Source organism: Muscardinus avellanarius (genome assembly GCF_963383645.1).
Source record: "Muscardinus avellanarius genome assembly, chromosome: 1".
Lineage (NCBI taxonomy): Eukaryota > Metazoa > Chordata > Mammalia > Rodentia > Gliridae > Muscardinus > Muscardinus avellanarius.
Genome location: NC_137786.1, coordinates 181,898,041 through 182,009,889, shown reverse-complemented (window position 1 = coordinate 182,009,889; position 111,849 = coordinate 181,898,041). Strand labels below are relative to the sequence as shown.

The following is a 111,849-nucleotide window of genomic DNA, read 5'->3' as shown; positions in this document are numbered from 1 at the left end:
GCTCTGTGGGTGATTCAACAGCAGAGTAGAGGGGACAGAGGAAGGAATCAGTGACAGGAGATAGAACAATACAAGTTATTTAGTTTGAATAATACAGAGAAAACAGACCAAAGGAAGTGGATAGAACCTCAGGAACCTGTGGGACTGTGACAAAAGATCTAACATTGTGTCATCAAAGTCCCAGAGGAAGATGAGAAAGAGAGTAAGGCAAACAGGGCACTCAAAGAAAAAATGGCTGCAAAGTCCTCAAATTTGGTAAGAGACATAAACTGACAGATTCAAGAAGCAGAGTCATCACCAAACAATATAAACATGAAGAAATTCATACTGAAATATAGCATAATAAACCTGAAAACTAAGCACAAAAATATTTTAAAATTGCTAAAGTGAAACGTTTTCTACAGGGGAAGAAGTATTTGAATAACAGCATATTTCTCACCAGAACCCATGGAAACTACAGGAAAGTGGGGTAATATTTTCTTACACTTTTTGGGGAGAGGGGTGTACCGGAGATTGAACCCAGAGGCATTCTACCTCCAAGCTACACCCTCAGCCATTTTATCTTATTTTGTTGTTGTTTTGAAACAGGGTTTTACTAGGTTGCAGAGAATCTCACTACATTGCTAAGTCTGTCTTTGAACATTGCAATCCTCCTGTTGCAGCCTCCCAAGTACTGGAATTACAGCTGTACACCACCATGCCCAGCTTATTTTTTTATGTTTGAAAGAATAGAATTGTCAACCCTGAACTATAGACACAACGAAAATATCCTTCAGTAATGAAGGAGAAATTTGGATGTTTGCAAAGTAAAACTAGAATTTGTCACCAGAAGACTACCCTAAGAAGAATGGCTAAAAAAAAAGTTCTCCAACAGAAAGGAAATGATAAAACAATTCTGACAATGCCCCAAAGGAAGAGCATAGTAAACACAAAAAGATGTAAATGCAACTAGCTGCATTACAGTCAACATGAAGCAATCCCATCATGTCTTTGAGGGTCCCAGAGAAAGATAGACGCAGGAGACATGCTCTGCAGACTGAGCAAAGAGCTAAAAAGAGGGTACCTAGCTCCCCCAGGGAGACAGCCCTGGCCTGCCACCCAGCACCAATGCAAATGCTTGTACTGCTTGTTTTTGTTTTGGAAATTATTTTCCAAATCTACCCCTGCCACAACAGAGGGGGAAACTTAAAAGCTAACAAATGAAAGCACCGTACCTCACTGGTAGACACCTTGCAACATTTGTAGGAAGCCCTGCGTTCAGTCCCCTCCTTCCCCAAAAAGTGGTGGCACACACCTGAAATTCCAGTACCTGGGAGGCTGAAATAGGAGGATCATAAGTTTGAGGCCAACCTGGGCAACTTAGTGAGACTCAGTCTCAAAATAAAAAAGGGCTGGGGATGTAGCTCAGTGGTTGCACCTCTGGGTTCAACCTCTAGTACCCTAAAAAAGAGAAAGAAGACAAAAGACCAATAATGGGAATGAAAGAAAGGATATTGCTATAGATCCTACATGTATTAAAATGATAATAGGGCATATTATGAAAAACTTAGGCCAGTAAATTCAGCAGCTTAGATTACATCTAAAGTGAAATGATTAAAATTACCACAGTTTACTCAGAAAGAAACAGAACTCAATATCCCTATACCTACTAAAAATAGAAATTTGTAATAAAAAAAACTTCCCCTACGAAAACAAAAAAACCGCCAGGCCCAGATGGCATTACTGGCAAATTCTATCAATTTTTCAAAGATGAAATAAATAATGTCAATCTGACACAAACTCTTTTGGAAAGTAGAATACGTCCCAACACATTTTGTGTGTGACCCTTTGAGATACAAACCCAGGAATGGAATTACTTGAAAATAGTATATTTAATTACTTTTACTAAGTGATGTCAGATTGCTCCCCAGGATAGGTACACCAGCACACTCATCTACCAACACTGCATGAGTCTCACTTTCCATCATCTCACCAATATTTGGAATGGCAGAGGCAATAGAATGCTCTACAGACAACAGACTCTGGAGACAAATGCCTAGGTTCAAAAATGGGCTCCGCCATTTTCTGCATGACCTTGGATAATTTACTGAGTTAGTGTCTCTGTATCCTCATTTGTAAAATGAAATAACAGTAGTATCTCTCTTATAGATCCTAGGGCTTTGTAGACACAAGTCAGTAAAACTGCTACATTTTTTCCTATTTCAGACATTTTCCACATTGAATCTAATTTCTGAATGAGGATTTCAAATTAGACAGCAAAGCTGCAAAAATAATGCATGTGTCTAGTGTGGTGGTGCACACCTGTAATTCCAGCTACGTAGGAGCCTGAGGCAAGAGGATCTCAAGTTGAAGATGAGCCTTGGCAATTCAGTTAGATCCTATTTCAAAATAAAACTTGAAAAAGGGCCGGGGATATATCTCAGTGGTGAAACACTTGTCTAGCATGCACAAGACCCTGAGTTAATTAAAATAAATGAGTTTTGGATGAACTACAGAACATTAGTCAATGAGAAATTTGGTCTTTAGGTTATTTGTGTATGTAGTATATACGAGCAGGATCGTAAATTGCCTCACAATTTGGATATGTAAATAAAATGTAGATCTTTTCTCAATCATTGACCTAATTTTTCTCACAAATCAAGTATTCTCTAAATAAAAAAAAAATTTGGTGAAATCTATTTAGGTTTCATTTTTTTCTCTTTGAATAAATGCTCAGAATTTTTTATATTTTATTTTTTATTTATAAGTGGAACGTATTGAAAATGGTGTACTTTTAGATTGTGCTTCGTGCCCTTCCCCTCCAATTTCCCTTCCCCCCTTCCAATAGAGTGTCCAGGTTAACCATGTTATATTTATATTATTACACATATTCGTATGTAGCTCCTCCATTGAACAACCTCAGCTTTCTTCCTCTCCTATCCTTCCATTCAAGCTTTGCTGAGATTTCCCCTCCATCATCTGGAGTCCCTCTGATATTACCACTACTCCCTAGCTTGGGCATATTAGAGAAAACATATGTCCCTTCTCTTTCTGTGCTTGACTAATCTCACTTAACATAATGTTCTCCAGTTCCTTCCATGTTCTTGCAAATGCTATTATTTTATTCTTTATAGCTGAATAGAATTCCATTGTGTGTATTTCCCATAATTTTGCAATCCATTCATCTGTTGATGGAGATCTAGGTTGGTTCCATATTTTGGCTATTTTAAACTGTGCTGCTATGAACATGGGTATGCACATGTTAATGTAGTTCTCTGATTTCAACCCCTTTGGAAAGATACCCAGGAGTGGTATAGCCAGATCAAATGGTGGATCTATTCCCAGTTTTCTAAGGAATCTCCATACTGATCTCCATAGTGGCTGAACTACTCTGCACTCCCACCAACAGTGTAAAAGAGTTCTTCTTTCCCCACAACCTCGCCAAAGTGCTCAGAATTTTAACTTCTCTTTTTACCTTTGCTCCTCCTTAAAGTAACATCTCCCATCTATAGAGGGGAGGGCTTACATGACCTTTTGAGGTAAAAAAGAAGGGGTCCCCTGGCCTAATACTGGTTCTTGGGGGCACACAAGTTGGAATCCTCTGGTTATCATTGGCACAGTTCCGTACCCAGGCATTCTGCCAACATTTGCTTCTAAAGCTGATGAATTCGTAGTCTTGACTATTTTAGCTGTCAGTCTTGTGCTCCTTCTTGCCGATCTGGCCTTCTCTCAGCAACTCTCTTTGGTGTTCAAGACTCTAGTGATTCTCTGCCTCATACTTCTTGGGGGCTAAAGGCTCTCTACTCATTAGCCATACCATACATGGATCAAAGGAACCTCTTCCTGCCTTGCCACTATGCCTTCTTAATGTCCTTGGGGCCACCGTGAATCCAAGCCACAGAACAGACCTCGTCAAAAGTCCCAGTAAGAGGCTGTGGATGTAGCTCAGTGGTAAAGTGCTTGTCTAGCATGCATGAGGCCCTGGTTTCAATCCTCAGTACTGCAAAAACAAATACAACCCCATACACAAAACCAGACAGGAAATTAAAACAATTGGAGAGTCTCTACTAGGGCTCTGGGAAAAGGGAAAAAAGGCAGAAGCTCGTTATCCTTATTACCTGAGTTATCCGCTGCTCCCTTCCCCCTCTAGGTTCCAGAGTCTCAGATCCTGCTGATTGTGTCATCCTTCTCCCTCTGTCCTCTCTATTTCAATCTACCCTGACCCCCAGGATGGAAGGAGATATATTTCTTCCCTTCTCAAGTGTCTTAACTTCTTTACACTGTTGAGGAATTTTAACTTCTTAATGGGATTTCATTTAGTAGAAATCAAATAGTGGATTGTCGAATCTGGAACATTTTTCCATGGAAGTCATTCTACTTGGGTTACATTGTCATATGGTACCCATTTTATCATCTCTAACTGACAAAGTGTATTAATTTGGGTGGGCATAATTCAAGAAAGAATTTCAGTACAGAGAATGGTGTGGGTTTTTAGAAAATATTCAATACTAACCAATTTCAGATGCTTTTACAAGTATCCCCCTGTTGCTTCCTGCTCTCACAGGAGGATAAATAGCAGTGATGGTAAACAGAAGACTTGTTTACCCAAAGGACTTCTTGTAGTACTCTGCTAATCCCTTCTCCCAAGGCACAGCCATGCCGGTGGTTGACCATGTTAAAGGAAATGGAAAGGTTTCTGAGGAAAGTCAGAGATTTCCCTTTCTCCTCAGTGGCTGATTAAAGGACATGAGATGTGCCACAGTCAACTGAGTTACTGTTTGTGAAAAGGTTGTGACAAGTATGCACAACACACACTTCTGTTTGTATTTCCTCCCACCCTGGAGCTGGATCCTAGCCCCTATGTCAAAGGCGGTAAGTTAGCTTTATCTAATATGACTGGTGCCTGGGGGTCATATAGCACTGCCATATTCTAACCCAACTCTTAGGATTGCACTAGGATAGTATTCAATCACAAAGCTAATAATAACTAAACTTATCAAACAACATCTCTTGATTCCTAACCTCCAACTTTTTGTTCTCTCAAACTTCCCATCTCAGTTAATGACACCATAATCTACTCAGTTGCTCAAGCCCCAGAGTCAGCTCAGATTCTTCCTCTCTCCACATCCAACCCATCAGTCCTGCTGGCTTTCCTCCAGAATCTTTTTTCTTCTCCCTCCCTCCCTTCCTTTCTTCCTTCCTTCCTTCCTTCTTCCCTTCCTTCCTTCCCCTCTCTTTTTCTTTTTCATGATACTGGGAATAGAGCTTCCAAGCTATCTTCCTAGCCCTTTTTTAAAAAAAATTTTGAAACATAGTCTTACTAAATTGCTGAGGGCCTCCCTAACTTGCTGAGGCTGACCTTGAACCTGTGATCCTCCTATCTCAGCCTCCCAAGAGTATAGGACTATAGGTGTGTGCTACCATGCCTGGCTGAGAATATTTCTTTTTTCTTTTTCTTTTTTTTTTTTTTTTGATTTTTTGCAGTACTAGGGATGGAACCCAGGGGTACTCTACTTCTGAGCTACACCCCCAGTCCTATTTTTTATTCTTTATTTTGAAACAGGGTCTCACTGAGTTGCAAAGGGTCTTACTAAGTAGCTGAGGCTGGCTGCGAACTGCAATCCTCCTGTCTCAGCCTCCCGAATGCTGAGATTATAAGCATGCGCCACCATGCCTGGCAAGAATATTTCTTAAATCTGTCAATTCCCCAACTCCACTGACTCTAGTCCAAGCTCTATCACATCTTGCCTGAATTATCTCAACTGGACCCAGATAGATCTTCCTCTGTATTACTCCAAGACACCATAGAACACCAAGAGCAACTTTGGAAAATGCAAATTAGATCATGTTATTTTCTATGTACTGTGCTCCAATAGATTTTAATTATGCTTTTTAAAAAATATAAACTCATTACTGTGATCACGGAACCCGCCCTTCTGTCTGTCTATCACTTTGGATCCTTCCACCCCATCATTCACCATGCTCCAGCTACATGTTCGGTTCCATACACTCTCCGAGGTTTTTGCTACCTTACTAACCAAACAGTCCTTCTGGATCCTCAAGCAGTTCACTCTCAAATATTCAGGAAACCTTTCTTGACCACCCAAACTATATTAACTGCTCCCCTCTAGAAAATTTTTTTATTGTGGTACTGAGATGGAACCCAGGGACATTCTGCCTTTAAGCTATACCCCCCAGCTCTATTTTTTATTCTTTATTTTGAAACAGTGTCTCACTGAATTGCAAAGGGCTTCACTAAGTAGCTGAAGCTGGCTGTTAACCGTGATCCTCCTGTCTCAGCCTCCCAAATGCTGGGAGTACAAGTGTGTGCCTCCATACCCAGTTTTACCTCCAGTAATTCTAAAGCACTCCAAAAGTATCAAAATTATTTATATGTTTATCTTTTATTGCCTGTTGCAATGTAAGATTGCAGTTCTCCCGTGCCTGGAAGACTCATGCAGAGACTCCATCATAGGCGATGGTGTGGTATGAGTACCTGGGCAGGATTGGGGCATTCCCAATAATATCAACTAAATGCCTTAAGAAAGCATTGCGAACTTTTAAAGTTCTCCCTTAGAAAATATCTCTTGGAGACTGAGCACAAGTGCTGAGACCACAGCAGAGGGCTGGGCAAGGATACAGGATCCTGTGTGTTAGCCATTGCCGGGTCTGCCTTGTCCAAACATGACTAACACCTGGCCCCTCTCCTCAGAGCATGCCTGCTCTCTCCTCTTCCCAGGAGTGGGTGCATGCTTCTACTTCAGTGACTACGCCTCCTCCTCACTCTGGTGGTGCACACTCTACTTTCCCCTCAGTGGGTCACATTCTGTCATGTGGGCATCCCTTGCTCTCTTTCCAGAACCCAGAAATCATTCATGGAGTCACGACAACTTTATTTTGGTAGCGGGCTCGGGCAAGGGCGGGCTGCATGCATGCACTCTGCGTTGAATGCAGGTGGCTGGGCTGAGCTTTGTAGGTAGGGGAAGGTACATCAGGATGTTCCTGCTGTTCAGTTTCGTGGTGCCAAGGGGCCCTGCCATGTATACAGGGCAGGAATACACATCCAGGCCGGGGGGTGCTGGCAGGTTATTGGTGCCCTGGGCCTGTGCGCTGACTCTCACGGGTGGCAGAGGGCTGGGCTGGCTGGAAATACTGTCCAGCAAGACCCCAGCTATCGGGTCCCACTGGGCGTTCACAATCTGTAGCCCCATCAGTAGCAGTCCTGTCTCTGGAGCCTTGGGATTCGGACCATTCACCACCTGGGGGCGCCAAAAGAGAGTTAGGCAAGGCAAGGAAGATGGGGTTGGGTAGAGATTAGAGAAGAGATTGGGATTATTGAGGGGCCAGATCACTCCTCAAGAGGCAGATGGGGTGTAATCGGGGATTTCGAGGGAGTGGAGTGGGGAGCGGGAGGGACAATGCTCAGATACCCGGAGGCACAGAGGGTTGTTGTTCAGCTCTTGACGCTTATGTGGGAGATGACCAGGGCCACCAGGAAAGTTCGAGCTGGGCACACACTGTCCCAAAGCAGCTTCCCAACGCAGTGCCAGCAGCAGGCGGCTTGGGTGACTAAAGGCAGACAGATGAAAGACGCGCTCCGGTATTCTGGTACCTTCGTCCGTGCACACGCCCAGGTAGCGAACCAACAGCTGGCCGCGGCGTGACAGCTGTCGCAGCCATTGCCAAGGCGGCTGTGGGCCAGCGGTTGCATGGGGTCGCCAAGGCGGGGGTAGGCGGCCAGTCCAGAGGGCATGGGCCACCGCCGCACAGCGGCGGGAGGAGCAAGGGGGTTCACCCTTCAGCTGCCCCAGTAGGCAGTCAAGGTCACTCTGTAGAGTGCCCACCAACTGACTCAGTTCCAGCACCTCGGCCTCCAGGAAGCCCTCCAGCGGCTGCCGAGCATTGGGCCCCAGCACCGGCCATGGGGCTCCACTCTGGTCTTCAGGAATGTGGTCGGTCAGCACAGCCTTCAGTGACTCCAGCCGGCGCGTGGCCTGCACTAGCCTTTGCAACAGCCGCTTCTCCGTGCGCCGTGCAGCCACGCCCGCTGCAGGAACCCAGGTGGATGAAGTCCGCTGCAGCGCGCTCAGGAGAGCACGACTCCGGCATCGCAAGAGCCAGGCCTGGGGCCCCTCACTCATTCCGCAGAATCGGGGTTCGGATGGCGTGGTCAGTAGGTGCATCTGGGCCTTGCACTCCGAGATAGCATCCAGTTCCTCTAGCTCTTGGGGATGGAGGTGACCGGTGAGGAGCAGGATGGACTCTCCCCACCCCAGACCCTTTACGCTACCAGCCCCATCCCTACATGAATATTGATCCTCCATATACCTTCATTGGCACCGTTGTCCACACCCCTGTGGGCAAGACACTGCCCTGTACTATTCCCCACCCCAACACAGATACCTGTCTGGGCTTACCTGGGCTGGGCATCAGAGTGGCCAGCAGGTACTGAGGTGTGTGTGGTTGGACCCAGCTCTGGCTGCCGGAGCTCAGGCAGGCTTCAGTGAGGCTAATCAGGGCCTCTCTGTCCTTGGCATCTCCCAAAGGTCCCCCATAGAAAACTGAAGCTGAGGAGGAGGCCAGAGCCCCTCAGTTCCAGTCCTCCCTCCCATTTCCAACCCTTCTCCCTGCACCTAAAGTTGTAAAGTATGTCCCAGTCTCAAAACTCCCACCTACATCTGTGTGTGTGTGTGTGTGTGTGTGTGTGTGTGTGTGTGTGTGTGTATGGAACCTAGGGGCACTCAACCTCCACTGAGCTACATCCCCAGGGGATAGCCTCACTAAGTAGCTGAGGCTATCCGAGAACCTGGGATCCTCCTTTCTCGTCTTCCCAAGTATTGGGCTAACAAGCCTGCACCACCACACCTGGCCCACCCACACCCTTTTCCAGGCCCTCCTGGGGACTGATGGCTGCACAGAGGACAGGAAGTGTCTCACCAGCCAGCTCCTGCATGGCAGTCCCAGGATTACTGAGGCTGGCCCACAGCTGCTTTTGGGTCTCAAGGGCCTGGGTCAGGGTTACTTGACTCCTGGGGGAGGGGAACAGAAAGTAAAGCTTTAAATGCCATCGATATGCTGAAGACTCTCAAATCTTTACAAATCCTGCCCAAACCTGTCTCCTGAGCACCAGGCTCATTAGGGCTCACTAGTTATTGCCCCTTGGCACCTCAAATACAGCTTGCTCTAAACTGAAATCATCATATTCCCTGGGAAACTTGTTCTATCTCCTGTCCCAGTAAGAGATACTACCAGGACCCAACTGCCAAAGGCAAAAATCTGGGCATCATCTCTGACTCCTTCTTCTTCCTCCTTCCATATTTAGTCTTTATCCCTTTGGGAACTGCCACCTCATCCCTGCTATCCATACCATGACCTCTATCCTGGAGACTGCCAGAGTCTTCCCAAACTGATCTGCTTGCCTCCTGTCCTGCTTGCTCTGGTTCATTCTCTACACTGTAGCCAGAGTGATCTTTCCAACAAATAGGATCACGTTCCTTTTTCTACCTAAAACCTTAAGTGGCTTCTGACTGTTCTCAGGATAACATCAGGCCCCTTGCTGAGGCTTTAAACACCCTTTGTGACAGCTTCACCTCTCTCTCCTCAAACCCAGCATCCCTACCTCAACCACCCTTCTGCAGAGTTTAGTTCCCTCTGTTCAAAAAGACTCTGATTCGCCTTTAATTTTTCCTTTCTTTCTTTCTTTCTTTCTTTCTTTCTTTCCTTCCTTCCTTCCTTCCTTCCTTCCTTCCTTCCTTTCCTTTCCTTTTTGTGTGTGTATGGTACAGGGGATCGAATGCAGGGCACTCCACCACTGAACACATCCAAGCCCTTTTTTTTATTTTGAAACAAGTTCTCACTAAGTTGCCCGGGCTGGCCATTAACTTGGGATCCTCCTACCTCAGCCTTCCTATTCATTGATATTATAGGCATGTGCGACCCATCTGGCTTTGCCTCTGCCTTTTTTTTTTTTTTTTTTTTTTTTTTTGGTGGTACTGGGGTTCCTGGAAGCCCTTCTACTGCTGGGCTACACTCCCAGACCTATTTTATTTTTTTATTTGGAAACAGGGTCTCTTAAACCAGCGCGGCTGGCTCGGAACCAGCGCGATCCTCCTGTCTCCGCCTCCCAAGCGCGGGGATTACAAGCGTGCACCACCATGCCCAGCACTGCCTCTGCTTTTAAGACTCAAGACTTAGCTGGGTGTGGTAGCCTACACTTGTAATCCTAGTATTCGGGATGCTGAGACAGGAGGATTGTGATTTCACAGCCAGCCTCAGTTACTTAGGTCCTCTGTAGCTTACTGACATGCTGTTTCAAAATAAAGAATAAAAAATATGACTGGGGGTATAGCTTGGAGGTAGAATGCCCCTGGGTTCAATCCCCACTGCCATACACAAAAACAAAACAAAACAAAAACCCTCGAGACTCAATGCAAAGTGAGATCCCAAAGTCCTTGGAGAAGCCTTCCTGGACTACTACTTCTTCCCTTTCACTTTTCAGAGCTCTCAAAGCTAGAATTATTGTTACTCAACCTAGCATGTGAAAGATGGTCAGTGTGTCCTAAGTGACTGAACAGATGAGGCAGGTCTCTCACCAGTGTCCCCTGTGTGTCTGCAGCCTCACTCCGTAGAGCTGCCGGTGTACAAGGAGGCCATGGAGAAGGAGCAGAGGTAGCGGCCGGGTAGGAGGTCGCATATAGAGTCCTTGTTGGGCCAGCTCCACACTGTCCATCAAGATGCGGCCCAGCTCTGGGGACTGGTCCCAGAACACAGGCATACAGTGCTGAGTCAGCACAGCTAGGTTGGGGAGAGAAGAGCACTGAGTCAGCACAGCCCTGGAGCCTTCCCCATCCCATCTGAGAGCCTGTGGGCGAATGCTCACCTGGCATGGAAGCGCTGGCCTCCGCAGACACGATGAGCCAAAGGCGGAAACCTCTGTGGACAGTGACCACATCCTCGTTTTCAGGCTGGGCGTTAGCACTGCTAAGCTCTTCCAATTCCAGGTCTGAGACTAGTAGAGATAGATAAAAAGCTGAGAACAGTCTTCAGGTTATGGGTCAGACACAGGTCTAGGGGTCAGAATTAAGACTGGGGGACCAGAAGTCAGACACAAGGCTTGGACGGAAGAAGTCATCAAGGAGGCCTGAGAGTTCAAGCTCGGGCCCAAGAATAGGGGTGGACCCTAGAAGCCATTTCTAGGCAGCACACCCACCTGTGGCTCTATCCATCAGTTCCAACAAGGGCTGGAGCAGCTCTTCTGGCCAGTGGGGCAGCAGATGACAGTTATCCAGTACCAGCCAGGATCCCTCAAACATAGCCTGGTAGAGAGTGCTGACCACAGTTGAGACCGGGTCCCAGGCTTCAGATCCCAGAGATATCACCTGCAGATGCTTCTGCCCCTGGGGACCAACAGAAAGATGGCAGAGTGGCTCCAACAAATCCTGGGGTGACCCAAGGGACTCAGAGTAATGCAACAATGATCCAAAAAGTACCAGAGTCATCCAGAAAGATCCATGGGAATGTGAGGGGGAGGAGGGCCCACAGCCCAGCCCAGCCCACAGGAGTGCAGACACTCTGTGACCCAGAGATGAGGTTCAAACCTGCTCATCCTTGGCAGCCAGATTCCGGATGACAGTCAGAGGATGCAGAGTGGCGGTGGGGTGGCCGGGTGGTGGCAGCAAGATCAGTATGGGCTGCATAGCCTGACTACATTCAAAGGGCAGGGCGGGGGCACCCAGGCTTTCATCCAGGGACCTGCCCAAGGTGCTGGTGGTGAGGTCTGCCAGGGCACCTGCCAGGCACTCAGGTCGCAGCACACGCCACAGGATCAGCTTCTGGAGGAGGCTGAGTGGCTCAAGACCTGGCCCCGGTGCAGGACCCAGCACTGTGGACGAGAGGGACAAGTATTCCTGCCAAACGTTAGAGTGGCCTGCCAGAGACGCACGCAGCCCCGCAAACGGGGGCAGCAGCTCTAACAGCCTGCATTCCTGCCAGGCCCTGGGCCCTATCCACGCCGGCCGAGCCACACCTGGTTCTGGTCGGCTGTGGCCTGCGCTGGGAGAGGCTGCCAGTCCGGGACAGAGTGCCAGCTTCTCCAGCTTTGGGGCCTTCATTCTCACTTGCAGCAGAGCCAAAGAGCTCAAGGCACCCACCAAGGGGATGTGGCTTAGGCCCAGTGCGGCCACGGTGCTGCCCAGCAGGTAGTGAGTTAGGCGTATTTTCAGCTGCAGCAGGTGGCTGGTGAGGTCCTCCCCATGCTGCGTATCATGTGGCTTCATGCTGTCCAGAGCCTGCTTGGTGACTTCCAGCCAGGTCTCTGAGCTTCTCCGGAAAAACGGCAGCAGGTCCTGCAGTGGACTGAGGGCCTTTATAATGGCCATACCATGCCAAACCACTTGTCTGTAGGGTACCCACAGCTCCACCTCCTGCAGCTTCTGCTCTTCTAGATCCTCACGATTAGCATGTAATTGACAAATCTCAGCCTGGTTCCTCACCATGTCCCGCAGAAACTTGGCTGGTTTCCGATGCTTTGGGTCCTGAATCAGCAGTGTGCTCAGCAATTGTTCCTGTGTGTAGTAGTATTTGTTGGCTGGATCAGGTCTCTTCCCATAGTCCCCAAACATCTACACTCATCTCCACCTCCAAACCTAAAACCCTTCTAATACTCATCCTATCCCATAGTCTGGGCTCCTAAGCACCTCAGCAGCCTCTGTGGCTTTGCAGGAGTCCAGGATGCTCATCTTCAGTTCCTGCCAGCGGGTTTCAAGTTCAGGACGCTCTCTGCACAAGAGTTCATGCAGCATTTGTTCTTCGAGCATTTCCATGTTCAGACCCAGATCCAGGACATTCAGCCCTTTCAGCAGTTCACAACCTAATACTTGGGGTCACAAGGAATATGCTTAATGCCAGCCCCTTGGCAGAGCCAGAGGATGGGGCAGACAGGGAGTGTGGCTCCCCACCACTGTTCTGTTCTGAGCCTACTCTGGGCCAAGTTGAATGAAGCCCTCCCAGGGAGGATCCTGGAGCCTCATGTGTGTGCAAAGCAGTGCTAGCAACTTACCCTCTGGGTCTCACCTTTGTTCAAGACATGGAGGGGGAGAGTAGTGCTCAGATAGAGACAGAAGCCAGGCTGCACCTGGGGTGGACCCAGCTGCTCCCGCTGCAGCAGCCATTGCAGTTCTTGGCACCCTAAGCCCATCTCCATGTTGGTCAGAAGCACGGGCAGGCCTGTGTGAGGAAGCAAGGACCACCTACCCATGATGCCAGCACCCATGCTGCCCACCCCTGCAGGAGGTCTGGCTCTGACAGCTCTCCTCTGGCTGATGGGAGAGTCCCCTCAAGATGTTCCAGCACAGTGAGATGAAGGGTGGGAGCTGAGGTCAGACCGAGGTTGAGAGAGGCCTGTGCAGTCACAGGATTGGGGGAAGCCGGGGGGCTGGTGGATGGGCATCGGTTCTCACCACTGGCAGCTGCTTCCAGGAGCTGAGGACCCAACTCGGGGTCAGTGCCTGAGAGCACATTTAGGCAGAGATTAGGTAGAGACTGAATCTCAGAGGCTGGCTTTGACTCCTGACTCTCTGTCTCAGTCTCTTCTTTCCCTTCCTCCTCTTCCTTTTCCTCTTGCTTTTGCTCTCTCATCTCCTCCTCACTTTCACTTTCCTCTGCCATTGGTTCTTTTGTCTGGTCTGTAGCCTTATGTGTCTCTTCATCATCATAAATCTCAATCATATCCTCCTCTGTCTTCTCTATGCTTTGATTTCTCGTGACCTCCTTCCCTGGGACAGAGAGATAGATGCACAGGAGTACTTTTGGGAGGAAGAACTGGGCTCGAGAGAGCACTCTTCTCCCAAGGGCCCCGTTCCATGAGGGCAGGTCTGCAGGAAGACAGTGGCAAACTAGTTTAAGCTCCGTGACTCCGTTTTCTTATATGCAAAATGGTGTTGATATTAGGGATGACCTCATTCAGAGAAGATTAAACACAATGACACATAAAAAGTGCTTATACCCGTGTGCAGTAAGCACTCAACAAATGTTGATTATCATAATTATTATTTTTTTGAGGGTCTGGGGATATAACCCAGGGGCATTCTACCTCTGAGCTATACCCCCTGCCCTATTTTTTATTCTTTATTTTGAAAACATGTCTCACTGAGTTGCAAAAGGCCTCACTGAGTAGCTGAGGCTGTCAGAGAACCATGATCCTCCTGTCTCAGCCTCCTGAATGTTGGGATTACAAGCATGTGCCACCACGCCTGGCTATTGCCACTGTGTTTGGTATTACAAGTGTGCACCACCACGCCCAGTTTATCAGCCCCATTTTTTCAAAGAATCCTGCTGAGTTGCTGAAACTCTTGCTAAATTGCTGAGTTTGGCCTCAAACTTGCGATTCTCTTGTCTCAGCCTCCCAAGTATTGAGATTGTAGGCATGTGCAAGCACTCCTGGCTCTGTGTGTGTGTGTGTGTGTGTGTGTGTGTGTGTGTGTGTGTGTTAGTGGGGATTTCAGGTGTGTTCCACCACACCTGGCAGTATCAGCCTCATGAGTAGCTGGGACTACAGGTTCTAACCACTGCATCTGCCTCTTACTAGTTTTTTGACAGAATTTCTTTCTTACACGTGCCCTGTAGCCCCCTCTATCTTTGAGCCAGAAAGTCCCTTTGTTTTAAATCTCCTTGTCTTCTCTCCTTTCTTGAAGGGCTCATTTGAGTATACTGAGTCTATATAGATAATACAAGATAATATCTCTATCTTAAGGCCAATTTATTACCAATCTTTTTTTTTGGGGGGGGGTATTGGAGATTGAATCCAGCAGCATCCTATCTTCAGGGTACACCCCTAACCTAGCCCTTTTATTTTAAAATAGGGTCTTGCTAAATTGTTGAGGGTCTTGCTAAATTGCTGTGTCTGGTCTGAAACATGAAATCCTTTTGTCTCAGCCTCCCAAGTAGTGGAATTATTGGTGTGCACCACCATATTTGGCTAATAATCTTATTACACCTGCAAAGTCTTTTCTATTGTGAAACATAACATAATCATGGGAATAACACCAGAAAGCAAAGTTACAGGAAGGGAGGGGGCAGAATTCTTTCTACTACATTTAGCTCCTCAGATTTCTGGAATATCTGTTGCTTTCATGACAAAAGGGACAGAAATGACCAACAGTAATTCTGACATGCTACTTGAAAGGGCAGCAGACATCTTGCAACTATGATTGCTGTGTGTTAAGTTTCTAGGACTGCCATAACAATCATCAAACAGTAGCTTAAAACCATAGAAACCTATCCTCTCATAGTTGTTGAGGATAAAAGTCTGAAATCAAGGTGTTGGCAAGGCCACACTCCCACCAAAGCTCTAAGGGAGAAGCCCTTTTGCCTCTTCCATTCTCTGTTGGTTCTGGGCAGTCCCTGGCTTGCGGCTACATAGCTGCAGTCTCTGCCTTCCTCTTTTTTTTTTTTTAAAGTTTTGCAGTATTGGGGATAGAACTCAGGGGCATTCTACCTCTGAGCTACACTCCCAGCCCTATTTTTTATTCTTTATTTTTGAAACAGGGTATCACTGAGTTGCAGAGGGCCTCGCTAAGTAGCTGAGGCTGCCCGCGAACTGCAATCCTCTGGTCTCAGCCTCCTGAATGCTGGATTACAAGCATGTGCCACCATGCCTGGCTCTGCCTTCCTCTTTAATGGCCTTCTCTTCTGTGTATCTGTCTTCTGTTTCTCCTAAGATGATTGCCATGGGACTCAGACTCATTCATAATGAGCAGGGTGATCTCATTTCAAGGTCTCAACTTTCATTACATCTGCAAAGATCCCCCTTTTTTCCCCCTCTAATGAGATTACATTTTTTTTCCCCCTCACTTACTCAATCCTTCAATTCCACCTTCTGGGAAATCAACACCTTCTCTCTCTTCTCCCAGGAAATATTCCTTCCAATGTTCCACCCAAATATGATTCCCAATTGAAACAGTCAATGAAAATGTTCCCCTAGAATTTCTGAACTTGGATAAATTTAAATAGTAAATCTCTGGGTTGTGGGAAAGGTTTCTGATAGTGGCAAGGAGACCAAGGAACTGGAAGATCCTGGCATTGGTCAGTCATGGAGAGTCATGATCATTGCAATAGGAACCAAAAATAAAAATAAAAAAGTAAATAGGACCAAATTTATCAACATAGTCTAGGCTGATAAAATCTGGGATATCTTGCCCATAAAATTTTAGTGTTTTGCCGGGCTGGTGGTACACGCTTGTAATCCTAGCATTCGGGAGGCTGACAGCCTCAGCTACTTAGTGAGGCCCTTCACAACTCAGAGACCCTGTTTCAAAAATTTTAAAAAGACTTAAAAAATCGGGCAGCGGGGGGGGGGGTGTAGCTTGGAGGTACAATGCCCCTGGGTTCCATCCCCAGTACCATAAAAATTTTTTCAGTGTTTCCTCAAAGTGTTGGGCAGTTTGAACATTTGGACACCCCACAAGCATTATATTGTTAATTCTGCCTTACCTTTGTCCTTGGTGTGAGCTGGCACCAAGCTTGTGTCCCACTCTAGAGGCAGCGGCTTCAACCAGAGGAGGGCCTGGTTGCTGGGGTCCAGCAGCAGAGGCCAGCGGCAACTGTAGTAGTGGGTGGTGCTCCGGAGAAGCGCGGCTGCCACACGGGCTGACTTTGCCTGGGGCTTCAGGTCTCGGTCCCACTGCTGCTGTTCAGACTCACAGCTCAGCAAGGACAGAATACTGAAGGGAAAGCGCGTGGCCAGCAGGGGGGTCTTTAAAGGAATGGTGACAGACTTCTTCTTCTCTTTCAGTGCCTGCGCCACATCATCTGGGCCCAGAGCTTCCTGAAAGCCCCGGCACAGAGCCAGCCACTTGGCCAGAAGTTCCTGGCGCCGCGGTGGTGGGAAGGGACCCAGGTAGATGATGGCAGCTGAGGACAGGAGGGCATCTCCAAACAGAGTCAAGCAGTGTCCCCTCAACTTCTAGCGTAAAGGGAAGACAGAGGGAGTACAGAGCAGGAAGGAGGGGCAGGCAGAGGGGAGGCAGGGCCAAGCCAGGTGGCACAGGGCAAGCAGGGTGGGGCAGCGCCAAGGAAGCAGGGCCTGCGGTGGGGGTGTGACATGAACCAGGAGGAGACATCTGGGAGGGGACTGGTTACCTGCAGCTGTGTGGTCCAGGTGTTCATGGGTGTGATCAACGCAGTTCTTATGGGCCATCTGTAATACTGACCATACTGCGCCTGATTGAGGGTATCTATTGTTTGGGTGTGTGAACACTGGGCATCCTCCAGCTTCTTAGTCAGAGTCAAAGTTTTCTCTAGCATCTCCTGGGCCTGAAACTGGTAGCGGCCTAGACGGGCCTGTTCCCGAGCCAGGGTTGCCTCCACTTGCCTCAGCAGCAGGCCCGTGGGCAGGCCCCTGCGGTGTGCCAGCCCGTAGCGCAGCACGGCCCAGAGCCAGACCGCCAGGTTTGCTGTGGGGACACTCACTGCCCGAAGGGCTGCATCGCTCATGCTTGGAGCCTTCAGAGCTTGGTTTAACTTTATCAGGTCTAAGTCTGTCATCTTCTCCTTGGGGAAGAATACCAGCTCCTGGGCGGACGGTTGTTAAGGGGAGAGAAGACACAGGTGTTCAAGACCTTGATCCAAAAGTCCCTCTGTGCCTCCTCCTGCTCCCTCATCGTGCTTCATCTTCTCTACCTGATAAAAATCTTCCTTGCATAAAAGCTGCTTGGCACTGGCCCAGCCTGTCTCACGGTGGAACAGGTCACACAGTGCATCAGTCACCCGGATTACAGGTTCCGGTGGTGCTCGGTAGCTCCGTATCTCCTCGAAGTCAGCCACCTGCAGCTGGCTCAGAGGACCCAGAAACGCCTTGCTCATCTAAATGAGAGATGCTGAGGTGAGTTCTGGAAATGGTCTTCCCTTCTGAGGTGTTTCTTCATCTTCCCCTGGGAATCCTCATGAGGGGCCGCCCCCCAAGTCACCCTATCACCATTCCCTTTTCCCCTGGAGGCTCCATCATGAGTCAACTGGTTCCTTTCCCCCGGGCATCTGAGGAGCAGTGCAGGACACACAGAGGGAAGGACGCACCTGCTCCAGAAAAGCCTCATGCTGAGCCTTCAGGGCATCCCGCTGTTTGGCCAGGTTCTCAATGAGGTTCTCCTGATGCCGACAGTCTGCCAACAGCCTCAGGTGCTGCAGCCTGTTTTGATCTAGCTGCTGCTGAAATTTGCTGAGGCTCTGGAAACAGAGGTCAGGCCCTGTATCCCCAGATCCTGGGCCATGGGGGAACACTGCAGGGGAAGACCCCTCGGGCTTGATGAGGCAAACAAGCTGAACACAAAGTAAGCCACAGATAGTCTCAGCTCTGGGTCTGTCACTTACTGGTCTGTGAGTCAGACATCAAGTAATTGCAGCCCCAAGTAGGCGATTGCTTTTCCTGCAGCCACTTCACCACACAAGCTCGGAAAATCTGACTCCAAAGCCCATGTGAGCAACTCTTAGGCCAGGCTCTTTATCTTACTTGACAATGGTTGACAATGGTTGTTACATAAGATGGTTCCTTCTCTCTGGAAGCATTTTCCCTCCTTGGCCTTCATGATACTGTGTTCTCCTGGGGTTTTCCCCAACTTCTCTGGCTGCTCTTTCTCGGTCTCTTCCTCTTCTATTCCTCAACAATTTTTGCAGGGTCCCCTCTTCTCACCTATACTCCCAACACACCATACCCTCCCTAATATCATGGCTTCAATTATAAATATATTAGGCTGATATTCTAAAATTTTCCAGATCTCTCTCTCCAGCCATGTTCCTGCCCAAGATCTACTCTGTGTATTGATATGCTTAGTGGAAAGCTCCTCTTAGATGTCTCACATGCCCCTCAGATTCTATGTACTTCCCCCAAATGAATGTAGTGGTTAGCACACCCCACCCCGTCCCGTGCGATCTTACTTCTCACTGGTCTCCTTTTCCTCAGAGAACCGTGGCAAAACATACCCAGGTGTTACCCACTCCATCGCCTCTGTACCGGCTTTAAACCCAGATCATCGCTGAGGTCTTTCAGGTATACCTCCAAATGTGTCTCAGCTCCACTCCCATCTCCACATCCATCACCAGCACTCTAGATCTCTCTCTCTCTCTCCAGCTGCAACAGGTTCCTAACTGATCCAATCCCTCTCCTTTGGACTATCCTCTACACTGCAGCCTTATTGGTTTTCTAAAAACTGGATCTCATCATCATACTCCTTAACACTTGCCACTCCTGTGCTTGGTTGGTGAAGCCTTCTTGACTAGGCACCTACTCATCTTTCCAACCTCTTATTTTTCTCTCTCCTGGCACTCTACTCTCTAGCCATTCCTGATGTTCATTGAAAGTGGTGTGTGTTCTCTTGCCTCTGGGCCTTCACATAATCCAGCTTGGGACATTCTTCTTCCCCACCTTCATCCACACCTGGATAAAATCTTATCTAACCTTCAGGCATCAGCTTTGATGTACATATGTTTTACTTTATTTTTTTTTGTACTGAGGATTGGAACCAGAAGCGTCCTTCCCCCGAGCTACATCCCCAGCCCTATTTTTTTTTTTTTTAAACAGGATCTCTCCAGCTTTCTCAGAGTCTTGCTTAGTTGCTCAGATGGTCTGAAACCTCTGATCTCAGCCTCCCAGGTACTGAGATTACAGACCTGTACTCTCATTTACCTGGCTCATTTACATTTTTAAATATACTCCTTTACATTTTAAAGGATGTTTTTTCAGTCCCTACCGTGTTGTACCGTGCTGTCTTACATATTGGACAACTGTGCTTTCTCTAGAAAGCTTTTCTTGATACTTCAGTGCTCTCTGGACTTTGTCATAACATACTGTTTTGAAACTGCCTGGATGAGTTTATATCTTCTAGTAAACTACAGGGAGCATGAAGGCAAGAGCAGTGACTTAATTTCTCTTATAAGGGACAATCTGACCTAATACTAATAGTAACCAACATGTGCTGAGCTCTTACTATCTATATGTCAGCACTTCTAGGGGCTTTATGTGTAAGACTTCATTTACTCCTCATCATAACCTTTTTTTTTTTTTTTTTTTTTTTGGTACTGGGGTTCCTGGAAGCCCTTCTACCTCCAGGCTACACTCCCAGACCTATTTTTTATATTTTTGTTTGGAAACAGGGTCTTTTAAGCCAGCGCATCTGGCTTCGAACCTGTGAGATCCTCCTGTCTTTGCCTCCCAAGCGTGGGGATTACAAGCGTGTACCACCAGCCCGGCTGTCATTATAACCTTTTAAGATTAGGGAAGCTTTTCTGATTTATTTGGATCTCTGCTTTCTCACCAGTAAAATAGAAAAACAATAGCATTTAAGATTCCATGTGGTAAGGAATCTATCTGCCTACCTCGCAATCTAAATGCATATATAGACATAAACATAGGCATACATATTTACAAATGCCTGGACAAAGCAATTATAGAGTTTGATTAATTTTGTTTAGTACAGAAGTGAGCAAATGAATCAGGAAGACTTCCGGGAAGATGGCGACCGAGAAAAGCGGGGCTTAAGAGCTCCGCTAACAACAAATCTCCATTACCACAAAATCAGCGCCTTTCATAGCCAGAAAACACCATCACCAGTGAAACAAAAAATCACCAGGCTCCAGAGAGAAAGCGGACTGAGAACAGAGCCACAGAGGAGATACACCGGCCTCGCGCCCGAGGACGCGGCAGCAGCGCCATACTGCCGGCGGCAGCGGCGAATTCACCAGACGGCCACAGCAAGCCGAGGTGAGCCACTGCGAACAGCTAGGCGAGATTTCTCCGCGCAGAGAGCATCTACAGCTCCCAGTGGCCGAGCTCAGCACACGCTGCAGGGATTCAGAGTAGAAATCAAAATCAAGAAGAAAAACGCCAGCCCCATAGCCGAGGGCGTAGCAGCGGCGCCATATTGCTACCGGCGGCAGCAGCAGCGAATTCAGCGAGGCCAGTACAGCTATATCTGCGTACTCAAGAACAGTGAGTCAAATTGCGGGCCACAGAGGAGAAATCCCTGGGACTTGACCCAGTGGGGGAGGGGCGGTGGCCGAGATATCACACCATAGGAGAACGTGCAACCTGGCATCCCCCAGAGTCTAAAGCAGCCTCTATCGACTCTCTGGGTCGGAGACTCTGTGATAAAACCCAGTAAAGGAGTAGTGGGGTCTGAGATACTACTGACTCGAGATCCAGAACACCTTAAGGGAAGTCATAGTGACCCAAGGGAAGAACCCAGAGAAGGCACAAACATCCGAAATCATGGGAAAGAGGAATAATACTGGAGCAATTAATGCCCACAACCCCACAACATCAGAACCCGATAAAACAGAAATTCAGAGATTTCTAGAAGATCAAATCAGGAAAATAACTGTAGAAATAATAGAGGTGCTTCGAAAAGAACTCAGAGAGAGCCAAAAAGAGATAAAGGATGCAATTAATGAAGTAAAGGCCTCAATTCAAAGCACAAACAACCGATTAGACCACATGGAGAACAGAATCTCGCTCTTAGAAGATGATCATTCCAAAAATGAACTCATAGTTTCTAATCTAGAAAAAAATATCCGACAGCAGGAATCTGATATTGAAGAAATATGGGCCCATTTTAAGAGAGCTAACCTAAGAATAATTGGAATAGAGGAGGGAAAAGAAAGTGAAACCAAAGGGATCAACAATCTCTTCAAGGAAGTAATAGCAGAAAATTTTCCAAACATAGAGCAAGAGGTTGATACAAAGGTCCAGGAAACTTATAGAACTCCCTTTAGACAGGATCAGAGAAGAGGATCCCCACGCCACATAATTGTCAAAATGACCAATGTGGAAGCCAAGCAGAGAATCTTAAAGGCAACAAAAGCAAAGGGCCAAGTGACATTCAGAGGCAAACCAATTAGAATCACTCCAGACTTCCCAAATCAAGTTATGAGAGCCAGAAGGACTTGGAGTAACATATTCCCAATTCTGAAAGAAAACAACTTCCAGCCAAAAATTTCCTACCCAGCAAAACTTTCTATCAAATTAGATGGAGAAATAAGAAGCTTCCATGACAAACAGAAACTGAAGGAATTTATGTCTTCAAAACCAGCACTAGAGAAAATACTCAAAGAGATTAACTACAAAGAAGAAATAGGTAACACACTCCAGAACTAGAGAAACAAGATTTTCCATCCAACAGACAACTAAGATTGGTTATCTGTGGAGATTCATTATTTATGTTAGTCTTTTACCTATCTCAAAAGGGTATTGTTTGCCTTTATTGTTGTTAATTTTTAGGATTTCTAGTTGGAATATTAATATACCTTCAGATATAGCATTTGGGAATATTTTATCCCATTCTATTAGTAACTGTTAACTCTGTTTACATTGTCTTTGGATATACAATTTTTTTTTTATTTTTTAGGGAGTTTGTATACTCCTCTGTTGCCTGTGCCATTGAAATCATAACCAAGAAATCACTGCCAATTTCAATGTTGTGAGGTTTAATGACCCAGATTTTCTCCTAAAAGTTTATAGTCTTAAGATTTATATTTAGGTCTTTTATCTATTTTGAGTTAATATTTGTATATGGGATTAGGTAAGGGTCTAATTTTATTCTTTTCCATGTAATTATTATTTTTTAACAATATTTAGTTAAAAGATTTTTATTTCCACCACCAAATGTTCATGGAAACCTTGTCAAAAATAACTTGACAATATAGGGAAGAATTTAGCTCTAGGCTTTTATTTAACTCCAATGGTTTATATATCTGCCTTTAGAATAGTACTACACTGTTTCAATTATTGTAGCTTTATATGGTTTGAAATCAGAAAATATATATCTTCTAGCTTTGTTCTTTTTCAAGATCGTTTTGGGTACCTAGAGTCCATATTCCATATTAGGATAGATTTTTTTCTGAAAAATAAATATATAAATATATGATAGTTTCACCTAAAAAAAATAGAAAAAATATTCTCTGGTAAGAAAGAAAGCAAAAAGAAATATTGAAATGTTATCTTTAAGTCATCAAAAGCTTGATATCAGACAAATGAAACTGTTATGTGAGATTATCATTTTTAATTTTAGATAAATTGCCATAATAGTAGATGTCAACTACTAAGCCAAGCATGGGAGGGAGGGATAGGGAGAGAATGGGGTGGGGATTGGGTGGGGGCTGACTCAGAAAAGTGTGCATGTATGTCTACAAAAGTATATATCCTACTATGATGTATGAATACAGTGCACCAATAAAAAAAAAAAGTAAAAAAAAACCCCAAAAAAACAAACAAAAAAAAACCAAATGAATCAAAGGTAGGGCCCAAGACAAAAAACTAGGGAAACATGGAGATTCCTATTTCTTTCTATCTTTCTCTTATAACTCAACTGAGTCTTGAGGTCTAATCTAAGCTGGTGACCCCATGAAGTAAATAATAGGAGAACCCCAGTAACCTGAGCATTCCAGGGGGCACAATTTACACAGAAAACAATTAAAATCATGTAGGCAGATCCAACATAAGCCATGCCTCTGGAGTTGTGCAATACTGGGTGATTTTTCTTTTCTTTTCTCTCTTCTTTTCTTGTACTGGAGATTGAACCCAGGGGCATTCTGCCTCTGAGTTATACCTGTAGCCCTATTTTTTATTCTTTACTTTTGAAATATGGTCTCACTAAGTTACAGAGGTTCTCACTAAGTAGCTGAGGCTGGCCATGAGCCTGCAATCCTCCTGTCTCAGCTTCCCAAGTACTGGGATTACAAGCATGTGTCCCCATGCCTGGCTCACTGGGTGTTTTTTCTGAAGGCACCCATATGAAGAAGCCGTATGGAGCTGGGCATGTACGGCCTGAGAGCCTGCTAGAAGTCAACCTGATTACTCAATTGTGAGTTGGGCACTAGTTCACTTCTCTGTAGTCATTACCACTGCAACTTTTTTTTTTTTTTTTTTAGTTTCGTAAAGCAAGAAGAAAAACAAAGTGTTATTTCAAAACTTATCATATTCAAAACCAAATAAAACTTCTCTTTAGTTTGGGAAAATACCTTTAACTGGGAGTATTTTGCTTTATAAGGTGTGATGACCCCCACCCCATCAGTTTCAGCCAGATATAATAGACTTTTTACCCAAAGATGATTGCTCTGTATAACAAAGTAAAAGGATTTGGAGTTTGTACTAGAAAAAAATTTATCTTATTCCATGAGAAATATTTTGAGAAAAAACTAAAGGAAAATATGGGATGGCTCAATAACATTGTGGAATAGGAGCAAGGTGGGAGGGAGGAGTGTAGAATTTGGTCATTGGGAAATGCCCAGCAAAGCAGGGTGACTAAGGAAATTTAGAAACCTAATATCCTATTTAAATATACCTCTGTTTCGCCGGGCGTGGTGGTGTGCACTTGTAATCCGCACGCTTGGGAGGCTGAGACAGGAGGATCGCGCAGGTTCGAAGCCAGTCTCAGCTACTTACTGAGGCTCTCAGCAACTTAGTGAGACCCTGTTTCCAAATAAAATATAAAATGGGTCTGGGAGTATAGCCCGGAGGTAGAAAAGCCTCTGGGTTCCACCCCCAGAACCACCAAAAAAAAAAAAAAATACACACACACACACACACACACACACACACACACACCTCTGTTTTGGTTTTATGCTATCGTGTAAATTTCCTCCTACTGCCTCGCCCATCCAAATTCCTTTGCTATATATGACAGCCTTGTATATTTGGTGCTTTTTTGGAAGCGCAGGACAAAGTGATATGGGCAAAAGAGATGGTTGCAAGAGGTGAGCCAACTAGTGGTGATGCTGAATTCAAGGGAGGAGGATATGAATGAAAGGTGACTGTGGGAATATACCCCCATCTCATCCTTCATGGGACTCTCTGGAGATCTTGGGATCATTACTAGGGAAGACACTGGAGTTTCACATGTTATGGAAAGTCAACATGGTCTAAGCCATGTCTAAGTTCTACAGGAGGAGGCATGAGGGATGAAGAGATTCTTTGGAGAAAACAAGGAGGACTCTGGGGAAATAGGAACTAAAGTTGGAGCCAGTCGTGGTGGTATACACCTATAATCCCAGTACTCGGGAGGCTGAGACAGGAGGATCACAGGTTTGAGACCAGCCTTAGCAATTTACAGAGACTCTCAGCAATCTAGTGAGATCCTGCTTCAAAACAAAAATTGAACTGAGTGTGGTGGCACATATCTGTAATCCCAGTTCTTAGGAGGCTAAGACAGGAGGATTACAGGTTTGAGGACAGCCTCAGGAAGTAGTCTCTCAACACCCTAGCCAGACCCTATTTCAAAATAAAAATAAAATAGGGTTGGGGATGTAGCTCGTAAGTAGAATGCCCCTGGGTTCAATCCCTAGTGCCACAAAAGTAAATAAAATAAATAAATAAATAGGTCTGAAGGTATAGCTCATGGGTATTATCTCTTGGTCCAATCCCCAGTACGCCCCCACACAAAGAACTAAGTTCACTCTGGTTGGGTTGGTTCCCCCCAAGTCTCTTTTGTGCTCCATCTTCTCCCTCTTACCTTGCGAGAGCCTTTTAGCTGCCGTTCCAAGTTGAAGACGCGGTCGGCGTGGGTGCTGTGGCGCTCCATCAGCATTCTCAGCTTCTCCAAGGCATTGTAGGTTCTGGAGATATAATGTGCCAGTGAGTGGAGCGAGGGAGCAGAAGAGGGTGAACTTCAGGAAACGGGGCCGCTTACCGCTGGGCCTTGTTCTTCATCTGCAGAGCCATCTGTTGCTGCAGCAGCAGGAAGGTATCCAGGAAGTCCAGGAAGGTCTTGGGGGTGACAAGTGGCAGTGCAGGGCACAGGTGCTCATGGTAATAGCCAGCCGAGAGGTGAATGAGAGCCATGACTTTGGCCACGTTGGGAACTGAGGCCTGGAGGTCTGGGTACTTCAAATAGCCTGCAATGGGTATGGCTTTAGGCTGGCCTCGTGAGCTACTAGGGGAGTGGCAAAGGGAAGGGACCCTCTCTTAGCTCAGAAGGAGGGCAGAAAATGTGAAGGGAGGAAGAGAAGGAAGGGGGGAAAGGCTGGCCTAGGAAATTATCTTAATTAGAACTGGTTGAGATGAGTGGTAAAGACAGGTGGAAAGGGCTCACCATCATCTTGAGGTAGACACTGCACACCCTGCAGGTGGAACTGGGCCACCCTGACCAGGGAAGCTTGGTCCCAGGGTTCATAGCGATCAATGCTGGCAATGGCCAGTTGGAGGAGCCTCTGGAAAAGGGTGGACGGCAGCTGCTCGTGGACCTGGTCGTCTCCAATCAGGAAAAACATGTGCAGCTGGCCACACACTTGCTGGTAGAACCTGTGGGCCAGGGCTCAGCTGCTGTCTTCTTCTTGACCTGTTTGCCCACCCAGGCCCCAGATTTGACCATGACCCCTTAACCTTCCTCTTCTTAGCCCTCACCATGGCCCATAAATCTATCTCCTCATGGCCTTTTGGCCAGGACAGAACAAATGCGGAACAAGGGATGGGGTTCTGGGTCTCACCTCTGCAGCAGCACTTCCTTCTTAATGTTATGTTTACCACTAAAGTTCTCCCTGGGAAAATGTTCTTCAATGATGTTCAGATCAGCCTCGGTGTACTGGTCAGGAAAACTGCCCGAGTTGGCCAGAGCCACCAGGCGATAAAGGGTAGTGAGATCCACACTCTGGGGTACCAGCAGCGCCACCAGCTGGTTTAACATTCCAGCATGCCAGCTGGCATCCCTTAGACACTGGAGAATGGCCTCCTCTGACCCAGAGGGAAGGTGGAAGAGGCGGGCCTCACAAATTCTAGAGGCCAGAGTGATGGCGGTGCGGCGTCCGGTACCCAGGGCTCCCGAGAGCAGCAGGCCATGCTGCTGGGGCTTGGCCAGCACCCGGGCCAGGCGGGTGACGTGCTGGGCCATTGAGTGGCACCGGGCAAGGTGGGGGTTCAACCCTAGTTGTGCAGCTGAGGTGGCCAGCTGCTCTTCCAGGCTCTCCCACTGCCGTTCCAGGTACAAGTTGGGGCTCTCGGAGATGGATCCCAGGATCAGCTCCTGACTGAAGACCAAGTCTGAGGGCTTTTCCTGCGGACGAAGTAGTAGCACTGGTAACAACAGGGGTGAAAACAGGTCTACGTGGGGCGGCTTCTGCCACCAGCACTTGGATTTCTTTGACTGGTGCTCAGAGCCAGAAGCCCTCGGGCTTTCCTGCTCTATCTTCTGACTTGAGCTTCCTGACGTCTCCCTGCTTATTGGACATACGGATGTCTCTAGACTTGAGTTGCTGGAGTGTGAGCCTGTGGTGGCCTGAAGGCCATAGGGGAGGAGGCCCTCTTCCTCTGAGTCACTATTGCTGTCGCTCCAATCCTCCCACTGGGCCAGCTCCCCTTCAGATTCCACTTCAGGCACCCTCTCGTCCACCTCCTCCTCCGAGTCTTTGCTCAAGAGCAGGGGCCCTGGTCCACAGCAGAAGACGTTCTGAGCTACTTCTAGGAGCAGCTTGGCACAGCAGGAGCGCTCCTTAGGGCTGTCCAGCCGGTCACAAAATGTCCTTTGTGCCTCATGCAACCAGAGACGCACCATGCTACGCATGGCCATCATAACAGTCAGGCGAGTGCCACGCAAGCCCGACACCCGGCGCAAGTGCTCCTGGTGGCTGGAACACTCTACCAAGCCTCGAGAGCCTGCTCTGGTAGGCAGCAGCTGCAGGCTTCCCAGAAGGTGGCTCACAGAGTGCAGGGAGAAACGGTAGTGTGGGCGGAGGGGCGAAGGCATGAAGCTGGTGCACACGGCCTCCAACGCCTCAATGGAGGCCCGGACCAGGGCTCTTGCCAGAACACTTTCCCGCTCCACTGAGGGGAATCGCTCAAGCCAGGCGTGGATGCTAGGTGCATGCCTGCTCAGCAGAGAGGCCTGGGTCATGCTGCCCAGGGCGAGCACTGTGAAGAGTCGGAAGAGGCGTGGACACAGTGGGCGCTCACAGCATCCTGGCACCGTGGCAGTGGCCAGGAAGTTGACTATAGGCTGCAGTGTCTGCAGTTCCAAGGAGCTGTGGGCATACACGGTGCCATCCAGGGCCTGGCGCAAAGCCTCCAACACTGGCTGGCAGCTCTTCTCTGGGTCTGTGAGACACGAAGAACAACAATGAGGAATGTCCCCGCAATTCCTCCTGCTCTGGCCTCCTAGCTCTGCTTCTGCCACTCACAGTAGAGTTCTCAGGGAATTCTGTGCATCTGTTGCACAGGGGCTGGGGGACATCTGAGCAAGTCATTCTCTCTCCTCCACACAGCCCTTAAAGTTGAGTAATGTCTCCTCTCTCTGCCCCCAGATTCTGCCTCTATGATCAAGAATTCATTAACTGAGGGAAAATGAATATTGTAATAAGCATTGGAAGCTGAGATGGCTGGAAACAGGATTAGCTCAGGATTCAATGGGAAATGCAATCATCTGCGAGTGAAGTTATATCACAGCAAAATTTCTTTGAAATCAATTTGAAGACACAATTTACATTAAGTATACATGTTTTAGCTGGGTATGGTGGCACATGCCTGTAACCCCAGTACTTGGGAGATTGAGAAAGGGGAAGCACAGGTTCAAGGCCAGCCTAGGAACTCAGTGAGGCCCTCAGCAACTTCGTGAGATCCTGTTCCAAAATTTAAAAAAAAAAAAAAAAAAGGTGGTGGAAGGGGGATTGCTCAGGGGTAGAATGCTCCCGAGTTCAATACCAATACCACAAAAACAGGATAAAAATTACATATACATTGTAAGAATATAGTTCAATGAGTTTTGTTAATGTTTATACACATGTAACTACCACCTCAGTAATATTTAGAACATTGTCATCACCCTAGGAAGTTCACTCATGCCCTTTTATGGTCAGCCCTTGATATCCCCATCCCAGGCCTCACTCTCTCATCTGATTTCTATCACTATCAACAAACTGTGTCTGTTCTAGAACTTCATGTAAATGGAATTATACAGTAGGTACTTGATTATGCAGGGCTTCTCTCGCTTAGCATTTTTGTGTGTGTATGTGTAGTTTGTTACACTTTAATCCTCACTGGTATTCCACTATGAAGACACAAGTAGTCAGGCATGATGATATATGTCTGTAATTCTAGTACTTGGGAGGCTGAGACAGGAGGATCCCATGTTTAAAGCCAGCCTTGGCAATTTAGAAGGGCTCTCGGCAACTTAGTGAGATCCTGTTTCCAAATTAAAAAAAAAAAAATTAAAGATTAGGACTGGGAGTGTAGCTCAGAAGTAGCACACCCATGGTTTCAAGTCCCTGTGCCACACATAATAAAAGGAGGAAAGAAAATACCACAATTTATAGATTCATCAACTCATGTAATGAGTTTATGAGAAAATATGTGTTTCGTTTTACTTGGATAAATCTCTAATAGTGAAATCGCTGGCTTACATGACAAGTGTACATTTAATTTAATTAAAAATGGGCACAATTTTTTTTTGTTGGGATTGTACCATTTTACATTTTCACCAGCATAGTAATAGAGTTTCAGTTGCTCCACATCTTCAAAAACATTTGTTATTGTCAGTCATTCTAGCTATAATCTTTCTAGTACATGTGAGGTATTATTACATGGAGGTTTTAATTTCCAATTCACTGCTACCTAATAACATTAAACATTTTTTTCATGTGCAGTTGGCCACTCACACTTTTGTGAAATGTCCAAATATTTTTATCAATTGAAAAGCATTATTTATTTATTTATTTATTTACTTATTTATAGTACCGGGGATGGAACCCAGGGGCCTCATACCTCTGAGCTACACCCCCAGACCTATTTTTTAGTCTTTTTTTTATGTTTGAAACAGAGTCTCACTGAGTTGCAAAGGGCCTTGCTAAGAAGCTAAGGCTGTCTGGGAATTGCTATCCTCTGGTCTCCACCTACTGAATGCTGAAATTACAAGTATGTGCCACCAAGCACTGCTGAACGCATTTCTTATGATTTGTAAGAACTTTTAAAATATTCCCTTGTACAAGTCCCTTGTCAGATATATGTACCATGTCTACTTTCTGTCTTATATATTTTTTTCTTAACAGTGTCTTTTGAACGGCACAGGCTTAATTTTGTTAAAAAGTGAATTTTATAATCTTAGAAATCATTGCTAAATAAAGTCACAGATATTTCCTAAAAGTTTTGGCCTGGAGCAGTGGTGCACACCTATAATCCTGGGAACACAGGAAGCTGAGGCAGAGGATCATAAATTCCAGGTCAGCCTGGGAAACATAGCAAGATCCTATCTGAAAAAATTTTTCAAAGAGGCGGGAGGGGGCAGTTAAATGGGCATGGTGGTACACACCTGTAATTTCTGTGCTTGGAAGGCTGAGACAGGAAGATCACAGGTTCAAGCACAGCCTCAGCAATGTAGCAAGACTCCTGGCAACTTAATTTCAAAATAAACCTTGTTTCAAAATTAAAAATAAAAATATTATTGGTGTACACCTTCAAGCTTGGGGTTTAACTTGGAGATGGAATGCCTCTTGGTTAAATCCCCAGTAATACACACACATACACACACACACACACACACACACACACACACACACACACACACGAGGTGGGAGTGGAGATGTAACTCAGTGGTAGAGCACCCCTGGATTCAGTACCCAGTATAAACAAATAAATACGTTTTATGTTCTACATTTAGGTTTGTGATCTATTTATAGTTGATTCTTATTTATGTTGTGAGGTAGGATTCAAGGATCATTTTTTTCCCCTCATGGAGATAGCCAATTTTTTCAGCAACATTTTGTGACAAGTCTATCTGTCTCTTTCTCCATTGAATTATCTGAGAGCTTTTGCTGAACATCAACTTACCATCTATGGACGCCTTTCATCAAATTGAGAAAATCCTGTTCTATTCTTAATTTGTTAAGAATTATAAATTTTGTCAAAAGTGTTGAATTTTATCAACTTCTTTCCCTTTTTTTGTGGTACTGGGGGTGAAATTCAGGGTCACTGTACTCCAAGCTACACCCCCAGCCCTATTTTTTATTCTTTATTTTAAAACAGGGTCTCACAGAATTGCAAAGGGCCTCACTAAGTACCTGAGGCTGTCCATGAACCGCGATCCTCCGGTCTCAGCCACCCAAATGCTGGGATTACAAGCATGCACCACCACGCCCGGCCCTTCTTTTCCTTTACGTATTGAGATATCTTATGTTTTTTCTCCTTTATTAACTGCTGCTGAGTAATTTTTTGTTTTTGTTTTTGTTTTTCACTGGGGTTTGAACCCAAAGTTGTTCTAATACTGAGCTACATCTCTAGCCCTTTGAATTTTTTGAGACAGGGGCTCCCTAAATTGCTGAGGCACTCTGTTATGAATACAGCCACACCAGCTTCCTTATGCATGTTAATTATATGGTAAATATGTTGCCTTTTTTCTTTTTCTTTTTAATCTGTTTATTGTACAGGAGATTAAGCCCAGGGCCTCACCCATGCTAGACAAGCATTCTACCATTGAGTTGCATACCCTGTGTTTTTATATTTAAAGTGCATCTTTTAGACAGTATATAGATAAGTATTACTTTTTCATCTAGGCTGACAATGTTGGCCTTTTATTTGGAGGGCTTAATCTATTTATATTTAATGTCATTATTGATATGCCTGGTTTAAAGTCCATTACATTGCTATTTGTCTTCTATTTGCTGCTTCTATTTTTAATTCCTCTGTAGCCTCATTGCTTCCACTTGTATAATGTAAATGTTTAATGTATTTATTGGTTCTTTAGCTATACTCTTTGATATTATTATTTAGTGCTCTTTCTAGGGCTGACAATATGCCTTCTCAACTTATGTTAGAAGTAAAACTGTACCACTTCTCCCTTCATATCTGACCTTCCCACCTCCTCTCTCACCCCTCCTACAACATACTGACACCTGTCACTTCACAAATATACGCAACCAGAAATAGTATGATTCGACTTGCTTATTTCTTCCTCTCTCCATCCTTTTACTATTACAGTTTTTGTTTCTTACTTGTACCTTAATGGCCAACTCACATAACAAAGCTATTATTTTTTGTTTTAAACTATCAGCTATCTTTTAAGGAAATTACAGGAAGAAGAAGATAGTCACTTATATGTACCCACGTATTTACCTTTTTTTTTTTTTTTTTTTTTTTTTTTTTTTGGTGGTACTGGGGTTCCTGGAAGCCCTTCTACCTTCGGGCTACACTCCCAGACCTATTTTTTTTATACTTTTTATTTTGGAAACAGGGTCTCTTAAGCCAGCGCGACTGGCTTTGAACCTGCATGATCCTCCTGTCTCCACTTCCTAAGTGCGAGGATTATAAGCATGCGCCACCATGCCTGGCTCGTATTTACCATTTTTTATATGCTTTTTTTTTTTTTTTTTTAGATCTGGTAGTATTTTCTATCAGCTAGTATTTCCCTTCTGCCTAAAGAACATCTTTTAGAATTTCTTATAGTAATGTTCTAGCAGCAATGAACTGTCTCAGCTTACATGTGTCTGAAATATTTTATTTCACCCTCATTTATGAAGCATATTTTTGCTAGGCAACAAATTCTAGTTTGATAAGTTTTCTTCTTTTTTTTAGTACTTTAAAGATGTTTCACCATCATCTATAGTTCATCGTTTCTGATGAGACGTTACCATAATTCTTAATCTTGTCCCTTTATATACATTGTCTTTCCCTTTTTTTTTTCCTCTGAAGCTATCAAAGTTTCCTTTCTTTGATTTTTAGCAGCTTCACCATGATGTGTCTAGATGTGGCCTTTTTATTATTCTGATTTGGGATAACTGAGCTTTTTTATCTGTGAAAGTCAATATATATATATATATATATATATATATATTTTTTTTTTTTTTTTTTTTTTTTTTTTGCAGTACTGAGGACCAGGGGCATTCTACCTCCGAGCTACACCCTCGGCCCTATATTTTATTCTTTATTTTGAAACAGGGTCTCACTGAGTTGCAAAGGGCCTCACTAAGTAGTAGCTGAGGCTGGCCACAAACCACGATCCTCCTGCCTCGGTCTCCCAAATGCTGGGATTACAAGCATGCGCCACCTGCCCAGCGAAAGTCATTATTCTTAAAGAAACTTTGGCCATTATTCCTTTAAATTTTTTTCTACCCTTTCCTCTGTGATTCCAATGTATATGCATTAGACAGAAGCTTTATTCATATTATATATATATATATATATATATATATACATATATATATATATATATATTTTGTACTGGGGTTCCTGGAAGCCCTTCTACCTCTGGGCTACACTCCCAGACCTATTTTCATATTTTTATTTGGAAACAGGGTCTCCTAAGCCAGCGCGCGTGGCTGGCTTCGAACCTGCGCTATCCTCCTGTCTCCGCCTCCCAAGCGCGGGGATTACAAGCGTGCGCCACTACGCCCGGCTCATATTCAATATTTTATATTCTTCAGAGTTGACTGATTCTTCTGCCATCTCCATTCCCCTGTTAAGCCCGCCCAGTGAATTTTTCATTTCAGATGTTGTTTTACAGTTCTACAATTTCCACTTAGGACTACAATGCACCAATAAAAAATAAAAAAAATAAAAACTCAACCATTTAAATTTTAAACTTACTCAATAAAGCTATATGATTTTTAAAAATAAAATAAAATTTTCACTTAGTTCTTTTCAGTGGTGGTTTTGGTCTCATTGCCATATTCCCTTTCATCAAGATAATATTTTCTTTTATGTACTTGAATACTTTTCTAATAGCTTTGCAAGGGTATTTGATAAAGTTTCCAGTTATAATTGTCTGAACCATAAATAAGTAGAAAGATTTGGGAGACATTTAGGAGTAGGAATTGAAAGATATGGTGACTAGACATTGGTGAGAGGAGGAGATGTCAGTGAGAGTTCTGGCTTGCGTGACTGGTTGGACGGTGGTACTAGATACTAAGGCTATAAAGCGGGGTGAGTGTGCGTGCGTGCGTGCGTGTATGCGTGCGTGTGCACAGGTGCACACACCCTGGGTGGGTGGGGATAATGAGTTTAGGGTTAGCTCTGAGGTGCTATTGGAACAACAAGCTGTACAGTAGATAGAAAATATCTAAACATATCTGTACTTAGAAGAGATGTCTGGCTTGGAAATAGTGATTTATCAGTCAAATCAAAAAGATGGTGAATGAGGTCACAAGAGTGGATGAGATTGTTCAGGGCACATATGTAGAATGAGAAGCTATTCAGAACAGAACACTGAAGCTTGTTCTGTAGACACATATTTGGGAGCCAACGAATATCACTAGGGCTTTCATAGTCTCCCGAGATGACTCACAATAGGTCTGTCCCCCTCTCGGGTCCTCACCAGAAGTGGCCAGGTGCAGATCCTCCAGCAGGAATAGAAGAAAACCTTTACAATCCAGGTGACGCCCAAGATATAGGTTGGCTTGTGTCTGGCCCTGGACCCCTCTGCTGAGCAGGAGGCGAAGGTGGGTGGAGCCGAAAGTGGGGTTGACGTGGCTGTGTATGTAAGGGTGATTTGGCTCCACCAGCACATGCAGGAAGGTTGACTTTCCCGTCGCTGCCTCTCCAGCCAGGAGCACCGGCTGTCCCTTCGACAGAAGCAGGTCCACCACATACAAGAGCCGTTCAGTCTACAGGACAGGAGCAGGGCTTACTGTGGAAGCTCCAGTCTAGGATATAGTCTACCTGAGAACAGAGGCCTAGAGGGACTTGTCTTAAAGCTGTACTTGGAGAACACTATGTGTATTCTTGCGATTGTGAGAACATGGCGAAGAATGGGAGTAGGTGGGCTTCAGCTGGGCCTTGAACACGCCCCCCCACCAGCATAGCTCCTTTAGTCTCAATCCCCAGCCACTGACCCACTGTGCTCGCACCTGGAGAGATGGGTGAAAGGTACCCAGAGTTCCTTTGACTCGGCTGCTCAGGTATTGACCAGTGAAAGGGACCAGTGTCCCATTTTCAAGGTTCACATGTAGATCAAACACCAAAGCTGAGCATGGCAGCTCAGGGTAGTTGGAAAGGCAGCTAATAGAATTCCTCATGAAGGTATCAAAAGAGGGCCAGAACCTACTCAGATGGGCATGGAGAAAAAAGTGTTAGCAGTTCCATTCATGACATGCGCCCACACCCTACTGTAATCCAACAGCAACATCACTTGAGGTTTAGCTCCCATGGGTCCTTCCATCTCAGCCCTCTGTGTCCCCCATTCCCCAGCCCCTTGGGTACCTGGAAGGAAGGTGGGCTCCAAAGCCCCAAATCAGGGCAAAAATAAAGCTGCTGACAGCCAGCAAATGCTCTCTATGCTTATTCAGCATATCGTCGCTGTCAACCTGGGCTTGGTTCAGAGAATTGCTTTGTGAAGATCTTAAGCTCTGAGCCACAGGATCACTAGAGCTGAGGTCCTCCGCAACAACCACTACGGCGAGAACAAGAACCCAAGTAGAAAAAAGAGAGGATGGAGGGAAGAGTAGAAGCTGGTCATATTACATCTCACTTTCAATCCCCTGGCCCAGCTCCATCAAAGAACCCAGGCTTCTGTCTTTAGTTATCCCAGCTATCCTCCAGGTCCTATCCCTTTGAAACCAGACCTTCCATCTTCCTACCTGAGCCATGTGCCTTCTTCCTTTCATCTAGGCGTAGGTGGGGGTCCAGCAGACTGTGCAAGATGCGGGCCAGGCTGGTGAGTTCAGCCACACCTGGGCAAACAGCCTGCTCTGCGTGTACCTGCAGCAGAGAACCTGCACCCTTGTGGGCAAGGAATTTGATCGCTGCAGGCACCACAGCTTCAGCCAGGCGGTTGAGCTCCGTGACTGTCTGTAGCTGCAGGTGGTACTCGTGGGGGAGGGTTGCCATCAAAACATTAAGCATACATTGCCAGGTCTGCTCACCACCACACCAGACTAGAGCACAACGGCCCACCACTGTGGGGCACATACCTGTTGCGTCTGCCATCTCCATCAAAAAAAAGGTACCTGGGGGCCGTACTATCTGTTGACCATCAGGGAGGCTAAGCTTGGGAGAGTCACTCAAGAGGTAAGTGATGGAATCCAGCCACGCAGCACCAGAGGCTCCATCACACACTATCCAGTGCTGGATCCCCGTTGGTTCCTCTGTCTGCTCTTTTGGGTTCATGCTGTTATACTGAGGGTCCGCATGAAGTAGCCTAGGAAAGACACCATGGTGCCAGCAGGGGCCCTCCAGCCATCCTAGGAACTCCTGGGAGCTAAGTACACTTGGGTACAGGTGAGTAATTTCCACAGGTTGGTAGCCCTGGGTGGAGGTGTTCTCCATGGCTGCCAGCCGATTGTGGATCTTAAATAAGCTATGCCAACAAGTAGTCTTGCCACTGCCCGCGGGGCCCAGGAGCAGAATGCCTGAGGACCGGCTCAAGGCCTGGCTGAGCTGCTCCAGGGATGCCAAAATGTCAGGGCTGGGATAAAGGCCTACCTGCCACAGTTCCTCCACCACTAGAGGCTTCATCAGCCTGGGGGTCACAGGCTCTGCCAACACCTGGTTAGCACTAGGGAAAATCCCACAGAGCAGCTCTCGGAGGCTGTGCAGACGGAACTCATCCAGGATGCTGAACAGCGGTGAGTGCAGCAGAGCGCGCAGTAGGGCAGCCTCCTCCATGGCAGCCAGGCCGCGGAAATGCTGACACTGGGGCTCCCCATGGTTCGCATTCAGTGCATGTATTGTGTCTTCCAGTATCTGCTTGAGCAGTGGCAAGCGACAGGGTAGGGGCCCAGACACCAGCTCACGCTCCAGAGAGAAGAATTTGGATAGGCGGGTGGCCAGGCGGGAGGCATCCCGCACCCCTGCACCTAGCAGGGCCAGCTCTGCCACTCGCTGCAGGTCAGGCAGTGCCAGCGCCACAGGCCGCAGTAGCAAGTGCAGGTTGGCAGGCATGGCCGGGGTCAAGGCACGCAGCGTCAGGAGACAGCCATAGCCAAGGCGCACAGACACAAGGTGTTTCTCAAAGCAGCCACTGCCAAGGAGTTGGGGCTCTGTGGGGTCCAAGGTGCTGGTGTTTTGGGAAGCCTCTCGGTACAATGGAGCATAGAGGTGCTGCAGTTCAGTCAGGCGCTGGCCCAGGGCAGAGAGCAAGCCAGGAGGAAGGTGGTGAACTGCTTCCAAGAGAAGCCAGGCACCACCCTGCAGGGCACCATTAAGATAGTTGCTCAGGCATCGGACCTCCATCTGAGGCAAGCAGGGCATTATCACCAACTGGCGGCCCAGGGCCCATGCCAGGTTATTCACCAAACCTACCTTGCCCGTACTGTTAGGGCCCAGTAGGGTCCCGCAGGCCACCTCCTCTAAGGCCAGTAACAGAGCCAGCACTGGCCTCTCAGGTAGCAGGCTGGGTAGCGGCCCAAGTCTGGGTCCCAGGTACTCATAATTGTATATGAAGGACCGGCCCAGCACATCTATCCAGCATGGAGCCGGTGACTGAGAAGCTTCAGTAGATACAATGATCTTAAGATTCTGCAAGGGGCTTTGGGGGATCAAGTGAGGTGGACCCAGGTGATACTTGAGTTGGCAGGCCCAGTGGAAGTCTGTTAGTTCACTGACCTGGTGCCTCTCCAGCAGCTGGGCTATGTCCCGGTGAGTCACCGCCATGACCAGCAGGGCGCTGAGCAGGCTGGCCTGGCAGACAGAGGATGGAGGCTGCCTGCCCTGGAAGCTCCTCTGGGCTCGTATAAATTGCACCAAAACTTCAAGCTTGCGTATATGCCTGGACACCATGGACAAGGTCCCCCACTCAAGCAGGGATTCCTCCATCTCAGCCCGCCATACCACCTCTTCTGCCACCAGTATGCACTGCCACGGGAAACCCAGGACTGAATCTAGCCAGTGGTGGACACTTAGTTGCAGAGACAACTGGCTCTGCTGAGGAGGCTTCTTAAAGGTTTCACGTAATAGAGAGCTCATGCCAAGGCAGGTAGCCACGCAGTCCTGCAGTGCACGCACCAGTACCAACTGCAGATACTTCTCTAGAGAGGCCAGCCACTTGGGGATATCTGGATGCAGAGGAAGGGGCTCCTGTAACTTCACCTCCTCTCCACCTGCCCCTTGCACAGCAAGCACCTTTACCTGAGTCTGTCTGCTCAGACTTGACTCCCGCTCATCCAAGATTTTCTCATCGGATGTGCTGGTCTCAAAGCTCACAGCATGCACATGGGAAAAGCAGCGCTGCACCCATAGCTGGACCTCACATGGCTCTAGAGGGGTGGCCAGAAGGGCCACCAGCTCACTGTTGCTGAGGAAGAACAGACGGGGAAAGTGGGCGCACACCTCATAGAGCACACTCTCTAGAGCCACGATGATGCCCTCCAGCTCCATTGATCCTGCTTGCAGCAGTTGCTGCAGCTGCTGGCCACAGAAGTGAGAGCTTCTCTTGGTACTGGGCACTACAAGTGACAGAACCATGGGGTCAGCTACGGAGATACGCATCAGGGTCCGATACTGATCATCCATCGCTTTGAAACGAGTGTTCTGTGATGAGGGAGAGGGTGAAAGTGAGGGCACATGTAAAGTGGTGGTGCCCCCTCCCCAAGCCCTGCTATTACGGAGCCCTTGCCCACTCTGCCTGAACTCCCTTCCCTACCAGGTCAGCACTAGGAAACTGGATCTTCATCTCATGCAGAACTTTATTCAGAAAAATCCATTTCTGTTGGAAATCCATCCAGATCTCCAGCAGCACACCTGTGTAAATGGCAAGAGGAACACTAAAGGGAGACACTAGGGTTTTAGCTTCTGCAAAGAATCCAGCCTGCTCCTGACCTCTCAAGTGCCCAACCCAAACTCCCTGCTTCTCAAGACCCAAAGACATTGTTGGGGCAATCGGAACTTGCTGTAAATAAAAACCAGGTCACCTCATGCCAAGAAATAGCCCCAAAGGAGCTCTGTCCTTCAGCTCTTCTCCCATCCAATCTCTACCTCTCATTCCATCTCTCTGGGCCCTCCACCTGAGGTCCCCTACCAGCCCAGCCAGGGGCCTGCCCTCACCAAGGCTATGCATGATGGTCACCCACTCCAAAGCCATTTTGTGTAAGTCTCCTGACTTTTGGATGGCCAGGATCTTGAACAGTGTCTGGAGACTTTCCTGGATGGACTCCTGTAGGCTGCTGTAGTCTAAAGAAGAAAAAGCTGAACTGGCATCATTCCATGTGGGCCAAGGGCGAGGGCTGCAGTAGAAAAGGCCAAACCCTTGTGACTATTGAAGGGAGGCAATTTAAAGAGACCTTGATGCCCTTTCCATCTTCCAGGGTTGTACTGGCCAATGCAGTAGAACACTGGGGTCTCAAAACAGGTAGAAAAGAAACTCTTCCTTCCACTAGGCACTGTGGGCAGACTCCAGTCAGCTGATGTCTCTAGCTAGATATTATCAGTATCCACGTAGTTCCATGAAAGTTCTTTGAAGAACTAGAGCCCCCAGCCTGGGAAGGGGGCTCAATGGCTCCAGATCCCTCTATAATATTTCTATTGCAAGAATGACCACTGTGGGATGAGAAGGATCCTGGTAAAAAAGCTGAGTCCAAAATTTTTTTCTCATGGTCTTAATACTTGGCTCCCTGGTGCTGCTTAAAGGGTTATCCCATCATTCCATGTGATACCAGGGATGGAAGTAAGGTAGGTACACTAACTAGGGTGAAAATGGTAGAAGAACCATGAGAGCAAGTTGACTGGGACAGATATGGGATTCTCCAAATACCCCTCTTGGGGCACCTGCTCTCAGAGTGAAAGAATTTCTACTCTGCTGTAGAGAAAACAGTATTGGAGGAATATTTTAGCCTCTCTGTCTATTCCCTTTACATGGTCTTCCCAACATGAAGAGACCTGAAAAGGCCCATCTCTTGTGCTCTAGGGATATGGGGCAGGCCGCAGTCTACACATCTACCTGAGTTAGTGTATTTCAAGTTTCCACTGCTCACCCCCACAGACCGCAAGCTCTCAATAGGTTTGGGGAAGGTTGAAGAGATAGTATGAAGTCACTTGACCTAGATCCAAGCCATGTCTGTCAACTCAGCATATATAAAAACATGCAGTTTACTGGGGGGTAATGGTTCAGATATTGAACTTTCCTTTTCATATATCTCTTTGTTTTCATTTTGTTAAAAATTTAAAGGGGAGAATGAATGATTAGTAAGTATTCCCGACCCTGCAACAACTTGTATTCCTAGGCAAGAGTTAAATACATAAGAAGCTTCATCATCTTGGGTTCATTTGGGTGAATGAAGTTAGGACTTCATGGTGCATGATCACCACAAAATGTGGTCTTTGGGCACGGTGGCACACATCTATAATCCCAATGACTTGGATGGCTGAGGCAGGAGGATTGCAAATTTGAGGCCAGCTTGGGCAATTTAGTAAGACCTACCTCAAAATAAAGAGGTAGGAATTGTTATCTCTGTGGCAAAATGCCTGCCTAGCATGTGTGAGGCCCTGGATTCTATCCTCAATACTGGAAAAAAAAATGTGGTCCATAGTTAACATGCCTAGAGTTGATGGTAGAAGAAAGCCTGGTGCAAAGAAAGGAAAGAATATTAAGGGAGAAATCCCAATAATACAAATGCTTGGTACAAATGCCAGTTCAGAGACAGAGGTGGAAGTTGGGAGGGAGCAGAAGTAGACTGTGATCTCAAGTAAGGATGGAGTGGACCCAGGCTGGTGTTTGAAGTTATGCTCAGACTATCCAAACTATCCAGGGCCTGCACCTTGCACTATTACTTTCTTTTTTATTTGTTCTTGTTTTTATACTTTTATTGGGGCAATGTAATTACACACAATAGTGAGATTCAAAGTGATACAAACATATGTGCCTACATCACTTGGTGTATTTTCTTCTGCACTAACCCCCCCCAATGTTTATTGATTACATTTAGTAGTGGGAATTCTAAGTATTATGCAGAAAAGAGGTAGAGATCAAACCGAAGCAGATCTACAAAGTGTGAAGCAGGAGCAGAGAAGGGAAAAAGAATCAGCATAAAATGTGCTTAGGTGAAAATGTGCTTAGGTGAAAAGTGAGACGAGAGTGTCCTTTGAGTCTTGATGCAAGTGTCAACTGCAGAAATACAGACTTTGTTTCTGTCACTGAGCATCGAAACTTATGAATCTTTAATAAGGGAAATAGGAACAAGGAGTCTAGGTACCAGTTATCAGTGTGCCCCAAAGAGCTAGGGAAGGCATCCCTAACCAAATACTGGACATGGAAAGGTAAAAAGGATAAAGAGTTTAAGTGATAAAGGGCCATCCATGTTAGAGTAGAAAAGATACATTCTCCTCCATGTACAAGATGGACCAGTTACACACCTTGCCACGTTGGACTCATATGTAGCTCAAATCCATACACTTTTCATTGTCCCTAAGGCTACTATCCCAAAATAGGCCACTACTACTTTTCACTCAGCTCATACCAACTGTATCTTTTTTATTTTTATTTATTTATTTTTGGTACTGGGGATTGAATCCAGGGGCATCCTGCCCCTGATTTACCCTCCACCCAGGCTGTACTTAGTTCTTAATTTTTTTGTATGTGGTACTGGAATTCATAGGTATTCTACATCTCAGCTATATCCACAGCCCCAATTTTATTCTTTTATTTGGAAATGGGGTCTCATTAAGTTTCAGAGAGCCTTACTTAGTTGCTTAGGCTGGCCATGAATCTCTGATCCTCCTATCTAAGCCTCCCTCTTCCTGGGATTACAAGCATATGCCACCATGCCTGAGTTTATTTTTAATTTTTTTCTTTTTTGCGGTACTGGGGATGGGACCTAGGGACCTTTGAGCTATACCCCCAACCCTAATTTTTTTTATTCTTTATTTGGAAACAGGGTCTCACTGAGTTGCAAAGGGTCTCACTAAGTAGTAGCTGAGACTGTCTGCAAACTGCAATCCTCCTGTCTCAGCCTCCTGAATGCTAGGGTTACAAGACTGCGCCACCACACCCGGCCTCTTATTTTTAATTTTGAAACAAGGTCTCACTAAGTTGCTGAGGGGCTTCATAAGTTGCTTAGGCTGGCCTTGGACCTGTGATCCTCCTGTTTCTACCTCCTAAATACTGGGATTACAGGCATGTTCCACTATGGCTGGCTACACCAACTGTATTTTAACTGATCTTCTAAATTCTGTTCTTCGGTTCCCTTCATTTCATCCCCCATATTAAAATCAGAGTGATGTTAAACTAAAATCTGATCATGTTACTACGTGTGTGCACGCATGCACGCATGCATGCGTGTGCGCGGACACACACACACAGACACACACACACCTGAAATTCACTAATCTCAAGCTAGTCTTTAGAAGATCCAAACAGTTTTGACTCTACTATTGTATGCTTATCAAGAGACAAGGCGTTTGCAAACCTGATTATGTGTGTTACATCATAATTTTAGTTCCAAAAGTTAATCTAACAGTGTGTTATCTATTGAATTATGAGTTAGAAAAAGGTTTTTATTTCTATGAAAACTATTGAAGGTTTAAGTAAATATGAGCTGATAAAAACATGTTAGAGGATACAGGCAAATCAATTTTAAAAACTGGCGAATTACAATAAAACCCTAGAAAATTCCTGGACTCAGGTAATATTTTATAAATGTCTTCATATTGCCACCCAATTTCATGAAAGTGAAAATAGGAAAAGCAGACAATAAATTAATTCAAGAAAGCAGTGGAAAACAATTAGGGGACCCCCAAATCAAGAAAAAGCTCTTATCTTAGGATAAAAAGTTAGTAAGTCGATGTAAGTTATATGTTTTAAGCTAAAATAAAAATGTTGAGTCATACATTATATTTTATAATTACCTTATTTAACTAACTTTTTGGATTCATCAATTGAGGTCCAATTATGTTGGATAATTGGAGTTGTTGGAGACTTTCTCCTCTACTGGCAAATCCCCAACTACATCGTCTTGGATATCTGAATGTGTGCTGTTTCCTGCCTGGCATTTTCTTCTCATCTTGCAAGCTTGGCAAACTCCTGCTCCTTCAAAAGCCAGCACAAAGCCTCTGCCTACTCCTCTGATTCTTCCTGATCCTGAGATTTCACTGCCCTCAGTAAGGTGTGCCATCGTGCATTTATCTTATTGGGCCAGGAGTTCCTGGGGGATCAAGCTCTATCTGTAAATCTCAGGTTCTCTTGTGTGATACAGAGAAGACAAGTGAGTTTAATGAGGAGAAGGGAGGAAGGAAGGGAGGGAGGGAGGAAAGAAGGAAGGAAAGGTGAGGCTAAATTAGATAGCACTGTACAATTTAGAGGACAAAGCATTCAAAGGTTGAGAGAAATAACCATTGAGAATTACTTAACACTTCCTAAAAGGGAAGGACCCTTAATGAAGGATCCAGGCATTGGGTGGGGAGAGGAAGATGATGGAGGTGAGGATGTTCCCCAGAGATTATGAAAGTACAGGAGATACATGGAAGGCACTGTCTCAGAAAAGACTGGTGCCTTGGGCTACCTAGTAGGGATGGGTCCTGGTTAAAGACGCCAGATCTGGAAGGGTTGGTGAATGTGGTAGATGAAAATGGCCAAAGCAGCAGGCATTTGGAGGATACAAGGGCTGAGTCTCACCTGAGAGGATGAAGGTGCCACTGTCCTTGCCCACTACCTCCCACTGCGAGCTGTGCAGCTCCTGCCTCTTGGAGCGCTCTGAGGCCAGGGGCTCGTAGGGTACGCGCAGGATGAAGTTGAGCAGGCGCAGCTGGCGCGCTTCCCAGTACTTCTGCAGCTGCTGTAGGCTCTCTTGGGCGTGAATTCGTTCACGCTCACACTGCCAGACCTAGAACAGCTGGGTCTCAGGAGCCAGGAATGCCTTGGAGCAGGACTTGGGGATTGAGTTTGAGGCAGAACTCAAGGGCTAGGACTCCAGGAAGAGAAGGTCTCAGAGATGGAGGAAGAATGGGAGCAGTAGACTACAAAGAAGCCATCAGCAGCATCTGACTGCGCTGACTCAGGCAGGGATACTGCCTTGAAACCCACCCTTTGGAGTGGCTCGCCCTGAGCGGGTGATGCTTCAGTCAGCTTGTACTTTTTTGGGACAGGGAAAATGTTGGGGGATATCTTTCATTCTGTGTGCCTACCACTTTGAAGTTGCCACCTCTTTCCGTTCCCCAGGGGGAGCATTCAGTCGCATAGAGTCTGGACCTCCAACCCCCTGCCCATCATCAGATCCTCATCTGAAGACTTAAGGAGACTTCCTACCCTCCAGGTCGGCATTCTCAACCCCCCATTCTCACACATGCCAGCATTCATTGCCCAAGGGTATATAGTATATACCCTAGTATATACCTAGTATATACCTAGTATATACAGTGGCTTTGAGTGGCTCTATTACAGGTCCTGGGCTCGGCCCACCTCTTCTCCTCCCTCCCACGGGCCCCACCTGATTGATTCGATCTGCAAACTCCATCAGAGGACAGGCAAGCAGCTGGCCCAGTGTTAGGAGTTCCATATTGTGAAGATTGCTCAGCCCTAAAACTGGAGATAGAAAAGACAAATCAGAACACCCATTATGTGGCAGAGTCCAGCCTATATCTCAGAGCTCAGTTCTACCCTAAGCCCAGATCCCAGATCCAGAACCCTGAGACCAGCCCCAGACTGCAGATCTCAGAGCAGACAGCCAAGAGCTTAGAAACCGAGGTCTGGAGTAAAATTTAGAGCCCAGAACTAAGTCCCCAGCCAGAGCACATCCCCCATCAGCAAAGAGGACCCTACAGGTTAATGAAGGAGGTTATAATGATGTTGGAAAAGAGGTTATAGAATGTTGAAAGTAATCGAGGGAAGAAAGGTGGTGTCTCCAGCCCGAGCAGCAGGGAACTAACGACGCATTGCTCTAACCCTGTATTCTCCCCTGACTCTAACCAAGCACACCTTTCAGGAGGGATTGGTAATTCGGGTTCTGCAGATGGAAGCTGCTCAGCTTGCTGAGCAAGGGCAGGTAGCTGCGGAACTCGTCCAGCATGCGCATGCAGCGTTGCAGGACTGGGCTCTGTATCCCCAGGGTCGCGCTCATTCGCGCAGCCTCTGTGAGCCAGCCATCTGTCTTCTCCTGGGCCATAGACAGGCTGAACTGCGGGAGGAAGGGCTTGCTGTCGCCTTGAGACCCTCTCGCCCGACCCCTGCAACCCTCCGCTCCTAGGCAGGAGAGCCAAGGAGGAGTGCGGGCACCTTGGTGAAGGCCATGCACTTCCACTCGCTGATGTTTTCAGAGATGATTCGGTACAGGTGCCAGATGCGCTGCTGCAGCACGATAGGACGGGTCCCACGGATGGGCAGGGGCACAGGACTCTCATCTCCTGTGGGATAGGGCTGGCTGAGACCTGGGCTATTGGGGGAATGATCAGAAGAGCCTATACTGACAGAACAGAGGGCCCAGAAGGCAGTGTGTGTGTGTGTGTGCGTGTGCGTGTGCGTGTGCGTGTGCGTGTGTGTGTGTGTGTGTGTGTGTGTGTGTGTGTCCGCCCTCCAAGAAGCAATTATTCTAAAAAAAAAAAAATCTGGGAAAATGTGATGGCAGTGGATCAGAAGGGTTCCCCTTCTACACTCCCTCCATCCCAGCCACACTGGACTCCTTACTGTTGCTTGGATACACCAGGCATGCTTCCTCCTGCTAAGGGCCTTTGGCTCACAGTTCATTCTTTCTGGAACACTATTCCCTCAGAGAACAGTGTGCTCACATCCTTACCAACTCCAAGTCCTTGCTCCAACAGCACCTTTTTTTTTTTTTTTTTTTTTTTGTGGGTCTGGGGATGGAACCCAGGGACATTTGATCTCTGAGCTATACCCCCTGCCCTATTTTTTATTCTTTATTTTGAAACAGGGTCTCACTAAGTTGCAGAGGGCCTCGCTAAGTAGCTGAGGCTGTCCGTGAACCACGATCCTCCGGTCTCAGCCTCCTGAATGCTGGGATTACCAGCGTACGCCACCGCGCCCTGCTCTACAGCACCTTCTTAATGAGGCCTGTGCAGATTCTCTGTCCTCAAATTGCTATCTATCCTCCCTGGCACTCTCAAACGCCTAACCCCCTATTTTTGTAACTAGGATTGACTCTGGAGCATTCTACCTCTGAGCCACAATCTTTTAAAATATTTTTATTTTTATTATTATTTTTTTAATTTTGAAACAGGATCTCACTAAGCTGCTGAGGATCTTGTTATATTGCCAAGCCTGGCCTTGAACTTGTGATCCTATCTCAGCCTCCCAAGTCCTGGGGTTACAGGCGTGTATCTCTGTGCCCAGCTTCACAGCCCCTCTTAACCTGCTCTCTTTTATTTTTCTGAATCACATCACTTTCCAATATACTACATAACTTAATGTCTTATCGATTATGTGTTGTCTTCCTCTCCCAGCTAAATTGTTGGGTTCCTCAGGAAGAGGTTTTGCCATTTGTCTTCTGATGTACCTCAGGCCGAGTGAGTGAACTCTCAGCCCAAGGAAAGTCTAGGGAGATAAATTTGAAAAAAGATCTGGCCCATGTAAGAGTGAATGGGCTATACGGGGAAAACAGGGAAGCTGGCTGTGTGTTTTCCCTCTCACAGCCACAGCATTAGCTCTCAACTAATTATTTATAATCAGGTGTGGGATATGTGCCAAGAGTAACTTTAAGTTAAGACTAATTATAGTATTGAGGTTTGGAATGTACTTAAAAGACATCAGACCACAGTCAGGATTATGGCATAAGACTGCTGTCCTCATTCACTTGAACTTCAGTGGATTTTCTTCAGTGGGAGATAAAGCGGGAGTTACACTCAAACCCTGGGAACCGTTCATCCTGTATGTGTGAACATCATCCATTGTGGAGATCTCAGAACATTAAAAAAGCTGAAAACCACAAGGCTGTCAGATCTCTAATTTAACAAAAAAACAAAAAAAATGAAATGTTGGTAAGTCTGAATTCTTCCAGTTTCTCTTTGTCCAAATTCAAAAGATCTGGCTAAAGACCCATAGAATCTTTGATAGGACTTGTCTCAACATCAAATACTGGCCAAGTATAGAACTTCTTCTGGAAAAAAAGCATACATGATATCCTCAAGCACATTAGAAAAGATAAAGGCAGCCAGGCATGGTGGTGGTAATCCCAGTGCTTGGGAGGCTGAGACAGGAGAATCGCAGGTTTGTGGCCAGCCTCAGTTACTTAGTGGTCTCTGCACAACCCTGTTTCCAAATACAGAATAAAAAGTAGCGATGGGGGTATAGTTCAGAGGTAGAATGTCCCTGGATTTAAGCCCAAGTACCAAAAAAAAAGAAAGGAAGAAAGAAAGAAAGAAAGAAAGAAAGAAAGAAAGAAAGAAAGAAAGAAAGAAAGAGGAAGAAAAGAAAGAAACAAAGAAGAAAAGAAAAAGGCAAACTTAATAGTTAAGCATCCTTCAACCGACATTTTCTGTGGTATCTATTCAGTACTTTCCATGGCATTTTAAAACATTTTATCTGGAAATGACCTCAAAACTTTTAAAGTTCCATAAAACAGAATAGTAAAATGAATGTCTGCATACATCTTCTCTATATTTGTCTTTTATTAACATTTAACATTTAACATTCATTTATTTGTGTTTACATGCTATGTGTACATACAGGTATGTAAGCATTCACAAACCCATAATTATCTTTTGTTTTTGTTTTTGTTTTTTGCAGTACTGCAGGTTGAATTCAGGAACATTCTACCTCCAAGCTAAACCCCCAGGCCTATTTTATTCTTTATTTTGAAACAGGGTCTTGCTATTAAATTGATCACATGATTACAAGTGTGTGTCACCATGCTGGGCTCCATAATTTTCTGAATTGTTTAAGGGTATTTTATATAAATCACGGATAGCCCTTTACCCCAAAATATGCCAGTGCATGCTTCCTAAGAATAAAGATATTATCTTCCAAAACCTAAAGCTAATTAAATAATTCAGGAGCTACATATGGTTATAATATTTTGTACTACCCTTATATAACATTATATAATTGGTGTATTTTCTTTTTTTTTTTTTTTGGTGGTACTGGGGTTCCTGGAAGCCCTTCTACCTCCGGGCTACACTCCCAGACCTATTTTTACATTTTTATTTTGGAAACAGGGTCTCCTAAGCCAGCACGCGTGGCTGGCTTCGAACCTGCGCGATCCTCCTGTCTCTGCCTCCCAAGCACGGGGATTACAAGCGTGCGCCACCACGCCCGGCTAATTGGTGTATTTTCTATTACCCCAATTCTGTTAGTTAATAGAGTCGTCAGTAGCATTATCTCCCCTCAAGTAGAGCAAATAGTCTAGGGTCAAGTACTGCATATATTTATGCATTATCAGAGTTTGTTTTAAGGAAGAATGTTTTACCTTCTTCATGGGGAGTTTGTTCGTTACTTGGAGAAGGATCGTTTCCTTCCTTTCCAGGAGTTTGATAATCAGTGGACACCAAGAGGGCCTTAGGGTACACACCCCATCTCTTTCCTGTCCATTATGTAATATATAGCTAATCAGTGGCTGGAATTGCTCAAAGAAATAATGGCCTTTGTTTTTGAGACTGGCAGAAACTGAAAAACATTTCATGACTAAGTAATCAGGATAGTATGCTTAACACCCCAGCCTCCCTGTGGCAGGAAGATGCCCACTAGGCTGGGAACCCCCCCTCCACCGGGCAGCTACAGAGGCTGCCCTCAATCAGCTTCCCAGCAAGAAGAGTTTTGCAACAGTGGTCACTCCTTCCTCTTGACCGTTGTCTCTTGATTTTATTGGCTAGTAGCTGGGTGAGCAGCCAGACCTTGATTCCAGTAACAGTTGCAGACTGATTTGCCCACTCCAGCACTCCCCACATTTGCAGCCAGCTCTTGGTATTCTATTTGAAGTATGAGTCTATACTTCTTTGTGGATTTATTTATTTACTATTAATATGGGTAGTAAATTTCTATCTTTTCAATAATTTAGAATGTTACTATGTTACTTTGGGGCTCAACTCGTCCCAAATTTGGCCAGGTGGCATCCCTTCACTTTTTCTTAATTTAATGCTTCCTTAATTTCTGGGATAAAATGATACTCCAGGCTCATCTTATATCTGCCCTGCCATGGTCCTAGAATCATCCATTTTTCTAAGGAGTCCTGATTCCTTTAAGTGGGATATAGTACTGAAAACTGAGATCTGAGCATAATGTGGCTTCTTGCTATTTAAATATCTTGCTTCTTGTCCTCTTCAGTAACTAGACGTAGGAAATATGTTCATGCACACACACAAATATCTGCTTATGTGTATATACATATACATAGATGCATGCATACACAAAGAATGTATTTGTGTGCTTTAAAATACAATGGGGAATACAGAGTAGATACCATAGAAAATGGAATATTTATAAGACAAGATCATAACTGTGTGTGTGTGGGGGGGGGTATTGGGGCTTGAACTCAAGGGCATTCTACCTCTGAGATATACCCCAGCCCTTTTTAAAAAATTTTTGAAACAGGGTCTCACTAAGTTGCAGAGGGGTTTCACGAAGGCTGGCCACAAACCTGCGATCCTCCTGTCTCAGCCTCCCAAGTACACATGGATAAGCTCACAGCTTTTATCTAGAACTCAGAAGAAGGGAATAACAGCCCCTGACTCCATCATATTTGAATGAAACATCCAGATAGTTGTCTTCCCTACCATTCTGTGGGTCCCCTGTCTCCCTACTCTAAGCACAAAACCTGAATTAGCCAACATAAGGTTTTGTCCTATAGTATTTTGTTTATAGAAAAGACCAATGAAGGCATATGACTCCTGAGGCTTGCTTAGGGTCACAGGAAACCAGAACCCTGAGTCCCAACCCTTATCACAGAGGCTCTAGACAGGGCAGTGTGTGTGTGTGGGGGGGGGGTCCCCAGTACCAGTGAAGGTGGCATAGGCGTGGTGTAATTCACTGAGGTGGCTGACTGTGTTCTGGAACTGGCGCTCCAGAGAGAGAAGCTGGGTCATGGTGCTCCTCTGGTCTTGTGTGGGGTCCATGAAGGGACCAGACAGGGCCTTCTCCAGCAGCCCCTCCAGCTCCGCCAGGGCTGCTGCCATCAGCTGCTGCAGCTTGGGCACGATAGAATGCTGCTTGCTGAGCAGGAACTCGGAGGCCTGGCCTCTGTCGAACTGAAAGGACTCCCACATATCCAGGAGCTGTGGGGCAAGCAGAGGGTGGTGGAACAAATGGGGTGGTAGAGGAGGGGCCCAGGAGAAATGGGCGACACCTGAGTCAACCCTCACCGAGATGTCTAGCGCCTCGTTCTCAGCATTAATGATGTTAAAGTGGTTGCGGATGAGTTCAATGAGTGACCGGATGTATTCCATTCGCTCCTCCAGCTGTATGTACTGTTCATTGGCTTCATTCAACTGTGGAGACTACGGCATGAGACCAGCACCCCCACAGCCCTGTGCACCGCGCACCTCTGGAGGCCCATTCCCAAGGGGGCATTCGCGCCTTCTGGAGTGGAGGTTCCAGGCCCAGCTGCAGCCTTTCAGCCAAATGGAATCAAGGGAAATCTGGAATCAGATCTCCCTTTGACCCTGGTCTCTCTGAAGGCAGTTTGGTTCTTACCCACCCACCAGACCATTATTATCCTGATGACAGGGCAACAGAGCCCTATCTGGCTGTCACAGAGAGAAGAACCACATCTCTGAAAGAAACACCCTACCTCTCTCCTTCACTAGGGTCTCCTCTTGATAGAAAGAAACAAGCACCCTCTCTTGAGGGCAAAACGGTTTAAGAGCATTAAGCCCTGTCAGGACCTCAGAGAGCTCCGATGAGCGTGTGCTGAGCTTCTGGATAGGATGGGCCCTGGATAAGCTGGGAAGGATAGGGGAGAACCCACCTTCTGGGAGCACTGTGCGATGGCATGGATGTCGGAGTTGATTGTCTGGAAGACCCGGATGAAGTCTGTGAGCTCTGCCATCAGTTGCTGACTGCGGCTGTAGCACTCATCTTGCACCTGCTCAAGAATGTCCTTCCTTGTGCTCTCCAGCTTGGATTCTGGAGGTGGGAGAGTCAGGTGTTAGGGCATGCATGAGAAAAAAGGGATGCTGTGGGCCCAGGGTGGACTGAAGGGGAGACCAGTCCTGGAACTCACTCCCACACTTGAGCGCTTACCGCACCTCTGCTCAGTGTCCAGCCAGCTGCTGTGCACGGGGGCCTGTGCACAGCATCAGCACACAAGAGTGAATGGGCCAGACAGAAAGAAGAGAGCAGGGACAGAGATAGAAACGGATGACTGCAAGTGGGCATCCACAGTGAGACGAGCCCTCTGGTGAGCTCCCAGGAGCCCTCTTCCTGGTAAAGGGAAGTGTGGGGGCCTGGGAAGGCTTGAGGAAACCTCTTCAGAGAGGACGTTGGGAGCTGAATGTGTTTCAGTTCTCCAAGCAGATGAGACAGTGTCTGCAAGGGCATGGAAATGACATGTGCCTGAAGCGCAGGGCCCTGCGGGCACTGTCCTCTTGGAGTCCTGTTGCCTCTGCTCTAGGAGAACTACCAAGAGGAGCGTGTAGTCAAGGATTAAAGGAAAGGTCAGGTGGATATGAAGACAGAAGATAATCCTGGAAGTTGTTCTTTGCAATATAATCTACTTTCTGTATCAGAAGGCAGGAATAATACTCCTAGGATACTTCATCAAATCTAAGCTATCACGCCGGGCGTGGTGGCGCACATTTGTAATCCCCGCACTTGGGAGGCGGAGACAGGAGGATCACGCTGGTTCGAAGCCAGCCGTGCTGGCTTAAGAGACCCTGTTTCCAAATAAAAATACAAAAATAGGGCTGGGAGTGTAGCCCGGAGGTCAAAGGGCTTCCAGGAACCCTAGTACCACACATACACACACACACACACACAAAAAAAAAAAAAAATCCAAGCTATCACTAATTTTAAAAGGCACCATTAGTTTATTTATTTATTCATTTATTGCAGGTCTGGGAATTGAACCCAGGGGCATTCGACCTCCTAGCTACACCCCCTGCCCTATTTTTTCTTTATTTTGAAACCAGGTCTCACTGAGTTGCAGAGGGCATCACTAAGTAGCTGAGGCTGTCCATGAACCGTGATACTCCGGTCTCGGCCTCCCGAATGCTGGGATTACAAGCGTGCGCCACCACGCCTGACTTGGCACCATTATTTTAAATACTGCTAAAAAGGGGGGAAATTATACCATCTAAACTCTGACATGTGGTCAATAAGGTTCTTTTCTTCCTTCTTCTCTTTCATACTAGGGATCACATCCAGGGGGCGTTTCTGCCTCTGACAACTCCCCCCCCAGACCTTTTACTGTGTGTGTTTGTTTTTGCAGTTCTAGAGATTGACACTAGGGACAGTCTACTTCTTGAGCTACATCTCTAGCCTTATTTTATTCTTTATTATGAAACACGGTCTCACTAAGTTGTGTAGGGCCTCACAAGTTGCTGAGGCTGGCCTTGAACCTGGGATCCTCTGTCTTAGCCTCCCAAGTACTGTGATTACAAGTGTGCACTACCACATCCAGCTTGCCTTTTTTATTTTGAAACAGGGTCTTGCTAAGTTGCCACAGCTGGATTCAAACTTGTGATCCTCCTGTCTCAGCCTCTCAAGTACTGGAATTACTGGAGTGCATCACCACACCCAGCTATAAGACACTTCTTGAACTCAGAGATGTTAAAATATGCACAGAAGAGCAAAATAAAATATAGAAATATAGTATGTCACCAAAGTCAGTACAGTGTGCTTACTATATATCAGACATTATTTGAAGTACGTTACCTATATTAACCCATTTTATCTTCATAATTTCCCTTTGAGGTAAATACTATTATTAGCTTTATTTATTTAGTGGTGCTGGGGATGGAACTCAGAGGCATTCTACCTCCAAGCTATACCCTCAGCCCAATTATTTCTCTTTCCTTTCTCTCTCTCTTCCTTTCTTTCTTTCTTTCTTTCTTCCTTTCTTTCTTTCTTCCTTTCTTTCTTTCTTTCTTTCGGAATTGAACCCAGAGGCATTCTTCCTCTGAGCTATACCCCTAGCCCTATTTTTTATTCTCTACTTTGAAAAGGGGCCTAAGTTGCAGAGAGCCTCGCTAAGTATCTGAGGCTGGCTGCAAACCTGTGATCCTCCTGTCTCAGCCTCCCAAGTACTGAAATTACAAGCATGTGCCACTACACCCAGATTTATTGGCCCTATTTTTATAAATAAGTGGTAGAGCAAGGATTCAATGTAAACTCGAGCAGTCTGGCTTTACTCCCTTGTATATCCCTTGTTATAAATATGTACAAACATACATAAAATATATAATTGGGCTGAGTGTGGTGACACATGCCTGTAATCCCAGTACTTGAGATGCTGAGATAGGATTATAGGTTTAAGACTAGCCTTAGCAATTTAACAAGACCCTGCTTCAAAATAAGAAAAAAGGGCAGGAGAAAGGCGTATCCTAGAGGTAGAATGCTTTGGGATTCAATCCTCAGTAATATAAGTATATGGGCATACATACATATATCATGTGTACATATATATAATGTTATATAAAAAGTGAACTGGCCTATTTTCTCTTAGCATCTCTACCATTAGAAAGTGGAATGGTGAGTTCAGAGGGCAAGAAACTGAAACATACTGGGTATGGCACTTCCAGAGCCTTGGAGGAAGTAGAGGACTGGTAACCAAGAGCTGGGACTGAACAAATCTATTAAGAGGGAACCTATTTATAGGTTCCCTGCATTGAATAGAACACAAGGATGTGAACTCACACTCTTTTTGCAGTACTGGGGATGGAACCCAGGGGCATTCTACCTCTGAGCTACACCCCCAGCCCTATTTTTGATTCTTTATTTTGAAACAGGGTCTCACTATGTTGTAAAGGGCCTCACTAAGTAGCTGAGGCTGTCCGCGAACTGTGATCCTCCTGTCTCAGACTCCCAAATGCTGGGATTACAAGGTGCGCCACCACCCCCAGCTTTGGACTCATCCTTTTTTCAAATATCTCTCTGGTCCATGACAGCTAGGCCATTGCGATGGTGCTGCTTTTAGATGGGTAGCTTCGGGCTGGCAGAGTTAAACAGGAGTGCAACAGTGACACCGCATGGTATAAGTGAGCAATGGTTTGGTAAAATATCAGGGCTCATCAGGATTGGGAAGTGGAGATGGATGGAAAAACAGATTTGAGATATTACTTAGGAGGCCAAAGAATGGAAAGGAGTTGGTGACAGGCTGAATGTAGCAGGTTTAAGAAGAGGAGGAAGTGAAGAATGACCTCTAGTTTCTGGTGAAACTTAACCAAAGGAGAGTTTAAGATTTTTCTTAGCCATATATGATTCCTAGGGAATGCAGGGAGTGCTCAGGGCCAAAACAGAGAAGCTGTCCATTGCTGATCAGGCTTTTGATAGAAAAGGAAAGGAGCTGGGACCTGGGGCTCCAGGAAGCTCCAAAGGTCTAATAAAGAGCCTGTGCTGAAGGTCCCTGGAGGACTCTCGAGAGCCATGTGGATGGAAGTGCGGGTGATGGCAGCACTCACCCAACTCTGCCTGGATATCATGGCAGCTCAGCAGCAGCAACTTGCCTTTCGTCAGCAACTCAACAGGCATTGTGGAGACACGGGCCTGCCAGTCATTCAGGCAGCTCACCAGCTTTATGTAGTTCTTGATGGGAGCACCTCGCATGTCCTCCAGCTTTTGAGGCCCCCAGGTTCGCAAGAACTCAAAAATATCTGCTATCCAGTGATGCTTCCTACAGAATTCCTGCACCTCCAACAGCATACCCTAGAGGTAGACAGGGTGGTTAGGGGAGAGGCAGTAGCTCTGATGGGAACTGGTGGCCTCCAATCTCTGTTCTCACCTCCATCAGTGCCTGCTGTGTAGCCAGTGCCTGCTGGATTCGAAGGTTGTCATCCAAATCCTGCTGTAGCTGATTATAATTGGGGGGCAAGTACTGGCCCCGAAGCCGGTGACCACGGACCTCCAGCAGACCAGTAATCGTGTGAGACTTCCAGGGCCACACCAATCCTACGTTTGGGCCGCAGAACATTCGGACTGCATCGCTGGGCAGATTCTGTAACTTGGGCATCAGGAATTCTGTGTTCGCGTCCTCCTCCTCATCTTCTAGTGGAGCATATGCCATAATTGCCCATGAGTTTCTCCAGAGCCCTCACACAACCCTTTATTTATGCCCTAGTGCATACACACACCCATTCCCTGCCTATGAGTGAGTTTCTGCACACATGTCTATATCACAAATGCAGTGCATCCAAGCAACGAGAGGATCTATTATTTAGAATTCAAGTGCATTTACTCTAAGCTAGTATAAGCAGGAAGGGAATATTATAACATGTTAACTGGGCTGCAGAGAAATAAGGAGATCTGAAAAACAGAAACACTCTGGGCTGAGCATCTGGAGCCCTGTGCAAATTGGGATGTTATGGCCACGTCACCAGCCACAGAACACACTGCCTCTGCTCTGCATAGTCTGCAAAGTGAATGGCGTATGCCTCTTTCCCCAACTTCATTCTGAACTGGTCTCATGCAGACCCAATTGGTGGATCCTAAATCACATAGGACACCTAGCTGCAAAGTGTAGTTCATAGTACTCCATAGCACTCCAGCCTCCATAGAACAGAGGAGGGGGTGGGGTGGGGAGGAGTGCTAAGCATGACAGGCCTCTGGATCTTTCTTAAGGAATATCCTTCACTCGAGCCCCCCCCCCTTTTTTTTTCAATAGTGGGAATGGAACCCAGGGGCATTCTACCTCTGAGATACACCACCAGCCCTATTTTTTTATTCTTTATTTTGAAACAGGGTCTCACTGAGTTGCAGAGGGCCTCACTAAGTAGCCGAGGCTGCCCGTGAACCACAACCCTCCTGTCTCATCTTCCCAAATGCTGGGATTACAGGAGTGTGCCACCATGCCTGGTTTCGAGCCTCCCTTTTGACTGTTTAGGAACTGTATAACTGCCAGGATCAGTGTTTATTTCAAAGACTTAATCAAAAAAGGTGGAAAAACATAGAAATTTTCAGAAACCAACTTCATTGTACCCATATCTGAGCTATACACTGTAAAGGCTCAGACCTCAGATCTCTTGGCCATCTGCGCTCACTCCTTAGTGCCCACTCACCTCCACTGCTTTAAATAACATCTATTTGCTTTAAACTCCACTACTAGTGTTCTCTCTCCTTCTGGATTCTATTCTGAATTCTACTCCACATTTCACTCGAATTATCTAAGATACATTCAACAAGGCCAAACATGAGCTCTGATTTCTCCCCTCATAGAAAATGTGTTCCTCCTTCAGTCTTCTAATTTTGGTATGAGGCCTCCATCCTCACAGTCATCTTTGATGCTTCTTCCCCACACAACATACTCAGCCATTACAAAATCCCACAGGCTCTACACTTAAAATATATCCAGAATCAGCCGAACATGGTGGTACATGCCTGTAATCCCAGCACTTGAGAGGCCGAGACAGGAAGACTGCAGGATCAAGGCCAGCCTCAGCAAGTTAGTGAGACCCTTAGCAACTATGTGACACCTTGTTTCAAAATATTAAAAAATTAAAAAGGAATCGGGGTATAGTTCAAAGGCAGAATGTCCCTGGGTTCAATCCCCAGTAACAACAACAACAAAAGAGGCAATCCTTTGCCTTTTTTCAGTCTAAAAGATTTATCTTATCTCAGATGTCAAAATAATATTTTTATCTTAGTAGGATATCCTCATACTAGAGTTAATAACTAAGGTTTATAGTTTTGTTTTTTCAGAACTGGGGATTGAACCCAGGGGAATTCTACCCGTGAGCTACACTCCCAGCCCTATTTTTATTCTTTATTTTGAAATAGGGAGTCACTAAATTGCAGAGGGCCTCACTAAGTAGCTGAGGCTGGCTGCGAACCTATGATCCTCCTGTCTCAGCCTCTCAAGAACTCATCTTTAAATCATCTTAATGAGAGCATATCTGATGAAAGGGAAAATTAAAAAGCATCTCCATGTCAGAGGTGACCAAATGCATTAGATGATTTTATCTGTGACAGCATTAGCACTCTAAATGAAAGAAATGTGAAGATGTTATTTCCTCTCTCATGGTTAACATGTTTGAGGATTGACATCTTGATAATACTAATAAATTAAATACTAATAAAATATTAAAATAATATTAATAAAAATAATATTAATAAAAATTAAAATAATAAAATAAATACTAATAAATTATTCTATAGAAAATGGAATATAGCTTTAGAAATAAAGCAAATAAAACAGAACTCTACAAACACTTACAAATCACCTCAGAAATGGAATTCATAAGTAAATAAAATGCAGCTACAACAGTGGGGAAAAAAACTTTACAGAGTTTTGGATGAACCAGGAGAAGGACAAGGTACATACCCTCTTTATACACCCTTCACGGCACACAAATAAACACATAAATTAGTGAGCAAAACCAGCCCCTGTCTCTCCCACTTACAACACACATGTGCAGAACTCGCTTAGAGTAGCTCCATCCACGCCAAGGCCTGACTCTCTGGCTTGGGCCAGTCACACTCTACATGTCCCATCCCGTTCTTCCAGCCTTCCTACCCCCTTCCTGTCTCCTTAAATACCTTCGTAGTTAAGCAGGGAGGTCTTCAGGTCTGCAGACTGCATAACCTTCATGCCAGCATGTAGAGAGGGAACAGAAATTAGGAAACAATGAGTGTTGGACACCAAGCTGAGCACTTCTAATCTCTCAGAGCATAGAAACTGGGAATTCCTATAGTCAGCCCCCTGCCCAATCCAGAATACCTTCAGAGCAGAGGCCTTGACAGACTGTAGGCCATCAGTCAGAACCTGGATTATATTTTCAATACAGGGTGCTTGTGACAGCTGCCCACAATCAGTAAAGACCAACTGTGATGAGAGAAAGGGTATTTGCCTTGGGGCCTGTAAAAGAAGTCCAGGAAAGGTCGTGGGGCTAGATGTTGGTACCATCTACCATCTGACCCTTCATTGCCTTCCCACCTCCACCCACCACCTCACTTGCAGGATGTTGGCCACAAAAGAGGTTATTTCATCTTCCAAGATGGAAACAAGACTCTGGCAAATCATGTAGTCCACCAGACGGGCAAATCTTCCCAGCTGCAACAACCAGGCATCTGCCTGCTTCAGCTTCTGTGTCAGCTGCTTGCACAGCACCCTCTGAAGGTATATGGAGCCTTGGCCTGCCCTGATCCTGTTGCAGCCTTGCACTCGCTCCTGGAGGCCCTGTTGCATGTGGTATGTGTCCTCGTGGATCTGTGAGCATACAGAATGGAAACTTAGTGGAGAGAGAGGGATGGAGAGTAAACCAACCACCCACCGGTCTGTGCAAACAACCAGGTCTTGGTGCCTGAAACCTGGACCCTAGAAATGTACATGCAGGGTGCCTTTTTGGCAGAGATTAGTCCCAGAAATTTTTAAGTGACAGAGAAGACAAAATAAAGGACATGTGTTAAGAGGATCTAATATGCTAATGTGTTAGACCAGACTTATCTACTGAAAGCCTCCGGTATGGAACTCAAATAAAAAATTCATGTATATGAAAAACAGAGTTTCATAATACATAGAATAGACCGAAAAAGTTTGGATAAGTAAAGTTCAGCAATAATTTCAGGCCATGAACTCTAATCACTAGGCCTGAGTGATGTGGCCTATTGAGTAACATAATACTGCCTTATGTTCTAGAAAAAGCTAATTCTGGGCACAGACACACACTTTCTACTGAGGGAGGGGAAATGTGGGGTAAAAGCTTTGGAGCCTCTTTGTGAGTTCTTCTCAGACCCAAGAGGTTTCTTGGCCTATGAAGGCTGCTGACAGCTGTCAAGTGTCTGAACCTGTCCTGTTGAACAACATAAGGGAGGCACAAGACAGTTATGCTTGGCCACATGGGTCCTCTGTCCTTGCTGCTCTCCTGTTGCTTGTTATGGTCCACAGAGATTCCGATGATTACCGATTTGTTCAAGGAGAATTGCAGGTTTGAGACCAGCCTCAGTAACTTAGTGAGACCTTCAGCAACTTAGCACAAACCCTATTTCAACATAAAAAAATAAAAGGAACTTGGGATGTAGCTCAGAAGTAGAAAGCCACAGGAGGATCACAGGTGTGAACCCAGAATTTAGCAAGACCTTGTTTCAAAATAGAAAACGAAATGCTGCTGGGGTTGTAGCTCAGAGATAGAATGCCGCTGGTTTCAATCACCAGTACTACTACTACTATGACTACTACTACTAGTGTCTTTATTCATCTTTTTACTTTTTACTTTATTTCATCTCTAAGTAGAATCTCCCATATGCTAGGATTATAGATATGTGTCATCATGCCTGGGTAATGCAGACATGTTTGCATATATAAAAACTAAGTCATGGTAAGATCTCCTTCTCCATCACCAGAAATGTCATCCAAGTGTTGGGCAATAGGACAGGAAAGGTCTAAAAAAGACATTCCAGTTGGATCTAGCTCTTTTAAAAATTTTTTTCCAGTTACTTCCACTTATGTTTAATTGCCTGGAACTGATCACATGACCATCCCCCCCCCAACTAGGACAGTCTATGAAAAGAAACAAAATCAATATTCTAAAACTAAGAAATATAAGTCAATTTTAAGTGGTGCCTAGGAAACCACAAGAAGAATAAAATGAGTGACATCCAAACCACTAGAGGACAAGAGTAGCAACAAAACTGTAGACAATTCAGGAAAAGAAACACAGGAAGAATCAGCCAGAAATCATAAGAAATAGAAAACACCAAGATGGGATGGGGAAAGTAAGTTCAAACCTATTGGTAATCATAGTAAATGAGATGAACCTATCTATTATAAGACATAGACTCTCAGATCAGATTTTATTTATTTTATTTTATTTTTGGTGGTCCTGGGGTTCCTGGAAGCCCTTCTACCTCCGGGCTACACTCCCAGACCTATTTTATATTTTTATTTGGAAACAGGGTCTCTTAAGCCAGCAAGGCTGGCTTTGAACCAGCGCGATCCTCCTGTCTCCGCCTCCCAAGCGCGGGGATTATAAACCTGTGCCACCACACCCGACTCAGACCAGATTTTTTTAATCTATTCATAGTAGAAACACAAAGAGCAAAGTAATAAAAGAAGGCTGAAAATAAAGGGACATTTAAAAAATAAATCAAAGCTGGGTGTGGTGGCATGCACCTATAATCCACCAGTACTTGGGAGGCTGAGACTGAGGAGGATTGCAGGTTTGAGACCAGCCTCAGCAGTTTAGTGAGATGCTCAGCAATCTAGTGATAATATGTCTCAAAATAAAAGAACAAAAAGGGCTGGAGGTGTGACTTAGAGGTAGAATTCCCCTTGGTTAAATCTCCCAGTATCCCCCCCACACACACACACTAATCAAGCAAATACTATTAATATTAGACAAAAAAAGAACTCTAAAAAAAGAGCTTTTAGCTGGGCTAAAAGAATGAAGACTTGTAGGTGGCCACAGTGGTATACACCTGTACTCCCGGCATCTAAGAAGGCCAAGGCAGTAGGATCACAAGTTTGAGGCCAGCCTGGGAAACTTAACAAGACCTACCTCAAAACAAAACAAAACAAAACACAGGTCTAGGGAGTTATAGGTTAGTGGTAGAGTACTTCTGGGTTCAATTCCTAGTACTTCAAAAATAAAATAAAAGATGAAGACCTTTTCATATCAATAAAAAGGTTACTAACCATTATGCACACAACACCATTTTTTTTTTAAAGTTGCAAAAACCAAAAGAACATCGAGGAATGAATTAACAGATATGTAGTCATAGGAGGAAAAATTTATTAGCATTTTTTTGTGGTACTGAGGATTGAACCCAGGGGTATTCTACTCTACCTTTGAGCTACACCCCCTCAGCTCTAGTTTTATTTTTATTTTGAAACAGGGTCTCACTAGGTCGATGAGAGCCCCACTACTTGCTGAAGCTGTCTTCAAACCTGTGATCCTCCTACCTCAGTCTCCCAAGTACTGGGATTACAGGCATATGTGACCACACCTGACAGGGGGAGATATTTAACACATGCCTCTCAGAAGCTGAAAGATTAAGTAAAAAAAAAATTGTGCCTACACACACACACACACACACACAATTTGTGTGTTTGTGGTACTGGGGATGGAATCCAGAGGCATTCTACCTCTGAACTAAATCCCTAGCCTTAATTTTTATTCTTTATTTTGAAAGAGAGTCTCACTAAGTTGCAGAGTACCTGAGGCTGAAGGTGAACCCATGATCCTCCTGTCTCAGCTTCCCATGTACTGGGATTACAAGTGTGCACCACTATGCCTGACTCAGAATATTTAAATAACACTATAAATGAGTCTGATCAATTAATATGTATTTTCTAAGGTTGAGTTTCCTAGAAGCAGAACACTGAGACTAATATTTTTGGGGAAATTTCAATTTATTGAAGGGAAAAAAATAAAAAATCAAAAACCCTCTAAGAGAGTGAGAGAAGCAGAATGGAGAAGAGAAAGGTACCCAGCAAGATCTCAGCTCAAAGCTGCTTTTGGTCTGATCTGGAGGGGAAGAGGAGGAGACATTGGAATGCACATCACATTATAGAGTTGCCTTGCCTTTAGGCAGGGAAGACAAGTTAAAACTAAGGAACAGCCGGGTGTGGTGGCTCACGCTTATAATCCCAGCATTTGGGAGGCTGAGCCAGGAGGACTGCGGTTCAAAGACAGCCTCAGCTACTACTTAGTGAGGCCCTCTGTAACTTAGTGAGACCCTGTTTCAAAATAAAGAATAAAAAATAGGGCTAGGGGTGTAGCTCAGAGGTAGAATGCCCCTGGGGTCCATCCCCAGTACTGTAAAAAACAAACAAGCAAACAAACAAACAACAACAACAACAACAACAAACCCAAGGAACTATTCCATAGGCGAGAAACAAAAGGGATATGATCACTAAATGCAACACATGATTTTGGTTTGTATCCTCAAGTAGGAAAGAATATAATAATAAAAGAGATTACTAGAAGAATTTGCAAATTTTGAATATAGAGTAAGGATTAGACAGCAGAATTGTAACTACATGAAACTTCTGTCATAATTATACTATAGTTATGGAAGAAAATATTCTCAGGAAAAACACTCTGGCATATTTAGGGGTAAAAAGATTTGACTTCTGAAGTCTATTATTAAGTGATTCAGAAAAATAATATGTATATATCTTTAAAAAGGGAGGGAGGGAAAGAGACAGACAGGGGCAAAGAGAAAAGAGAAGAGGAGAGGAGAGGAGAGGAGAGGAGAGGAGAGGAGAGGAGAGGAGAGGAGAGGAGAGGAGAGGCAGGTGTGGTGTTACACCTCTAATCCCAGTACTTGGGAAGCTGAGACAGGAAGATCACAGGTTTGAGGTCAACCTTGGCAATTTAGTGAGACCCTGTTTCAAAACAAAATGGGCTGGGGGTGTAGCTTGGAGGTAGTATGCCCCTGGATTCAATTCCTGAAACCTAGGGTGGCAGGGGTGGGGGCAAGAAAGAGAGAGAGAAAATAAGCGACAAAATGAATGGGGCAAGCTGGGCATAGTGGTGACGCTTGTAATCCCGGTAGTCGGGGGACCGAGACAGACAGGAGGATCGTGCAGGTTCAAAGCCAGCCTCAGCTACTTGGTAAGGCTCTCGGCAACCCAGTAAGACCCTGTTTTGAAATAAAATATTAAATAGGTGTGGGAGTGTAGCTTGGAGGTAGAAAGCCACTGGGTTTCATCCCCAGTACCACAATAAATTAAATTAAATTAAAAAAAAAAAGCCGGTCGTGATGGCGCACACTTGTCATCTCTGCGCTTGGTAGGCTGAGACAGGAGGATCACACAGGTTCAAAGCCAGCCTCAGCTACTTAGTGAGGCTCTCAGCAACTTAGTGAGACCCTGTTTCCAAATAAAATATAAAATAGGTCTGGGAATATAGCCCGGAGGTAGAAAAGCCCCTGGTTCCACTCCCAGTACCACCAAAAATAAAATAAAATAAAATAATAAAATAAAAATAAATAAATAAATATGAATATACACATACATAAATAAACGGAGCAAACAAAGATCTGGATAAAAGGTATGTCAGATATGATCTTACTATCCTTTTAGTTCTAATAAGCTTAAAATTATATCAAAATGCTTAAAATTATATCAAAATGCAAATGTATACAAGGAAGGAAGGAAGGAAGGTGGGAAGAGAGAGAGAAAAGGAGGAAAAAGGGAGAAGAGGAAAGGAAGGAAATAGTTTTATTCCAGTACTGTGAAGGCGCTCTAACACTGATAATTCACCACATTAATAGACTAACTGGGAAAAATCCCAAGGGCGTTTAAAAAGAAGCAGGGGAAAAAATCCTTTGACAAAAATCAACACCCACTTATGATTAAAAAAAAACTTTTAGGAAATGGATTAAGGACATTTACCAAACACCTGAGGTTTGCATCATGTTTTTAATGTTTCAAATGTATTTTAGCTCTTTGGTACATTTAAACTGGCGGCAGAATGCATTTACTTAGCAGATCGCAAGCTTGGTTCTAAAACAGCTCAGTTACCAGCTGTGATGATGAAATCCCCCATCTCCCCCTGGGGCCTCTTCCTGGTGACTCCCAGTGGGGACAGATTTAATTCATTCCCATGCAAAGAGAAGGTGGCTCTTGTGCTGCATTTGTTGGTCTTTTTATTTCTTAAATGGAGTTTTTGATATGCAAGAGTTAATTTTGTGTGTATGTGTGTGTGTGGGGGTCCTGGGGATGGAATCCAGGGGCATTCTACCTCTGAGCTACATGCCCAGCCCTATTTTATTTTTTATTTTGAAACAGGGTCTCACTAAATTGTGGAGGGCCTCACTAAGTAGCTGAGGCTGTCAGTGAACCACGATCCTCCTGTCTCAGCCTCCAAAATGCTGGGATTATAAGCGTGTGCCACCACGACCAGTTTAAAAGTTAATTCATTATTTATGTTAGTCTTTTACCTATCTCTAAATTGTATTGTTTGCCTTTATTGTTGTTAATTTTTAGGATTTCTAGTTGGAATATTAATATACCTTCAGATATAGCATTTGGAAGTATTTTATCCAATTCTATTAGTAACTTTTAACTCTGTTTACATTGTCTTTGGATAGACAATATTTTTTATTTTTTAGGGAGTTTGTATATTCTTCTGTTGCCTGTGCCATTGAAATCATATCCAAGAAATCACTGCCAATTTCAATGTTGTGAGGTTTTATGACCCAGATTTTCTTCTAAAAGTTTATAGTCTTAAGATTTATATTTAGATCTTTTATCTATTTTGAGTTAATACTTGTATATGGGATTAGGTAAGGGTCCAATTTTACTCTTTTCCATGTAATTATTATTTTTCAACAATATTTAGTTAAAAGATTATTATTTCCACCACCAAATGTTCGTGGAAACCTTGTCAAAAATAACTTGACAATATAGGGAAGAATTAAGCTCTAGGCTTGTATTTAACTCCAATGGTTTATATATCTGCCTTTAGAACAGTACTACACTGTTTCAATTATTGTAGCTTTATATGGTTTGAAATCAGAAAATATATATCTTCTAGCTTTGTTCTTTTCCAAGATCGTTTTGGGTATCTAGAATTCTAGAATCCATATTCCATATTAGGATAGATTTCTTTCTGAAAAATAAATATATAAATATATGATAGTTTCACCTAAAAAAAATAGAAAAAAATATCCTCTGGTAAGAAAGAAAGCAAAAAGAAATATTGAAATGTTATCTTTAAGTCATCAAAAGCTTGGTATCAGACAAATGAAACTGTTATGTGAGATTATCATTTTTAATTTTGGATAAATTGCTATAATACTAGATGTCAACCACTAAGCCAAGCATGGGAAGGAGGGATGGGGAGGGAATGGGGTGGGGATCGGGTGGGGGCAGACTGGGTGATGTGTGCATGTATGTCTACATAAGTTTGTATCCCATTATGATGTATGAATACAGTGCACCAATAAAATAAATAAAATAAAAGTTAATTTTAATACTGATAAATTCATTGACTTTTTGTTTTTTTTTTTGCGGGTCTGGGGATGGAATCCAGGGGCATTTGACCTCCGAGCTACTCCCCCTGCCCTATTTTTTATTCTTTATTTTGAAACCGGGTCTCACTGAGTTGCAGAGGGCCTCACTAAGTAGCTGAGGCTGTCCGCAAACCATAATCCTCCAGGACTCAGCCTCCCGAATGCTGGGATTACAAGTGTGTGCCACCACGCCCGGCTAAATTCATTGACATTTTTGTAGTGCACAATTTTTATATTTTCTTGGAGAAACTTTTTCCTACTCTGAAATAACAGTAATGTCCTATTTTATCTTCTAAAAGATTTTCACTTCTTTCCTTTCATACTTGTGTCTTTAATCTACCATAAATTAATTTGGGGGGTATGGTATAGCAACAATTAGAAAACAATAATGTGGGGGTTTTGTTTGTTTTTATTTTTGTTTATTTGGTCAAGGAGATTGAACCCAGAGGCATATAACTCCAAGCTATACCCCCAGCCTGATTTTATTTCTTATTTGAAAACAGGGTCTCACTAAATTGCTGAGAACCTTCCTAAGTAGCTGAGGCTGGCTTCAAACCTGCAGTCCTCCTGTCTCAGCCTCCCAAGTACTGGGATTACAGGCATGTGACATCATGCCCAGTCAACAATGATGTTTTAAAATACTATTTATAGCCGGGCGTGGTGGCGCACGCTTGTAATCCCCTTGCTTGGGAGGCAGAGACAGGAGGATCACGCAGGTTTGAAACCAGCCATGCTGGCTTAGGAGACCCTGTTTCCAAAAATTAAAAAAAAGTATAAAATAGGTCTGGGAGTGTAGCCCGGAGGTAGACGGGCTTCCAGGAACCTCAGTACCACACACAAAAAAAAAAAAAAAAAAAAAAAAAAAAATATATATATATATATATATATATATATATATATATATATATATATATATATTAGCAACAAACCCCAGAAAATATCTAGTAAAAAACACTAATAAATATGTTCAAGGCTTCTATAAGAAATCTATAAATCCTTGATAAGAGAAATTGAAGAAGGCAAAATAAATGAGGAGATCCATGTGCATGGTTAGGAAACTAAACTAAATGTTAAGCTATCATTTATCTCTATATTGATCCATAGATTCAAAGCAAGCCAAAAAAATATCATGTTGGTTAGTTTGTGGAAATTACCAGCTGATTCCAAACTTTATTTGGAAATTCAAAGAACCTAAAACAGCCAGGGCAATCTTAAAAGAACAGACAAGTTGCAAGATTCACAATACCAGATATAAATCCTTATTATAAAACTATAGTAATTAAGACAGTATAACACTGACAAGAAAACAGACTACTAGAACAGAATCCAGAAACAAATCCACAGAGTAAAATCATCTTATGAAAGAGATCACCACCATTAAGTAGGGTAAGGACCATCAGTGATAGATAGTAAAGTAAATCTTGACTCATAACATACAAGGAAATTAACTTGAAATGGACCATGGGCTTGAATCTGAAGATAAAGTAACAACATTTCTGGGGCGTGGGGGGACCACAGGAATGATGTAGTTTGGATGTAAAATATCCCTGGGACCTCCTGTTCTGGAGGCAGCCCTGTTGAAGCAGGACTTAAAGGATCCCTGGGGGTGTGGCCAGGGACTGTGTTTCCCTGGCAGGCTACTAAAGCTTCACACTCTTCTCTTCCTCCTGCCACCTTGGGCTGATAGTAAGTTCTCTTCTCTGCTGTCTGTCATCATGCCCTAAGGTCCTGTCACTCTGGCTCCTGCTGGGCAGCCAGAATGAATGGAATATGTATATTTATATATTTATATATATGCATTACAAATATATATTTATTCAGGATATATAAAAATATATAACTTGTATTCAATATAATTCATAGTATGTATATTTGTAAATATATATTGTGAAATCTCTAAATCTGTAAGTAAATAAATCTCCCTGCCTCTAAGTTCTGTGTGTATGTCAGAAATTTTGGATCACAGCTGGGTGTGCTGGTGCACGCTTGTAGCCCCAGTGCTTGGGGGGCTGAAACAGGTGCATCACAGGTTTGTGGCCAGCCTCAGCTACTTAGTGAGGCCCTCTGCAACTTAGTGAAATCCTGTTTCAAAAATAAAGGAAAAAAATATTAGGGCTGGGTGTATAGGTTGGAGGTAAAATACCCCTGGGTTACATTCCCAGACCCACCAAAAAAAAAAAAAAAAAAAAAAAAAAAAGAAGAAGAAGAAGAAGAATCACAGTAGGGATATACATGAGCTTGAGATAGGTAAAGATGTTTAAACCAAGACTCAAAAGCTCAGTAACACTGTTGGAGGTAAAAGACACTAACTTAAAACAATTGATAAAATTAACTTTAAGAAAATTTAAATATGCTGCCCATCAAAAGATACCACTAAAATAGCAAAAAGGCACAGACTCAGAGAAAATAGCTATATTATATATATTTGAACTTATATTTAGAATGCATTTTAAAAAACTTTCAGCCAAGAGTAGTGGCCCACATTTGTAATCCCAGTGCTTGGGAGGCTGAGACAGGAGGATCACAGATTTGTGGTCAGCCTCAGCTACTTAGTGAGGGCCACCTGCGACTTAGTGAAACCCTGTTTTAAAATAAAGTAAAAAAAATAGGGCTGGGGGTGAAGTTCAGAGGTAGAATGCTCCTGGGTTCATTCTGAAAAACAAAACAAAACAACCCAAACTCTAAATGATATAGGAAAAGCCAATGTTTTTCCTATGCTCAGATACATCCTCACTATAACAATTCTAATTCAGGTTGTGTAGGGGTTCCCTTATTACACCAAGCAATTCTTCGGCAGATACCAACCATGAATCCCAAGATTTATCTCAATTCTTACAACTGTCTCCCTGGAGATACCTTGATCCCTCCAGGTGAAGGTTCAGTCCTATAACACTGCCCCCACTATCTCTCTCTCTCTCTCTCTCTCTCTCTCTCTCTCTCTCTCTCTCTCTCTCTCTCTCTCCATATATATATATATATGTCAATCACAAGTAGCAGGCTGTTACCTATTGTCTTAGTTTATTTGTTTTGCTTTAACAGAATACCTAAGTGTGTGTGTGTGTGTGTGTGTGTGTGTGTGTGTGTGTTACTAGGGATTGAACTCAAAGGCATTCTATCTCCAAGCTACACCCCTAGCTCTCTCTTTTTATTTGTTTTCTTAGAGGAAAGATTTCTTTTCTTTTTTTCTTTTTTTTATTGGTGCATTGTATTCATACATCATAATAGGGTAAAAAATTTGTGTAGACATACATGCACACATTACCCAGTTAGCCCCTACCCAATTCCCACCCAGTTCCCTCCCCTTCACTCCTTCCCATGCTTGGCTTAGGGGTTGACTTCGATATGTTTTCATTTTTTATTTTGAAACAGGGTCTCACTAGGTTTCTGAAGGCCTTGATAAATTGCTGAAACTGGCTTTGAATCTGTATCTGTGATCCTCCTGTTTCAGTCTCCCAAGTACTGGGATTACAGGCATGTACCACCACACCCGGCTCTAAGTAATTTTTAAGGAATAGAAATTTATTTTCTCATGGTTCTGGGGACTGGAAATCCCAAGATCTGGTAAGAGACTTCTTGCTACCATTTGCACATAGAAGGAACAGTGTGTCCTTAAGCAGAGAAAGGCAGAAGGACAAAGAGGCACAGGGGAGCTGAACTGGCCCTTTTATAATGGCATTAATCCTCTCGCCTGTTCCATCTCCTAATAATACCACAGTGACACCTAGTTTAAATACCTGACAACAAACCTCTTATAGGCCATGGATAGGAGGCAAGTACAAAACAGGGCCTCCCAGAGCCATAGACAGGGCATGCGTACCTCACATCCAGAGTAGACATAACCAGGAAGGACTCCATCATTGCATGCATCTAATAACCACAGTGAGCTGGGCATGGTGGTGCAACCTTGTAATCCAAGTACTTGGGAAGCTGAGACAGAAGGATCTCAGGTTCAAGGACAGCCTCAGCAAGTAGTGAGACTCTTGTCAACCTGTGAGACTCTGTTCCCCAAAACTAAAATACAATAGGGCTGGGGGTGTAGCTTGGAGGTAGAATGCCTCTGGACCTAATCCCCAGTAACACACACACATACACATACACACACACACACACACACACACACACACACACACTAGCCACAGTGATCCTCTGAAAGTTCAAGATAGGTTCAAAGATAATCCCAGCAGCAGGAAAGATCAGTATTCTCGTCCTTACATTCCCCATGGCCCTAACTCCCTAAAATCTATAAAACAACTGACAAGACATGTTCCTTCTTCTGGCCCTGATCCTAGGCCAGGACCAACCCTGAGGGAAAATTCGAGGCTCAGATCTGCTCACCTGTTATTGATCCATCTATTTCAGCGCAGAGACTGCTGTTGCTGGGAAGGATGGTGGTTCTGACCTAACTACAGAGTTCAGTTCACATAGGGGATCCTGGGAGGAACTTCACCAAGAGAAGGTTCTAACTCTGGGAGGACAGCCTGGAGAAAAGGTTCACAATAAACAGGAGCTCCTTACAATGTGCAGAATAGATGTGCAGAGACTCCGACAGCGGTGGAGTAGCCGCAGGGCCTTGTAGTTCTGCCTGGCTAAAGCCTTCCGCAGATCCAGCAGCTCATAGCACCGATCCGGCTCCTGGGGTAGCCAGGCCACAGAGTATAGCTCCTGCAGAATCCTGGGATCAAGGAATAATACTTAGAGATGGCATCACGGCCCTCCCTCCATGGACACCTCTGATCTTTTCCCAGCCCAATTAGCCCAGACTGAGAAAACACTTACAAATCTATGTAATACTCCCAGTGATAACAGTGACAGCTTCCTCTTGAGAGTTCTTTGGAAGAGCCTAGAAAGTTGCTGGCTGGGGATTGACATGGGAAAGACTCAGGGCATATGAAAATGCTTATATCTAGGGACATTTCTGCCAGGAGAGAGGTTCAAATAGGTCCTATGGTCTGACTTAGAAAGAAAGACAAAGAATTTTCTTCCTTGGACCAGAGAAGCTGGAGGCCCAGGCAGATAGGTAAGTCTTAGGCTCAAAAATGATGAAACTGGAACTTTTCTATAGATCACTCCTGAGGAAGCCCACTTCTGTTACCAGAGAACGCTGTATCTCTAAATAGCATTGAAAAATATGAAAGACCCCCAATAAGAAGACAGGATGATCATAATAAATTGCATGTATTGATGCCAACACTAAGAGGCACTGACTATGATACATTATATCCACGATTTCTTCTTTCTTTCTTTCTTTCTTTCTTTCTTTCTTTCTTTCTTTCTTCTCTTTTCTTCTCTTTTCTTTTTCTTCTCTTTTCTTTTTTATGGTACTAGGGGTTGAACTCAGGGGGCTTCTACCTCTGAGGTACACTCCAGCCCTATTTTCTTCTTTATTTGTAAACAGGGTCTAAGTTGCAGAGGGCCTCACTAAGTAGCTGAGGCTAGCCATGAACCTGTGACCTTCCTGTCTCAGCCTCCCAAATGCTGGGATTATAAGCATGCGCCACCACAACCGGCTTTCCACAATTTCATTTAATTCCCATTACACCTGTGTAGCAGAAATTTTTATTCACATTTTCAAAATCATGATACTGAGGCTCAAAAAGTAAATTTCCTTGTTAGTATTCAGGATTTATATTCATATCTGTCCACTCTCCTCAGCCCTTATGCTTTTAATGACACCATGACATTTAGGCAAGACTGGAAGATGGAAACCGCCTAGAGCAGAGGCTGCTGACTGATAACTAATAGGTCAAATTCAAAAAGTTTCCAAAGGCTATCACTGAGAGTTAGCCAGCACAGTGTTTTAATTAAACTTTGAGCCAAACAGTTGCGATTAAGAAATTTTACCACATACAAAAAAGATGGCCTTCCAGAAAATCCTGAGATATAAGATAGCTGAACCACACTGGGACTATATTCCCAAATGATAATTAGTTGGAACTGAGTAGTGACTGTCGTCCTCAGATGCTGTCTCCAGAGTGCAGTTTCCCCAGACCCCTAATGCTTTCACCTAACTCCTGCATCCCTCCAACGCCTCCTGCTTGGGCCCATAGGCACTGGGGTTTATCACAGAACATACTTGTGAATAGCTGAACCATCACAAAGGGAGGGCAAGAAATCCTGGAAACAGAAATAACCAACCTTTTCCAAAAAAAAGAACAAAGAGAAGCAAGAAAAGAATACAAATAATAGCACTGAAAGAGCAAAGAGTTTGGATTCAAACCACTGAGTTAGATCCTCAGACTTGGTATTTAATAACGGTATAATATCTGGAGCAAGATGACATAGGAGAACATGTAAAATGTTCAGAATATATGATTCAGAGGGGAAAATACCTGGTTATGTAACACTATGTAATATATAATAATATTCCATATATATTATACAAAGACTAGAAAGATATGTAATAAAATGTTCATGGTGGTTATTTATGGGTGATGAGATTAGAACTTTATTTTCCTTTGTGATTGTTTTTGTTTCCCCAATTTCCTACAATGAGCATGTTACTATTTTTCTCAAGATCATTTTTAAAAATCTACTGAAGTTGTTTTTGACACTTTACCTGAGCCAGGTGTGGTGGCACATGCCAGTCATCCCCGTACTAGGGAGGCTCAGGCAGGAGGATGGCAGGTTCAAAGCCAGCCTCAACAACTCAGTGAAGACTCCAGCAACTTAGCAAGACCCTGTTTCAAACTAAAAAATAAAATAGGCTTGGGGGTATACCTCAGAGGTAGAATTCCCCTGGGTTCAATACTCATTACTACAAAATAAATAAATAAATAAATAAATAAATAAATAAATAAGTGACTTCACCTGTTAATGTGGAGCAGCCCAGCTCCAAAGTGGGGCACAGCCAAGAGCAGTCGCTTCCCTAGGAGACTCTGGAGCCGACACAGCCCCTGCAACCTCACATTCTTCTTCCAACTACAGATCAGAGGTCAGTGACAATGTGCTGGTGCTGTCTCCCTTCCCCCTCCCCAATTCCACTCCCTCCATCACTTACCAGGCCAAGGCCTTGCGTAAGAGGCACTGCCTGAAGAATGGAATGAACTGGAGTTGCTGCCACAGGACAGAGTGGCGGTGCCAGGTGCCCAGCGTCATTGTCTCGCTGCCCTCCACAGGGTGCACGTGCAGGATCCCAAAGGGAGAAAAGATGTAGTGCTCCGGGTTCACCTTGCTTGCTGGCACCACCATCAGGTCATAGGGCCTTTTAAAAGAAGCTCCAGTCAAGGGAACTGAAGGAACTCATGCAGATTTCCAGAAGAGACAAGAGAAAGATGGGAGAGCTGGGAAAAGAGACAGGAAGGAAAAAGAGAGCAAGGAGAGAGAAAAGAGTGGATTTATTTTTCAATTAGAAATATGGAATAAATATTAAGAAGAAACTGAAGCCTAAGAAAGATGAGAAGAAAGAAAACTCGGCCTGTTCTAAGAAGTTCATATCTCTACACCTAGATATCCTACATCCCATCAAATTCAAGACATCACCAGCTGGCCATGGTGGTGCATGCTTGTAATCCCAGTACTTGGGAGGCTGAAACAGGAGGATTGCAGGTACAAAGCCAGCCTCAGCAACTTAGTGAGATTCCATTTCCAGGTAAAAAGTAAAATAGGTATAGGGGTAGAGGGCCTCTGGGTTCCCTCCCCTGTACCACACACACACAAAGAAAATATGATCAGCTATAAGCTACAACTTTATGAAACACTAAGATTTTTTTTAAATGCTTCTATCCAGGCATGGTAGTATATTCCTGTAATTCTTCCAAAATTTGGGGAGGCTGAGATAGGAGGATCACATGTTTGAGGACAGCCTCAGCAACCTAGTAAGACCCTGTTTCAAAATAAAACATAAAAAAGACTGAGGGTGTATTTCAGAGATAAATGCCCCTAGTTTCAACACCCAGTACAAAAAATAATTTAAAAAGTTCCATAAACTTGTAAGATGCATCACAACTTCAGAGATGTTGCTATGTGAAAAAATGTCCATTCTGATGGTAGTTACCGAGCCTGAGAAGGGTGTGAGGTAGGGAAGGATGAAGAGTGGATGACTAATGAGTGTAAAGACGCTGCTGGACAGGACAGGAAGAATGACTTCTTTTTGGTGGTACTGGGGTTCCTGGAAGCCCTTCTACCTCCGGGCTACACTCCCAGACCTATGTTTTATATATTTTTTTATTTGGAAACAGGGTCTCTTAAGCCAGCATGGCTGTCTTCGAACCTGCGCGATCCTCCTGTCTCCGCCTCCCAAGTGCGGGGATTACAAGTGTGCGCCACCACGCCTGGCAGGAAGAATGACTTCTAATGTTCTGTAGCACAGTAGGATAGCCATGGTTGACAACAATTACTTGAATATTTCCAAATTGCTAGTAGAGAAGATTTTGAATATTCTTAACACAAAAGATGATAAATATTGGTATGAGGTGACAGACACACCAATTACTGTGATCTGATTATTGCACATTGTATACATGCATTGAAATATCACACTGAGCTGGGCGTGGTGGCGCAGGCTTGTAATCCCAGCATTTGGGAGACTGAGACAGGGGGATCCAGGTTCGCAGCCAGCCTCAGTTACTTAGTGAGGCCCTTTGCAACTTTAGTGAGACCCTGCTTCCAAATAAAGAATAAAAAATAAGGCTGGGGATATAGCTCAGAGGTAGAAAGCTCCTGGGTTCCATCCCCAGTACTTAAAAAAAGGAAATATCATACTGAACCCCATACATACATATAATTATTATGTGTCAATTAAAATTAAAAATATTCAGCTAGGGATTGAGCGCAATGGTAGAGCACTTGGCTATCATGCAAGAGGCTCTGTATTGGATCTCAAGCATTGCAAGATATCGATAGATAGATAGATAGATAGATAAAAATTTTTTTAAATTTGGTATTTTCAAAAACAGGTATGCTGGGTGTGGTGGTACACACTTATAATCCCAGCATTTGGGAGGCTGAGATGGGAATATTGAGGTTTGCAGAAAGTCTCAACTACTTAGTGAGGCCCTCTGCAATTTAGTGAGACCCTGTTTCAAAATGAAGAATAAAAAATAGGGTTGGGGATGTCACTCAGAGGTAGAATGCCCCAGAGTTCCACCCCCAATACTGCAAAAATAATTAGGTAAAATTTTAATCAAATGGAAGAAAGTGAAAGAAAGACTCAATTCATGTGGAAGGAGGCGGCTGGTTTTATAGCCTCTGAGATAAATGAGGGCCAAGAGGTAGAATAGATAGCAGATTTTTTTGACTCAGTGTAAAGAACAGGATGTCCTTGGAAAACCGAGCCCCCCAGACAAGATTTAAGCATCTGATTCTTGCACTGGAGTTGGAAGAGATCACCATGAAATTTGCTTCTGAGGCTATGACCAAATGCTTCTCCCATTCTAGCATAGAATAAAGCAGAAAGTGCAAAATGAAGAGGATAACTAAGACGAAAGTTTATAAGAGAAAAGGGGAGCAAGGAGGAGGTGAAGGGTGGAGAAGAGGAAGCTGAGGAGAAGGGAAGAAGGAGAGAAACTGGGAGACAGAGGAGGAGGATATGGAGAAAGAAGATGGGAGAGGATGGGGCATGGGGAAAGGGGAGGGAGAAGATAGCTTGGGAGGGAACTGGAGTGGGGAGGTGCAGAAGAGCTGTGGACGCGGACTCTGACCTGAAGTGCCGGCTGGGAGCCACATTGAGATAGAGGAAGTGGATCTCCTTCAGGTATTTCTCTGTCTTCAGAATGGTCATCACCTGGCTACCCAGGAAAGAAATGCTTCTCTTTTGGAAGCCCTTCTCCCTGGGAACTTCATAGTCAAGCTGAGGCCTGTATAAAAAAAAAAAATCAGGATTAAAAAGGGCCAGTGAAAGGAGGAGGAACTGGATCAGGTGCATGAGGGACACAGTGTGACACTGTTAGAGACTGTCTAAGACCTATACTCAAAGATGTCACATACTGAGCAAATACAGTCTATCCTGCAGCACTGTCACACAGACATGTGCATGAACAGCCCCTCCCTTTCTGATAAATGAAGATCATTCTACATTGACTGTGATTACTGTCAAGTCATTATTACATCATACTACATGGAAAAAATGAGAAGACTGTACCCCGCTGGCCCACAATCCTGATTTCTCCTCACTGTCAACCTAGCTAAACTTTCAGATCTGATCTCCTGTCTTTGCTCCTGTTACACCTGCTTTCCAACCCTGAGTGGTCTCCATGACTGTTATCCTTGCTCTTGCACTCATAATTATTCTTGCTTTTGCCCATCACCAATCAACCTCTAGCATCATGTATTTTGCTTTCCAGACAAGATCTAATGGTGTATCCTTCAACCCCCTCAAGCCTGCACCAATATTCTCATCTTCTTTGATGAGTAACCATACTCGTCAAAACTGCTAATAAGAGCCAGGTGTGATGATGAACGCTTGAAATCCCAGCATTCGGGAGGTTGAGACAAGAGGATTATGGTTTGCGGGGGACAGTCTCAGTTACTTAGTGAAACCCTTTGCAACTCAGTGAGACTTTGTTTCAAAATAAAGAAAAAAAAACAGGGCTGGGGGTACAGCTCAGAGACAGAATACCCCTGGGTTCCATCCCCTGTACCACACACACACACACACACACAAAAAAAAAAAAAAAACTGCTAATAAAATTAACTACCCTAGATGCAAAAGTGAATTAGCTGGTGTAATAATCTGTATTGTGGTCATCTCACAGAACACAAACAATAACAAAATCTAGGAACAGAGATTTCTGGGAAGATGGCAACCGAGGGAAGCAGCACATATCAGTCCTGGTAACACTCAATTTCCACTGCCTTAAAAACAGCATTCTTACAAAGGCCAGAAAACACCACAATTTTAAAAAGAACAAAGGTGACAAGAAAAGAAAGGCTAGAAGACCAATCAAAGAACAACAACAATAAAAGAGCCTGCCTGCCTTGCAGTCACAGGGACCACAGAAGCACCATCTTGCCCTACTGTCCCAGACTCCAGAGACAAACAGGAAGACAACCAAGGACCTGAAGTAAGCGATTACAGATAATTGGAATTGTAAGTTATAAGTTCCTCCTGTACAAACACCAGCTACTACTTCCAGCAGCGGTGACTGAGTGTACCACCTCCTCCAGAGATCCAGAGTGGCACTCAACAACATCAGAAAAGAAACCTGCCCACCTTGTGGCTGCCGGTGCCACAGCAGCACCATCTTGCCTCACTGCAGCCAACTTCAGAGATGAACAGGAAAACAACCAAGGACCTGAAGTAAGCAGCTGCAGATTATTAGAACTGTAAATTAACAGTTCCTCCTGTGTACACACCGACTGCAACTTGCAGTAGTGACGGCCAAGCTCACCATGCCCTCCAGAGATCCAGACCAGTGCTCAGCAACACCACTCAATCCCCATCAGTAAATTAACCTGCTGTTTCTGCAGGAGAACACCCAGAGTAGCACCCCCAGGGATTCACACAACCATCTGCAATAAACAACCTGGGTCTGAGACTTTGTGGTTCAATCTGGCGAAGGTGGGGGTGGAGTCTGCTATTGGACATATCAAAGGCTAGGACAGACTCAGGCTCTGTATCAGTAAAAAGTGTGGGGGGAAATCTACGCTTAACACTAGATCCAAATAGTAGGACCTCTGGGATCACCACAGACCACCCAATCAAGGTAAATGGGAGAAGTTAGACCAGCCCAGACCTAGCTGTGCAGAAAAGATACTCTTAGATAATAGTTTGGTCTCAGAGGCATCTGCCACCTATGGAGGCAGGGAGAGACTGAAACTCTTCATCTGTGGAAAGTGTGAAGGGCGATCTACACTTAACACTAGATCCAGCCCCATACCGGCCATCTGCATAGATTGAGAAAGACTCAGAGAACCAGGCTTGCAGCAGGAAAGGTGCTGGTGGCACTCGGTGTCTGCACACAGGGAGACTGCAAAGGCTGAATATTCATGTTTATAGGGTTGCATTATTTTGTTTTTTGGGTTTTTTTTTTTGTGTGTGTGTATGCTTGTTTGATTGCTCTATTCCCAACCCCACTCCCAAGCTTCTTCCCTTGTACATACCTACTCTCTTCTATCCATCCTTTATTATTATTATTATTATTTCTCTTTTCTTTGTCTTGTATTAAATCCACTTCATACCACTATACTGAAAACTCTACATTGGTTACTAGAATACTACTAAATATCCGCCATATCTAATCTCAACTATATATTACCTTACTAAACTCATACTCTCATTCTATTTGATCCTATCTGTGGCTTTACACTATTCCTGCATTATGACTTCACTTTTCTCCCCACTCAACCTTCACTGTTGAATACAACACAACTTGCCCTTGGATATACCAGCTGACACCTAGAGACTGAGAGAAATCTACCAAAAGCAACAGATATAAGCTCCTGAAATCATGGGAAGGAGGAATAACAAGGAATCAATGAGCTCCCACAACCCCACAATAACAGAACCTGACAACACAGAATTGCAGAGCTCTCCAAAATGTCAAGTGAGTAATGTAACTATAGAAATAATACAGGCCTTTAGAAAAGAATTTAGAGTCTGAAAGAAAGAATGCAATCATTGAAGGCATCAATTCAAACTATAAACAGTAGATTAGACCACATGGAGAATAGAATATCACTACTAGAAGATCATCACTCCAAAAACAAATGCATAGTATATAATTTAGAAAAAACAAGTTGACAGCATGAATTGGACACTGAAGAAATATGGGCCCATTTTAAAAGAGCGAACCCAAGAATAATTGGCATAGAAGAGGGAAAAGAAGGTGAAAACAAAGGGATCAACAATCTTTTCAAAGAAATAATATCAAAAAATTTCAAACATAGAACAAGAGGTTGATACACAAGTATAGGAAACTTATAGAACTCCTTTTAGACAAGATCAGACAAAGGGTTCACCACACCACAAGAGTCAAACTGACCCACATAGAAGCCAAGAAGAGAATATTAAAGGCAACAAAAACAAAAGACCAAGTGACATTCAGAGGTAAACCAATTAGAATCAATCCAGACTTCCCAAACCAAGTCATGAAGGGCCTGGAGTAGTATATTGCAAACTCTGAAAGAAAACAATTTGTAACCCCAAATTTCCTACCCAGCAAAACTATCTCTCAAATTAGACAGGGAAATAAAAATCTTCCATGACAAACAGAAGCTGAAGGAATTTATTTCTTCCAAATCAGCACTAGAGAAAATTCCCAAAGAGATCAACTGCAAAGAAGAAATAAGTAACACATGCCAGAACCAGAGAAACAAAAATTTCCACACAGCAAACAACTAAGCAAAGAACAAATACTACCTCAAACAGAAGTTAAATCTTAATATGTTAGGAATTAAAAAACATCTCTCAATAATCACATTGAGCATAAATGGCCTCAACTCCCCAATAAAAAGACATAAGGTGGTAAAATGGATTAAAAACCAGAATCCATCTATCTGCTGCCTGCAAGAAAGACACCTAAATGGGCAAGGGAACTAAATAGACACTTCATGAAAAAAAAATTCATATGGCCAAAAAAAATGCATGAAAAAAATGCTCAACATCATTAGCAATTAGAGAGATGCAAACCAAAACTACCCTGAGATTTCACCTAACTCCAACTAGAATGGCAGTCATACAAAACACAAACAACAACAAATGCTGGCAAGGATGTGGAGAAGTGGGAACTCTAATACACTGTTGGTGGGACTGCAAATTAATACAACTACTTTGGAAAACTGTGTGGAGGATCCTCAGAAGAATGGGAACAAACTTACCATATGATCCAGCAATACCACTTCTGGGTGTCTACCTCCCAAAATGGAAACCAAACTTAATGCATGTGTATCTATGTTCATTGCTGCACAATTCACAATTGCAAGACTATGGAACCAGCCAAGATGTCCATCAACAGATGAATTTATTACAAAACTATAGGATATGTACACAATGGAATTTTACTCAGCCATAAAGAAAAACACAATTACATCATTTACAGGAAAATGGATGGAACTGGAGAACATTATGCTAAGTGAGATTAGTCAGTCACAAAAAATAAGAAGTCAGATGCTCTCACTAATATGTGAAAGCTAGGGAGAAAATGGGTCATAGGAGGAACTCTAGACAAAGAAGAGGATATTATAGATGAGCAAATAAGGTGCCCTGAGGGGATGGGAGGGGAGAAGAAGGAAATTCTCTAATGTTCATGATGTACATTAACAAACATATCAAAGTCAATCACTAAGCCAAACATGAGAAGAAGAGAGGAGGAGGAAATGGGGAGGGAATTGCATAAGGGCTAATTGGACGATGTGTGCATGTATGCCTCCACCCTCTTGTATTTGATTAAGGTGTATGACTACAGTGCACCAATAAAAAGTTTTAAAAACCTAGGAATAATTTAATTTGGCCTTAACCAAGGTATATTAATATCATTATTTAACCTAAACTTTGATAAGTAGAATAAATTATTACAGAAATAAAAGCACAATCCTATTCTAGAGTTCATATCAACAAAAAGGTTTATGACCTTTATGTTGTGCTAGGACATTTTTTTGTACAGGGATTGAATCTAAGGATATTCTATCCCTGAGATACACCCCCATCCCTTTTCATTTTTTATTTTTGAAACAGGGTCTTGCTAAGTTGCTGAGGCTGGTCTCAAACCTGCAGTCCTCCTATCTCAGTCTCTCAAGTACTAGGATTACAGGTGTGCCCCACCATACCCAGCTAGGACCTCTTAAATGGAATAATTGCTATGAACGTCTTATTTCCTAAGCAGTTAGTCTTACATGATATAGTAGATTGAGAAGATCATGGAACCAAGGATATTGGTTCCTCTATAAATCTCTAGTGTCCAGTCTTAGATGTGATCTCACTCTGCTTTGATGTCTTAGTACAAAAGTCTACAAGTGGCCTCCTCTTTCAGTTTCCGACCCCTTGAGCTGCTGTAGCTAATCCTACGCCCAGCCCTTCCATGCCCTCAGTCCCAAGCATTTTTTGCTTCCTTCCGTTCCTGGAGAAACTGAGGTTCTCAGCCATGAACTCATGCCGTCAACTTCAGTTGTCTTCCTACACACCCATCTGCCCCTGAATTTAAGAGGAAGAGGTGTCCTTTCTTCCCTGAAAGGCTAATTTTCCCATCTGTGCTCTGGATCCCTTGCCCCTCTCTATGATGTACTTTAAATGTCCTCTTCTTCTTACTTTAGTGCACTGCTTCATTAGTCTGCAAATGTTTATTGAGTACCCACTTCTCAAGCACTGTTTTAAAAGCTATAAACATGTCTCTACTTAAAAAAATAAGTCCTATCTATACATTAAAATTCTTTCAAGTTGCTGTGCCCCCCCTTTCAAGCCAGGGTTCATGAAAGAATATGAAAACAAAATTTCCATTCCTGAAAACATTACAATCTCAATCTGGCTTCCTCCCCACATGCTCTCACCAACATCTTCCTTATTGCTAAACCCAGTATTTTTCAGATTCTCAGTTGTCTCTGTAACACTAACACTCTGGGCTGCTGCTGCCTTCCTGAAACTCTTTTTCACCTCCTAAACTGCAAGGTATTTTTGCTAATCTAGTCTAGTTCCAAAGTCCTCTGATAGTACTTTCCCCTAATTACACACACACACACACACACACACACACAGAAGCAACCATATGAAAGGCAGTGTTTTAAATATTTTGTAATTATATTTTACTTGCATTAAATAATCTATATCTCTCTCCTTAACTGTAAGACTCTAGAGAAGGGATTGAGTCAGTTTTGTTCACTTCGTGTATCACCGCATCTGGCATTTCCTGAGACATAGAGGTATCTTAATACTTACTGAATCAATGAATGCCTGTGAAACTATCCCTGCAGAATATAATGTAAACTAAGCCATATTAGCTAGACCTCAGAAGTTTACCATTAGGTTCGACATCTCAGCCCATCGCCATTTCAGTTGGGGTACCTCAGGAAAGAAAACTCATAATCAGGATACAGGCAAGTCTCCAAAAAAGGGAAAGAGCCTGTTGAGGCTATTGAAGGCATAAATCATTGCCACTGGCAGTCTTCTTTTAGGGTTCCAGGAGCCTGCCTATCTGTCTACCTTTAGGACTCTAAGACTTCAGGAAAAACTTGACTCAGCTATAAATCCAAGGACAAAAATTGAGAAAACCAAGCTTGATGAATGGTAAAACTAGGAGAACAGGAACTGGGGAAGGGCTAGTAGGTGTCATGCCTGACTGAAGAGGTGTCAAGAAGCCTCTGAAACAGCCCAAGAAAATGGATGAGGAAGACAAGGCTCTCAAGGAAAAACAAAGAGAGGAGCAGAGCCGAGTTAGCGTGGTAGTGTGCACCTGTAATCCCAGGTGCTTGAGAGGCTGAGGCATGAGGATGGAGAGTTTGAGGCTAGCCTGGGCAACTTAGTGAAACTCTGTCTCAAAATGAATAAAACAAACATACAAACAAAAGAGGGCTGAGGTAGCCAGGCGTGGTGGTGCACACTTGTAATCCCAGCATTTGGGAGGCTGGGACCGGAGGATCGTGGTTTGAGGACAGCCTCAGCTACTTAGTGAGGCCCTCTGCAACTTAGTGAGACCCTGTTTCAAAATAAAGAATGAAAAATAGGGCTGGGAGTGTATCTTGGAGGTCGAATACCCATGGGTTTCATCCCCAGATGCGCAAAAAAAAAAAAAAAAAAAAAGGGCTGGGGTGTAGCTCCGTGGTAGAGCACTCCTGGGTTCGATCTCGTGTACCACATCAATTGAAAAATCAGCCGGGCGTGGTGGCGCACGCTTGTAATCCCCGTGCTTGGGAGGCGGAGACAGGAGGATCACACAGGTTCGAAGCCAGCTGCGCTGGCGTAAGAGACCCTGTTTCAAAAATATAAAATAGGTCTGGGAGTGTAGCCCGGAGGTAGAAGGGCTTCCAGGAACCCCAGTACCACCAAAAAAAAAAAAAAAAAAAAAGAAGAAGAAAGAAAGAAAAATCAGTCAATAAGAGGTGCAAAAAAGAGCCGGGCGTGGTGGTGCACGCTTGTAATCCGCGCGTTTGGGAGGCAGAGACAGGAGAATCACACAGGTTTGAAGCCAGCCGTGCTGGCTTAAGATACCCTGTTTCTAAATTAAAAAAAAAAAAGTATAAAATAGGTTTGGGAGTGTAGCCCAGAGGTAGAGGGGCTTCCAAGAACCCCAATACCACAAAAAAAGAGGTGCAAAAGAAACTTGAGCTAGAAGCAAAGGTCTTGGCCACAGGTAGAATGAAGAAATCTGCCTCAGATAAGGAGCCCAAAAGCCCAGATTGGCAGGCAGGAGACTCTGGAGCAGTCAGTGTGAAATGCCATCGGTGCTGCCTCCTGTGGTGATCTGCCTGGGCGAAGAGGCCACTCCCACCAGCTTCCCTAGTAGCATCCTAGGGACCCTACTGCTCCCAGCCTCTTGGACCCAGCCCCAGGTAGGCCCAGAGTCAAGGCTCAGTGATTATGAATGAAGAGAAAAGAATAAGGACGCTTCAGGCACCAACTGAGAACACATCCTGGGAACTCTGGAAAGGCAAGCGGTGTTCTGAAACTTGGGCTTCCTGACGGCTGACTTTTGACTGATTTCTGCATTTCCTTGCCAGGCTTAACACTGAGGCAGTAGGTTTATTTTGTAGACAAAAAAGAAGGAACAGCCTCACACTAGCTTGGCACGGGGTCAGGCTAATCCCTACGATCAGTAAGGAGCTGGCTCTAGACATCGAGTGGCCCTAAAGGCACCCTTAAACTGACTTCTTTTCTCCTCTGCTCAAAGCCCCTGGCTGGGTGACTCACTCACTTAGTCTCTCTTCTTTCAATGGGCTCCTGCTCCTCCTTGTCAGTGACATGGGTTTCATACTGTATGGGGATGTCCGTCGCCAAGGCCAAAGGCAGAAGACTGAGGCCATCCCGCCACCGGGCCTCTTCTAGGGCCACCTCAGCACCAACAATGCCCAGGCAGCGCTGTAGCTCCGGCAGCGTCAGTGGTCGCAGCCACGTGGCTAGTTCCTCCCGTACCTGCTGCCCTCCCCACCGAGCCTGCACAAAAGGGCAGGCTGGACATGGGGGCTCTTGATGGATCCTCTTCTGGGGATGACAGTCAACATGGGAGGCTCTATTTAATAGAGAGTTGTCTGGAGGAAAAGCCTGGTCTATGGCTTCTAGCAGGTCCAGCTGGAGTTGGGATTTGACCAGGGGTGCCCAGCAGTACAGCTGCTCCAGGAGGGGCAGCAGATCAAGGTGACCGACCAGCAACTTCCGATATGGAGGCAGCAGACCCAGGACCGCATGCAGGTAGCGCCAAGCTGCAGGGCTGGTGTCCTGCAACACAGCTGAGAACAGAGTCTGGAGCTCCGCTAGCAGGAGCTTCAGCACGGAGGGCTGCTCTGACTCGGCTACTGTGCTCAGGAACTGCTTCTCTTTCCTCTGAGAGGCCTGAGACTGTTCTTTGTTGTCCAGGTCACTAGGAGGGTGCCGAGACTCTAGGGCATCAGATGATGTCTCACCAGGAAGCAAGTCTGCACTCCTTTCTTCCTGCTCCGAAAGGAGCTGAGTGTTCAACTGCTGTCGAAGAGATCTTGCCCAGAGCTCAGGTGCCAACCGCCATTTCCAGCCTCCCAGCTGCTGGGCCTCAGCTGAGGGGCCCCACCCAGGAGAGAGGCAAGAAAGGGTCCTCAGGCTCTGGGCAGGGTCAGAGGGGTTGGGGAGTGAGGAGGGAGGGGCCTAGGACAGGGAAATGGATAAGAGCTGCAGAGCCTTCTAAGACCCTCCATCCCTTCCTACTGCTCCCCCCAAACTAGGAAGAAGCTAGCCCAGGGCTGAGATGGGAACCCTCCCTGCCCAAGGGTTTCTCCTCACCTCCGAGAGCTTTGTCCCCCTCACCTGGTTTAGGGGGGTTAGGAGGCAAGGGAAAGGAAGAGCACCAGCTCTGCTGATGAGGTTTCATTGGGGAGCACCTGCTGGACAAGCAGACGGCCTTAGCCTTGGGTCCCAGGGAGGGGCTCACCCCAATCACTTTCACCCACACAGAGACACTGGCGCACACACCAGGGAGTCGCCCAACTCACTCGAGAACCTCCCTCACCGCAAGGACTCGGAAGATGGAAGGACTGAAAGCCAAGGAGGGCGCAGCGAACTGCGTGGTCCGGCAGCGGATGGTTGGCCTAGAGGAAGAAGGAACAGGGAGCAAGCAGAAGGCGGATTAGGCAACTCCGTGGGAGCTTTGCGAGGGGCCTCCTAGGGGTCGGGGCCGCACTCACAGATCCCTCCGCTCCAGCTGTTAGGACGGTTAGTGCCCGAGCCTCCTCGAGAAGCCGCGGGCAGCCAGGGGAGGAGGAGCCCAGGTCCATGGTGGACTGAGCCAAGCGGCAGGGTCAGAGCCCTGCAGGGTGGAGCCCACGCCAAACCTGCTGGCTGCAGTACAGCAATGTCCTCAGAGGGGTCCGAAAAAGATGGACATAACTGATTCGGGGGACTAACAGTCCTGAGGGTGCCTAGAACAGATGTGATTGTTTATACATCATGTGACTGCTTAAGCACTGAATGTCTAAGCTAGTGCCAGGTACCAAAAAGGTAGCTTGTGGACTCCCTCCCTTTCCCAGCCACCGCATCCATCCGCCCCAGCCCCACCTCCCCCCAAAGAATTAATTGATCTCAAAGAGCTCCAAGTCTAGTTGGGGGCTGGGAATGTGAGAGTAGCTAACTTTAAAAGTTTAGCTGAATGTTAAAAAAGAAAAAGAAAAAGAAATCCAAGCCCAGCGTGGTGGCATATGCTTGTAATCCCAGGATCTGGGAGGCTGAGACAGGACGATCGCGGTTTGCGGACAGCCTCAGCTACTTAGTGAAGTCCTCTGCAACTCAGTGAGACCCTGTCTCAAAATAAGGAATTTAAAAATAGGGCTGGGAGTGTAGCTCGGAGGTAGAATGCCCCTGGGTTTCATCCCCAGTAGTGGGAAAAAAAAGAAAGAAAAAGAAAGAAAGAAAGAAAGAAAGAAAGAAAGAAAGAAAGAAGAGAAAAAAAGAAAAAGAAAGAAAGAGAAAAGAGAAAAAAGAAAAAGAAAGAAAGAGAAAAGGGAAAAAAAGAAAAAGAAAAAGAAATCCAGCACTATCTCTGCTCTGAAATCTCTGAATACTAGGTGTTACTCTGCTTGGCTATCTGATAAGACTCCATCTGAATGTCTGATAAGTACCTCAAACTTATACACACATACACACACACACACACACACACACACACACACACACACACACACACAACTCATCCTTCTGGAAATTCTGTTGGCCCCAAAATCTAGCTATTTCTCACTACCTTAGGTGCTACAATCTTGGTCTAAGCTGCAATCATTTCTCACCTGAATTATTTCTTGGCCTTCTCACCAGTCTCCCTGCTTCCACCCTCGTCCCTACAAGCTATTCTTTTCAGAGCTGCACCTGTCAGATCCTATGGCTCCTCTGCTCCAAGCTGGGTAATGCCTTATCATCTCATCCGTTAGGTGAAAGACAAATTCTTACCATGGTCTACATACTGCTAGCCGATGGGTGCTACCTTTGTGGCCTTCTCTCTCTATTCACTCTACTTCTGTGCTCGGAACACTCCAAACCCATGCCCATCTCAAGGCCCACATATATGCCGTGCTTTCTGCTTGTGCACCTGTTAGGACATACACAAGCTGTGATGCTTACTTTCATGTGTCATTCTGACTGAGCTAAAGGATTCTCAGACAAGTGCTAAAATATTTCTGCATGTGTCTGTCTGTGATGGATTTCTAGAGGAGATTAACAGTTGATTTGGCAGACTAAGTTAAGATCACCCTCACCAATTTGGGTGGGCATCATCCAATTTATTGCCCAGAGAGAACAAAAAAGGCAAGAGAAGGATGAATTCTTTTTAATCTGCTTAAGCTTAGACATCCATCTTTTCCTGCTCTCAAACACTGGTGCTTTTTATTCTCAAGATTTTGAACTTGTACTGAATTAAACCACTGGTTTTCCTGGTTCTCCAGTGTGTGTACAGTAGGTTGGGGCACTTTTCAGCCTGTGATTCTGTTTCTCTGGAGAACCTTCATTAATATATATGTTTTATATGCTAGTGTGAAAAATTATCACAAACTAAGCAGCTTAAAAGCATGCCCCATGTAGCATCTCACAGTTGTATAGATCAGATATCCAGCATGACTTGGCTGGTTTCTCTGCTTCATGTATCATAAACCTGAAATCAACGTGTCGGTTCTTATCTGGAGGCTCATTCTTGTTGTTGGCAAGACTCGATTCCTTGCAGCTGTAGAACTGAAGTCCCTGTTTCTTTCTCGCTGTCAGCCAGAGGAAACTCTCAAGTCTCAGAGGTTTTCCTTGCCACATGCCCCCTCCATCTTCAAGCCAGCTTCAAATCAAGCTTCGTAACTTTCTAATGTCCTCTTCTGTAACCAGTCAAGGACCTCTCTTTGCTTTGACAGGGTTGGTATGCTTAGGTCAGGCCCTCTTAGACAATCTCCCTTCCTTAAAATCAAGTATGCCGTAGCCGGGCGTGGTGGCGCACGCTTGTAATCCCCACGCTTGGGAGGCAGAGACAGGAGGATCGCGCAGGTTCGAAGCCAGCCGCGCGCGCTGGCTTAGGAGACCCTGTTTCCAAAAATGAAAATGTAAAAAATAGGTCTGGGAGTGTAGCCCGGAGGTAGAAGGGCTTCCAGGAACCCCAGTACCACAAAAAAAAAAAAAAAAAAAAAAAATCAAGTATGCCGTAAAATGTAATCTTCTTAAAAGAAGTAAAATCTGTTATATTCACAGTAACAGGAAATATGCTTGTGGGTATATCATGGAGCGGGAAATTTGAGGGACCAGTTTAACATTCATACCACACATAGGTGGGTGTAATGCCCCATGCTTGTAATCCCAGTATGTGGGAGACTGACACAGGAGGATCATAGGTTCTTGGCCAGCCTCAGCTACTTAGTGAGGCCCTCTGCAACTTAGTGAGACTCTGTTTCAAAATAAAGAATAAAAATTAGGGCTGGGGGAGTAGCTCAGAGGTAGAATTGCCCCTGTGTTCAATCCCCAGTACTGTAAAAAAAGAAAGATTTATCCCACACATATAATAACAAAAAGACTCAAAATACAATGGTTTAAGCATGATATAAGTTTTATTTTTTTTTCCCTCACACACAACTTTTCAAGTATAAGTACTCCAGGGCTAACATTATGGTAGTCTTTTAGTTGTTTTGCCTTCTCTAAGGAAATAGTCCTTGTCTTCAAGGTCTAAGAGAGTTCACCACCATGTATTCTGGCACCATCCCAACTAGTGAGATGGAGGGAAAGAAAAAGGAGAATGCAATGCCCTCCTCCCTTTTTTTTTAAGAACTCAGACTGAACCAGGCACACACCTGATATTCCTAGTCCTTGGAGGCTGCAACAGGAGGATCACAGGTTTGAGACCAGCCTTAGCAATTTAGCGACCTAGCAAGATCCTGTTTCAAAACAAGAAATAACAATAAAAAAGGGAAGGGGGTATAGCTTGGAGGTAGAACACCTCTGGGTTCAATTCCCAGTAAAACACACACATACACACAGATACACACACAGACACACACACACAGCTTGGCAATTGTACACATTACTCAACCACATGGCTGCACCTAGCTAAAGTAAAGTTACAAAATATAATATTTATTTTCAGTGGTCATATGCCTAAAGTTCAAGGGTTCTATTAGTAAAGAAAGAAGGAACAATGGACACTGGGGGCCAATTAGTGACTCACACCAGTAGTTGGTAATAGAAGAGTGAACACTCTTTCCTCCCTGTGTCCTGACGGCTTACTCTCTCAAGTCTCTGTTCAAATGCCACCTTGTTAGTTAGTTCTTCCTAACCACCTAAAAGTCAATGGTAACACTCTTCCTAATATCCATGTCCTCCTTACTCTGAATTATTTCTCCCCACAACATCTATTATCATTTCATATGAATATTTATTTGCTTATTGTCTATTTGCCCTGACTAGAAATATAAGCCCCATAGTGGCCAGAGGCCAACTGCTTTTTATTCTATCCCAGTTCCCAGTAGTTTTAGGAACCATGAGTAGGTGATCAAAAAATATTTGTGGCTGGGCGTGGTGGCGCACACTTGTAATCCCAGCACTTGGGAGGCTGAGACAGGAGGATCGCATAGGTTTGAAGCCAGCCTCAGCTACTTAGTGAGGCTCTCAGCAACTTAGTGAGACCCCGTTTCCAAATAAAATATAAAATAGGTCTGGGAGTATAGCCCGGAGGTAGAAAGCCCCTGGGTTCTACCCCCAGTACTACACACACACACACACACACACACACACACACACAAAGCAAGTTTGTGGACAAAATGCATAAATACATAACATCTTCATTAGTGAGAAAGAAGATAGATTCTGGGGTCAGACTACCTGAAATGAAATTCTGATTTTATACAAATGGTCAATAAATATATGAAAAATGCTCAACATCTCTAGCATTCAGGAAAATACAAATTGAAACTACACTGAGCTGGGTGTGGTGGTGTATGTCTATAATACCAGTATTTGGGAGGTTATGATTAAACAGGAAGATAAGAGGTTTGAGGCCAGGCATGGTGGCACACACCTATAATCCCAGCATTTAAGAGGCTGAGACAGGAGGATCACGGTTTGAGGACAGCTTCAGCTATTTAGTGAGGACCTTTGCAACTCAGTGAGAACCTGTTTCAAAATAAAATTCAGGACTGGGGGTGTAGCTTGGAAGTAGAATGCCCCTAGGTTCCATACCCAGTACTGCAAAAAAAAAAAAAAAAAAAAAAAAAAAAAAAAAGAGGTTTGAGGCTAGCCTCAGTAATTTAGTAAGGCCAGCTGCAGCAATTTAACAAGATCCTATTTCTAAATTTAATAAAATAAAATAAAATAAATGGCTAGGGGGTATAACTTGGAGGTAGAATGTCCCTGGCTTAAATCTCCTGTACAAAAGGAAACAAACTAAAAAAAAAAAAATCTATGTTGGGATTCCATCTTACCCCAGTCAGAATGACTATTATCAAGAAAACAAAACATAACAAATGCTGGCAAGGAAACTATTATACACTGAGGATGGGAATGTAAATTAGTATAACCATTATGGAAATTCCTAAAATTTAAGAGGTTCCTAAACATTAAAATTAGAACTACCATATGATCTAGCTATATAGTTCCTAAGTATATATCTGAAGTCTGCATATAAGTTACCTGCACACTCATGTTTATTGTGGCACTATTCACAATAGCCAAGTTGTGGAGTCACTCTAGATGCCCATCGATTGGTGAGTGGATAAAGAAAATGTGGTATAAATATACAATACTGTTCAGCCATAAAGAGGAATGAAGTCAGGTCATTTGCAGCAAAATGGATGAAACTGAAGAGCATTATGTTACGTGAAATAAATAAGACAAACTCGGAAAGACAAGTATCATAGTTTTTCTCTTATATATTAAACCTAAAATAAAGACAACACGAAAGTAGAAGGGGGTATACTTAGGGAAGGAGAAGAAGGCTTGAGAGTTAGGGAAAGGTGATTACAATCAAACTATATGCATATATGCATGCATGAAATGTCACAATGAAAGCTATTAATTTTTTGTAGTACCGGGGATTTAACCCAGTGGCATTCTACCTCTGAGCTATATGCCCAGCCCTGTTTTTATTCTTTATTTGGAAACAAGGTCTCACTAAGTTATGGAGAGCTTCACTAAGTAGCTGAGGCTGGCTGCGAACCTGCAATCCTCCTGTCTCAGCCTCCCAAGTACTGGGATTACAAGCATGCACCACCATTCCTGGCAAGCTAGTAAATTTTAAAAATATTTTTTAAACTGAAAAAATCCTGATTTCACTACTCAGTTTCATTGTTTTTTGAAAGGATAATAGTGTCCGCTTAGCCAGGCATGGTGGCACATACTTGTAAGGCTGAGATAGTAGTATCTCAGGTTCAAGGACAGCTTCAACAACTTAGTGAGGCCCTCTGCAACTCAGTGAGAACTTGTTTCCAAATAAAAATAAAATAGGGCTGAAGGGTGTAGCTCAGAGGTAAGATACTCCTGGATTCTATCCCCAGTACCACAAAAATAAATAAATAAATAAATAAATAAATAAATAAATAAATAAATAAATAAAAATATCCACTTTATAAGGTGGTTATAAGGATTAAATGAACTAATGTTTATAAAGTACTTAGAATACAGCTTGAGACTAGAGAATGGGTGGATAATAGACCCTCTGTAATTGTGATGGTTGGTGGTTCTTAATTTTGACACAATGGTAAACAAGACATACTCGGGTTCAGTGACGGCATGAACAAGGGTGTGGACTCCCTTTCCTGGGATGGCTGAGACGAGTCCCCACATCACAGTAGGCTACAGAGTTTAAGGCTTTAAAGCAATAGATGCAACAGATAGTCAAGGACACAGGAAATTCTGTCCAGTGACCTGTGCTGAGCCCTCAATGCTGCCTAGAATCTAGTTACGTGTGTCAATTCAGTCTTCTATTCTGTGCAGAGACTAGTTGGAACCTCCTGGATTCTCTTGTCTTCCATTTTCTTCTGCTTTATTCTCAAATGATGACTTCACAGCCTATTAAAAAACAGATGCTGTATCAATCAGAGGTCTCCATAGAAATAAGATATATGTATATATAAAGACATTTATTTTAAGGAATTGGCTCACATAACTGTGGGGGCTGGTATGTCCAAATTCTGTTAGGCAAGTCGGCATTCTGGAAACTCAGGCAGAAGTTGATGTTGCAGTCTAGGAAGAATTCCTTCTTTTCTAGAAAACTTCAGTTTTGTCCTTGAGGCCTCAGCTGATTAGACAAGGCCAATCCACATTGTCAAGGGTAACTTCCTTTATTTAAAGTCAACTAACTATAGGTAATTGTAAATGTTAGCCACATCTATGAAATGCTCTCATGGGCACCCCTAGATTAGTGTTAAATGAATAAGGGTATGTTAGCCTCACCAAATTTACATACAATACTAGTTACCACATAGGCTACTTAAAAGGAAACACTCAATCCCCCAATAAGAAACCAAACAACTACTTAGGTCTGCTCTCATTTATGCCTGCCTCCTTCCTGTTACCAATTAGAGGTGATCCTCTCCTCTCTAAGCCCAGCTATATGCTTTTGCACTGGAACCCTGCTCCCACAGCCCCATTGGCTCAACAAGTATTTACTGAATATCAGCTGTGTCAGGCACTCATCTAGGGCTTGGTTGAATCAGTGTAAACAACTATAATCACAAAATTCTTGATTTATGGAGCTTATATTCTAGGAAGGAAGACAGGTAATAAAAAATAAAATGAGTAAACTATATAGCATGTGAGAAGTGATGAATGCTACAGAAAAAAAAAATTCACAGCAGCTTAAGGGGGAAGCGACCTGGAATGTCTGGAGAGAGTATGGGCTGCAACTTTTTTCCCACAGTACTGGGGATGGAATCCAAGGGGCATTCTACCTCTGAACTATACCTCAGCCATAATTTTTATTCTTTATTTGGAAACAGGGGCTCACTAAGTTGCAGAAGGCCTCACTTGTGGAGATTAGTCTCCGGGACTTGGAAGAGAGAGATCTGAAATAAAGGCACGGACAGTTGCCTGATGGACAACTGACAACTTTATTCTCTAGGAGTAAGTTTTTATACCCTTTTTCAGCTATACCAAAACCATAACTTCAAAAGAAAGAAAAACATGCTGGGCGTGGTGTTGCATGCTTGTAATCCCCGCGCTTGGGAGGCAGAGACAAGAGGATCGTGCAGGTTCGAAGCCAGCCATGCGCGCTGGCTTAGGAGACCCTGTTTCTAAATAAAAATGTAAAAATAGTCTGGGAGTGTAGCCCGGAAGTAGAAGGGCTTCCAGGAACCCCAGTACCACCAAAAAAAAAAAAAAAAAAAGAAAGAAAGAAAGAAAGAAAGAAAAGACATCAAAGTACAATTCAAAACACAATACAGAATGATTGATATAGAACATATGTCATATGCTCGCAAAATACAATTATCAAGGGAAAATTACAGAAACAAGGAGGAACAAAGAGGCCTGGTTAAAAATTATTAAAAGTGTAATTGTGACCAGTTCCTGCTCTCACCGGTAGGCTGGGGTCATGAAATTCTGGAAAGACCAGGAGTCTCGGAAAGCTTGGCCTTTAGGCAAAGTGCCTTAAATTTCTTGGAACTTTTAGTTCCTCAGGCTTTGTTCGTATCCTTCATCACTCACTAAGTAGCTGAGGCTGGCCGCGAACTACAATCCTCCTGTATCAGCCTCCCAAGTACTGGGATTACCAGCGTGTGCCACCACATCTGGCCACATGCCAATTTTCTAATGTGCAAGCTGGGCATGGTGGTGGATGCTTGTAATCCCAGTACTTGGGAGGCTGAGACAAAAGGATCACAGATTTGAGATCAGCCTCAGCAATTTAGTGAGGTCCTACAAACTTATTAGACTCTGTTTCAAAAAATAAATAAAATCTGGCTGGAGGTATAGTTTGGAGGTAGAAAGCCCCTGGGTTCCATCCCAGTACCATTCACATACACAAAAATATCTGATGTGTAACTTCCAATATATATCCTTAAAGGGAAGAGGGCATGCCTCTTTACCATCGATCCTTGCCCTATTCTATTCCAAGAAATGCTTATGTGATGAAGAAAGTTCTACCTTGGGTCACAAGGATGAGGGTCATACCCCAGACACAACCATCACAAAGGTCCTACGTAGCCTGGTTCTTAGATGACTGTGAAGTTGCCATACCTGCTTTTGTTGCCATACCAGATTTTTTACTCGAGAGAAAAATAAAGTTTGTAAGTCACTATAATTTGTGTTTCTGTTACATGTAACAGAGATAACACCTAACTAATAAAAAAAAAAGTGCCCAGACTCAAGATAAAAAGCAGTTAATCACTAAGCCAAGCATGGGAAGGAGGGAGGGGAGGGAATGGAATGGGGGTTGGGTAGGGGCTCACTGGGTGATGCCTGCATGTATGTCTACACAAGTTTTTTTTTTATCCCATTATGATGTATAAATACAATGCACCAATAAAAAAAAAAAAAAAGAGACTGCTGCTGTAACCGGACTAAGAGCTGGCCATCTATGGCAATGGTGATGGGGATGGAGAGAAAAGAAAGGGTTCAAGAAATACTCAGGCAGAACTCCAAGACTTAGAAATTGAGTAAAAGTGGAGTGAAAGAGTGCATTGCTCTAGATGAATCTTTCAACTTCTCTGTGTGAGGACAGAGGCAAACATCCGGTGGACCTGGGGACAGAAAACATCTCTAAATTATTGGTAAAAGGTCAAACCAGGATCACTTCTACTTCTTCAGATAAAAAGCCTTTCTCTTGGTCATGTCAACAGTAAACTGAGCTAGGAGACTGAAATGATGTTCACTCCGCAAATGTTTGTTGAGCACATTGTATATACCAGACTGTGATGAGGACAATAATGTGCCTCATAGAGACATGGACTCTGCTCTGAGCTCTGTAATTACCAACCATTAAAAGTGCTACACGGTTGGATGTGGTGGTGCACACCTGTAAACTCAGTCCTTGGGAAGCTGAGACAGGAGAATTGCAGGCTCGAGGCTGACCTCAGCAATTTAGTAAAACCCTCAGGAACTTAGTGAGACCCGTTTCAAAAATAAAATAGGGTTGGGGGTGTAGATCAGAGGCAGAATGCTCCTGAGTTCAATCCCTAGTAACACACACACACACACACACACACACACACACACACACACACGCAGAATAGAGATGTTCAATGTAAAGTGAGCCAGATATGGTGGCATACTCAAGTAATCTTGGTACTTGAGAGAATGAGACAGGAGGATTACAGGTTTGAGGACAGACCCAGCAAGTAGTGAGATTCTCATCAACCTAGCAAGAAAGACCCTGCTCAAAAAAAAAAAAAAGAAAAGTAAATTTATAGGATGTGAATTGATGAGAAAGGAGGATGTGCCTAGTGTTCCAACTTCTAAGAATCAATGAAGACCAGGAATTGTAGGGAAGTTTTTTTTTTTTTTTTTTTTTTTTTTGGTGGTACTGGGGTTCCTGGAAGCCCTTCTTCCTCCGGGCTACACTCCCAGACCTATTTTATATTTTTGAAACAGGGTCTCTTACGCCAGCACGGCTGGCTTCGAACCTGCGCGATCCTCCTGTCTCCGCCTCCCAAGCGCGGGGATTACAAGCGTGTGCCACCACGCCCGGCATGTAGGGAGGTTTTTAAGAAAACATGTTGAGTTTGGGATACCTTTGGGCACCTAAGTGGAGATGTCAAGGAGCTGGGAGAAGATCTCAGTCATTAGTAACTGAAACTGAGTAAGGATGAAACTATGCTAGAAAGAGTAGACTGAGAAAGAACATGACCTAGAGAAAACTTTTAAAGGCTAGGAGGAAGGTAAACCTGCTTAAGGAGGCTAAAAACTATGGTCAAAGAGATAGTAGTAAAACCATGAAGCCAGGTGTGGTGGTGCACGCTTGTAATCCTAGCATTTGGGAGGCTGAGACAGGAGGATCATGGTTTGCAGACAGCCTCAGCTACTTAGTAAGGCCCTCCGCAACTCAGGGAAACCCTGTGTTCAAAATAAAGAATAAAACAATAGGGCTGGGGGAAGGGGGATGTAGCTTGAAGGTAGAATGGCCCTGGGTTCCATCCCCGGTACCACAAAAAATAAAATAAATAAATAAAATCATGAGAGTGGAATCACAGACACTCAGGGAAGGGTGCCAATGATAAGGAACTAAATAAGAGTACCAAATTGTAGGTTGCGGTGGCACGTTCTCCAGCTACTCAGGAGACTGAGGCAGGAGGACGGCAAGTTGGAGACCAACCTGGGCAACTTAATGAGACCTTGTCTCAAAATTAAAAAGGGGTGGGAATGTAGTTCAGTGGTAGGGCACCCCTGGGTTTAATCTTCACAGGAACACTACTCAGGTTTAAAAAAAAAATGCCACTAAGAAGTGAAATAAGGACTAAAAAAAATAACCACTGGACCCAAGGATAGGTCACCACAAGGCGACCTTAGTAATAACTATTTCCACAGAAGGGTTTCAACAAAATGGACTGGGCCGAGGAACAGGAATGGAAAGTGACTTGTATGATGGAGAGTGAAACTTCAATATCTGCTTTTTAGAAGCTTAGCTGTAAAGCAAAAAAGATGGTAACTAGTGAGAGGGAATGAGATAAAAATTTTCTTAGGGGCATCTTTGTAAACTGTTAAGAATTTAGTAAAGTAGCAGAAAGTTGGAGACCCTCCAACAAGAAAAAAACTAGGATTCAGAGTGTAAGACTAGGCATTAGTGTTAGATGAAAGGGATTCTTGCACTGTTTAGACAGAAGGGGCAGAGGAGAGAATGATGTAGACATGTGAGTTAATAAGTAGTGAGAGTTTTAAGAAGTTACCAATAGATTACTTTGTTTATGAACAAAGAGGGTGGCCTGCTGTAAGATAATAGTAAGGGGCACTAAGAAGCTTAAGAATATTGTTTGAGCCGGGCGTGGTGGCGCATGCTTGTAATCCACGGACAGCTTCAGCTACTTAGTGAAGCCCTACTCAATTTAGTAAGACCCTGTTTCAAAAAAAAGAATAAAATATAGGGCAGGGGTTATAGCTTGAAGTTTGTTAAATGCCTCTGGGTTCTATCCCCAGACCCGAAAAAAAAATATATATATATAGTTTGAAATAGTCATTGCAGGAAGCAATGAAGAGTAGAAAAATAAAGTGGGATTACAGAAGCTGATATTTCACTTGAATATGGTAACCTTGGATTCGTAGTTGTATAAATCTATTCCATAGTAGTTCCTTTAGATAGCATTTAATTGTCCAGATGCAGGCACATGTTTCAATTAAGGGTCTGAAAAAGAGGAAAAGGAAGGAAATTCTGCCTATTACAAGAAAACTAGTAATTTAGTTTAACTAGTAATTTAGTTTAACTAGTAACTGTAGTTTATGCTGGCTAGAAATCTCAAGGAAAGTGCTAGTGGAGAAAAGCAGTGTCCTGAATGTTGAGGTGAAATAAAAGAATAATAGTAGAAGCAATGGCTCAACAAAGTAGAAGGAATATGATCAATGAATAAAGAGCCAGTAACTGTTTTAAAGGTTGAGTAGTTTGGGGCGATGACACTAGCCAAGACATAACTGAGTGGGTGGCTAAGGTTGAAAATCATTAACAACTGGGTCAAGGAATTTAAAGACTAAATAATGAATTGTCAGTGAAAACTTTAATGTATCATGAGAAGAACAGGAAGATCAAGGGCTAGTTGTTTAGAGGACAGTAACAGGAGAATTACTAATGAGAACAGAAAGACAAGTATCAACAGAGCGTTGTATGGAGGAGCAGCCTCAAAGGATGAGAACAAGATTTTGCCAGAGTGGACAGTTAAGTTCTGAAGCCACAATGACAGAAATACCAATTCTGTCTCCAGTGTTTGTGATAATGGAAAAAGGCTGGGTCAAAGTTTATTCTTGTGTTGTGCTTGAAACATTATTCTATGTTGATGGCAGTTCCTTTATAGCAAGACTCAAGAACACCAGTAACTACTGAAGATGGAGTGATGGTACTAAGGATTGAATCCCAGGGGCCTTCTATCTCAGAACTATACTTCCAGCCCTTTTTATGTTTTAGAAACAAGGTCTTGCTGAGTTGCTGAGGCTGGCTTTGAACCTGTAATGCTCCTGTCTCAGCTTCCCAAGTACTGGGATTACAGGCATGCACCACCACACCTGGCTAATAGGGATGTTTTTTCATGAGTATTGAACATACTTACAGAGAACAAAAGTCCAGGACAGAATATTTTGAAAGCTCAAGAAAGGAATTGACGGGACAAAATTGAGGTACATTTGTTTTGCATGCCTAGAGACAAACTAGGTACAGCTGAGTTTGCAGATCTACTTTCCTAGTTTTTCTTCAGCAATTACTAACAATGTCACATGCTAAGAAGAAACACAGATAAATCACAATGGATGTTTACTGCAAGAATACAAGTGTTGTGGAAGAACTCTTCCACAAGCAACACCCCAGGTTTCTACTCTCCTGACCCTGGGAGTTGAGAAGTTCATTTGTTTTACTTGCTATTATATTTCCCAAGGACAGCATTTTATTCAGTAGATTTCTTAGTAGAGAATTTCCTGGTCAGAAACTTTTACCTTCCTAATGAACTGTTCTATTCAAGAGACAGCAGCTAAGTCAGGCATGGTGGTACATGCCTATAATTCCAGTTTTTAGGAGGCTGAGACTAGAGAATCACATGTTTGAGGCCAGTGTTCCATAATTTAGTAAAACCATTTCAAAAATAAAAACTAAAATGGGCTAGATTAAGCATAACATCTACTAACTTCAGAACCTATATGAAATAAGTGTTCAACGGATGACTTTGAAAAGCAGCCTCATGCGGTGAAATATTATCTTTAAAGTCCAATCAGTATTTACTTTTTTTTTTTTTTGTAGTACTGGAATTGGATTTAGGGGCATTTTGCCTGAGCTACATTCTCAGACCTATTTTATTTTTTATTTTGAAACAGGGTCTTGCTGAGTTACCATGCACTGGCTTCAACCCTGCGATTCTCTTGTCCCAGTCTTTCTGACCTGTAGATAGGAGAGAGTATCAGTTTTGTGAGTGGTTGAAGAGTTTTTTATTTATTTATTTAATTTTGATGGCACTGGGGTTCCTGGAAGCCCTTCTAGCTCCAGGCTACACTCCCAGACCTATTTTTACATTTTTACTTGGAAACAGAGTTTCCTAAGCCAGCGCTCGCGGCTGGCTTCGAACCTGCACGATCCTCCTGTCTCTGCCTCCCAAGCGTGGGGATTACAAGCGTGCGCCACCACGACCGGCAGCTCTCACCATTAAAAGAAAAAAAAAAAAAAAGCCGGGCGTGGTGGCGCAGGCTTGTAATCCCAACATTTGGGAGGTTGAGGCAGGAGGAGCGAGGTTCACAGACAAAGTCAGCTACTTAGTGAGGCCCTCTGCAACTCAGTGAGACCCTATTTCAAAATAAAAAAAAATAGGGCTGGGGGTGTAGCTCAGAGGTAGAATGCCCCTGGGTTCCAACTCCAGTACTGGGGAAAAAAAAAAAAAAAATGAGAACCAATGTCTTGAAGCTTTAATTCTGTTAAAGAAAAAAAATAAAATAAAAAGGTCACTTGATAGGGATAGTTGAGGGTGTGATGTGGGATTAAGGAGAGTAGTAAAACTGTAAAATAACTGTCTTGGTGATTAGAAGAGGGAATGGACCAGGATCTCATAAAGGTTTGAATGTTCATAGGTGAGGGCTTGGCTCAAGTTGGATGCCTTAAATATTTGGTGGCATTCATGATATGTTTTCGCTAACAATCTGGTTAAACAGAAAAGATAAAACAGAATGATATAAAAAGACCAAGGGTGGCAAGAAAATGGAATGGAGACCACTGAAGTAAACTCCACAAAGGTAAGCGCAATCATGAGAATAGAATAGGCTGGAACTAGAAGTTGCAGAACAGGTATAATGAGAACAGTGTGAGGTAGAGTGGGAAGGTGGAGTTAGGAGACCATAGACAAGTGGTAAAACATTACAGTTGCATTAAAAAGTTCCCACAAATGTCATTTTATCCTCTTTTTATAACTACCACCATTTACTTCTCCTTTGAGTTTCTCTTCCTCAAGTTTGATTGTATTATAGTTTCCCCTTTCCTGACTGCCTTTGAAGATAAGAACACAAACCCTCTTTTGTTTAAAAGATTTTATTGCTAATTCTGGGAAAACAGGAAATACAGTAGCAACATGGGGAAATGGTAGAAATTATAGAATACCCCTGAATTCTTACAGGTTTCATCTCTGTTCTGTTGCCACTGACTTCCTAGGAAACGGCACCTAGAAGCTGTGTATGTGTGTTTATTTTTACTCTTTGTTCTTAAATATCACCTTCTTCTCTAGACACAGCAGAACTTTTTTCATACGAGGTATTGAACCTAGGGGAATTCCTGCCTCTGAGCTACACACGCAGCCTTAATTTTTACTTTGAAATGGGGTGTCACTAAGTTGTAAAGGGCCTTGCTAAGTTGCTCAGGCTGGCCACAAACCTGCAATCTGCCTGTCTTAGCCTCCCAAGGACTGGGATTACAAGCATGAGCCATCATTCCTGGTTCAAAATTCTTTTTTGTAAGGAAAAATAGATCTGAGCCAATGCACACTCAGTCATTTAAGTTAGACTCAAAGACACCAACAGAAAAGAGCTCTCATTTTTTTGTGTTCCAACTTCTTTTTTTTTTTTTTTTGTGGTTCTAGGGGTGGAACCCAGGGGCTTTCTACCTCCGGGCTATCCTCCCAGACCTATTTTATACTGTATTTGGAAACAGGGTCTCACTAAGTTGCTGAGAGCCTCACTAAGTAGCTGAGACTGGCTTCGAACCCATGCGATCCTCCTGTCTCAGCCTCCCAAGCAAGGGGATTACAAGTCTGTGCCACCATGCCCGGTGACTTCTTCTTGGTATTATTATCAACTTAAAACTGAACGCACTGACCCTGCATTAACCAGATGCCTAGGAAAAGCTGAGGTTTTCCTCTACACATAGAAGGCAAATTCTCAGGAGCTGGGGATGACAAATACAGCAGATATGCACTAAGTAACAGAACAAAAGAACAGATCCCTCCCCAGAATATAAACCAAACAGAGTAATGAGAGGGTTTATTAGCTCCAGAAAAAGGAGCAACAGTACCCAGCTTTCAGGCAGCCCCTCAATCTTTCTGCACAAGCTTTACTATGCCCAGAGTCAACTGGTCCTTCAATCTGAGGATCCATCCCGCTAGGACTGAGGACGGCTAGCTGCCTGATGAGACTTTTGGCTGTTCTGGAGTAACATCTGGCACAGCCGTGGTTGCCTCGTAGTCTGCGATGCGGCGCTGGACCAGGGCAGGCATGAGCTGCACGTAAGCGGCCATTAGGCGATGGTTGGAATGGATCAGCTTTCCAGCGCAGCTATGCAGACAGGCCTCCTAGAAGGAAGACAGGGTGTAAATAGAGGCTCATTCTGTCAAACCGGCCTCCTTCCTCCCCCATCCCCAGCCCAGGGGTGAGGAAATGGAAAAGCCAGGGTCAGAGGTAGGGTAATTGGGGGGAGAAAGGAGGCACTCCGCCGTTAACTCCAAGGGTAAAAACTCCACTACCCAGCTCCCCACCTCTTCAGCGTCCAGAGCTCGGTGGTGCAGGCTGGGCACACAGCGCTGGAAGCAGAGTTCTGTCATCCGATTGTACACCAGCAGGAAGTCTCGCAACTGGGAGAAAAAGGGACCAGGAAGTCAGGGACAAGGACCCCACACTTCGACTCCAAGCCCCGCCGCCGAGGTCTCCCAGAACCGCGCCCCACGGCCGGTGGCCCCCAGCCCTCGAATCCCTGGCTCTCTGGGTTTCTCGCAACGCCGACAGGGAAGTGAGGGGACTGTCGGGCAACTTAGCTCCCACTCACGTTCCGCAGTTGTTGTTGGTGCTGCTGCTGCTCCATCCCGCCGCGGGCGCGCAGCGACGTCACCTCCGCTTAGGCGTCCCGGCCCCGCCCCGGAAGTGATCTCTCGCTGCTCCCCTAGGGCTGAAGGCTTGGCTTGGGATCGCCGGCCCACCGCTGAACGTCACTTCCGCCCTTATAATCGGCGACGTGGCCGGCTTCTTCTGCCCAGAGAAAACGTCACTTCCGCCGAGTCCCTGACCTGCTGCTAGAATCGCGACGGGAACTGGAGCCCGAGGTCCCCGCGCAGCCCGGGCCTGGCGCCCTGAGGGGAAGAGCGGCCCGGCCCAGGTGAGACGGACATCCTGGGGAGAAGGGAAGTTGGATGCACGAACCTGTCCTGAAGGCTAGATGCCCCTGAGCTCAGGGCAAGGATGAAGGCACACCTGATGCCAGGTGTATGGGGGTTGGGGGAGACTCACACACCTGGGAGACATAACTGACTTTTAAAGGGATCAACTCTGTCATGGGAAAGAGAGGCTTTTACTAGACACCAGCAACATACATCAACTGCTTCAACTAAGGCCTGGTGGGGAGGGCCCTAGAAAAAGAGGGTGCCTGAGATGGAGGAGGGGGAGACCACCTGAAGGAAGGGGTAAAGAACACCAAGAGATGAGAAAGCCCGAGCACTGGAGAACATGCCTGAGTGAGGGGTGAGCACCTGAGCCCTGGAAAGGGATTGGTCTCCTGGTGAGAGTAAACACACCTGTGTGGGGATAAGTTCCAAGAGAGAACAGACTTCCTCTTGTTCACTGCTGTATTCCCATTTCCTCAGTGCTTGACATGTGGTAGGCACTCACTAAATGTCTGTTAAATGAAGGAATGCATGAATGATTACTAAAGGTGAGGTGGAGGGTTGCAAGAAGACACCTGAAATTCAGGCGTACAGGTGTAGAAGTATGCACTTTGGAGGATAGGAATACAGATACCCCAGGAGAGAAGTAGTAGCTAAATATCAGGGATACTTAGGTACAGAGATAACCCCTGAAGCCTCAGAAATGGCCAGGGTTACCTCCCTCTTCTGGAATGCTGGCCAGTATCCAGAACTGTTGGTGTCGGGCTTTGCAGGGTGCTGGGGTGGAGACTTTGACTCCAGTCCCTTCCCTAGCCATGACGGACGGGATCCTAGGGAAGGCAGCCACAATGGAGATCCCTATCCATGGGAACGGTGAAGCTGGGCAGCTTCCTGAAGATGATGGGCTGGAGCAGGTGTGTCTGTTTGATTCTTCTAATCGTTTTTATTTATGAGTCCCAATTTATAAACCCTGGGCTCTCACTCCCATTCCAGTAGCCTTCCCCTAACTTACCCAACTCCTTTCATTCTTTATACAAACCTTCATCCTGATTTTGTGCAGACTTCACTGTGTACTCTCCCTGATGCATCAATCTAAGCTTGTTCCCACCCATGGAATATTTTATATGTCCTTGTGTTCCTGAAGTCCCCTTTTTCTCTGGCCTATAGGACCTCCAGCAGGTGATGGTGTCAGGACCCAACCTCAATGAAACCAGCATTGTGTCTGGTGGCTATGGGGGTTCTGGTGATGGACTCATCCCCACAGGTATGAAAATCAGAGAATGGAAGCTTGAGTGGGGAGGGAGGCTATATTGGTTTGGAGGAATATAAGATTATATCTAGGAATGCTTGAGTCATGCCTAGAGATCTTGGGAACTTCTGCTTAGATGAGCCCCATGGACTCTTATCATCCCAAAGCCAGCTCCCAGGGCTGTCCATCTGCTTCTCATTTGCCATTTAGTCCCCAAGACTCAATGGAGTGTTTGTCCTTTTCCTGCCGCCACCACCTGAGCCAAGTTAATATCTCTAGTTCATAGGAATTCCCCTCTTCTGGAACTTGAGAGTGATTTAGAACTCCATGAGGCTTCCAGAGCTTTATGTGAGACTGTAATGTTTAGAGGAACAAACAACCCTGAATCTCACAGACTAGGATTCTACATGGGAATGCCAAACAACTTTCCTGTTATCAGAACTCACCGTCCTTGGCCCTTTCACCCCCTAATTCAGCCTATTTTGTTTGTTCTGCCTCTGTATGCCAGCAAGCCCCCCACCCCCACCCCACAAAGAGTCTAGCAGAACACTGAGATTTGGATTTAGGGCAAAAGTCCCAGTTAGCCCAAGAATCCATATGTTTCCATCTTCTCTAGGGAAGTCACTTTCAGGTGGTGAGAGGGAAGTATGGGTGGGGCCACTGAGATGTCTGATATCTGAGAGAGGCTGGTGTCAGAGAACTTGGTCCTTTAGGGTCTGGCCGCCATCCATCTCATAGCACCACTCCTGCCGGCCCTGGAGATGAGGTGGCTCGGGGCATCGCTGGAGAGAAGTTTGACATCGTTAAGAAATGGGGCATCAACACTTATAAGGTGGGATTCAAGCACCTATCCCTTCCCCGAAACTCGTCCTGGGAACCTTTTCCCTTTTCCCCAGATCCTAATATCCCATCTATGGCTGAGACTAGGAGACTGGGGTAGGTACTGGAGTGAGTACCTGGAATAGGGGTGAGCAGGGTCTGTGGTCTCTGACCTATTTCCCTACTTCCCTATCAGTGCACAAAACAGCTGTTATCAGAGCGATTCGGCCGAGGCTCCCGGACTGTGGACCTGGAGCTAGAGCTGCAGATTGAGTTGTTGCGTGAGACGAAACGCAAGTATGAAAGTGTCCTGCAGCTTGGCCGGGCACTGACTGCCCACCTCTACAGCCTGCTCCAGACCCAGCATGCACTAGGTGACGCCTTTGCTGACCTCAGCCAGAAGTCCCCAGAGCTTCAGGTGCCTCAGCCAGACAAACAGGGTGGGGGGGACTGGGCCCAGGGCACACAGGCAGTCACTCCTCAGCCTCCCTCCCTCCCTCCCTCCTGCAGCACACAGGGAGAACCCCTCCAGGGTGGGCCCAGCCCTGCCCCCAGCAGCACTCACGTGTGGAGGCAGCCTAAGGGTTTGTACAGAGGTCCAGAAGTTGGGGGGAGTGTGGTTAGGGGAGGGGTGCATAGGTGTGTCACAGGTAACCATTCTCTACATTGTTGAGAGTGCCACTGGTGCTCAGCCTAATCAGAGCCCCTTCCCTGCCTGCTGCACTGACTTTCCCTGTTCCAGTCTTGTGATCTGAGAAACCCCAAACCCCACATTCCTGTCCCATGCATCCCCAGGGTGGCCCTACTAATTCTCTGGCTAAAAGCCTTACTACAGAGAGTTCTCGGTTTTAATTTTGATGGCTCTTTCCTCTGTGGGAAGAGGAGAATGAAGGGTTCTACAGCTTCAGTCAGGCAGGGACTCTTATTTAAGGCCTGTCTCTCCCTTCTTCCCTCAGGAGGAATTTGGATACAATGCAGAGACACAGAAGCTTCTGTGCAAGAATGGGGAGACGCTGCTAGGGGCTGTGAACTTCTTTGTCTCTAGTATCAACACGTTGGTCACCAAGACCATGGAAGACACGCTCATGACTGTCAAACAGTATGAGGCTGCCAGGTGTGGGCGCTGGCAGGGCCTAAGGTTTGGGAAGTTGGCTGGCATGGGTGGAAGTTTGGGTATTAGGGGCATAAGAATTCAGGAAGGAAAGGAAAATATGTGTTGAGAACAAAGAGGTGGAGACCAGCCTTTATTACCCCTTCCCCAGGCTGGAATATGATGCCTACCGAACAGACTTAGAGGAGCTGAGCCTAGGCCCCCGGGATGCAGGGACACGTGGTCGACTTGAGAGTGCCCAAGCTACTTTCCAGGCCCATCGGGACAAGTATGAGAAGCTCCGGGGAGATGTGGCCATCAAGCTCAAGTTTCTGGAAGAAAACAAGGTGCCAACCCCACCCCCTTGATCCTAGACCACCCTCCCCTCAGGCCCTTCCGATTGTTGGATAGGGAGATGCATCCTGGATAGGCAGTGGGATGTTTCCCCAGCACCCTCAAACCCTAAGCCTTTTTAGGTTGTCCTTCCGATCGCTGGCCCTTTTCTGTTGGAGGATTGGCCGCTGATTCCAGGAACATAACTGAAAAAATCACCCCCTGAGCTGGGGTGCCTAGGCCCAACAAACCCAGTCAGGTTTCTAACATCAGATTGACCCTTCTCCTTTGACTCCCTGGCTGGAGTTCAGTCCCCACACCCAAAGCACCATCAGAGCAGAGGCCGTGTGCCCTGGTCTCTGCCCGGGCTCAGACTCATAGCCCCTCAAGAAGGGTGCCTGAGTCCAGCCTTAGCTGAACCTGCTGGACCCCCAGATCAAGGTGATGCACAAGCAGCTGCTGCTCTTCCACAATGCTGTGTCCGCCTACTTTGCTGGGAACCAGAAGCAACTGGAGCAGACCCTGCAGCAGTTCAACATCAAGCTGCGGCCTCCAGGAGCCGAGAAGCCCTCCTGGCTAGAGGAGCAGTGAGCCGCTCCCAGCCCAACTTGGCTATCAAGAAGGACATTGGGAGGGCAGCCCCAGGGTGGAGGAGATTGGACATGGGACATCCCTTGCCACTTGCCCTCTGGTGGGCTCCCTCTCCCTGGCTGGAGTCTGACACCAGATTTGCCCCTGCTGCTGTGGTATGAAGAGGGCCTGCAGGCCCGGAAGCTGCTGCCCTGTCCTTTATTTTTCTGGCCACTGGGCTTCAGGCCCAGATCTATTCCTTCCACTCCACAGCCAAAGGCTATGACAGAACCACTCCCTGGCCAGTGGCATCACTCCTCAGGCCTATCCCCAGCTCCTGGGGTGTGCCCCCTGACCAATGGCAGAGCCTCATAAGGCCCTGTCAGCCAATGGCAGCTCTTCTTGGGCTCCCCTGGGCCAGTGATGTTGCCTCCGATACCCTTTGTCCCTCCTCTATGCGTGCCCATTGCAGAGAAGGGGACTGGGACCAAAGTGGTGGGCATAATGGGGAGCTCCATTTCTAGCCTGTCATCTGAATGGACCTCCCCTCACCCACCCACCCAGTTTAATTGTGCTTAGAGCCCAGGAAGATTGGGATCTAGCACTAGGAATAAACCTTTCATAAAAGCAGGCCCAGCGAGGTCAATTTGTGGGGGACTCTAGGAGGGTGGGCTGGGTGGAAAACCGCTCAGTCTAACCATACATCCTTATATGAAGTCAAAAGCTTGGGCCAGACAGCTCAAGTCACAGGTAGTCGAAGGCCAGATCTCCCTGAGCCCCAGCTGGAGACAGTTTTATTTACCCTCAGGTCAGCACCAAAACATCTATAGATCTTAAGAACACAGGGTCTAGGGGGGTTGGGCTCGCTAACCTTCGTGCATTCAATCATACGGCAAACATTTACTGAGTGCTTTTATTTGCCAGGCACTGCGTTAGACCCTGGGGAAACATCAGTGAATAAAACACGGTCCCTGCCCACAGTGCTTAAAGCCTAATGGGGGATAGAAACAAGTAACCAGGCAACTACAAAACAGTGACAAGTCCTAGGATACTGAAGTACAGGATGCTATAGGGAGCGTAGAGGAGGGACGTCTACCCCAGACGGGCAGAGATGGAGATGTCAGCGTGAAAAGCTAGGACCTGAAGAGTGAGCAGGCGACAGGCAGAGGCTGGTGCCTATGAAGGCTCTGGTTAGGAATTCAGGTTGGACTGAAAAGGGGACATGGCAAGAGGAAGACTGAGGGCTGCTTAGGGATTTCTGCCCTTTGGAGGAAGAGATGTGTTTTTTTTTTTTTTTTTTTTTTTTTTCTTCCTGTGCTGGGAATTAAACCCAGGGGGCATTCTACCTCTGAGCAATACCCTTGGCCCCTTTTTATTTTGAAATATCATTGAGTTGTTGAGGCTATGCTTGAACTTGGAATCCTCCTGTCTCAGCCTGACAAGTACTGGTATTACAGGCATGTGCCACCATGCCCAGCTTCTGTGAAACCTTTTATGTAGAGGTTTGATGGTATGGGAGAAGTTTAGGGTTAAGAAAATAGTCCTTCTGAGAATTAAAATAGTGTGGTACAGATTCCACTTCTTTTGTCTGGGGTAATTTGCGGCCGTAGCCCCACCCAAACTCCAACCAGGAATCCTGCTCCTTTATAAGCACTGGAGCACCCCAGTGCCAGTTGCTAAAACTTGGTGGGTGAGAGATGGAGGCAGTTCCCATGACTCTTGCATGCAGGTATTGAGCCCAATTCTGAACTTCTGTGAGAAATCACCAGATAAGTCCCCAGTTGCACTTTGGTTTAGTCAAGGACCAATGTCATCACCTCTGTTGCTTAGCCAGAGAGCTCCAGAATTTTTTTTTTTTTTTTTAACATTCTCCCTACCTCTAGAGGGCTGGAGATAGGGGACCACTCAGCAGATTCTCCTAGCACTGGGATCCACACAAGCCTGACTTTGTCATCTGTACTGCTGTTCCCAAGGAGGCCTTGGTTAGTCTATAGTCATCTGACTGGAGCTTGATTATTGGAGAGGGGTGTTAAAAAAAAAAAAAAAAAAAGCACCTACTCTATGAGCCACTGGGGGATTTTCAACAGAAGGTACTGAATCTCTCCTTGTTTCTCCAGTTTCTGGATGATCAGGGTTAATGCCTGGGGAACCAGAGCCCTGCTTCTGCCCTTGTAAAACAGGACTAATAAAAGAAGCTACCTATTTATGGTTATAAGTATTGAGTGAGATAATGCATGTAAAGTGATTAGTTCTGTGTCTGGCACATAATAAGCACTCAATCCCTGTTAATTTTGATCATTTTCCATCAGGGCTGCTTTTCCATAATCCAACAGTGCTGAGAGTTACTCTGGGTTCTTTGGTGTGAGGAAGGAAGACGCTGGATAGTCTGAGCCATCATTTTCTCGGGGGGGGGGGGTAGAGGGGTAACTCTCAAGGCACCTACAGCTGAATCAAGTGCCCCGCCTACCCTGTGAGCCCTTTCCTAGGGCTGAGTTACAGATGGTCTCTGCTCCCTCCTGCTCAGCGGTAGCCAAACCAGCCTATTCCTTGGGAGACCCCCCCACCCCCCCAAAAAAGCCAAGAGGCAGCAGGGTGTGTTCTCAGAGTCTGAAATTCCTGCTTGTCCAGCCTCATCCCAGTACTGAGACCGAACACACCGCCCGTCCCGGAGCCCTCGGGAGCGAGAGGCGGCTGGCGGGGATCCGGGATCAGAGATCCGGGATCCGGCTGGCGGCGCCCCAGCCGCAGAGCGGAGGCAGCGCCGCGGGGGCCGCAGGGGCGCGGGGAGGCGGCGCGGGTGGGGCCGGGGGCGGGCCGGGGGCGGGGCTCCCGCAGCGGGCGGGGCGGGCGCGGGCGCCCCCTCCCTCGCTGGCCCGCAGCCCCGCCCCTGCCCCTCCCTCCGGCCTGTGCGGCTGGTCCGGCGGCGGCGCGGCGCGGGGACAGGCGGAGGCGCGGGACGTGGGGCGGCGCCGCGGGCAGGGCCGGGCGGACGGGCGCTGGCAGCGGGGGCAGTGCCGCGAGCCCCTCCGAGTGGCCGCAGTCGGGCCTTGCCCTCGCATCCTGCTCCAGCGCCGTGAGTGCGACGGGCGGGCCCCAAGGGTGCGTCGGGATCCCTGGGTGCCTGGATCCGGGTCCGAGTCGGAGCGGCGGTGCTTCTGTGGGTGGGGGCGCAGATGCTTTTCAAAAGCGGTTCCCGTCTCTGTCCACGTGAGGCGTGTCCGTGTCCGTGAGAGCAGCGGGGGGATTCTTCGGGCTGTGACTGCTCACGTGAGGTCCATGTTTGCCGGCGGGGGGGAAGCGCGGGTGGATGGGTGATGGTTCCTTTTAGGAGCGCGGGTTTGGGAGCTTGTATGTTGGCGGAGGGCGCCGAAGGCTGCGGCCGAGGGTGGTGGAGGGTGGGTGGGGTTGCTGAGTGGGACTCTGGAATCTGGTGGCCCCGCTTGTCCGAAGGGCTCCTTTCTCCCTGGTGCGGACACTTCTGCCCTTTGCTCTCCCCTCATCCTCCTTGGGCACTCAGAGGCCCACCAGCCAGGATGGAGGACACCCTTTCCTCCCCTGGCATTGCTCGCTGGGCAGGAAGCTTCATGCGGAGGCTGTTTCTTGTAGGAAAGGACCCCTCTGATCCCCTTGCAGCCTGGGCTCCGCCTGGAAGACCGTAGGCCCCTCCCTGGTTCTGACCTCCTTCCTCCTGGATTTGGCTTCAGATCCTGGGCTGCAAACCTGCAGGGACAGATGGTTGCAGGTTGGAAGGGCAGGCTACACCCCAGAGAGGTCAGTTGACTAAAGGCAGGCCGTGGGCATATTCCTGGTGTGTAGACCATAGACATCCAGGACTGGCCCCGGCAGGAAGATAGATCTGGGGTATCAGAAGAGATGCAGAGGTCTTCACAGGGCTTTCCATGCCAGTCTGCCCAGCTCACCAGTACCCATTCGCCCCCTAACCAGGGCTCTGGTGTGCTGCAGAATTGGAACAGAGCTGCAGGCCTGACAGGTGCCCTGCCTGTCTTGGATTGCATACTTCCAGTGACGAGCACTTACTACCTTATGCTGTGGGAAAGCCTCCTTATGTTAACGGCAGATCTCTCCCTGGAACTTCATTCACTTGACTTGTTATTACCACTTTTTAATGAAAGGGAGCTGCAGAGATTTAAACATGGCTTTCCTGTCACCGACATATACTAAGTGCCTTCTGTGTGCCAGGTATCGCCTCAGCACTTAGGGGACAATGGCTTTCTTGCTGAGAGAACTTTGAGCAGAGGGGCCATAGTTGGGATAGGACAGTACGTGTTTAGAAAAACCAGATGGCTGGTATAGATGGTCCTGGGAGGGAGTGTCCTTTGTGACTTAAATTCAGCAAACTTACTTTGGAAGGGAGGGGGCAACTGTGAGCACCCTCTAACAACACCTAGCCTTATGGTAGAAACTAACAGTCAAGTCATTGAAGTCGTTTGAGACAGGATTTAATCGTGGACACATATTACAATCTGTAGAGGCCCTTGGCTTGAAAGACAACCTTAGGAATCTTGGATTTTGAGAAGACTCCTTTTTCCCAGTTTACAAATGAAGGCCAGGGGAGGAACCTGCCCGAGTATTATCTTGTGTGAATGGATTTAGTGACAGGTCAAGATCCTAGATCTCTTGACTTTGTTTTTTCTTAGCTTTTTTTTTTTTTTTTTTTCTTTTGGAACTGGGAACCAAACTTGGGGTGCTGCACTTGCCAGACAAGCGCTTTGCCACTGAGTTACACCCCAGCCCTTCTCCTGACTTTTTAAACATCGCATTTTGGAGGCAGCATCAAGGATATAGTCATACTTGAAAGGAAAAGAAAAGTCAGAATTGAGAAGATTACCAGGGCCCTGGCTGATGTAGTTAGGGGGATAGTGGTGCCCTTTATGGAGGTGACAGGCGCAGCAGGTAGAGGACTTGGGGGAAGTGAATTAAGCTTTGGATTAGACTCCACGCATCATCCAGGTAGAGATGAGCAAGGTGCAGTTGGATATACAGGTCTGGGGCTCAAGAGAGCCTTTAAGCACAGGAGATACGTTTGGGGGAGTTATTAGCAATTGAATGGCGACTGAAACCATGGGAAATAATGAGATCGCCCAGGAAAAGTAGAAACAGTGAGCGAACTGACCCTAAAATGAAGCCCTGTGAGAGTGGACATTGAAGGCCGGGCACCATGGTGCACACCTGTCATCCCAGCAGCTCAGGAGGCCGAAGCAGGAGGAGTGCAAGCGTGAGGCCAGCTTGGGCAACTTAGTGAGACCCTGTCTCAAAATAAAATAAAAAATTTTAAAGGGCTTGGGTTGTAGCTCAAAAAAGAAGACAAAGTAAACATTTACTTAAGCAATGGGTGGTGGAAGAACAATCAGAGAGGCAGATGGAGAACACACACTGAGTGAATCAATCCTGAGAGCATCCTGTACAGCCTCTGCCCTTCTGAGTCTTGCTCTCTTGCCCACTGGTTTTCATTTGTTAATTTTTCATGTTTCTATTCCTTTACTCACTGTTTCCCAATGTGCCTACCCATCTCCTATTAGTCCCTCAAGACCCAGCTCAAATATCCCTTTCTCTGGCAGTCTTTTTTTCTTTTAATTCTCTAGCAAATTAAATTCTTCCTGCCAAAGCAGATTGACTATGTCAGCATTATGGTATTTATCACATTGTAGTCATGATTTATTTGTCTGTGTCCTGCACTAGTCTGAATACTTGTGAAAGACAGGGAGCACATGTGATTTAGCCTTATGTCTCCAGTTTCCAGTTGAAGGGCCTGGCCCAGATTGTGCCCAGGGAAGGTTGATGACTGAATGATGAATTCACCTACTAAGTCAGGCAGTAGTGGGATATTGATACTGTGCATTTTGTCACTTTCTTTCCTTAGCAGTCTTATTGGAAGGGTTCCCAAGATAAAGAGGACTGTATCTTATCCAAGGTTTCTTTTGTTCTAGAGAAAGCCCAAGAGCTGTAGCCTGAAGTCATTTGTTATTTTGCAGAGGCTTCAGTGATCAAACATACCTGGAGGCTAGTGAGTAGAGGCTAGGTAGTAGAGTGAATCATTGTAGCCAGTGAGCCTAGCTGACCTCTAGTATACACTTTTCCGCAGTGCTTGGTCACCTCCACTCTCGGCTGTGTAAATCATGTACAAAACTGGGAAGCTTGTGAGATGATAGGAGGAAGTGGTGGGGGAAACTAGATGTCATCTGAGAATCTGAAGAAACTGAAAAGCCTCGAAACACCTTTTTTGGTAGATGTCAAGGATCTAGCAGAGTTAGCATGGGTTGTCTCCATTAGTTCAGAATCAACCTCTTCCTTAACTCCCTGGATCTGAGCCAGTCATGGTGGCACACACCTGTAATCCCAGTACTTGGGAGGCTGAGACAGGAGGATTGCAGGTTTGAAGCCAACCTCTGCAACTAAGCAAGACCCTGTTTCCAAAATAATAATAATAATAATAATAATAATAATAAGAAGAAGAAGAAGAAGAAGAAGAAGATAGGGCTGAGGTTATAACTCGGTGATAGAATGCCTCTGGGTTCAATCCCTAGCAAAACACACACACACACACACACACACACACACACACACACACACACACTTTTCTGGATCTGACTTCCTCTTCTCATCTCCCAGAAACTATAGTCCTTGAGGTCAATGACAGCTTCTTTGGGGCTTTAAATCATGGAGCCTCCCTGTGGCATTGCACAATGAAGATCATTTCCCTTGTTCAGGAAGCTCTTTTCCCCCCTGGTCTTCTTATTTCCCCTTCCTTCTTTTGCTGCTCCTTTGGCTGCACCTTCTCAATCTTCTTTTCAGGCTTTGCTTTTGGGCCCTGACTCTTAAACGCCAGCATTCCTTGGGGCTCAGTCACAGGTCCTTTCTCACGTCACCCTCTCTGGGTGACGCTATCCATTTCCATGGCTTCAGGAACGTCTCTGTACCCGTGACATCCGAATTCATACCTCCAGGCAGCTCTCCTTCCTGAGCTCTAGCCTACCTTTCCACTGTCAACTGGATACCTCTACTTGAACTGAGTCCTTTGTGTACCCCAGACTGATCATATTAAACACCAAACTCATCACCCTTTTAGAAGAGAGACTACTAGAAATGATCTAATTCTTTCTTCTCCCCTGAGTCTTCATGTAAAACCAACCAGTTTCCAGGGGTGATGGTATATGCCTGTAATCTTAGCTACTTGG

General features: G+C 45.1%; 3 protein-coding genes across 8 annotated transcripts; 1 reads left to right on the top strand and 2 right to left on the bottom strand.

Annotated features, from left to right (window-relative positions):
- Positions 1 to 6,860: 6,860 nt before the first annotated feature.
- Positions 6,861 to 84,173, bottom strand: DNHD1 (dynein heavy chain domain 1; the record flags this gene model as incomplete). Its single annotated transcript, XM_080689920.1, has 45 exons — positions 6,861 to 7,238; positions 7,410 to 8,203; positions 8,397 to 8,546; positions 8,917 to 9,008; positions 10,572 to 10,773; positions 10,859 to 10,987; positions 11,189 to 11,375; positions 11,577 to 12,542; positions 12,675 to 12,853; positions 13,051 to 13,203; positions 13,437 to 13,532; positions 13,626 to 13,751; positions 16,468 to 16,939; positions 17,116 to 17,547; positions 17,656 to 17,838; positions 18,049 to 18,198; positions 25,473 to 25,575; positions 25,650 to 25,854; positions 26,052 to 26,260; positions 26,446 to 28,045; positions 34,248 to 34,536; positions 34,780 to 34,972; positions 35,132 to 35,321; positions 35,509 to 38,398; positions 38,511 to 38,608; positions 38,912 to 39,037; positions 43,473 to 43,680; positions 44,284 to 44,378; positions 44,772 to 44,970; positions 45,069 to 45,196; positions 49,735 to 50,224; positions 50,704 to 50,861; positions 54,356 to 54,599; positions 54,676 to 54,938; positions 57,426 to 57,471; positions 57,607 to 57,744; positions 57,841 to 58,095; positions 69,363 to 69,519; positions 71,655 to 71,765; positions 71,845 to 72,048; positions 74,486 to 74,641; positions 82,625 to 83,306; positions 83,683 to 83,706; positions 83,909 to 83,987; positions 84,084 to 84,173. The coding sequence occupies 45 exons, from the start codon at positions 84,171 to 84,173 to the stop codon at positions 6,861 to 6,863; spliced, it is 14,319 nt and encodes a 4,772-aa protein (XP_080546046.1).
- Positions 84,174 to 99,617: 15,444 nt separating this feature from the next.
- Positions 99,618 to 100,297, bottom strand: TIMM10B (translocase of inner mitochondrial membrane 10B; the record flags this gene model as incomplete). Its single annotated transcript, XM_080716868.1, has 3 exons — positions 99,618 to 99,791; positions 99,975 to 100,070; positions 100,262 to 100,297. 3 exons carry the CDS (start codon positions 100,295 to 100,297, stop codon positions 99,618 to 99,620), a joined length of 306 nt encoding a protein of 101 aa, XP_080572994.1.
- A 1,071-nt stretch (positions 100,298 to 101,368) lies between these two features.
- On the top strand, positions 101,369 to 104,674 carry ARFIP2 (ARF interacting protein 2; the record flags this gene model as incomplete). 6 transcript variants are annotated; one of them, XM_080714371.1, is made up of 7 exons in its annotated part: positions 101,369 to 101,506; positions 101,760 to 101,856; positions 102,555 to 102,673; positions 102,857 to 103,078; positions 103,617 to 103,774; positions 103,923 to 104,097; positions 104,519 to 104,674. In XM_080714371.1, the coding sequence occupies 7 exons, from the start codon at positions 101,408 to 101,410 to the stop codon at positions 104,672 to 104,674; spliced, it is 1,026 nt and encodes a 341-aa protein (XP_080570497.1). The 6 variants fall into 6 exon arrangements, with proteins under 6 accessions (XP_080570497.1, XP_080570495.1, XP_080570492.1 ...); XM_080714369.1 differs by having other exon boundaries at positions 101,408 to 101,506; positions 102,603 to 102,673; XM_080714366.1 differs by having other exon boundaries at positions 101,408 to 101,506; positions 103,620 to 103,774.
- Positions 104,675 to 111,849: the final 7,175 nt, after the last annotated feature.